The 144,179-nt window shown below is 40.6% G+C and overlaps 4 protein-coding genes across 17 annotated transcripts in view; 2 read left to right on the forward strand and 2 right to left on the reverse strand.

Annotated features, from left to right (window-relative positions):
* Window positions 1-19,876: 19,876 nt before the first annotated feature.
* SYBU (syntabulin) lies at window positions 19,877-61,753 on the forward strand (the record flags this gene model as incomplete). The annotated part of the gene is made up of 8 exons (XM_082321656.1): window positions 19,877-19,903; window positions 20,102-20,291; window positions 34,326-34,523; window positions 41,997-42,080; window positions 55,574-55,676; window positions 58,072-58,275; window positions 59,260-59,409; window positions 60,640-61,753. The coding sequence occupies 8 exons, from the start codon at window positions 19,877-19,879 to the stop codon at window positions 61,751-61,753; spliced, it is 2,070 nt and encodes a 689-aa protein (XP_082177782.1).
* A 3,989-nt stretch (window positions 61,754-65,742) lies between these two features.
* On the reverse strand, window positions 65,743-90,288 carry EBAG9 (estrogen receptor binding site associated antigen 9). Of its 6 annotated transcripts, none has more exons than XM_082327881.1 (7): window positions 90,219-90,288; window positions 82,743-82,840; window positions 79,224-79,302; window positions 78,859-79,017; window positions 72,625-72,732; window positions 71,499-71,590; window positions 65,743-66,235 (listed from the first exon to the last, which is right to left on the reverse strand). In XM_082327881.1, the coding sequence occupies exons 2-7, from the start codon at window positions 82,823-82,825 to the stop codon at window positions 66,115-66,117; spliced, it is 642 nt and encodes a 213-aa protein (XP_082184007.1). In that variant the 5' UTR covers window positions 82,826-82,840; window positions 90,219-90,288; the 3' UTR covers window positions 65,743-66,114. The 6 variants fall into 6 exon arrangements, with proteins under 6 accessions (XP_082184007.1, XP_082184008.1, XP_082184009.1 ...); XM_082327882.1 differs by lacking the exon at window positions 90,219-90,288 and adding an exon at window positions 89,864-89,931; XM_082327883.1 differs by lacking the exon at window positions 90,219-90,288 and adding an exon at window positions 84,668-84,727.
* A 9,762-nt stretch (window positions 90,289-100,050) lies between these two features.
* Window positions 100,051-105,911, reverse strand: ENY2 (ENY2 transcription and export complex 2 subunit). 7 transcript variants are annotated; one of them, XM_082327169.1, is made up of 6 exons: window positions 105,786-105,911; window positions 105,286-105,379; window positions 104,455-104,550; window positions 103,326-103,396; window positions 101,248-101,322; window positions 100,051-100,305 (listed from the first exon to the last, which is right to left on the reverse strand). In XM_082327169.1, the coding sequence occupies exons 2-6, from the start codon at window positions 105,351-105,353 to the stop codon at window positions 100,229-100,231; spliced, it is 387 nt and encodes a 128-aa protein (XP_082183295.1). In that variant the 5' UTR covers window positions 105,354-105,379; window positions 105,786-105,911; the 3' UTR covers window positions 100,051-100,228. The 7 variants fall into 7 exon arrangements, with proteins under 7 accessions (XP_082183295.1, XP_082183297.1, XP_082183296.1 ...); XM_082327171.1 differs by lacking the exon at window positions 105,786-105,911 and adding an exon at window positions 105,660-105,761; XM_082327170.1 differs by lacking the exon at window positions 105,786-105,911 and adding an exon at window positions 105,566-105,646.
* Window positions 105,912-105,972: 61 nt separating this feature from the next.
* Window positions 105,973-144,179, forward strand: part of NUDCD1 (NudC domain containing 1) — a 54,305-nt gene continuing 16,098 nt past the window's right edge. Inside the window, exons 1-8 of one of the 3 annotated variants that reach the window (XM_082323268.1) lie at window positions 110,018-110,198; window positions 112,362-112,469; window positions 114,956-115,110; window positions 125,300-125,485; window positions 128,547-128,730; window positions 132,207-132,392; window positions 134,573-134,780; window positions 142,740-142,884. In XM_082323268.1, coding sequence (XP_082179394.1) covers window positions 115,003-115,110; window positions 125,300-125,485; window positions 128,547-128,730; window positions 132,207-132,392; window positions 134,573-134,780; window positions 142,740-142,884 — 1,017 coding nt within the window. In that variant the 5' untranslated portion in view covers window positions 110,018-110,198; window positions 112,362-112,469; window positions 114,956-115,002. Of the gene's footprint in view, window positions 106,186-110,017; window positions 110,199-112,361; window positions 112,470-114,955; window positions 115,111-125,299; window positions 125,486-128,546; window positions 128,731-132,206; window positions 132,393-134,572; window positions 134,781-142,739; window positions 142,885-144,179 lie in introns of those variants that run through there. The other 2 variants (XM_082323267.1, XM_082323269.1) reach the window with 2 other exon arrangements.

Here is a 144,179-nt window from a genome sequence, read left to right on the forward strand (position 1 = left end):
GAGGGGCAGAATCACCTCCCTTGACCTGCTGGCCACGCTTCTTTTGATGCATCCCAGAATACAGTTGGCTTTCCGGGCTGCAAGAGCACATTGCTGGCTCACATCCAGCTTTTCATCCACCAATACCCTCAAGACCTTCTCTGCAGGGCTGCTCTCAATCCATTTATTCCCCGGTCTGTATTGATACAGGGGATTGCCACAACCCAGGTGCAGGACCTTGCACTTGGCCTTCTTGAACTTCATAGGCCCACTTCTCAAGCCTGTCAAGGTCTCTCTGGATGGCATCCCTTCCCTCAAGCGTACCAACTGCACCACTCAGCTTGGTGTCACCCACATACTGGCTGAGGGTGCACTCAATCCGACTATCTATGTCATTGATAAAGATATTGAACAGTACCAGTCCCAATGTGGACCCTTGAGAGACAGCCCTTGTCACTAATCTCCATTTGGACATTGAGCCATTGACTGCAACTCTTTGGATGCAGACATCCAGCGAATTCCTTATCCATCAAATAGTCCATCCATCAAATCCATATCTCTCCAATTTAGAGAGAAGGATGTTGTGTGGGACTGGGTCAAAGGTCTTACAAAAGTAAAGATCAATGTCATCAGACTGAGAACAGCTTTGAAGAACAGAACAACTACATTTAATTTTCGTACTCTTTTGCTTTTAAAACTTCTTGTGGGAGGTTGCAGAGCAGCGCTATACTATGCTTTTGGCTTGCAGGAGGGTCCCGATAGACCATAGCAAGCTCAGACTAGTGTCTCAGTACTAGGGGCATCTCAGCTCTGACAGATCCCTACCCTGAGTCACACTGAGAGCAGATTTAAAAGGGGGACAGAGGTGGCCCACAAGGTCTGTGCTCGGGGGCACAGCAGCAGGAAAGCTGCAGCTGCTTCTGGATTTGCTGTCATGGTTGTACTAAGCTCACAGCATGGACCAGGCAGCCCTGCTACTGCGCCAAAGCTTATTCTATAAAAGTGCTTTTCTTGGGTAATTTTCTTCATTTTCTCTGTTGCCTGTACCAAATTTGATAGTTTGGGCAATTGTGATCTGCTGACAACCAGATTGTGACATCCCCACTTATTTCAAGACAGAGATTGTCAAACAGATGTAAAAATATTTTTAATTATGAGTTAATTCAATTATTAAAATACTTAACATGAGCTCTGATTTGAATCTGCAACTTAGGGATGGAAGGCTCTGTCTCAATCAAATCTTTTAGCCATCCAAGTTCCAAAGAACAAATTTAATAACTTAGCCTGCAGCCTGGAATTACAAACAGAAGTCTTCTGCAATGGGATGTATTTAGATAAAGCAGTGCACCATCTCACCTTTTAAATTAGAATGTTTGTCATATTTTTAGATGCATGAAAAAAAAAAACGCTTGTACACTAGTATGGTGTTGCTACTTTTATAATTGCTACGATCCCCTGACTTCAGAAAGTGACAAACAGCAGTAAGAATAATTAAAGAATAAAAACAGGAAAGATGGCATTGCATTCAGGCAGACAGAAGATCCAGGCTAATAAGTATTTATGACAGCAAACCCAGAGTGTATAACTCAGTGTTTATGAGCTCCCTTCTCCCATGCTTTCATTATTTCCACAGCTTCCACGTGTACAGTCACCTGCGTTCTCCAGTCTTAAAAGCAGAAGGACCTTCATGTGACCCAGCAAAGCAAATAAGGGAGTTCTTTGCCATATTGTTAAAATGAACTGCATAATGTTTTTTTTTTTCTGGCACAGTTAATTTACTCTATCACATTTGGAAAACCTTTTTCCTAAGTTCACCTGATTTAATTTTTTTATTGCTTTCAAAATTAGCCTTAATTATTTTTAAATGCATGTGAGTTTTCAAACGGAGGAACTCAGCTCACCTGGTCTGCATCAAGGTGTCAGAGCAAACTTTTAACTGGAGGCAACATGTATAATCCATCAGTTCAATCATTTGAGGACAGAACAAGAGACAGCAAGGCCACCCTTTCGTTATTCAGCTCTGGGAATGGAATAGCAGCTACAAACTTCCTAGGGTGCCTTTTCCACCCATCATGCCTGAGTTTACAGGATAGTTAAATGCAGATGTCCCTCCCCCAGGCTGCCCTGGCTGGTGGTGCTGCAGCCCACTTCCACGGGGGAACGTGCCAGCAGCATCCAGAGGCTGCGTCAACGCATGTCCCATCTTTTCTGTGCTTGAGGTACGGGGGAAGTAGTAGGTAAGGGAAGGAAGGGGTTAAGAATGGGAGAGTAGCCTCTTCCATCCTAGACAGACTTGTGCAATTGAGGAATGAGCAGCAGCTCAAAGGAAAAAGCAGTGACCAGAGAGGGGACAAATGCTGCTGATGATACCAAGTTATTCAGGGCATGATTTGAGTTACCTGAGTGCTATTGCGTTATGATGCTGAGTGGTTAGGCCGTAATGTCATGGAAAAAATTCGGTGAAAATTAGTGATGTGACCCCACATCTAACTAAGCCCTGCAATGCCGTTCTGCAGAAGGTGGTAGATTTTGAGAGCATAGAAATGGCTGCAGAAAACAACTGGGCAAATTCATGAATCAAAATCGAGCTACACCTATAAAATATGACGACTTCACCTCTGCTGCAGAAAGCCCCTGACCTACAAATTGCCACAGGCTGAGAAAATATTTTGCAAATATATCACTGCATGTGTAACCCTGCCCTTCTATTCTTTCTCACGCACACAGTGCTGGCCAGTGGCAGCCGGGACACTGTCGTGCAGCCTTTTGCCTGAGCTCCTATGGCTTTTCTTAGGTTCTCATTAGCTTAAGTGTTTGTATTATAATAAATACAAATTTGAAAACCAAAGGGAAAAAAAATTGATTTACCTCCAAAATTTCCAAGTAAAGTTTGACAGCATCATTTTTATGCCTGTTTAATTTGGAAAGTCTTCTTTCAGTACAGTATTTTAGCTTCTACTTTTTTCCCTTTTATTAAAAAAATGTATTCAACTTTATCATTATTTACTGCATTTCTCAAGTACTGGCCAGAAGACACTCCTTCTAAAGACAGTATATATTCTGGTTTTGATAAGGAGGAGGGATTTCTATTAATTCCATAGAAAACTCTGTTTAGCAGGAGTAATGTTAGCAGACATAATTTATAATACTATGCAGGGAGACCATAGCTATGCATTCCTTTGTCCTTTCAAACAGTGCTATACATTTACCACCTAACGCCAAAACCTATTTTCGTTCTCTTAAGGGGTAAAATCAAGTGTATAATTAAATAGGTTCATTACATTGATTTTGATGAGTTTATTATTAAAAAAGCACACATACACACTTTATTCCTAGAAAAATACATTTATTATACATACATATATACATACATATATATATAGGTTTATGGCATTTGTTCTCATCTTTGAGATGCCCACTTCCTGAAAAAAACATATCAGACATGTTTTAAAATGGAGTAATATGAATATACACATTAAGCTGTTACATGTTTTAGTGAAAATAAACACCTCAGCCAACACTTCAATGGAAATTTGTTTTAAAAGGACTATCAGATAACAGATTCTAATTGCAAGACAAACATTACTTTCATACAAGTGAAAAAATAATTGATGCAACTAGCAAGGGACATTTGGAGTACTTCAATAACAGCAGAAAAATCCAAACTATTAGTCTACCACTCAGTGGGCATGAACAAATGATGCTGCCAAGTTTCATTTCCCTAAAAAGATCACTTGCCAATCACTGTGTTACCACTGGTGACAACTGTGAAAGATCTCAGCTTTGAAAAGGGATGCAAGAGGTTAAGACGACTGAAGCTGCATCCCAAGGAGTCGATCGAACATGCCAGGAACCAGTCCCTGGCACAAAGGCTGACTGGCACAGACGCAGCCCTGTTACTAAACTCCCGGGCAGCAATAATGCCTGCTGCAATCTGAAAGGCAACTGGTCTGAAGAGCCTAGAGAGGTAGATTTTATTCTGCACCAATGCTCAGCTGGGAGAGTCAGCCACAGCACTGGCCTCATCTCAATTCCCCCCCAATCCAAAGCAAAATGATCATTTTTGTACAAACTATCTGTAAGCATCCGGAGGAACAGGAGATGACTAACAGCCAATGTGGATTAGTTAAGAATAAATTATGTCAAGCCAATATAAATTCCTTTGTGACAGGGTGACAGGCCTTGTGGGTAAGACAGAAACAGCCGAAGTCATATATTTTGATTTTAGCACTTCTTCTGAGACTGTACTGACAGTGCATTCTCAAAGCAAACTAGGGACACATGATAGAGATGAAAATGTCATTGACTGGGTGTGAAACCAGTTACAAAATCATACCGGAGGACAGTTATCAATGGTTCACTGTAAAAATGGCAGCATACATTTCAGTGGGGTCCTCAGGGATCTGCCCTGGGTCTGGCAAGCAGTTCCATTAATAGCTTGAATGATGAAATAAGGAGTATATTATTAATGTGCAGACAACTCTAAGCTGAATGGGACTGTCAGTGCTTTGGAGAATGCTTAGAATTCAAAATGATCCTAAGAAATTATATCATCTTAGTATAATAGGATGATTTTCTAAAAAGGATAAATGAAAATTAATGAAGGAATAATGAGCTGTACAGGATGAGGAAAAACTTGTTAGGTAGCAGTTCTGCAGTAAAGGATCAGGACTGCTGTGAAACACAAGCTAACTCCATTGTCATATGAACAGAAAAATCCCACCGAATGGTTTCTATAGACACCAAGTGTGAAGTACTTCTTCAGCTTGCAGGGGCTCAACTGCAATAGCGTGTCTGGGTTTGGATGCCACTTAGAGCTGCTATAGGTGGGATGGGGACTACAAAGCAAGACCTTCAAACAAAAGTCTGCACAAAACACAAGTGTTAGGCATACATAAGAGATAAGCAGAGGGCAATATTTAAGTGCATAAAAAGCTGCTACAAAGACAAAAAGGGCACTCTGTTCTTCATGTCTATGGTGGACAGGGCAAGAAGTAATGAGTTTAACACTTTAGCACAGAAACTTCACACCAAAAACTTAGTGAAGATAATTAAGAGTAGAGGAATAATTTAGTTGGGGAGATTATGGAAACCATCACTGGAGACTTCTAAGAGCAAGTTAGACATGTGTCCACCAGAAACAACATAGGTATAGTTGAAACTCTTACTACTAAAATAATTTCAATTACCACTTATAGAGAACAGTATTTATTATTCGATATATTCAACAAAGGAGAAAACCAAAACACACACACTGACATTAGGAAGGAACCTGATTTGTTACGTGCAGTGAGAGAAAGTCTGAGCATCTCCAGATAAGCGCATGCCTGCACCTTTACACAGATCCGGGGAATGCACATGCACACCACTGCCTGCAGAATTATGGCTTCTCTCATGCTTCTCCAACATCCCTATTAGAAGCAACAGGATAAGATACCATCTGTACCACTTAGAACATTTCAAACTCATTTATAATTATTACAACGACAATGATATTTGCCAAGACCCAGAACCTGCAGGAGGATGATAAAAAAGTCGTATTATTAGAAACATTAAATCAACTCCCATGCAAACTTCCTGATTGCAGAATAAGGTACCATTTAATTTCTTCTTTCCATAGAACAAAGTGAATTCAGATTTACTTACTATCACCATTATTTTAAATATCAAATGAGGTCAGACTCTTTAATCTACAAGCATTTTCTGAGTGGGAAAAATTCCAAGTATGATTTCATATTTTTCATATTTTTTTCTAGTCCTATTGGGAACTGACTAGTGGCTTCTGAAAAGGAGCTGAAGAAAGCTTACAAGGGCTTTTATAAAAGCAGAAATAAGTGATCATTAAGAAAAGTTAGAAAAGGCATCACATCATCTAAGAACTGTGAAAAGAAAGAGTATGAACAGCATTTGTGACATAGTGCAATATGAATCCAGTGAGAGATGTAATTACTTTTTCGACGTTTACAGAACATGAGATTCTAATTGGAGAAGGAAGAAATAACACCACCTCTGCTGATGCTATTAGTTGCCTGTCATTGAAAGTGGACCTTGTCAGTGGATATTTCCACCCTACAAAGCACCAAAAAAATACTTGCTTCTAAAATCCCCATATGTTCTTATCTTTGATTAAAAAAAAAAACAGATTTCTGAATTAATGTTTCTTACACATTGAAGTAGACAGAAGATGTAATTTTACCAAACTGCATGATACTGTTCACATGATAGAAAAAATGCAAATACCTCACAAAACCAAACGAGAAGCCTGTCATGGCATGAATTTGGACAAGCACATATAACCAGAATAAGAAACAAAGACTAGTATCATCAGTCAAGCTATAGAACTAGTAACGGTCATGTTCATGCAACAGTTTCTGTATTTTCGGTTCTTACTGTTGGCTCATATTGTAACATTCCCAAATCGAAAAAATGTTGCCGCATGAAACATGCTTCTCAATGACTTCTTATAATTTGTTGTGCCCTTTAATTATAAACCTGTACAACTTACGGAAGATGGCACCAGCTTTAACCTAGAAGAATTTTAGGAAAAATTTCTTCACTAAAAGCGTAGTCAGGCACTGGAACAGGCTGCCCAGGGAAGTGGTTGAGTCCCCATCCCTGGAGTTATCTAAAAGACATGTAGATGTGGCGCTTAGGGACATGGTTTAGCGATGGACTTGGCATAGCTAGGTTAAGGGTTGGACTTGATGATCTTAAGGGTCTTTTCCAACCTAAACGATTCTATGGTTCTATAAAAGCAAGAAAGAAGTCTCTGCCCTCTTCAAGAACTGTATGTCATTAACAATTTCAAAACACTGCCTTGTAAGTCACAGGGAGCTGGCAGATAAAAGTACTGTTAAAAAGGTACACTTCAGTTAAGTCATTAAAATGCTTAGATCATTTTATGGTTCATGCCAAAGCACCCGTAAAAGCTAGTGTGATTTTAAAAGTTAGCTGAGGTCATGGAAGAAACTGTAGTTTAGACTAACTTTAGAAAGCAAATGAAGCAAAAAAAAAACTCAAAAAACCCAAACCATAGCAAGGAAAGCTCTTTTCAGTTCTCTCTTACAGCTTGAAAATAGGATCAGTGAGAAAATAATAAAATATTATTTATAAGGCAGGACTATAAGCTTGACGTCTGCACTGCAGTTTTTACTAACAATGATGTCAACACTTGATTCACTTTCAAAGCTGGAACTTCACCTTATGTTCTTCAGATATATACTCATGATTTACTCTGTGCCACAGCAGTGAGAATTCTACAGTACTTGGGAGAAGATGAATAAAGGAACCCTGAAAATGTACTGAATGATTTGCTAGATGATGCAAAAAATTACCCAAATTCAGGAACTTTTGGTGGAATTAGACTGTGTAGGGTTAGTGACGTGGATATTTTTGACTGATGATAGGCTGTGAAAAACAAGTTTAGTGAGGTACAATGCATTCCAATATATGATACTTGGGGCTACAAATAAACCAATACTCAGACTTTTGAAAAATATAAAATCCTTGAGATATCTGTATTCCTGTTGAAGCATTGCTGAAACTGAGTATTTGCAAAGATTCCCATTTGGCAAAAAAAGGGTTCCTTGAAGAAGAAACTGAACTCATCTCTGAAATCAAAACTCTTGGCAGTGTGTTCTGACAAACTATAAAGTCCCCTCTCATTATCAGGCTCTCCAGTCATGTCCAGTTTCATCTGCTGCAGTGGAGAAGGGAGTTTCTCTGTAGGTTGAGGTCAGGTTACAAGCACAGAGTGTTTGAAAAAGCACTGGAGTTTCTGGTGAGAAATTGCATCTAGGGTCCTGAGCCAGGAGTATGTGATCCCAGACCAGTTGACAGCCTATTTTTTCTTAGACAAGTCTACAAAACTTAGTATCTTTTGGCAAGAGTACATCAGAAGTCGTTGGTTTTGACACATGTACCCCTCACCTGATGTTTTAAGTATGTATAACCTCACCACTTCAGCAGTGTCCACAGAAATCCATTTATAGAGCTACAAATGTTATAATGTACTAGGCATGAACTAAACATTAATCCAATTTTTGCTGCTTTGTTGCAAATAGCAGATGCATTACGCCATAGCTTTTCTAAATGAAAAGTAGAAAGAGTCTGTATGCATACAGGATCAGAGGAGCCAACCAATGTTTAAACTGTAATGAAAATTAAATTCTGAAATAACAACAGGGTTTCCAAATATTCCTAAATAGTATTAGGAAGCAGATCTGATATTCAGATCCATTTTTCCTTATAAAAAAACAAGTGCCTAAAACTTCTATCTCTATTGGATATTTGTATAAAGAGATTATGGTTTAATGACTTTTTAGCCAGATGATTGCTAGCCTTCTTCATGGATGTACCATTTAAAAACAATGGTGACAGGAATATGCAAGTCCTTTCTTTCTATTCGGTGTTACTTTTACAGTGAAACTAATATAATTGTTTGGCACAGCTTGTGGTATTTGCTTACAGTAGGTTCAGCAGGCTATATTTCATTTTGTCACAAGTTCTCTCTTGAGTCTAGGCTAGAAGTATGTTTCTTTTAACTCTACTGATACCATAAAAAATAACACTGTGTGTATCTGTGAGTATTGTTTATGCAGATTTTATTTTTAAGTTATCTTCCAGCAGTGACATAATTTTAATACTGGATTGAGGCCAGATCCTGCAGACTTGCCAGTGCATAACTGCTGATGGACTGAATGGCAATCCTTGCATCAGGCTCATGCATTTGGGGGATCATGTCTTGATGTGGGTTGAATTTTAATTCCATGAAGATTCAAGACCAATGCTTCGAACAGGTTGAGTGGGTGCTCTTGACTGCTATAAACTCAATTCAAGCCCACAGTAAACTGTAATGATAGTCTCTCATACTTACTTATAAAATATCCATATTAAATATATCCAGGAAAGAGATAAAAAATTAAGATATATATGGAATAATAAAGGGAATCTACCATTTACTACACTTAAATGCATTCAATACACTTTTACAAAGGAAAAATGAACAATTTTGAAACTAAGAGGTTGAATTTGCACTGGTTACCCCCTAAATCTGTTAGAAGGCCCACTGATCATTTGAGGTCTAGATTAATATAGCTAAGTACAAGGAAATCAGGAAAACAAATGTGTAAAAAAATAGGTAATTTTTAATAACACATTTTTACTAATAAGGATTTTGAATCTTCTGAAATTCATATCACCAATGGGTGCACGATAATTGTATTCATATGTTACTCTTAGTATCTAGAAGAATTCCTCAGTAAGTGATTTCCAAAGCTTAGCCTTTACTTCAGGTAGGAACTGCAGGGCAGGACGTAACCCTTCATCTATGCTGGTAATTATGGATATACAAGGACTATGGAATTGAATCCTATTTCAGAAATATTTGGGCCTGATCCTATAGTCTTTCCTGAACTGAAGCTTGCCTAGCACCTGCTTTGTGCTGCAGCAGGGGATGCTGAAATCCAGCTGTGCCAGGCAGCACTGTACCCAGGGCACCTCCCGCAGGGAACGGGATATGGAATCAGTTCTGACAGGCTTCCTCCCTGTCCCCTATGCCTACAAAGATCCCTGCCCTGCCAGTGTGTTACAGCCTTACAAGGCAGCTTTCTTTTTTGTTAGTGAAAGTAAAAGGGGGTCAGTTCCCAGTTCCCACTGCCTATTTTAATATGAGGTGGGTAGGGGGGAAATGCAAGGGGACTCTGCCCTGCTGCGTCCCAGCTCCCCCAGCACTCAAATTCTAGGAGGCATTTGGTGCAATTAGCAGTTAAACTGAGTCAAGGGACAGGGTGTCAGAGTCGTGCAGCTGGGGATTGCTGGCTGGCGCCTCCAGCAAGTTTGGAACAACACGGTGTGAGCCAACACATATCTCAGCAGGAGTTTTGCCATCGTGCCGGGCTACAGCCGAAGGGTCTCGTCCAGAGAGAAGGGCAACGTCAACGAAAGGCAGCTGAGTCTGAACAAAAAGGTAAGGGCGACCGATGTAGTCTTTCACTGTTATCCATAATGTAAATTCATGGCTCAAACTGGGCCCATTTCTTTCAGCTAAATAACCAGAGTATAAATCAACAGCATATTTGACATGTTCAACGATTCAGGATCACTAGAAAATATTTTCTTGTTTATCTTGTCTGCTTTTAGAGAAAAATGAAATAAAATTACAAACTTGCAGTGTAAATAAAATTACCAAATCAGATGCAAAATGAAGATTAAAAATCTCCTTTTCTTTTCTTGACTTTTCTAAACAAAATTAAAGCTCATGAGCAGCCCTACAAACATACACCTTTTCCTGGAAGTAGAGCACTCTGTTTCTGCCCTTTGCATATTCAGTGTTCTCAGAAACTTCACAAGCCTCTGCATAAAAGCAGTGTCACTGTTATTTCCTGACAGTTGTGGAAAATATGATACTACCATTGTCTGAAAGTAGACACTTAGATAAAAAAGTGGCATTTGCCATTTAATTGCCCCAGATAGCACAACTATCTTATTGAAAGGGAATGAGAGGATGGTAACAACATAACTCCTTCTCATGGGGGATGTTACCAAGCAGAAATGTACCTGTCAGGAGCCATACACATGAACTGCAAACATACTTCTCCAAAATCTTTATGCCGGTGATTTAAAAGCCATCAAGGACTACACAATCTGTTTGATTACTTGAAGAATTCATAGCCCAACTGGCATCCCGACAATCTTCCTGATGTTGATGGACTTAAGCTTTATCATTTACTCCTATTAATATTATCATCTATTGTTTATATGGAGTAGCATTTCAAGGCCCTGTTCAAGACCGCATTGCAATAGACACTGAAAAAATAGACCAAAAGGCCTTGTCCCTGTTCGTAGTTCAGGCTCTAAAGCTTCCCGGAGAGTGCCCATGTGGAGGACACTGCTGGATAAGTGTCTAGCCAAGACAATCAATAAAAGCAGAAAGGAAAAAGGGCAGGAGGATGAGAGTAACTATGATATGATCCTTGGCTTATATATATTCATACTGTGAAGTTGATAGAAGCAAGATCAGGCTTGGAAGGATAAGACCAAAATATGAACACTATATCATCAGTTGAATAAATAAAGACCATGTTTCTGGTTCCTCTTTGGTGCTATTCACGTTTTCATGAACTAATTTATACATATGTATACCCATACACACACACACACACACACACACACGCATATACCATATATATGGTATATATACCATATATAAACACCCATATATAAATTTATATATATACCATATATAAATTTTAATATTAATTAATTGATTTAATATATATACTGTATATAAATACTCATATATAAATTTTAATATTAATTAATTAATTTTATATATATACCGTGTATAAATACACATATATAAATTTCTACTTATTCGACACAGGACTTCAGTACTGAACAAATCCATGCATATCCCAAATTTTATTATTAAAGCAAACCCAGAAGGACTAATACAGTACTTAATAAGATAATTAGGACAAGAGACTTTGTAAGATTCTTACTTTTTAAAGTCTACTTTTGGGGGGGAAGTATTGTTCATATTTTTGTCATTTAAAAAAACAAGGTAAAAAGCCTCTGTTTTGACCATTCTCCATCACTGTTACTTGTGAAATATGCTTAAAATCCAATTCAGTTATCCTGAGCTCAAATTATAATGCTCTGCTAATACAGTTTCTGCTCTTCCTTTAAGTTGAACAGCTACTAACGTTGGCAATTGTATACCATTTACGCTGTTTTTCTTATTTCAGTGGCAGTTCAGATGGATTCGTGCTTCATATAGCGAGCTTGGGAAATCATATTATTTTGGTCAGCAGTGCCTTGGATCGCATCTGCACCCTAGATATCCTTTCCCCGTTACCTTGTGTCTGCCCCCCGGGGACTTAGCAATGATCATCACCTCCTACATCATGTCTCGCTTGGCTACAGCACGTGCAGTGCTTTGAGGCTCATACAACAGAGCCTGTGGGGACACTCTAGACCTCATCTCCTTCTCCACCATGACGGTCTCTCATTTTGCTTTTTGCTCCTGTGCAAGTGTTCCCATAAATTGATGAAATTTGTCCTAGTTCCAGTCATTACGTTTTGCCAGAAGCATGTGGTAATTGGCAAGGCATTACTTTGATTGAAAGGGGAGAGCTCATAAGAACCGTGTTAGATTCCAGGTCAGTGAGAACTTATCCTCTTAACCCTATTAAATGTCATCAACCAATTTCAAGCTCACCTAAAGATCTCTGCAAGAGTGTGCCTTGATTCCTGGGGAACTTTCTGATATACTGGTATCACTGCATCCTTTGTCTTTCCCATACTGAAGAGCATTTGAAATCAAACTCCTCTCTACCTGCAGGGTAAGAACAGAATAAAAGTAGCTCAGAAATAAATCTCTTATTCCTCAGAACGGAGAGGCCCAACTAAATATACAAGATAAATGTGCAGACACTTCTCAGACACCCATTTTGGGGTCATAAAACTCCTTTCACAAGTGCTGTATTCATCAAAAGACACTTGTCTCCAGATAGATAGAACTAAAAATGTCAACTATGCCTCTTCAAGTGGCACTTCAGTCCAGATTCCCAATCAAATGCTTTTTCTGCCCACTCTGTGCTGCAAGTGCTACATACTATGTAAATGTACATAAGGTACTGAGGAAAATAAAGCAAGATATTTAAATTATTTTCTTGATAACCCCAGGAGATGCAGCATTCAGAAATAATTAACCACTGAATACCACTGCTACTTACTTTCTCATTCAATGACTTAATATGAAAAATGTCTCTATCAGATACACCATACCTGTATCGTCCAGTTTAAATGATGGTTGGCTGATATCCACTGAGCCAAGATAAAAGTGGAAAACATTTGCTCCAAAGCAAGAAAGCTTTCAAAACTAGGTAGGTGTCGTTATGTATGCGTCCATCTCAGTACAATCTGTCTTCCTTGAGTATTCGTGTTTCAGCAATACCAGACCAAACCCTAAAACAATTGGGGTTATTGATTACACCAGGCTTCATCTAGCAGAAATAGCTGCACACCATCATCTTTTTCAGGACCTCATCACAGCCACATCCCAAGCTCTACTGCAAATCTGTATAGAGTTTACATTATGTCAAAAAAGCCATATGGTACAGTAACCTACAGTTATTCAGCTCAGATGGTTGAATTTCAGGAGTCATAACAAGGTTGCTTCTAAACTTTGACACTGGATCAAGCAATAATCTTCTCAGAGATTATCAAAATATGTGTCCTGCTATATACAACCATTTTATGAATTAGATAAATCGGACCTATACAGCAATACCAGATTTCGTTCTACTAGAGCTCAGGCACAGCTGGAGTCTAAAACACACAGAATATTTCTGTGCCACTTAGACTGCACATTTACAATATAATAGCCTTTGATGGGAGTGCCTGTTATGGTAAGGCAGTTTAGTAATTGTTTCTAGATAGATTTTTTTAATGTGTTTACACTGTATTTTAAAGGCAGATCCAAACTGCACTTTAACCCAAATTTCCCATATATCCCAAACTGTTTGGATGCAGAGCTGAGTCATGAGTTTTGGCAGAGCTCTGGGACCCCAGGGAGGGAAGCTTAAATCCAGGCAGCCACTGGCCAGAGGTCCTTCCTCACACTTCCAGCTCCAGTGAGGGCGCAGGCATGGATGTGACTGCTTGCCAGGACTCTGCCTCTATATATCTCATGATTTCACGCCGCAACTTCAGATGCCTGAAGTCAGACAAGTCAACCCAAGTCCTTTCTACGTATATAGGCTGCTACACAAACATCTGAGGGCGTACAGTGCTTTAGGTTGCTTTCTGGCTTGCATTTCACTGAGTAGTACTGACAGAGATCTGTCTAGTACAGACAGATCACACAATTCTTATCAGAAGTCAGATTAAATGAATGTCTTGCAGAAAATAACATCTCCCTTGAACTCTTCCCCACTAGAACTGAACACGCTGTTCCAGCAGACATCCGACACTGTGTACACAGGCAAGATCACTCCCCTATTTCAGCTAAATATTCCACTTCTTCGACATTAATTCTCTTAACCACAGCCGTGGTCTAAGAACTCACATTGAGACATTCACTACTATGGGTCCAAAGAATTTTTCTCATAATTGCTTTCCAAAACAGTTTCCCATCCTGTTGGCAGAGCTTTATTATTTGTCCCAGATGTTTTTCTTTGAATTTGGCTGTATTTTATTTAAATGTTACTATTCGCTCTATCTAATGAGTCTTTTTTACAAGATATGCTTCCTATAAAGATATCCTGATAGCTGTTAGTTATATTTTTAACCTCTGATTTGTGTTGCCAGAGCCCCATATTAATTATTCTCTTATTTTGCCCAAGACCGACATGAAGTAATGCTTCCCTTTTGCTCTTTTCTATATATTATAATGATATTCATAGCCTTCTCATCTTTCTCTCATTTTCCAGTATGTCTTAAAGATGACGAGAGAATTTTTCAGGTAATTCTCTGAAGACCTCTAATGTAAACTATTGCTATGAAAATGGTTAGCGCCAGCTGGCATTCTTTTCAGCATTTGTGAAATGTTTGAGTGAGATCTGCTGATATGTTATACAACCCATCTGAATCAAAAAACAGGATCAACACATTTGCTAAGCAAACTAGAGAGTGTTATTCTGCTTGGAGAATTGGAACTCATTTGAACTAAGGCTGGTCAGAATGGAGATCACAGAATCATAGAATGATTTAAAGAATATCTATTCCAACCCTCCTGCCATGAGCAGGGACATCTTTTACTAGATCAGGTTGCTTAAAGACCCATCCAACCTGACCTTGAACACTTCCAATGATGGGGCACCCACAACTTCTCTGGGCAAACTGGTCCAGTGTCTCACCACCTTCATCATTAAAAAAATCTTCCTTACATCCAATCTCAATCTACCCTCTTTCAGCTTAAAACTGTTGCCCCTTGTAATGTCACTACAGACTTTGGTAAAAAGTCTCTCTCCGTCTTTCTTATAAGCACCCTTTAAGTATTGAAAGGCTGCAATAAGGTCTCCCCACAGCCTTCTCTTCTCCAGGCTGAACAACTCCAACTCTCTCAGCCGGTCCTCATAGCCGAGGAGTTCCATCCCTCTGATCATTTTTGTGGCCTCTTCTGGCCCTCCTGTTCTGAGGACTCCAGAGCTGGATGCAGCTCCAGGTGGGGTCTCAGCAGAGCAGAGTAGAGGGGCAGAATCACCTCCCTCGACCTGCTGGCCACGCTTCTTTTGATGCAGCCCAGGATACGGTTGGCTTTCTGGGCTGCGAGAGCACATTGCCGGGTCATGTCCAGGCTTCCATTCACCAGTATTCCTAAGTCTTTCTCTGCAGGGCTCCTCTCAATCCATTCATCCCCCAGTCTGTATGGATACTGGATATTGCCCCAACCCAGGCACAGGACTTCGCACTTGGATTTTAATTCTATTGCACACCTTGTTTGTAAAGCAGAAAAAAATGTCCATTTTCTACCACCCATCAAAAATAAGAAACGTACAAGTAGCATTCATAAGTATTAAATTCATATATATGATATTAAATGAAATGTATTTGTTTCATCTTTTTTTTCTCTATTTTTGCATTTATGTGATTGTGTTTTACATTGATTTTTCATCTATAATCTTTATGCAAAAGCATTTTGAGTCTGACATTTTAAATGTAGATTTATCTGTAAGTTTCTAGTTCTCCAAGTTCTAATTTCTCCACGGTTTCTATCTGTGCTATCCATCCCTACTAATATACTGAGACACATGATTGCAAATGAACAATCATCTTGTATACTTGGCAATGCTTTTCACTGTGCTTGCTCACCTACGTATTAATCACTTGGTTACAAAGTAGATGTGTAAAGAAGATCTCCAAGTCAATTATTTTTAATATTGACAATTTGCAGTGTTTTCTTTATTTTCCCCAGCTTCATGTGCTTTCACAATCTTCCCAGCATTTACCCATTTCCAAACTCTGCAAACGTAATTTCGACATCATTCTCCTGTTTTGGGTGGGAAAAAAATGTCAAAACATCACAGGCCTCAGCTGGCAAAGTACAGATGTTCTCTAGGTCATGGACAGAAGCATTATCAGCTATGTGCCTGCATAAATGAAATCATGTAGTATCAGGATTACAGGGCCCAGCTCTGCCCTCTGCCTCATTCAGCATTTCCTTTGACCTCAGAGGGAGATGTGACTCAAAAACAAAACCTGGCCTATGGCAGTATAAGGTATTGTCTGCATTTTGTTGACCTGTAAAAGCCCAGTGCTAAACCTAAAAGACAAATTCAGCCACCTGAAATTGAATTTACACAGATTTAGGCACCAAAACTCTCCAATTCAAAATAAATTTGCAAGAAAGCCACCTAGCCCTAATGAACATAAGGTCACAAAATGCCTCTTTGGTTTTCATCCCAAATGTCCACAAGTGCTTTCAGTGTTATAAAAACTTGAAACTGTCCTGGTCTGAGCAATGAGCCAGCCTGCTTTTGGGCCAGCCTCCCCCAGGCGATAAACTGAGTGCAGAAGCATGCCACTTCCCCACAAAGTCGAATTTTGCAAGTATACGCAACACTACCAAATGATGACAGCATAAAAATAACAAAGGTGCAGGAGATGAGTGTTTAGTGATAATTCGCATAAGGCAGGAATCATTGTTCAGCCTTTTAATTATTACCCAAAAAAAAAGAAAACAAAAAGTACAGGTTCTATTCCTTTTGCCACCTGGGGAGACTACAGCTTCTCACTTCCTAGAAGTCCTGCTTTCTTCCACTCTGTGAAGGACCGGTCAAAAGTAAAGTGAGCTAGGAGTGGAAGCCTTCTTGCTGAAGCTGAACTACTGCACAGAAAAGAAGGAAAATTCATGGGATCAGAAAGGCAGTATACAAGGCTGTACCACGGAGAAGGTCTCAATTGAGATTTGGTCTCTGCTGGCAGCATGAATAAACCTCTTGTGCTGAAGGGTGCAAAGGTACCCGTGTATGTACTGCTGAGCTCTAAGCGGTTCTCTCCTGGGTACGGTATTTGTTTCGCTTGTTCTTCTGAAGTGCCCAATTCTGAACAGAGATATTTGGGTACTTAATTAGGATGCTGAGACCTTTACTGGACTGCTCTACTGCTGTTATTCTGACAGCTCATGAGCAAAATATTACACTGCAAGAAAGCAAACGGGAAAACAACATTTGCAGCTGTCTAGAAACAATGTACCATCAGATGGAACAAATAACTTACAAAAGCAAATTTCACAGAAAGCTTTGCAAAAAGCATCAGGTGAAGCTTTTCTCTTAGTAGTTCAGGTGTGGAAGCAGCAATGCACTGAGCTCCTTCTGTCTGTGTTAAAGGACACAGCTAACTGCTGGCTAACAAAACTCTGCTGAATTACAACCCCATTCCCCCTCCCACTGAGAAGGTTCAGAGGCAGTAGCAGAACAGGAGCAGAAGCGACAGCAAAACATGCTCTACGATCTGCTATAATTCACCTCATCCCCTCTCCCTTGCAACTTTTTCTGGAAGAGCCCTCCATCTGAGTGAAGATCTCAGTAGCAAAGCCTGGAATAAAAACTGCTTCACGTACCTTGCTCCCCTTTCAGGAAAGCATAAGGTCTAACCCAAGGGCCTGGCTCAGCGCCCAGCTTTCCCTGGCAGCTCCTGGAGTCCAGGCGCTTCTGCTGAATCTGCAGCGCTCCGTGGCTTCCTGGAGAGCTGTTATTTTTCAGGGGGGAGGAGAGCAAGAAAAAGCCTAAGAAGATACTGTGTTCTGTAGGTTTTCTGAGGCCCTTATGAATGTAAAACATTTTTCCTTTCCACAGCAAATACAGGTTTGGTCAGAGTTACATACTTGTTGTGAAAATTAGTTTTACAGGTAATACAGCAATACTGCTGGTTTGTAAAAGACATCAAGAGGAGAATAAGAGTGATATCACATGATCATGTCAAGTATGCATTCCTCCTGGTACTGATGATTAACTAGAGCACAGTAAAAATATTTTAATATGCTGAAAAGTGACTTAATTCCTCAATATTTATTAGATATACATGGACCATAAGGGAAAAAAATGTTTGCTTGAAAGTTAATGATTGTTCTATGATTTATGATAAGGTTATAAATCTCTAGTGCAAAGAGGAGAGAAGATCAAAGGGAATCACATCCCATTATGAATCCTGAGGCAGCCTGAAGACTTCACTTTTCATATCTTGTTTCTTAGCAAGGCAAAAATTTGAGCTTGAAATGGAAAAAGATAAAGCAGGCTCCGACAATTGAATCATCATCATCAACTCTTGAGCTGAGTTACTATGGCAATGGCAATGCTGCTGCACAGCTTCTTCTTACTATTTCTACCGGTACAACAGCCTTGTAAATGTACATGGGAAATTTGCACCACACATGTGCCATGTGTGGCTCGCAGGAGAAGCCCACGGTCTCAGGTGCCCTAGTGCCTCCTGAAAGGAAGAGCAAATTTGTGTGATTAAAATATGTGATTTGCAATTTTCCATTTTCCATGGAAACAGTCTTGGAGCAGTAGGGAAAGGTCCAGGATTCTTCCTGCTCCTTTGTGCCTCAGGAAGGTATATTCCAGTGCTTAGAAGATATCTTATAAGCACACTGAATTTTTAACACATGAATTTTAAGCATTTTTTTCAGCTGTAACTCTCTCACTTCTCTGAATTATAGATGTCTTGACACTGCCAGGGGAGGATGGTATCATCTTTTTGGCAGAGCATAGCTTGGAGCTCTACATAAGTAATGGATCTAATCCTGATGCCGGGCTAATAAATTAGTAATTATAACTCTTTGTATATGCAACAATCAGTGTGTCAGTACTCACCAGTGTCCTCTTTCCTCTTCGAGGACTAGATGAATGCATTACCTTTCCCATTACTGATGGTGTTTTCTCTGCACTGCACATAAAAGAGACATTTGCTCTTAATTATTTTTGAGACAGTATTTAATATTTATCCTCTAATAGCAAACAGAAGTTCCCAACAGGAATTGGGGCCCTTTGTAGGAAGCATACATGCAAAGGAAACCTTTGCCTAAAAATACTATTGCTGAAAGTACAGTTTCTGCAAGCTCATTAAGTCCTATAAGCAGACATTTATGTGGAACCTCAGATGAGCTTCATATTGAGAATTTCATCATCCTTTTTGTGGGAAAGAAGTCCTTTTCACCCATTGTGTGGATAGGCGTACAGCCCAGATTGCAGTCCTAATAAATGCATGTCTTTTAAGTAGACCCGCTCTGGGGAGCAGCCAAACAAGGTTAACACATGTGCATTAATCAATAGGAGGGTCAACAACAATTATCGCAATGAAAGGTAAGAGAGACAATACAATAATTAAATATACTATGCAATGTGTTGTCTGAGAATCAAGTTAAGTTTTTACGTCTCTACATGTTCCATAAAAAGCTGTCATTGAATAATAAGGTGCAGAAAACATCTGACGCGCTTTGCTATTTATATAGCTACACATCCATCATATTTGTACTGGCAACATCTGCCCTCTGTTACGTATCTGGTTTGGTGCCTCAGCGTGAAATCCCCACAGCCGCACACACAGCCCGGATTTTAAGGGGACGACGCTCCTGTAAGGAGCCTTGTGCGACCGGGGGCGGGCAGGGAGCCGCCTGCCCGGGGCTGGCAGGGCAGAGGAGCCGAGGCGGGGACGCCTCCCCGGCCCCGCACCTGCCCGCTGCCCTCGGGGCGGGCGGCAGCGGCGGCCCCGGGCGCGGCGGCGGCGGCACCACGTGTCGGGGCGGGGAGCGGCGGCGGGGCCGGGCCGGGCTCCGCCACCCCCAGCGCCGCAGCGCCAGCAGCAGCAGCAGCGGCAGCAGCAACCGCGGCTTAGCGCATCCCTCTCGCCCATGCCAGGTGCCTGTCCCCGGCTGCGCGGTGACTGAGGAGAGATGGGGCCTCTGCGGGAGAGCAGCAAGGTGAGGAGACGGGGAGGGAAGGGGCGGCGAGTCGGGGCGGTGAGTCGGGGCGGCAGGGGCAGGCAAACCCCGGCCCCCCCCCCCCCCCGCCCCTGCAGGGGCGGGGGGGGGGGCCGGGGTTTGCCTGCCCCTGCCGGGATGGTGGAAGGAGGAGGGCGCACCCGAGGGGTCCCTAACGCCGGGGTGCCCCTTCCCGAGCAGGAGCAGAAGACTCAGCTGGAGAAGGAGGTGTCCCGCAGCCGCATCCCCCGCCTGATCCTCCGGCCGCAGCAGAAGGTATCCCCCGCATCCGAGTCGCCTTTTTCGGAAGAGGAGAGCCGGGAATTCAACCCACCCAGTTCCTCCGCGGGCTCCCGCAGGACCGTCAGCAGCAACAGCTTCTGCTCAGGTACCGCAAACGGACCCCCCCCCGCCTCAGCCCTCAGCCCGGGGGTCAGGGTGGGCCGCACCACGCCGACCCCCGAGGCTTCGCCGTCACCCCAAAACGCAGCATCCATGTGTGGGGCTCGTATCGCGCCCTGACGAGCATCCCGCTTTGCGGATGAAGAAGGGCAACCGTTGATTTTTCCAGGGAAATCCAGTATCTGTTCTTTTAATACGCGTCCGTAAGTGACACCAGATGTTTCCATTTCGAGTTCTGCTATCCACTGCTAAAAAGTTGGCGGTTTTACTGCAGCGGAATAGTTGCTTTAAAGAGGAAGATTTGCCTTGAAAACTGCAGCATGGCTTTGAGGCATTCTGAAAAGCCCGTAAGCCAAAGAGTTTGTAAAAGAGGAGATTTGCTATTAAGGGTATCAGACATAGGTCAAATACTGAAATTCTTTTTGGTTTTGTGACGGTGATCTCTGTGCATGAATCAGAACAAAATACGTACATGAAGTTTTGGCTGTCATATTAAATTGAGTTTTGTTTATTTGAGAAGTCAGGCTTTGCCAGACAAGCGTGTCGCCAGGTGTGAGTTGGGCATGATGTCTTCTCTATAGAGAGGGCAATGGCTGGGTGATACACCAGAAGTACATTACTACTATCCAACTGTAGACCACAAAAGTGTCATTTGCTCTTCAAAATGAGTATATCCCTTTACGTCAGGAACAACTTGAAACCAGATTTTTTATGTTAAATATTTGTCCTTGTAGAGTGTAGCACAATTTAAGTGCCTCAGCTAGCAGTGAGTGACTCAGATACCTACTAGTGGTGAGTAATCTTTTAATTCAGTGAAACTCTTCACCGTTTATGACATTGTGCACGTGGATAACAGCATTGAGGGTCACATCACGAACACCTTGGGCTCTATATGCATGTGGTAATTTTAAAGATGTTTTGGTGACTAAAAATTTGGTTTAATAGTCAGTATTTTGGAGCGCATAACATTCTCTGTCTAACTGAAAATCTGAATTATAACAAGTATTTTTGTAATAGTTAATACCAGAGAAAGTTCCTGAACTTCATTTTTGTTTATTCATAAAGTATTTCAATGACCAAAGGTTTTCCTGAGGACAGCCAGAAACACTCATATTTATCTTTGTCTTCACTACAGTGGGTCAGATTTTTTTTTTTAGTTCCTTTAATGAAAAGCAGTGTATTGAACACTGTGTACGAGAACAGTCAATTTTTCTAGATGAGAAACACAATATCCGTGTTTGAATCTACCATTTTCTTCTTAGCTTGGATAGATTTTGCAATTCAGACTCAGTGGAATGATCTATTTGGTTATTGTTTAATGAACAATGCAGAGCACTAAACAATCAACACAGTACTGTAAAAATGCTGAAGTCTTTCTCCCATGCCTTTTGAATCCCTTCACCTTACCTGCTTGAGTTTGCCTGTTACAAGGAAGTAAAATCTTTTGAAGCTTTCTAGAAATACATTATTTTTATGATCTCTCCCAAATGGCTGGTCTTTATCCTGTTTTTTTTTTTTCCCCTGTGTGTTGACAAGCCTTTCATCCTGGCTACTGACATTATTTTTTATGATATCTTTTGGTTTTGTATCGTGTTCTTCAGATCTACTCAACACAGAGCTGCCCAAGTAATACCCTTGCTGTCCCACTGCACTATATCGGCTGTCTCGAGTCCCAGCGGAGCTTTGTATTTACTCTGGGTGTGTCAGTCTCACGGCTTGACAGTTTTAAAGTGCCTTTCGCAGACGTATTCAAAAAAGCGATGCGTCTCTTAACCTGCCTCTTCTGCACAACTGGTCATTTTTATTTCCTTTATTCATCTTTTATTCTTCCATGAATGCTGCGTTGATTTAGTTTGATTTTTTTTCCCCATGCTGAGAGTTTTGTGCTTCTCGAGCTGCCTGCAGCACCCATACAGGTGTGCAGTACCCAGTCTGACTGCTGCGAGTCATCAAACCTTACGCAGCCAAGGATCAGCCAAGGCACTGTCCTCCATCCCAGTATGTGGTTTTGTTGTTGATAGGTTCGATGGATTTTTCACCATGACGCAGGTGTGACAACAGTGATTAACTTGATTTCCTCATTCTCTGGCATCTCTTCCCTGCCTTCCACTTACAATCCTTCTTCATCATAGTATGTCTAATATAGATTGAAATTCCCCAGCAGCAGCAGATGGCTGCTGGTTCCTGTTTCTGGGGAGGGGATGGAGAAGAGCTGTGCGGAGAGGTGAGTGGAGGGGCCGCAGCCTCTAACCTGCCTCTCCTGGTGCTTCACTAGGCACTTACCATCTTCATTGAGAAGTGTCATCCGCAGAAAGTGTGTTTAAAATTAGCAAGTAATAAATTTGGAATAAGTGAGCAGATGAATAATGTGATGAAGTATGAAATGTGATGGCAGTATGAAAAAGCTCATGAGCATTTGGATAGATGTCTTTTTTGTAACTTTTATGGAGCCTTAAATTCTAAAAGGTTCTTGACAAGCAGCAGACAGTGTGGCTTGCCCTCTGGAATAATTCCTTTATGCTTTACCATTCCCTTGACAAGCTGCTCTCTACCTTTCTTCCTTTATTGTTGACACCAAGTGGTTATGATCAGTAGCTTTCTTTTCCCCCCAGCAGAAATGATTTTTTTTTCCTTGTCCATTTAAATACGTATTTCCTGCTTGATGCCCTGGAGCTGCTGAGGTTGTCCATTTTCCCTGGGTGCTTACATTGGCCCCAAAGCATAAATGAAGGCTTGGAGTTCTTCTTTCTCTTTAAAGGAGAGCAGACGGGTCTTCTAGGTATCGTTAATGTTGGCTTTGGTAGGGGGAACCTTTGGGAATCATGGTGGTGCTGCAAGCATGGTGGCAACAGTAAAAAAAAAAATACCACTCGGCAACAGACAAAAGACACTTTGTTTTAATGCTTAGTTGTTTTTGAAGAAGTTGTTCCTTCTGTCTGAGATACATTTTAAATCCGCATGATCATCTCCCTCTTTGTCTTGTGTGACAGGATCAGAGACTCACCTGATCGTGTTGGTCAGTTATTTGCAATTGACATTATGTCAGTTTTGCTTTGTAAGTCTGTATGAAACACGGTGAGATTTCTAATCCGTTTTATCTGTGATATTCCTGATGAAATGTATTTTTAATATTCTTTGTTTCTGCCAAGTGAACGTGGATGTTGTGTAGCCAAGCTGAGCCTTTGTATCAGTATTCACTCTGGGCAATCCTTGCTTAAGATCTTAGCGCATCTGGGGTCCTGCTTGTCATTTGATACAGGAGCACTTCTCTTCCTTCAGCCGCTGCCCTCCTTCGGCTTGGATGTCAGCCAAAGAACTTGTATGATGTCAAACCATGAAAAAACGCTCTCCCAGCAGCTTCGTCTGGCTCAGCTGCTACCGAGCATTTGCCTGTGTCACGCGTGTTTTCCTCCTAAGTTGCACTGGGCTTTGAAGCGGCTGCGGCCGCTTACCTTGTCAGTTGGGCGGAGAGTGCGATTTTAAACACCGCAAAGAAATCATCTGCTCAGGGGTCCATGGCTGAGCGGCTGCCGCAAGAAGGAGCGAGGCTGCCTTTGGTAGTTCCAGTTGCAGCGTTTGCCTTGTAAGAAATGAGATCCTTGGGGCGGGGCGTTATGCTCGGTGGTTGTGTACACGTCCTTTTGATACCGAGCCAGTTGTGTATTGGATCAAAGACAGCCTGGAAGTGCTAAACTCAGTAACAGTCTGTTTAGATTTTCATTTTAAAAGGAAGTTAGTTTGGGATATACTTTTTTTTAATTTTCTGCTTCTGAATAGCTCAGCTGTTAAATTTCTCCTTACGAAGAAGACTTCTTGTGTGCTACCTTTGTAATGACACCCAAGCTTCCCATCAGCCTTGCTTCAGAAGCCAGCCACCTGAATTTCTGCAGGTAATGCAGCAGCACTTTGTTAACTGAGATGCAGCTTTGCAGGAAGCACTTGTGCATTTAATAATCAGTTCAGCAAAAGACTTTGTGAGCCAGAGGACCTGTTTTATTCCCATAGCAAATGGTTCCTCTTTTCTTGGGCTTACCTGCAAATCGCCTTTTTAACTAGACCGCATAGTACTACGGGCCATTGAAAAACAGTAGCGTCTCTGTATATAAATGATTGTGATTCACTCCGACAAAGTTTTCAAAAACAGGAGTTGAAGCTTCTTTTTTGCATTTTCTTTCAAATTTCAAGGTCTGGGTTCAGTACTTATTTCATAACTTGTTCTTTTCTGGTGTAAAGTTTTTTTTAAAAGTCTTGTTCTTTCCATGCGTGGCACAATAAATATGCTCCAGTACCGTGGCTGCACTGTAAACTCCGGAGTGTAGGCGCTGCAACAGGAATCTCAGTGTTACCATTCTCTGCTCTCTTGCTCCTGTGCACAGTCCCCCTGAACTCAGAGATTATTTGCCAATTGGCCCAGCTATTGATGGGTGCTGGGGCTGAGTTTGCAGTGCATATGTCAAAAAAAGGCATGTAGGTTTTAGAGAGGCTGATTTAAGTCAATGTGAATGTGCTACCTATATTGCTAGCCACAGACCAGAAGAGAATGAAATTTGTACAGATGTTACTGGCTGAAATGCTGTACGTTCTCACACTCCGGTAAATAATTTCTTTGCTAGAGCATTGAAGTAGGTTATATTGTAAACCAGCTAGCCTTGGAGGCTACACTATTAAAGTGTGTGTACTTAAATATATATTTCTGAATAGAAAAAGGTAGAGGAAGACAAATTTGTAGTATTTTAATAAGTCAACAGATTGAGGCTAGAGAGTTATTATGAATTACTGAAAATAATTACCTCTATTATTTTTGTGTGTGTGTATATATATGTGTATGTATATATGTCTGTATTATTATGGAAACAGTGAGCCCTCCCGTTCTTCTTGTTTCTTGTTACAAGAGGTATAGTTCCTTACTGGTTTATTTGTTGGCTTTTTAGTCTGAGTTACTGAATCAAAGAGAGATGCTTAAAAGTGCTCAAGTATGTGATACTGAAAGTTAGCTTCTCTTTCCTGCAGTCCTTTATGCTACACTTCTCCACAGTCTTTTTGCCATTTTTTCAAACTTCTGAAGTGGAGGTCTTCTCCAGTGGCTTTGTTTGCAGCGTTCTGTAAGGCAGTTCAGTAGTCACTGTGGTATTAATTTACAAAAACATTGAAACAAAATCTGCTTTCAAAAAAGCACGTATGGCCTTTGCATAAGGGCGACACTGGTGACATCCTTCCTTTTCTCACTGCTGCTTCCCTGGAGAATTTCCTGCTGGGCCGGCTTACGTGCAATAATTTATTATTGCTTCATATTGTTAACCACCAGTTCTGTTTCTGCAGCACAGAGATCTGTTCCAAACTTGGAAATGAGAGAAGTGCCGAGATACTAAAGAGCAAAGCCTGCCTGTTCCTCAGTTTTTGGCCTTTCCTTGCTTCCCTTTCAACTTCACTATTTATTCCCTCTTACTAAGTAACGAACGTTTTGTTCCTGTGCCACACAACAACATCTGGAAGCCAAAATATTTGACCTTTTGAATGTTTGTTGTCACCTTTTTATGTATCTGTCAGCACTGTGAACCTTTAAAGCCTGACCCAGAGCCTCCTGAGGTTGGTAGAAGAGTTCCCGTTGTCTCTGGCACATTTTGGATGGTGTCCTGGGAACAGCCAGTACCTCACCCTTTCTACTACCCTGTTTGTCGCAGCTTGCTGTGTACTATGGACTGAATTCTAAGCTATATCATGCATTTTCTTCACCACCAATGCATAATCTAATAATTTTGTTTTAAAGTGGTTTTCGTTCAATTTTCTATTGAGTTGAATGTTGCCATGCATATTGAAGAACATCACAACTTGTAGCAGAAATGAACCTTTAGTCAAAAGTCTTTGATTTCTTTTGTATTAAAAGAGAGTCTTGATATTTTAAAAGAAATTCTACATGGCATGTTTTTACCCTACATCTATAGGATTAATATAAATCCTTGAAATTTTGGAACGGTGTTTTGACATGTATGTATCACCAAATACAGTGAGTGGGTTCTATGGTGATGCTAAGTGCCAGTCTGGGTTTGGTGGCAATTAAAAAAAAACAAAGGAAAAATATGCATAAAGCAACAATGGATAGAATATATGTGGTTCCCATGCATCATTAGGCGGTAAACAGTGCAACCTTATGAGGTGATGCTGAAGCTGTGGGGGTCACTCACAGTCATACGCTGTCAGCCATAGAGCCAGAGCTATATGAGAATGAAGGAGTATAACATGTTGTACCATTTGAGGAACAGGTACAAATTTCTGTGTATGTATGTGGTCTATTTAAGGTTTTTATTTAAAACAATGGTACCTTCAAAACTGGATAGAATATTTATAATTTCTTCCTTTGCTGCATAATGGAATTAAACACATAAAAGCACACACACAAACCCCCATATATATACACATATTTTTCACATAATGTTGATACAAAATGGGTAATATTTCTTACGCTTGCTGTAGTCAAGGCTCTCCCACCAGAGGAAGCAGCAGTGGCTCCACTTCCAGTTGTTGGCCTGTTAGGAAAGGTTAGTGAGGTCTACTAAAGTGCTTAAAAAAACCCTACCAAACAGCCAAGATTCTTCTTCATCTCTTTTTCAGACTCTTTCCTCTCCTGACCTTTAGTTAAAACTTTTCTTTAAAGTTTTCAAATAGATTTTCAGTCCTTTATCATCTTAAACCCCTTGTCCAAATGTTATTTGTGATGTGATATCAAAACTCTAGAAGCTGTGCTGTTCCTGACCACAGCGCTCTCCTAGTAACAGTACTATTTTTATTGATATTTTTTCTAGTAAGCCTTGATGCTTTTGCTCTGTAATGCTAATACCATTAGTGATGCTATAAATGTAATGGCAAAGCCAGTAAACCACAATTATATAGTACTTTTTTCAGATGGTTTCCCGGAGCTCACATCAATCCTGCTTGTTAGTGAAATGTTCAAATAGAAGGAAGATTAGTAGATTTGCTGCCTAAGTCAGTAAAAATTTGCTGCTTCAGTGTAACTTAGTGTCCTGGTTTCGGCTGGGATAGAGTTAATTTTCTTCCTAGTAGCTGGTATAGTGCTGTGTTTTGGATTTAGTATGAGAATAATGTTGATAACACATTGATGTTTTAGTTGTTGCTAAGTAGTGCTTACACGAGTCAAGGACTTTTCAGCTTCTCATGCTCTACCGAGTGAGAAGGCTGGAGATGCACAGCAAGCTGGGAGGGGGCACAGCCAGGACAGCTGACCCAAACTGGCCAAAGGGCTACTCCATATCGTATGGCGTCATTCTCAGAATATAAACTAGGGGAAAGCTGGCCGGGGGACTGCTGCTCGGGAACTGGGTGGGCATCGGTCAGCAGGTGCTGAGCAATTGCACTGTACATCACTTATTTTGTATATTCCTTTATCATTATTATTATCATCGCCACTATTATTATTATTTTTCCTTCCTTTTCTGTCCTATTGAATTGCTTTTATCTCAAACCACGAATGTTCCTTTTTTTCCCCCTGATTCTCTCCCCCATCCCAACAGGGGGCAGAGGATGAGTAAATGGCTGTGTGGTGTTTAGCTGCCTGATGGGTTAAACCACAGCACTTGGCTGTTGTGCAGTCAGATGTCAAGAGCTGATACCTTTAAGGACATGTTTATGGGAAATATTGCATTGTAAAAGATTCCCAAGCTGTAGGAGTGGGTCAGTCCATCTTCCTTCACCTTCCTCTCCCCTCTTCTGAGCCTCTCACCATTCATGCCATGCTGTGAGTGAGCAGAGAGGACCTCTTGCCTCAGAGGCAAGCTGACCTGAAGCTCAGAGGCATTCAGTGAGCAGCTGCCCTACTAAATTTACAGTGGTGACCATTAGTGGTCAGCCTCTGGGTGTGATGGAAGGAAGGTCAAAGGGGCTGGTGAGGAACAGGTGTAAAAGTTGCCTGGATATTAATGATAGGAACCTCTGCAACAAGCAAAAAGAGTTGAAGATGTTTAGTCTTGATTTTACTTACTTCACTACTGGGTTAGATTTTATCACTAGAACATTAAAATCAATAGTTCCAGCTTGAAAGATGGACTGGGAAAAACAAGGTAGTTCACAGCTGTGGAATATCTGGAAAATGTAAAGGAAAAGTACGATCCTAAGCATGTAGGTTGTACGGGACCTCTGGAGATCGTTTTATCCAGCCTCCTTTTTGAAGCAGGACTGTTTCCAGCAGTACGTCACATCAGCCATAGCTTTGTCTATCTGAGTCTAGAAAACCTTCAAGGACAAGAGTTTGCACAGCCTCTCTAGGTGACCTCAGGGAGCAGTGGAGCTGCTAGCCTGCCTTCATTCACAGGCAAAATGGAGCATAGTTAATTCAAGTTCTGTCTGCAGAGACATAGAGATTAAATGTGGAATTAATTCACTTAGCAGGGTTTCGTATAAGTAGGCCTCCTCTCTTTTCCTGACAGGGCTATAGTTCTAGTTGCTCTTCTGCTTTGCTTTAGTGTGCTTGACTTTTGGTTAAGACACTTGACTCACAAGCACATGATATTCTGATTAATCTTATTAAATACCAACCCCAACAGATCTTAAAAATAGCTCCAAAATGAGTTTAGAATTTATGAGAAAGACCAAAACTGGTAGCATTTTTAGGACTCTACTTTTAGTGAAGTTACTAAATATTTTTTTCAACAGTCTGTGTGATTTTGCAGGTTTGCAGGTGACAAATTGTTTGTAGCAAATGACTAATCTTCTAGACTACATGAAATCACCTACTGGAATGACTGCAGTAAAAATTAAATGTTTTAGTACAAATAGGATCTGAGGAGCATATTCACACTTCTTACCTTAAGCTGTGCTCCCTAAATTGTTGCTGGGCAGGAGAGGGTGCCTCCAGAGGGCCATTCAGTGTCCTGATGAAGTAGGAGTTAGACTCCTACCTATTGAGAGCCTGATGGTGTGCACGTGAATATGCTCTACCTATGTATTTCTGTGTGTACGACTCATTTTATACTATTATGTTTCATCCTGCTGCTTTTACTGTGCTCCTTTGTGTTGCCCAGTTGTTCCAGAATGATATTGTGAATCTGCTGTTAGCAGTGTTTTCTGACTGGGTGGTGAGCCCTTACACCTCTCTGGTTCAGCTGCCCAAGTCAGAACGGTGGTTGTGCTAGTCAATGGAAAGAGATGAGATCCTCCAGACAGTGACTCAAAGTAGTGGGATGACTGGAGAAGCCTAAATTGGGCTTTTGTTCTGACTCATCCTCCAGAGGGGCCTCTTTCTCTCCATTTAAAACAGAAAGAGCCTCAGCAGGTGGAAGCTGGGTGATATATTCATTTTGGTGTCTGTCAGCAACTTTCATTGATGCATAAAACACACCTGTGCTACAAGACCAGTCATGAAAAGAAAACCAAAGCAACATGTAGGGGGTCAAAAAATGTGGAGCAGACAAGCAGATTGGGAGATTATCCTGAAAAATTCTGAAATACCCTTGGTGGTTCACTGTCAATAGCCAGCTCACAGAGGGCTAACAGATGCCGGGATGAACGGAAAGGGAGCCATCAGGTAAAAGTCAGGAAGCTGTTTTTGCCTTGGTACACTGAACTTTCAAAAGTTCATTAGAGGCCCATGTTTAATTCTGGAATCCACACTTCTTAGTGGAAATGCAGAGTATGTACAGCCTGAACATTGGTCAAGGGATCTTAAGATGAAAGTGGGACAGCAGGCAAGGGATCAGGTACAGGGTGGACCGTTCAGACTCATAGAAGTGCATACATAACTAGATCTGGCAGCTAGGGTAAAAATAAGTCAGTGGTTCCTCAGCGAGAGCATCATTAATTATTTGGATGCATTATATAAGGAGATTGTGAATTCAGTATTTCTTGAAGTCTTCAGGAAAAGGCAGTATTTTTCTAACGAAGGCTCTAAAGCATATTCCAGTGAAATTTCTAAAGCCTCCGTGCCCAGAAAATCAGAGGAAATCATCGCATCATAACGTATGGCCTTAAAGTCTATGAGAACAATATTTTTGTCAGTTGTTAGAGTATTATTATCTTTAACACTGTTGTTTATACTTTGATTTTACTATTTGAAACCTAGTCAGTACATGCAAATGTCAGAGTGCTCTGAGCAACTCCCCTGATTGATTGTTTGAGGAGACACTATCCCGTGCTTGGCTTTGAAACTTGGCAAGCATGTCTAATCTGGGAGAGGGGTTGGTCATAGAGTTTCAGTGATGAAATCCAGCTGATGTTCAAAGGGAAGGTCTACTCCCAGAGTGCTCTTAGGAGGCCACTGTGAAAAAAAGACACCATGAATATTGCTAAGAAAGCAATGAAAGTCGTGTGTTGTAAATTTATGTGGTTTTCCCTCTTGTGCAAGTAAATACTACAGGCAAGATCAGAAGTATGGACTTTCAGAGCAGTGTTTGCCAGCTTTCTCTCTTGTATCTTCCTGATGCTCATGTGCCTAAGAAGGTAAATCAGATCTATCTGTATTCCTGAGAAGTCTGGACCTCAAGTCCTTACTGGGACAAAACTCTTGCCAAGTTATAGGACTGAATCCTTAACTGACCTTGCTGAAAATTACATTCACATCATGTCTTCAGCAGAAAGTGAATCCCATCGTGGGCTCATCTGCTCCTGTTACCCCCTTCTCAACTATGGAGATAGATTCCTTATCTTGGCCTATTTCTGGGCAGGTGGAGGTCTTCGCCTCCTTCTGTCAGAGTTGTCAGTAGGGTTTTGGAGGAGCCTACAGGTCCACAGGACATACTGAACCTAGACTGCCATGGTTGCATCCTTCCTCCCACGGATGAGGAGCAGAGGTGTTCTCTGGGGCAGTGAGCAGGGTGGGTGGTCAGGCTGTCGGTTGGATGGAGGGGGCATCAGCTTGATGTGCGGTCAGGGTCCACGGGGAAGTCTGCTGCTCTTCTGTGGGGAGTTCACCTACAATATTAAATACAATTAAATAGCCTGTTAAGGCTTCGGTAGCAGGGAAGAACAAAGGTAAGTGCAGGCAATTTGGCTTGCAGCGAGCAGTTGGATAGCACCTCTGTGTTCACCAGGACTTTTCCTTGTGCCAGAACGGTGAGGTGCAGGTCGGGTGGGAGGCGGATCCCCCCAGTGTACAGCAGAGCTTTGCTTGCCGTTGGTGGTGAGCACTCCCGTTTCATATGCAGCTGTTCCTTTCTGTGGTGGTAAACATTTTGATTATTCAAAAGGCACCACAAAAAGCTGACACAGAAAAATGTTTCTCTGCAGCTTGCCCTAGATTTGGAAATTATGATTTTGTTCACATTACTGGCTAATACTAGGTAGAAGGAGTAGAAGTTATACATTGTATAAAAAATAACAAATGATCAGAGGAGAGGGAGTACAATAAGATCATTCATTTACTTCAGCTGGAGTGGGAATGCTCACCTGGTTATTGCTGTGTCTAAAGGTCACAAGGGGTATGAGTAGAGAAGAGCTATTATTCTTTGTGCCAGGCTCATTTGTTCCTTTAATAAATGCCCCATTGGAACAGAAACTGAGGGTAAAATGAGGATAGGTAGATATGACATAATCTGATCATACAGTGTCACCAGTGTGATATCAGAGGCAATGGTGGGGGGAGTGGTAATTAAAGTATTTATTTTTATATTCTATTTTTATATGCTTTCTTTAGCTACTCTATTTCCTTATCGCAGTTAGTTTTACATACTTGTTTTTTAATGCCCTAATTCTTAGCACTGTAGTTTAGTTCTTCCATTCTTTAAAGGTTTTATCAGCTTCTGAGGTTGTGTGCCAGGTAGCATCCTTACAGATTTCTTCACTGAGAGGGTGGCCGGTCCCTGGAACAGGCTCCCCAGGGAAGTGGTCAAGGCACCAAGCCTGTCAGAGTTCAAGTAGTATCTGGGCAACGCTCTTAGTTATATGATTTAGTTTTAGGTAGTCCTGTGAGGAGCAGGGAGTTGGACTTGATGATCCTTATAGGTCCCTTCCAACTTGAGATATTCTACGATTCTATGATAGCTTTGGGAGTTATTTATACATAAAGTCTCCCATACAAAACACTGTGAGGTCTGCAGAACTTGTCCAGCTATTGCAGTGATTTTATTGGTGGACAGATGAAGGAAATAGTTTCTTGTCTTTTTTTTTGTAAACAGAAAGTTTTGAAAATAATGGCACATAGATCTAAGTGGAAAGGTAGTAAGAAAAAATAAACTGCATGAACCTGCACTTTTTTCTGAATATATTTGATTATAAATGTTTGTGTGCTTCTAAAGAGAAGACACTTTGAACCTAGCTAAAGGAGCTGCTTAAATGCAGTTCAGAAGCTCGCTCAGCAGTGCTGATCCACTGCCCTGTGGGCAGCTGTAGGCAGCATTCATTCAGCCTGCAGAAGAGACTCTGAACCCTTGGGAGAAGGAAATGGGTGCTGATCTGGGAGGAAATTGCTGCCTTCTTTCTTCTCTGTGTTGAGTTGTGTAGTGATGTTGATGGGAATGGAAAGGATAAAAAGTAAACTAAAATCATGTGGGCAAAAATCCTGCTTTAGTCAGGGTGAATGTGGGGATGGGCTGAAAACTTTATTAGCAGTCTTCTCCTTCCCAGTATTTTTCTAGGAACTGATTCTGAGTTGCAGAAGGCAGCAGCGAGATGGCAAAAGGAGATGCTCGTAGGGTTAATTGAGCTGATTTGAAGGAATGAAATATGACTGGAACAAATAGGTGAGAGTAGGGTAACTGGCCAGGCATGAAAGAAAACTGATTCACATGAGAGGATTAGGTTGTTTTTCTGTTTTTCTGAGCGATAATTAACAACAGCAAAAGATACTCTTTCCTGTGGACAGGAGGCGGGCAGGGAGGGAGTTAGATAGTTATAGGGTGCCTCTTTTGCCTCATAATAGCACAGTCGCATACTGACTTTTTAAACAATCTGCCCACGCAAAGCTCATTGCAAGATCAGGCTTGACCTAAATTATGAACAGGGTGGAAGTGGGAAGTGAAATATGGTCATGCAAATCATTTGGCTTAGTTGCAGGTATTTCTTTGAGTTTCATGTTAGGTAAAGATAATGCACCAGGAGCAGACTGCAATTGCATAATTAAGATGGCAGCTTTCATTTTGTCCTGAGAATGAAAAAACAGTTACATTTCTCCAGGAAAGTAAATATTCAAGGCTTCCCAGTGTCAGAGTAGCCTGTTTGGTTTCGTTGTGTATCTCTAAAACCACTGTGACTTTTAGGGGAGCTGTGATTAATCAAGATTAGAGGACGTGATTAGATGAAGGGGCTGTTTGATATGTGGATTTCACCTGGACTCAGACTTCTTACTTTGCATTTAGTTGTTAAGAGCTGGAGTGTTTGTACTCCTGGAGGTCAGGAACGCGGGTCTGTTCCCGAGGTGGCTGCTGATGCCATGAAGCGCTGGTGTGCCCTCAGAGGAATTCAGCTTTAAACAAAAGCAGTCTGTGTATAGCGCACCCTCTTCGGAGCCGGGTTCCTCACAGCCACTTGTCAAGAATGGAAGTGCTCTGTGATTGTGGTTGCTTTAAAAGGAAAAACAATTTTGAGAAACCTTTTTTAGTTCCATTTCAGTGAAAATCCTGACTTTGTGCATATGGGCTGTAGGTTGTTCTCTTGTTCAGATAGGAGCATATCTTGAAGGACAGCATGTGGCCCATGCTTGCTTTTCATCCAGTGTGCACTACACAAGCCATTCTTCTGTCTTACATGCATTTCTTCATGCCGTAATATTCCCTAACATAGCTAAGTCAAAAGACTTTATCTTAGATGTGAGTTTTCATTATGTAGCTCCTGATTTTGTATTTTGTCAGACTTAGTGAAACAAGCACTTGCCATTTTAGTCTGCCACAAGGTATTCAATACTTCTTCACATAATGGGAGGAACTAATAGCTTCTCACTAGGTTTCAGAGCCAAGGTTGTGCATACCCGGTAACTGACTGTAAACAGTTGTAGCCCAAACACTTTTTTTTTTTTCTTTATTCTGCTAACATTCAGGTACTTATTAGTTAGAAATTTTGATGTTTTCCCTTTTCTCTTCAGATGACACTGGCTGCCCTAGTAGCCAGTCAGTATCTCCAGTTAAGACTCCTTCTGATGCTGGAAACAGTCCAATCAGTTTTTGCACTGGTAGCGATGGAGACTTCTCCAGGAAGAAATTCAGTCCGGGGACAATGAGTGAAGGGAACCCACAGCTGGCCCGATATAAGAAGGAGACAAAGACAAGCCTTGTAAAGCCCGGTGAGTATAGTATAGTTCCTTTAATTTATTTGATTACACTCTCTAATTGACTAGTGCATCTACAGGGGTCTGGATACATTGTGTTGTGCTGCCTGTGATACAACTAATGCCAACAGTAAAAAAAAAAAAAAAGTTGGGTTCTTTCTGTGGAGCCACCTGCAAGATTTGAAAACAGTATTGGTATTATCTTTTTCATGGAAATATAATTAATTGACATCTTCACTTGCTTTTATGAAGTTGGATGGTGATGTCAAATAACAACTAAAATGGATTTTATCCTGTTTCATGGTAATTGCACACATATTTCACTGGCCAAAGATAAATGACTCTTCCTATGGAAGCAAAGAATTATAGTCTTCTGATGTTGTTAGATTTATTGTTGGATTCTGCCTAAAGTTTATGCTGCCAGGCTGTGATAGCTCTGGGGATACAACGTGTCAAACCAAGGCAAGATAACAGGCAGCCTACGTGTGGGAGTTAGGCAGATGTAGATCCATACTGCATTGGCTGAATCAAGAGTATGTCTCCCGTTACCTCAGGCTAATGGGCCTCCTCAGACCACAGACTAAATCAGCACCTGCTTGTCGCACATCCAAGACTAAATATCCTGGTGTGTCCTTGGCTGCTGTAATTTTAATGAGTAGACATAAAATATTTTTGTGATTCATGTACAGGCAGCTCTTCATTACAAATGGTCAGGATATCTGTGCTGGTATTTAATTAATCATGGAGACAGAGAGGGTGTTTTGACCCTGTGCAGAGCAGCTGCAGAACTGACGTGGTTTATGAGCTCAGGTACCTCCTGGCTATACTGTTTCCAGAGTCATTTTACCTCTGGAAGCAATTTAGACAATTTCACGAGGAGCCAGCTCAGATTTAGCAGCACCACGTTTAATCCAGAAGCAGCAGAGAATTTGTTGCAAAAACTCTTTGCTGACTTGGTCATTGGAAGGGCTGATTAAATCTGACTTACCACTATCCCTGCAAAGTTCTTCAACTCCTTTTGTAGCATCTGTGTTACCTGAAGGTTCCCACTCTCACATTGCTCTGCATAATGGGAGATAATATTTTTTCAAGGTTTGTTTTCTGTTCCATTAAAATCAAGGAATCTAATGCAGGTAGAAGGCAGTGAATACAGTACATGGCAGTCAAATCTGCAGCAATGGCTATCAACCATTTTGTGTGTGAATATGGGTGTAGGTTAGTGTGCTGGTTTTGGCTGCGATAGTTAATTTTTTTCATAGTAGCTAGTATGGGGCTATGTTTTGGATTTGTGCTGAAAACAGTGTTGATAACACAGGAATGTTTTAGTTACTGCTGAGCAGTGCTTACACAGAGTCAAGGCCTTTTCTGCTTCTCACCCCACCCCACCAGCGAGTAGGCTGGGGGTGCACAAGAAGTTGGGAGGGGACACAGCCGGGACAGCTGACCCCAACTGACCAAAGGGATATTTCACACCATATGATGTCATGCTCAGCATATAAAGCTGTGGGAAGAAGAAGGAAGGGGACGACGTTTGGAGTGATGGCGTTTGTCTTCCCAAGTAGCCGCTATGCGTGATGGAGCCTTGCTTTCCTGGAGATGGCTGAACACCTGCCTGCCGATGGGAAGTAGTGAATGAATTCCTTGTTTTGCTTTGCTTGCATGTGTGGCTTTTGCTTTACCCATTAAACTGTCTTTATCTCAACCCATGAGTTTTCTCACTTTTACTCTTCCGATGGTCTCCCCCATCCCACTGGGGGGGAGTGAGTGGCTGTGTGGTGCTTAGTTGCTGGCTCGGGTTAAATCATGACACATAGCAAAATGTGGATAAAGAATTTTGAAAAGGTTTTTTTTTTTCTGCTGAAAAGTCCTATATACATGGGAAAAGAGTTATGCACCTTTTTTTCAATAAATTACTTCATTTATTTTTGACCTGTAATATCAAGCTATTAGCCTTTTGCAGTAATAGTCAGAAGTAATCTTCATTTTGGTTGATGGTATTATTTCAAATCTTTGAACAGACTTAGTTTAGGTACTTAAAAACTATAATTTTTAAACTATGTTTCTTTCAAATATTAGGCTTAAGTAATCATTTGACCTATGTTTGCCCGTGTCTCCTTTCTTATATCCATCACTGCTAAATTCTGTTGAATTTCCTGAGCCATTTAAGAAGAGTGCAAGAATCAGTAAGGTTGCAAGAATGTAAGTTGAAAGGCTGAGAGGGGGAAACAAAGGCAATCTGAGTAGAATTTTAATATGCTTCAGGTGGGAAAAAAGTCAACACAGAGGAGTCTATAGTTTGCTGCTTATGGAGCTGCCTTTAATGCCATTCTTTGGACAGACAGATGTACTGACATCCTCGTCCATTCATTTGAAGCTCTCATTTGTCATCTTTGCAGTTTCCTCTTAATGTGGCTTTATTCTTGTAGGTGGGCCATTTTTTGTAGCTGTTGGTACTTCTGCATTGATTGATCTCTAAGGTTGGAAAACTTGTCTCCAGAGTTCAAGCATATTGCTCCTGGGATCCATCAAAACTCTCAGAGCAGGAACTGGGTCTGATTTACAGACTACTTCTATGTTCCTCCTGCCAAATATCTCACACCTTTTTAGTGGAAAGTTGTCAAAAACCACATCGTAGTTAGTGTGAGAGCTGACACAGGTGAGGGACATTCCTGAAATGGAGAGCATGCCAGGGAACAGCTGGGGTTCATTTCCCTCACTGTTGGCCACAGGGGTTAATGTAATTCTTTCCCATTGCTATCTCTTCGCTTCAGGTGGATCCAGTCCCTTCCCCATGACCTACTTGCGTGTGAATTTCTGGTGACTCAGTGGGAAGATCAAGCCCTTGTGCAAAGAGGAGGCATCATCATGTAGCAAAACGCACAGGGGAGTAGTAAAAGGGAAGTGGGACCTGGGAGGAGAATAACAGCAACGTGTCCTTGTCATACGTAACCTAGTTCTGCATACAGCTGGATACCTCAAACTACAGCACAAAAAGAGCGGAGTATAATATCTTTCTCTCTACCAAAAGCACTTGCTGATTTATGGAGATAATATCTACTTTTTATTTACCTAAAAAGTCTTGTGATAATGACTACATAGCAGGAGCCAGACATGAGAGACAAAAATCCAGCCTACCACTATCTTTTACAGACTCTGTCCTGCGCTACATTTTTGTAGGCGAGTGCATCTATCAGTGTGCACCTTCAAAATGCCTTCATTTTGCCGAAAATTTATCTGTTTCCAGGATTGTTTTCTTGGAACATGCTGAATCTCAGAAGTAACACTCACACAAATATTTAGATAATTCAGGAAATGTCAGAGCGTGATCACACTGAGAATGAACCCTGGGACTTTTTTTAGGCTGTTCCCAAGCTCCAGTGCTTTTCTCTTACTCTAGCAACATCGCTTCATCTTTTTTTTCCTATACTTCAAAATATGAAATACGATGTAGCTTTTTTTTCTCTAATAGCCTAAGGCATTGTTATGTGGATCTAAGTCATCTTCAGCTCTTGAAGTATTAACAAACTGGATTCAGATATCATTCATAATTTATGTTGTTTGCATAGTGAGCCATACTTAATCCTAGAATGCATTACCACTGCATCTTGCTAAACCTCTGAAAGATTTATAACCATGAAGATATTATTCATTTGGAGTAGTTGGTAATGGTTTTTATTGTGCATTAAATCCAAATCACAGCAGTGTTACAGGTGTATTTGACTTAAAATCAGTGACTGCGTTCTCAGGAAAGGATGGAGAGGACAGGTACATTAAGAAGATATAAAACATCCACTCCAGGAGGAAGTTACGAGCCTTTTAATTTCAGGATTTTAGAAGTTGTTCCCTCTTTTGGATGTGATTAATTTATGCAGTATTAAAAGAATAGAAAATGTGTTGCAGAAAATGGCATCGCAAAAAGGCACAAAAAGCTTAATTAACACTAGTCCTAGTTTTGTATCAAGATGCTGTGCTGAATCCTACAGTTTCGGTAATTGAATAAACAGGAGCATAAACATTTCTACATATTCAGATTCTCGGTGTGCTCCTCCTGCAAAGATCCATCCTGAATTCCTGCAGCTCATGTCCACATCTTGTTAAGAATAGTGGGAACTGTTTTGCTTTCTTTGACAGTCTTTCTCATCTTGTCTTGTTTTTTGACTTCCATATGAATGCTTAGTGCAAGGATTCAAAATCTGGATCGGCAAGCTGCAAAGTATTGATAAACTTACACAGATGTGGATAAAGAAAGAAATCTTGGGCAAGAGTTGCGTCAAGAATTTTTGAAAGGCTTGCATGTTTAAAATAACAAAAAGCTGTACTTTCATTTAAATGTCTGTGAGCATCATAATTCGAGAAGGGCACTTGATCAGCTGACTGTGTTCAGCGTTTCTGGCAAAAGTTCTGGTCTTTACTTTCTTGCTTTAGGTGTCATGGGCACGTTTGGGGCAGTTTCATGAATGATCTGAGGTTACTGTTGGAGCTGTCTCTTAGGCCCCATGGAATTCCTGAAGTTTCACGTGAAATTATTAAGACTTAAGATAAAACATTGAGACATTAAGCACCACTGCAAGAAAGGAGACCTAGGTGAGCCGCAGTTAGGGTCAGCTCCCAAAACTTGTAAAGACTGGCTGTCCGTCATTCACGGCTTGGTGCAGCATTAATCATTCCCAGTAGCAGCAGACTATACAAAAAAGTTATTCCTTTTCACTGCTGATAAAACATTTGGCCATCTATTACTGCATCTGGGTAAAATAGTAACATTTTTGATTATATGGCAGTTGATCCGCAATGGATTGTATTTCAAGGAGGGCGGTCATTGAGAACTCAGGCATTAAAACTTCAGTCTGTTCAAATTAATAGGCAAATCTCAGAGGCTTTCACCACATAGAGCACCTACGTTTGTTGGACAATAGGCAATGAGCAGAAATTAAGGAATGTGACATTCCATACGAACGCAAGAAAACACTTTTTTTTACTGTGACAGTGGTCAGACACTGGCACAGGTTGCTTAGAGAAGTTGTTGGTGGAGTCTCCATCCATGGAGGTACTCAAAATTCAACTAGACACAGTCCTGATCAGCCTGATTCAGCTAGACTTGCTTGAGCAGGGAGCTGGACTAGGTGGTCTCCAGAGGTCTCTTCCACTTCCAGTGATTCTGCTGTCTGAACTTTTTTCCTTTAAATAGTGCATCACCCAGATCTGTAGTTAAGTAGTTGCAAGGCACAATTTGTGCTTTACCTGCCTGATCTTTCATGTCCATGTACTGCCATTTCACTTACAATGAGTTCATAGAAATGAAGGAATAAAAAAGTAACTTTTAACAATCACTATTCAATTAAAAATGTCATTTAACTTTGAGCCATAGTAAGTAATGTTGTTGCAGCATGTGTTGCCAGTATGATCTCCTCTACTACTTGATGGTGGATTTTTCAAGTCATGAGTGAATGAGCCTTGGTGTAGGATGTCCCGGTCTGAACACATTAATCTTGGCAGGCTTTAGGACTTTCAGGAGCTTTAGGAGAGACTGGTGGAGCTGACTGTATTGGACTTAAATTGGTTGTGAGTTCAGTGTAGGAGTTGGTGCTTTTTTAATCAACTTTGGAGCTGATGATAGTTAACAAAAAGGAAGCAAGGGAAATGACCCTGGACATTTGGGAATGTTACAGTTAGAGCTAAATAAGCCAAACAGATTAAATAGAAAATGCAGGTGTTAGCTGCAAATTATGTCTAGGTGTTAAAAATGTCTAACTGTTAAAATGTAATGCTCTTCGTGCTCATTTTTTTGTATCCGGTGTGTGAGGGTTAGATTCCCAGGATAGTAAATGTCTATGAACTTATTCTTGGGGGCACCCTGTGCAAGCAAAGAGTAGTGGCTAGTTAATCAATTAGTGTGCAATTAGTAGATAAGTTTATCCATATTGCTACACTACTTCCATATGTATTCTAAAGGCAGCCAGTTTGGTTATTTTAAAAGCAAAACATAAAAGTTCTGATTTGGGTTATATTACTGACATCTGGCTGTATGATTTTACAGATCTTTTGTCAGCTCGCTCCCTCTCTTCAGAATGACAGTGTGGGAATAATAGTGTCTGACTGATATATACGTATGTATGTGCTTCACTTGAAAAACAGATGAGTTGGTGTGTAAGTTCTGCAAGAGGATTGTCTTAGAGGTAATTCTGGAAATATATTTCACTCTCAAGAACTTCACCTTTCTGATTGCAGAAGGATGCAATGATAGGACTTTGTTTTATCTTGAGAAGGCTAATAAAATATTAGAAAGACATGTTTTACTGGTGCATTTATCCAAGAACATTGTATCTTCTATTTGCATGGCTTTTGTTCATTCTCTGTACCAAATTTCTGCAAGCAGTGGGAAAAATAATAGAACTGTTGTCCCCGTTGTTCAGGAACAACGGTACAGAATACAAAAACCAAGTTACAGAATGTGCTAACTTGAATAGATCCTGTGGCATGCAAAGGGATTCATTGTTCTTTATAACTACTAGTTGGTACTTCTACCTCTTACATTGAAATACTTTTTAAAATGCTGCTGGTGTACTATGAATTCTAATGCAAAGTCACACTGTTTGGTTGTTTAAAAAAAACAGACAACAGAAACCCTGTATTTGGAGATAGCAATCCGCCTTGACTGATCCCTAAAATAAATTGGTGTGCCTCAGTTTAAAAGCAGAATCACACAATAGTGAGAGTGATGAGAAGACTGGTAAACTCAGTGTAATGTGTCTCTCTTTCTGCTGTGACTTATTTAGCATTACTTTATAACCCACATTCCAAGCCTGCACCTTTTCTGAGGGAGCGATAATTAAGAACAAGGGTATGTCAAAGGACATTTAACCCGGTTACAAATGCAGGATTTAATCAGAGTACACCATGTTCTCATCCTGCAATCAGTCATTACTTGTGCAGTGAAGATGGGAAGATTCACGCTTCCATTCCTGGGAATATCCATATGAGTTAAATATGTGGTTAGTGTCAGTGCATAAGAATGCTGAAATTAGGAAATGAGCTACACCTGGTTCAGTGTAGTTTAAATAATCAATAAAAAAATCAAAAAGTAGAACAAGAAATGTTCTGAAGATGGATTGAGTGAAGTAAGTGGATAACAAATGATGGAGCATCTTGCCTGTCAGCATAAGTTGTCCATATATTTGTTTCTTTTGTACCTCCTTAAAGTATCTGAATTAATAATAAGCAATCTCTTGATGTGGCCATGTTTATTGATAAATGTAAAGCATACATTCTCTGAGGGGTGCAGAGGAGCTTGCAGGGGAATAGCCCAGGTTCCCCGAGTAACTTAAACCAGATGAAGATGGTTTGAGCATTTAAGCAGCTCGATATTTGGCGAAGAGCAGATACACAGTGGTTAATTACATGTGCTTCTGGAAGGCTTTCCATCTGCTTTTTAAAACATCACCTTGGCAATAAAAAGGGAGGAAGCACTTGAGCATGTGTCATCTTTCTCAGATGCAAGCACATGGTTGGAATGCTTCACTTCTGTCCCACACCTGATAGCAGCCAACGTAACCATCCTGACATTCAAATCCAACAGTATGCAACATTTATTTCCTGTACAGTTTTAATCTCACCCTTCTCCCTTTCTTATATGTGCACTTCATAATTTTATTTGGGACAATAAAGTTTCTGAGATCTTTCCTAACACAGAGTCTAACAAATACAGTTGTGGCAGTTTTCAACCCTATTCTTTTTTCTAATTTACTTTTGCTCTTCTTCGTTCTCTTTGCCTTTCATTTTGGGCCCATACAAAATAGCTACTGCTGATTTTTTTAAGTACAAGTGTTTCTGCATAGTAATTCTGCATGCACTGAGCCCTCCTGTATATTTTACTGATGGGATCCGCTTTAATTTCACGTCTGTTGCTATGGAGCTGTGTAGATTTGCTTACTTGACCTGCCAGCACAGGGAGTTATTAAAGACTCGGTCGCCATGGGTACCGGAGGAGCAGGGTGTGCTTCCTAGGGAGATGAACATGCACATCTCGCCCTCCAGGTGTGAGGATGCCGTGTGCGGGTACAAGCCAGTGCTATCCTCAAAGCTTGCACCCTAGGGTTGAGCATGGAGGGGCATCACCCTGCAAAGGTTGGGTGTGCTGTAGCAGTCGGTGCTGTGACGTCTGGAAGGCAACCGGCACTGTGAACTCTGGCGGATGGAGGCAGGGTGGAAGCGGCTGTTGAGGGGTCCGTCATTTGCACAGCCCAGCCCCCCCCCCCCGCACGCTTCAGAACACCTGGGTCCCTGTGGCAGTTTTGGAACAGTCCCTCCCAGTTGGGTCAATGGACCCCACGCAGCCAGTAGATCCTGTTGGATCTCCTCTGTCTGGCATAAATCCCTTGGTATTTGTGATCCAGAAGAGGTGAAGTTTGAATCTACAGGTCTCCTTAGACGACCTTCAGGAGCTGTGGGCTGCGGATAGGAGCTGGCTTTCTCTGATCAGCGACTGGTCCCATTGCTCACAAGAGGTGGAAGAGCTCAAACAGGTGAATCTGCCATTTCCCTTCTTCTTGCAGGTGAGGGAGATGTGAATTCATGGTCTTGAGCAAAATTGTGTAGAGCAGAGATGGCCTGTAATTTATCTGATCTCAGTTCCCTATCTGTAATGTAGTTGTAATCGTCTCCACCTGCACAAGTGGACTAAGGTCCTATTTTGTTTTAAAGGAGCTGTAACAAATAAAATCAGTGAATCTAGTGTGCAGTCTTTCTGACCAAATATATAAACATTTACTTTAGGATAAGATAAATAGTACCTTGAACTCACTGGTTGTACTAACACTCCACTGACTAAAAATGGGACCAAGGTTGGCTTGGACATGGGTGTCTACATTAGAGACATCCACGTTTAGTCAGATGAATCCCATCACTATCTCCTGTGTTCTTCATCAGGTCTCTGACTACTCTGCTGTTAGCCCTTACTGAAGCCAAGTACAGTCTCTACCATCTCTTTTATTTCTCTTTTTTTTTTTTTAACAGAAAGGAAAGTCAGCCTTAGACATTCCATTGCAGAAGAAAGTTTGTGTTTGAAGATCATACATGGATCTTCAAGTAGGTCTAATTAGATGCCTTTTCCTCTTCTCTTCATCCCTGATAAGCTTAGGCACTCTCTGTTTGTCCTATTTCTGAGGACCGCTGCCCAAGGTGCCTGGCTTTGCACAGGGAGATTCTGTATCTCATTTCACACCGTGGATTCGCAGGAATGAAGTATTTTTAGGACATAAGCTAACTAAATTGCACTGAAGTGAAAAAAGTGTTCTGTAGCTTCCAAGAGATAATACTTAAATATAATCAGAATATAACTATTTTGAGCAAAAGATGCTTAGAAAGTTAGGTAAAAATTATTAGCATAGCGCTGGTTTTTTAGTTTAGATTTTTATATATTTTAGATTTAAACTTTGAATTTAAACAAATTTGCTTGAATTGATGTGAAAAACATGTTCAAATAGCCAAGTATTTCTTTCAAATGAGAATAGGCAAAGTAGCAGCTACAATGAGTGTTTTGGCTTTAAAGCGTTTCGTGTTTTTGAACCCAAATCTACAAGTTCCTGTTAAAGTGGCCTAGAAAAACAATCTTTTAATTCTGTGTCACAAATTTTATGATCCACTCTTTTCTGAAAAATTATTTTAGATCTTGTTTAGTAGAGATGTAGCCAGTTAGTGGTTGGGCTGTGGCCTCTCAAGACATGTATCTGGTTTTGTTCAGAAGACTCTCGGGCTGCAGCAAGCGCCCAGATATTACAGCAAAAATGGAGGATCCAAAAAAGAAGCCAGCAAGTTGCAAAGGAAGAATTGGCAAGTAAAAGGTGAAAGCCTGAGTCCCACCTGTCCTAGATAATGACCTGCCCAGCTGTGGGCTGGTGGCACAGGCCACCTGCAGTTCAGGGTCTTGGGCACAAATCTTCTGCAGTTAGGTACTTATGTTCCTCCTCACAAAGAAAAGTTAAATAAATAAAAGGAGATCCCTTTAACTTAGTTCACTAAAGGGAAAAGAAACTTATATTTAGATCTGTTTTCGCCTCTTTTGGAGGATGGACTTGAGCACAAAGGAGAAGAGTGCCCTAATACAGGCTGCTGGGCAGGCTGAGGGGATGCAGGGAGTCTGCTCCCAGGGAAGCTGTTCCACTTCGTATAATTTAGTAACTAACTGTTTTATTGGGGGTTTGAAGCCGAGTTCCCAGCAGGCACACCGTAACTCCTTTCTTTCTCTCTCTCTCTGGCCTGTTAATTGTCCCAATACCGCTTCAGATGTACAGAAAGTGGGACACCCACTGTTAAAGGGAGATTCTCGCCTGAGGATGCCTGTAGCCTCGAGCTTAGCGTTGTGCTTGGTCCGTGAGAGAGCCACGGCTCAAACTGCAAACCGGAGTGAGTAGGGGATGCGGATATGGGACTTTTTCAGGGAGCACCCGAGCTGCTGGACAGGGTGAGACCTGTGCCAGCCAATTAATCTTTTAGCTCCAGATGCCTTCTGATAGAGATGCAGGTCTCCTGGGGATTGTGGGGATGTGCTCCTGCATCTGGAAAAGATGGCTGAGTGCCTGACCTAAGAAGGGCACTGGGGTTTAGAGGTCAGAATTGAGGCAGATATGAAAGATGGCAATAGCTGTGATCCTTAGTCAAAAAATTTCTTTTTGTATATTCAAGCAGGTTTTTTTTCTCTTCTCTGCTAATCCAGAGTGGAATATGAGCCAAAAAAGAGAAACCAATGCTCTACACACAGCACACTCTTAAGTGTTTGTTTTAAAATGCGTGTGAGGTCAAGCTAGAACATGCTTTGCAATTTGTGCATTTACTGCAGCGAATTTTCTGCTCCTTCTGGCTGTTTTCTGTGGTTTTCAGCCCCCTTCACCTCCACAGAAAGAAATACTGTGCATACAAAAGAGGCCATTATGAATCTTCCCTTAGGAGATTTTTTTTTTTGTGGTCTGCTTTTAAATTACAATCTGTATTATTTATGCCAATGTTTAAAATAGCTTTCTGATTCCCTGGTTAAAGTATTCTGAACCTACTCCAGCTACATTTTACTATGCACAACTCCCACCAACATCCGTTTTTATTTCAAGTCATTTTTCATGAAATAACAGGCATCGCAGCCGGAATCCTGTGTTGCTGTTATATGGTTTTCTTTACAGTTTTCCAGCTGTATTCCTTCTCCCCGTGATTAGCAGTGTTGCCAGTATTTCTTTTTATCTTAGAATACACAAATTGCATTCTCTTAATCTCCCTTCATAAACAGTGCCCTGTAATCCTGTTATCATTATTGTTGACCTTTTTGGAATTCCTCCAGGTTATTAATGCTTTTTTAATGAGAATCCTGGGATTTAAACTGTTTTCTGAGCAATGTTTACTCAAGAATTGATAGATTATTTCCTTTTCTATTTTCCTTTACATCCCCTATTTCTTTTTTGTCTGACATCTTGCTATGTTCAAAGTGGAGCTATGCAAATAACTGATTTTGGGGGTTGCTGCCGAATCAAAACATCAAAGAAAACCTTTGTTTCAGACTGAACAAAGACAATATTCAATCTAAAATGTTTATAATGTTTGGGGAGATTTTTTAATGTTTTTTCCCCCTTTTTAAAAGAAAAAAGAAATTTGACAGTTTTCAAAATTAAAGCATCATTTCAAACAGAAAGTAGAAAATTCTGGTTTTCCATTTTCTGGCCATGTTTGACTTCAAATCATAAACAGTTTCAGTGTTTTCTGAACTTCGTTTTTTGGTAACCAAATTACTACCTAGAAGTTTTTGCTTCCCTCAGAGTGCTTACTTTAAATACTTTTTGATCAGTGTTGAGTGGATATGTCTATATATTCCTTGTGTTTATATATCTGTATTTATACGTGGGCATGGAAAGCTAAGGGAATGTCTTTATTTTAGTCATGCAAATCTCACTTACGTGATTTTACTGTGCTATAAAAACATGGGGTAAGTTGGTGGTTACTGGGCTCAGAAGTGGAAGCTCAAGCATAAACAACTAAGCAGGTCTTTGCAGATAGCGGTGGCATTTTGATCACTTGGCCTGTTTAAGCAGTGGTATGTTACTTGCTTTTATGTACCCACATACCTAAGTCCTCGGGAAGCTGTGTTTTAGATGCTTTCATTCTGTTTTGGTTCTCATTTGAAGTTAAAATTCTGAGCTCAGGAAGAGCCTAGGAGAAAGGAGAAATGCACATCCAGTCCCTGTTCCAATAAATAAACCAGAATTAAAATACATAAAATAAAACCCAGCAGCTGGAAGAGCAACTAGATAGAGGTTGCCCAACTTTGCCGCAACCTTTAGGTTGTAGAGCTTAGTTCTCTCAGATGTGTTGAGTGCAGGTGTTGGGTAGGGTCTCCTGATGGAGGTGGGAGTTGTGGGAAATTCAGGCCTGTTTGGATTCCCCCATGTAGCAGGGAGGCATCCCAAATTCAGTGGATTCATGGGGCATGATAAGCTGCGAGGACGGGAACCCCATCTCCTCATCCAGTTCTTACTGCTGGATGCAGTGCGTGTTGCTGGTGGTGTGATGGGGAGATGCTGTGCAGCCTCCCCAGTTTGAAGCTAAATCTGGCCCTGCAAATCCCAGATGGATCATTTCCCCAGTAAAGCAACAGCAGAAGAGAGCTTTCCTTGGGCCGGTTTTGTGTAGACCCTGATGTAGTTGGTGTAGTGTTAAACACCCACCGTGGTCTTTAGACAGGAGCCAGGTACCAGCTGTTCGGTGCTTTTAACGCCGACGCCCTTCTAGCCTACCGAGAAACAAGAGTTTCACACAGCTGAGAAGCTTTTCTTACTGAGACCGACGGGATGTATTTCCCAAGTGAGGTGGCAGATAGGGAGAGGGTCATTTCCAAAATTCCCCTGGGGAACTGTGGACCTGGCATCCTTTCATAAATCCAGCCTACTGCCACTGCAAGGTGGGCATCGTTTCCCCAAGGAGCTTGAAATAATTGCCTTTAGTGTGACATAACAAAATAGTAAACCTACTTTATAATAGCTATCTTATATATACCGTTACATAAAATGTATTTAAAGGAAATGAATATTTTGCAGGGTTTGTTCCATATTTTATTAGTTTTACGAGCCGTGTCCTGCTTCCACGCTGAGGCACTTCATCACAGGTCTCTATTTCTCCCTTCTGAAATTCTGTAAGTAATAGGAAGCTGTTGGCTTTCGAAATCCAGGCAGGCTGTGAATGTTTGCTAGAGTTGGCAGAATACAATGTGACCACAAACCTGCAAGAATTAATAAGCTGAAAAAGCACAGGCTTCATGTCGGTCGTTTGTGCTTCTTAACGATAAGAGTGCTATTGTGGAAAAAAAAATCAGCAAATGACAGCAGTCATAACTTGAAATGCATTACCCTCAGACCTGCTTTGGCTTTATTACTGTAAAAAATATAGTTTAGGCAACCAATCAATATACTGGGTAGGGTTTTACTGTTCTTTTCCATAGAGGACACTTGAACTCTATTAGTTTTTTGTAATCGTTTCAACGTGTGTATTGTAAATATTAGATTAGTTTATGACAAATTTTGCTTTTCATCCTGGGACTGCAGGGTTGTTTAGTTAGTTACCTCCCAGATATGTTTCTCCTTCCATTGTTTTTCTTTTGCCGGTTGAAAAGACGTCAAACTGATTTAAAATGTTTTATGCACATTATAATGAAAACCGTATGTCTTATATTAAGGGTGACTGTGCAAAAGCTTTCCGCTGAATCAGGTTTAGCATGTGATTTCATGCATTTGTGTATATGCTGTGAACGCGTGCCTGTGCAGTTAATTGCTGTGCACCAGCCAGCCTCTCTCCTCCTTGCGCATGGGAACCAGATTTCGGAGATGTGTTGAAGGGGCCTCCCAAAGCCCTTTGTTAAACTTCTGCCACCAATGTGACGGGAGGGCAGGGATGTTTTCCCAGTCTGTAATGGAGTTCGCTCCCTTTCTGTGTACTGCTACGTCATCCCTGCCAAAGATTACATTTTCCAGGTCCTAAAAATACTTCTGACCAGCCTATCCATTTCCCTTCAAACAGACCAAATAGCACTGCCAGGTACACAAAAAAATCTCCTGAGGTGACACTACATGCTTGCTTATAAAAGGTACTTGTACGTAGGTGGATTTACACATACATTTTATAAAACTGTCAAATGCAAGTTGAGTATCATGTTATACAACTCTCAGTGTATTTTTTGAATGTAAAGTCTCAATGTTTCTATTGAGGTTGGTGTAGCAAAGCAGCATCCTTCCGTCTCTGATCCAAAGAGCCTTTTTGTTTGAACAGGGAGATAAGTTCCCCAGACTGTTCCCTTCTGCGCTGTGAACATATGTTCCCCCTGACAAAGGTCATTTCAGGCTGAGAAGAGAAAATTTATGGAAGCCATTTTTAAGGTGTTGTTAGAACAGCTCAAACTGTGAATAAAAGCACAAAAAATAATTAGGTCAGGCTGCTTTCTATATGAAGAATCACCTTAAAATATATAAAGCAGAAAAAGAACCCAACTTGTAATGCTCTTTGTCTGTTCCAACATCCGCTTGTGGCTGCTCTACAAATCCATGAATTAAAAACAATTAAGAAAAACACAAGCCCAGATCATAGTGATATGCAGAATATATGTGATGGCTCTCAGCCAATATCAGTAATTAGTTTGTAGTGACTGTGTTTTTAGAGAAGAGCTTGATTGATTGTGGTTTCACAGCATACACAAGTCACATTCTGTATTCATTTTGAGTGCTGCAGTGCTTATAATTTGCATTAATGTAGTTCAGGTTGCTACCAAAACTATAGTATTTAGATGAGATCAGAAAACTGCTTAATGAGATAAATTTTAATTATTTGATAACAACGCTTCTTCCAAAGTAAGAAGAGTAAGCAACCAAGATGAGCAAAAATCAAGATAAATAATTAGTTTAGATCACACAACCAGCAGTCTGAACTGAGGGGATCATTTGTAAAATCAAGTTTAGATCTGAACGTGGGGAAGCAGGATCTGTGTTGCAGTTCTTCCCCAAAGTCTTCTGTCTGGTTTTGAGCTGGAAGTTTCCTCACCCAGCAGGTTTGAACAATTTATGGAGAGTCACACTGAAAGTTTTGCTCCACATCCCCTCTGACTGCATCTTTGCCAGCTATCCAAGTTACCAGCTGTTACTGGACTGTGCAATCAGCTGAAACGTGATTAACAGATCTGTCTGATGAGGGAGCATTGGCAAGCAGTCGGGTGGACGTCCACCAAAGAGTGGGGAGTGATGGCTTCATTGGCCAGCACAGCGGGGTAGGGGAGGGGATGCCTGTTGGTACCCTTAGGATTGACCATGCCAGGCATTGCTGTGCCCAGCTTCTCGCCATCATTCTGGGAGCACAACTCACAAATCTGAGCTTGATCACCAAACTGCATATAAAATCAGAGGGTACTAAAATCCAAGATTCACAGCACAGAGCATGCCTGGCAGGAGCACACCTCCACCAGTCCACAGGAGATGCCAGAGAGGAACACCTGTCTCCCAGACTTGGCCACCTACCTGTTTTGTGTCACAGCTGAGCAGTTAGAGCTTGAGGAAAAGATCAGAGCTCAGTGCTCTCCTTAGACCAAAGGAGTTCAAATCCACACCTCTCATAAGAGTTCCTGAACCTCTGCGACCTACTGGTCATCCTCAGCTTCCTCCACTGGCTTTAGACCTCATGGTGGTAGAGAGTATGAGACATGGGCAGAGAGGGAGCATGTGGGAGCAGCTTCTGTCACCCAAAGAATAGAGCAGTCCACATGGAGGAGAGTCCGGTGTCCTGTTGCTTGCTGCCAGGGTTATATCTGCTTTTACCCAGTTACTGTTTGATGTGAAATATAAAAGTAAGTCCCAGATAAGAGTCTCGCGTATAGTAATAGCAAGTCAAACAAGTAATAAGTCAAATGCCAGGGACTGGAACCAAAACCCACTGTCAGCTATGGGCTTGACACTGTGAATCGAGTACACTTCCCACTAGGAGACTTTGCCCTTGAAATGGGTCAATTTTAAGTGTGTTATCTGAAGAAAAGCCTGAAATGCTAAAGCAAGACTTCATCACTTCTTTGCAGCTTCTTTTTCTTAACGTTTGTTAGTGCATGTGAGCAGTGTGGTTTTCTTTCCTTAATTGCTTGTGGTGTATAAAAACAATCTTGCAGGAACAACCCTGTATTAAATGGAAAAGAAGCAGCATTAGTGTTTCCTGGAAATATACTGCTTATGCTGTTAAGGATTGGAACAAGACACGTAGCTGTGAGTTAAAGGTTTCAAGATAAATGAAACCAAATATCTTAAAAATACAGGTCCTTTCAGTAGTGGGCAGTATAACTGAATTCTCTCTACTTTTCCAGCTCCTTCTAATGGCTTTGCTGAAGTTTTTTATGCAGCCAGGCCCTATCTCTTCCCCTGGGGTCTCTAAATAAAGCTATCTATAGAAATAGCGTGCCACTTAACTCCTCTAGTTGCTCCATGGGGCTGGTGAACATGTATGCATATTTTGGTCTCGTTGCCATATAACAGGATGCTTTTGAAGGCAAGGAAGCTCAGCAAATTTAAGTGCTTTACTTTTTAAGGACAAGCTGTCTCTGTCAGCACTGTTTTATTTACAGCTCTGTTTCACTGGGTGACTATATGCAAAACTTAGCATCAAGGGTGATATATATATAAAAAGAGGGCATGTTTATGGAGTCAGAAGACAGGTAATCTCTGTGGTTTATATACTTTGGCAGCTATGAAACAGTGGTGAAGTTGCAAATAGGAAAGACTTACACAAAAAGACTAAATTTTAATAAGCTCATATGCATCCTGAGTTTTGGGAATCCAGTTCTGCTGCTCAGCTGTCAGTGTTCCTGTCACGGATATTACTTGAACTTTTTTCTTTTTTCCATATTTTAATCTTACTATTTAGATAGCAAATAGACAATAAAATGCACACAAGAAAGTCTGAGCTTTATTCTTACAGAAGAAAAAAGATTAAATGCTGAAGTGCAAGCAAAATTTTAATATCGAGGACAGAAGACCATACAACAAGGTATCCAACCATCTGTAGTGCCTAGAAATAGCAGACTGGGATGCCATACTCCAGGTGTGCATGTGGGGTTACTGTGTGACTCTGTGTAAGAAATGTATATACTGTCTCTATACATATATACATACATGACATCGTGTTTCTGTGCTTGCATACTGTCCCGGGAGGCCCAATGTACCTGTAAAAGCTGTGAATGCAATGTGTGACACGGTCACTGTACTGTGTCATTGTCCTTGCACTGCGGCTGAAGCGGTGAAGAGAGCAGAGTTCAAGGTGGGGCTTTTCTATACCTAAAATGTGGGCGTGACAGCTGCACTGCAGGAGCGGGATAAACATGCACCAGTGCCGGCTGGAGGCGTACCTGCCCATGCACAGCCAGCTCTTTCTCCCTCTCCTCAATCCCGCCCCAAAGTTTGTACTTGCATCACATACAGGATGGAAAATTTGCCCATGAGTAATTAGTAGGAGGTTTCCCAGTCGATCGCAGTGCTGCAGGAGGATGGCGTTAGCCCCCTGAGCTGTGGTCCCCGACCCACGGCGCAGATGAGCACACACGTCTGCGGGACCATCACTGCCCTCTCTGCCCCTGCCTGGGTTGTGCCTGCCCGCGCTGCCTGCACTCCTCATCACAGGCAGGGCAGCACGCAGTCACGGGGTTGCAGGCTCCCTTTTCCTCCCCCCCATGTCAGCTGGAGCTAGGTGACTGTCACGGTGCCGTCAGGGCAGCAAGAAAGCTAAAAGGCGGCACAAAGCGTGATGCTGTCTGCAGCGTGCTCTTAGCTCGGTGCTGTTGCCCATCGAGCAGTAAAGCGCAGGGATGGCGCTAGACGCTGCACGATTTCACTCCTGCTTTTCAGATACCCGTTCCAGGCAAGGAGCAATCCTGGAAAATGTTACAGTACTTTGTTGGCCATCGTTGTGTTGTTCTTCCCATTGCACAGAGCAGTGCGCAGCTCCGCTCCCATGGCATGGGTGTGCTGCTGCTCAGAGCCTGCTGCGAGGCAGGGGGAGGCCGGAGCGATGGGCTTCCCAGCGTCGGATGCCGTATGTGCAGCATGAGCATTTTCATCAGAGCATGTTCCCGAGTCAGCTCGCCTGCCGGCAGGCTGTTGCTGCTGAGACGCTGCATGGCTGGAGCACGGAAGAATACGTATGAATGAATTTCAGATGAGATACCGCTGAAGCCAGCGGCTCAACATGTAGCATCTTTTGCAGGAAAGGGTGGGTAAGACAGTCCTCTTAACAGGAAAGTCTCAGATCAGAGCTAAACAAGTGTTATGGCCAGTTAGGACAAAAGAATATGTTTTTGAGAAATGTCAGCCTCTCTCGTGGTTAACACTGAATCAGTGGGCTGTTCTGGGGCTTACATGTGTGAGCTTTTGCAGTCACATTGTCACAGCAGCAAAAATAGTCAACAGGCGTCCTTAGGGAGCTGTCAGTCTGAAGAGTGGCGTTAGGAGAGATGAGAGGTCGTATTCGGCTCCTGCCTGCGTTGCTGCTAGACAAGGAGTTGCCCCTGCTTGTTAAGACATTTGTAAGACAGAAGTCACACTTACCCAGGAGAATATGTTGCAATTGATATTTTATGGATCGATGCCATGTTATTTTGCTTAGAGATCTCTACCAAATGGGGGAAAATATTTTTTAAAGTCTCCTAGTAACATTGCTGTGCTACATGCAAAGCTGGCATGAACATCACTAACACACTTGGAACCATTACTAGGAGTGACCCCTTTAATTTATAAAATGTTCTCAAAGATCCTATAAATAGCCACATGCCTAATTTTAAACATAAGTAGTCTCCTGTGCTCAGTGTTAAGCTTGTGTGTAGCTGTTGCCAGAATTGGGGCAGACAGGTTAATTCGTGCTTCGCAGACATAGTTCGTGGACTCAGGTGCAGTTCAGTCTTTCAGAAGGCTCAGCCTTGGAGGTGGTTGTGTTTTCAGGCTCTGCTAACTCTTACCGGCAGCACCTAGCTTGGCAGCCCTTCCCAGCATTGCGCTGCGAGCCAGGCGGGTCAGGGAGAGGTGATTATTAAGCCTTGCTTCCTTCAGATGCTTTTGATAGCGCGACCTGATTACGATGTGGTCTACTTAAGCAGAGATGAGCCTCGGCTAGGGCTTCTGCTCTTGGTGCTGCAGCCAGGACTTGGCTTTGGAAAGCTGCTGGTGTCTTGCAAGGGCAGGAATGTTTTGGGGGCCCGAACACCAGAGGTATGACATCCACGTGACGTGTTTGCCTGTTTGGGTCTTGTTTGGAAAAGTAGATTTGGAAGTAGTGTGGTACCGAGACAGTATTCGGAGTGTACTTTAGTCTCGTAGATGGGCATGTTTTGTTTATCAGGAAAATTGTTGCAGCTTCAGCCATCATGTCCCACGGTCATTTTGCTTCCCCAAGGAGAGGGTCACTGACATCTGCATCTGTAGATGTGATATAAATACTCTGTGAAACAAAGCGGCTTTGCTGCTCTCCCTCCTTCCCCTTGCAAACTTGCACGTGGTTCTGATCTGGTTACAGCGGTGCTGACTTGGGTCTGATTACCAGGGATGTTGTACTGGGTACGGAGTTGCTTAGAGGTGATAAACCTGGGTCCCTGGGATACCCCTTTGAAGAGCTAAGCTTTGCATTTGAGCACTTTGAAATTGGGCTGAGGAATATTCTGGGCTGGGCTGAACCAGAGGCAGAGAGAAATGGGGGCTGATCTCAGACCTGGTGAGCCTGGGAAAGTATTGGGTTAAATCCAAACATGTCTGATCCTAAGACCGGTTGCTAAGAGTTGCCAAGGATGGTTGCTGGATGTCTCATCCTCCTTAAGGCAATGAAGGCAGGCTCTGACAAGGCCTTTTCCCAGTCCCAGGTATTCAGGGGTGCAAGATGTGCCCATCATCATCAGCTCTGCAAAGGATTTAAGAGAGATTGTGCACTTGAAGGTTTATCTGCCGCAGCGGGGATGATGGTAGCTGCAGCTCCATCTCCCCCTCGTGGAAAACATAGCAAAAATGGGATTTGTGGTAAGTCTGCAGCCTCTGGCTGGGGGTGTCTGTGCATGGGACGGCACCCAGAAATTCTCAGGTGAGAGATGCTCCCCCTGACTGGCTGCTTAAAGGATGTTGGAAAATTATTTCCATCCCTTCAGATAAAGTCACCATCCATTATTGTGGCTCTGCAGCATGAGACCTGGATATGGCTTGGCACATTTGCCATTTGAGTGACAGACTGAAAAAAATCCTAACTTTAGCGTGTTTTTTTTTCCAGATAATAAGACTTTCTTAGTACTTCTGCCTACTGCTGACCTTAGAAAAATGAGAGCAGTTTTCCTTGTGTATGCCAGAGCTTGGGAAATAAAAGCTGTGATCCATAGGAAGTCAGTAATCAGATAGGTGGTTTAGCACCCAAGAAGCACTTGAGAGCCACACGTGATTATTGGATTATTTTAAGGCAATTAGAGCTGCCTTACTATGCTTCTATGCCACATGAAAACCTGCATACCTGTGTACATATATATATGCATATACCCTGATAGCCTATACACATTTATACATATATACATGCATGTGTACATCATCTTAGAAACCAAAGTAGAAGTAGCTTTCCTCCCAGCAAGCAGTATTTTCATATGGTTTAAAGCAAGAGAAATCTCCAGTTACAATTGTGTGCTCCTAACCACTGTGCTCCTGAAGGAGCCACGTGAGCAGCCTCATTCATGTCTTGTTGGCTGTTAGAAAGCAAACAGGTTGTCACAACAAATGTTCCTGGTTGAGTCCTAAAATGGCTTCTGTAGCGTGAGGGTTTTGTGTCCAAATGTTTTTTTTTTTTTTTTTCTGCTCTTGTTGAAGTGCCAGTTCTGAAGAAATGTTGAAAATCTGGAACAAATCCAGCGCTTGTCCTCAGGGATGTTTGAAAATTCATGCAACTTCTAAAATTCACACGGGATGGACAAAGGAAGGATGCTTGTGATTCATTGTTATTTTGAAAACAGTCTTTGAGTTATAATTTCCATCATGTTTTCACTCTTCCCTTTTCCTTTCCAGGGAGTGAAGCCGATTTTAGCTCTTCAAGCAGCACGGGCAGTATTTCAGCGCCTGAAGTCCATATGTCTGCTGCTGGAAGCAAAAGATCTTCTTTTTCTCGCAAGTAAGCAAAGAAATTTTTCCTGAATATTGCAAATGTTGCTCATGCAAAGATAGACTACTATGTAAGGTCTTGCAGCTAATATTGTATTGTGAGTTTTAAAACATTTTGGGTAACACTGTGCTCTTGGGCAGCACTTACACTGATGAGAACTGTGATATGAGACAGAAAAAAAATTGCTATATTTGGAACACAAAAATTGTTAATATGCCAGATCAGTTGACTTGTATTTTTTGTTGTTTATTCATAACAAGTGTGGGAGATACAATCAGGTAAGGCAGAAAAGGCATCGGCTGGAGGAAACAACTGAGTGTATGTTAGTTAACAGCAGTACTTCTAACCAGTTAACCTTAACCTTTTGGTATTACCATTTTGTTTTCTCTCTCTAATAAACTGTCAGCTCGGCATGCACCTTTCCAGATCATGACGTTATTTTTTGTAGGAAGAAGCAGACAATAGTGCCTGTAACACTTTTTTCTTTAACACCCTTGCCCAACCTTTATATAACTAAAACTATATGCAAATAAAAAAAATTATCATAGTCATCTATCTAAATGAACCTTTCATGAAGGATTTCTGTAAGTTTTTTCCCTATCATGTGTGAAATGCAAATCCAGACAGCTTGCGAATACGGGGGCGTTTGGATGGAGCAGCGCACGTTGTGCTCTGCCCACGCAATCCCTGCTGGTTACATTTTTTGGAGTAGGAGGAAAGAGGTCAGACTGACAGGACTGGTTTCCTGCCCTTTGTGGAAGAGCTGGCAGGCAGGCTGGGACCGGCAGCGGGATACCCGTATGCTTAAGTCACACCAACGTCTCCAAGGTCGCAGCATACAGAGTTCGGCAGAATGATACTTAATGGGCAATTTCCTATCTGTATCGTGAGGCTGTTAGAAAAATAAACATTACTTAAGCATTCTCTAGATTAAATCTAACAAGTAAAGGTACTGGCTGGGGGCAAAAACAGTACTAAGTGTAATAAGAAGCCCTAAAATCACCTTAATTTCAGTAAGATTATGTATCATTTCATATATTATTGTGTATTTAAATACAAGTTGAAATTAGAGCATGCTGACCTACTCAATTGGACAGAAGTCCTCTATAATCATGCTCCTTCAAATGCTTTGCTGTATTATGCACAGTCTGTGCAAGTTCTGCCTCATACCAGCATTGGTGCTGTACTGCACAAAGTGGAAGGAAATGTCTCCTTTGCAATATGTTCTTTTTTAACTGTTTGACTTAACTCACTATGAAACATTTCAATGTTGTCACAAACCACAGTCCTGCGCTTCATTGTAAAATAATTATAAAATCACCCAAACCACAGCAGTGTGATGAAGGTTTGCAGCAGCCACTCAACCATCTGTTCCTTATAAACTGTTCCATTTTCAGAGAAGGGAGGAAACCAAGTCAGACAATTTTAAGAAGAGATTTTGCTTCATAATTCTGTGGTATTTAAATTTTTATGTTCAAGCCTTCTCTTTTGCTGGCTGGGTTTGCCTTTTTCTGTAATTTTTGAAACCTGCCCTTTCATTACAGTTTAGAAGAACAACTTCCATGGGAGGATGAAGGTAGCAGCACAGCAGTGCAGGAGGGCAAACCAAGTGAGCAAGCGAGGAAGGCACCTCGAGAAGCTGACCTCAGAGCTCCCCAGCCCTTCGGCAGCTGTTGGGCAGTGCAGATACCAAATGCTTTCAGGCACACACAGTTGACAGTCAGATTATTTAATGAAGAGTGGGAAAAGAAAGGTAGATATGTACGAGGGAAACTGGAAGGAAGAAAGAAAAGGCCATGCTTTCCTTTGTCTATTTTAATACCATTTCAGCCTGCTCTCAGTGGGGTTCAAACTATATCTAAGCAAATGAATAGCTGACAGTGACAGCTGAAGCACCCAGTATGCCAAAGGCAGAAAAGAACAGTGGCTGAAACAAAATCTGTTTTCACTGCACGCTGTGATCCCTCGGGCTGCTGGCTGAGGAGCATGAAAGCAGTCTTACAGCAAATCTCCAGGGTTGGGCATCTCTCCGCAGGCCTGGCCGGGGAAAGCCGAAACGTGGTTCTTTTGGCACTAGTCCAGGCTGCAATCCTCTCATTACTTAATGGAGTCAGAGGTTCAGGGAACGTGGATGGTCTGATGGAGTCACTGGGAACTGTGCTATCCACAGAGGCATGTGAAAATGGCCAAGGTTTCCCTAGATCACGTAATTCAGACTGAGCACCCCACAGTCAGTGAAAGAACGTGCAGTGGCTGATGACTTCAGCACTTTCTTTCTTCCCGGCTACTCAGAGTTATCTGTCTGGTTTAGTGTTTAGACAACTTTGTGTGTAAAATAAGACACATAATGGGTTGCATGATGAGGATAATCCAATATGCTTTAACCGTTTTGGTTCCCCTCCAGTCGTGGCCCTTATGGTCGGAATAATGGATCCTTATCCTACAAGTCTGGAGCCAGCCCACCTGCTTCCCGTGAAAAGGACCCTTTGACAACACTGTGCAAAAACCAGCTGAGTCCTGCTAACATCCATCAGAGTTACAGGGCTTCTTCAGCCAGCAGCAGCAACTCAGGCTCATACAAAGGAAGCGACAGCAGCCCAGTGATGAGGCAAGTCTTTATGTCAGCATCCCGGTGTTCAGCGCACTGGCTTACCTTCTCTGCACTGTAACGTGAGATCAGCTGTCTGGGTTGCCAAGAAGGTCATCTCGCTCCTCAGCATAGGTGTGACTCCTCATGCTGGTGGCTCAACAGTCAGCAGGGTGCTCCATCCCATGTAAAGCTTTATTGTTTCAGCACTGTAAAATTCAAGGTTACTTTTAGTCAAAGCCCTTAGTAGTTGGTTTTCACTCCAAGGCAGGCTCCTTCATGTGGTTTCATGCCATCAGTTCTCATGGGATTTACTGGTTCTTTCATATAAGGGTCCTTTCGCTTTGGAGAGAGTTGGGTGGGGTAGTATAGGAAACATTATACACTCAGGCAAAAATTCACCCTGCCCAGCCTCAGGCACCTCCCTAAGGAGCGCAGTTTCCTCTACAGGAAAGAAAACAGGTACCTGCCAGAGCATGTGACACATTGCAGAGAAGAAGTTGCCACCACGCTGCTGCTGTTTTCCTCTCTCTCTCTCAGGCAACTCAATGGCCAAGCATGTCAGATACACAACTAAAGCTAGACAGGATGAATCTAGGTTTCAGCGTGCTTAGCTTCATAACTCACGCGTGGAGCTGAACTCAGTCCGTAGGCAACCTCACCTGGCTGTATCTACAGCAGGGTGCCCTTACTAGTGGCCTAGCTGCCTGCTCCTGGGCACAGCACCCATTTCAGGTGAGGGGATGGCTAGGTATTTTAAAGTCAAATGTCTCATTTGATGTAATGGCACTGCAACTAAGTACAATAAATAGTAAATTTTGCACTATAGCCACAATTCAGCCATTTCCTCAAGTACTTCACTTTGCCAGAGGGAATCACTTGTGTGGATGCTGAGGAGCCCCAAATGAGTCAAGGTTTCTATCAGTCAAGGATGTTTTTCTTTTTGCCAGGACTGAAGAACTATAGGATTGATGTTATGTGATGGTTTCTTTTTTTTCTTTTCAGGCGATCAGGGAGATACAATTCTTGTGGTGACAATCACAGCATTAAGCCACAAAATCCAGAGCAGTATTTGACTCCTCTGCAGCAGAAAGAAGTTACAGTACGGCATTTGAAAACAAAGCTGAAGGAGTCTGAGAGCAAACTTAAAGAAAGGTATATTTCACTTCAGAAATCTGAGTTAGAAAGATTTATTCAGGAACATTTAGGGGTGGGAAACCTGAACATTTTTACTCATTTCTTGACCACATCATAAATTGTTCATTAAGAAATTTGAAATATGATCAGTCTGATTAGATTGTTTTCAGATATTTCAGGTTTCATAGCATGCTCAGTGAATACGTACCATGCAGTTTAGTTATGAATATGGCTGTCTCTTTTCCCTTTTTTGAACTTTCCCAATAGAATGTTTTTAAAGGATAGTTTTTTACCCATCTGATTTAGCATTGAGACCTTTTATACACAGAACAGTTTCTACCTGCCAGCATGTATTACCTTAGTCTCCTGTTCTACCTCACTCAGTGAAATATGACTACAAACGTCCCCCTTCTCCCCTAATGAAAGAAAAGCTCTTACACAAACCAGTGTGCCTGCTTGTGTTTTTGTTGCTTAGATATTGAATTTTTCACAATAGCCCTTTGTATGGACTCTGAGCAAAGAAGTGACGATGTGCATTGCACAGCAACAGATGTCGTTTCTTTTACTAAAACCGCCCTGAGAGCTGGCTCTCCAGCACACAACCCAAGTGGGCACAAAGGGCTGTTTGAATGGAGCCCCAAGGCAGAGTCCCAGGGACCCCTTGATCCAGCTCGGGATAGCCCGACCTCTGCATCTGCGAGGGGTGGATTTCATGTAGGGGCCCCCTCTCCCCACTTGCTCGCAAGTCAAGGCAGCAGCCTCTGGCTCCATGCTGGGCAAAGCAAGGCAGGTGCCTGCAGCCCCGAGCCGTCCTGCTGTCCGAAGCCAGCGTTGGCTCTGGCTGTACGTGATGAGCTGCTGGCAGGCATGGGGGATGCATCCAGGCAGCTGTTTCTCATTGCTCCAGGTCGAGGCAGTAGGTGAGATGTTAAAAGCGCTGTGCTGCTTGGACCTAACCTGGAGGTCACCGCTTGCGCCTCAAAATGTCCGGGATCATGGCACAGCCCATAAGGCCACTGTCTGTGTGGTGAGGTCAGTGACTCCAGTTAGCAATCCGCTGGTGTGTCTTGGCAGCTGGCTTAAATCTCTGCCAGCTCTCTCAGAGGCAGCAGCAAATGGTGCATGGAGGAATTAGCTTTCTTCTTGGAGCATCTCTGCAGCATAGCCATCCCAGTGCGGTGGAGCCCCACGTTGACTCCTTAACTGACCAGTCAGCAGAAGTGTTACAACATTTTTATTTTGCTACAGGGAAACAGAAATAGAAGAGCTCAAAGCTCAGCTGGGACGGATGAGGGAAGACTGGATTGAAGAAGAGTGTAACCGTGTGGAGGCAGAGCTGGCCTTAAAGGAAGCAAGAAGCAAAATTAAACAACTCAAGCAGGTTATTGAAACGATGAAAAACAGCTTGGCTGAGAAAGACAAAAAAATTCAGAAATACTTCATGGACATAAACATTCAAAACAAGAAACTGGAATCTTTGCTGCAGAGCATGGAGATGGCTCAGAACAGCTCTGTGAGGGAAGAACAGTGCCTGGAGTTCACATGTGACTCAGAGGGGAAGCCGTTAGCGTTCTGTGCCATGATGCCAGACAGCCTCATGACAGAGGACCAAGCTCTGGAGGAGGTGGCAGATAGTGGGCTGCTTCTTAATGAGGACACAGCTAACGGGACTGATTCATCTGAAGAGAGTTTGACCACCAAAACCTCTGAGTTGAGTGATCTAGCTCTCTCCAGTTCTGCTGTGAATAAAGAGATGCTTGAAAATGTTCTGGATGAAAAACTAACTTCTTCCCAGGAGGAGGAGAAAAGCAGCAATGTGATGGTGGAACAGGCCATCCAGACTGATGTGGTGCCATATAGCCTTGATGTGGAGCAGCTCATTCAGAACATCTTCAGAGCTCAAGATGCCTGTCCTCTAAGCCCACCTTCTTCACTGAAGGAACTGGGTGAATTTTCTCTTGGAAGCTTCAGTGATTCTGGTATCATAGTGGACTTAACTCCAAGTGATCCAAACTCTGCCATCCTTTTGTCTCCTATGGAGTCTCCATGCAGGAAGGTGGAGCACAGAGTTAATGAAAACCATTTCATGAAAGAACTTGATTTCACAGAACCTTATGATGATGAAACCTTTGGGTATGTCAATACTTTCTCTCAGACAGGAATAAAGAGGAGATACTGGAGCAGCAGTCTCCTCAGAGATGTTCTGGCTGTAGCAGCCCCAGTTGTACCAACTATCATGTGGGCTTTCAGTACTCAGAGAGGAGGAACAGATCCCATTTACAATATCGGAGCATTGCTTCGTGGTTGCTGCCTGGTGGCCCTCCACTCTTTACGCCGTACACCCTTCAATATCAAAACCTAAAGTCCACTCTGTTCCCTGGGCAAAGACAAAGAGGGATGAGATAAAGTTATTGTATATTCTGGCAGAGTCCATCATTTTGCTTTTGATTCTTTGATTTGCACTATAAATTGGTTCGAAAACATGTTCCTTCTTTCAAAATGAAAAAGCTGAACCCTGTAGTTCCACAAGACGTTTTTAACTGGCGTTTTTACAGTACTGCTGCCTACAGAAATAGTCCTGCTCCCAGGCACTGTCCCCATCCCCTGTGCTGGTGTCTTTCTGGTGCCAGTGCATCTGCACAGTGAACATGACCAGGGAAGAAAAGGAGAATTACAGCTAGTGCTCTTTCATGTTTGTTTGCTGTGTTAGCGTTAAGCTCAGTTTCCCTGGCTGGTTCACTGAGCAAAGGTACAAGTGCTTTGCACTGGCTCAAGGGTGGTGTGAGGTGCACATGGGAGCAAATGGCCAGAGAAAGGTGGAGTATTTCTTTAGGCAGCCCTAACATTTGTGAAACTACAGTGTTAAGTAAGTGACATGCAGCCTTGTTCCCACATGTACTCCAGAAAGCATGCTAGCGCTTTCCATTTGTTGTCTGAAGTGTCAATTCAATTTAGACGTAAAACCCATCTTCCCCAGGCAGCTTCCAGCACATCATTCGTGCCTGTCTCGTGTAGTGCTCTTCTCAATCGTACAATTGCTCGAGCATTTCACTGGTCTTGTGCATATACGGGGACTGTAACCAAAAATGTACGTTGTTGGGAGTCTTGAAACATGTTACAATGATAAGTATAGGCGTGGATACACTTTGAATATTAATGTTGTTTTAAAGTCTTAATGTATTGGAACCTGATAGTCATTTGAGCCCTTTGAAATACTATGTATAAATGTATTGTGTTTTAACTTATTGTTTATTTAATTGCTTTATTGTAAATTACCTTTATAATCACAAGTTCAGTAAAGCATGTTAGAAATATTAAACATGTGCGAGTGTTTTATTGAAGCAAAGCTATAAAAAATACCCTGTCTCAGCTGAGCTGTCAGGCACAGGCTGAGCGGGAGGAGGCACTGTATCAGGCCATAAGGAACCATCGGGACCCGGAGAACAGAGACTGAAGAAACCTAAGTGCAGCTCCAAGCATAAGCACTCAGCCAGAGTGCATGCCATCTGCTCTGCCGCACCCACGCTGCATTAACAGATGCAAGTGACCTAATCTTTAACCCAATGCGATCTTCTAGAAGCTTGTAACTTCTCATTTCTGCACTGCCAGGAGAGCATCAGTCTTCCTGGCATTTAACAGAAGTCCAGAAGGCCTTGTTTAACCCAGCCGAGAGTGACGCAGGCCCGGTGTGCACACTGAGATGCCACTGTGACCATCAAACCATGAATTCTCCATGTCTAAAACTTGAGATCTGTACATAGATCAGAGGAGGGCAACACTACCCTAGAGACGAAACAGTGGGGTTTGTCTGGCTCCACCCAACCTTTCAGCAACACCTCTGGCCATATAAACCTCACTGGCCTCCTGTTTTCCCCTCCTGCAAAGCAAATGTAGTATTTCGCTGTGCAACCCAGAGCAGAAGAGGTCTAGTCAAGCCAAAAAATGCCATGCATTGCTCTGCAGCTTTTGGGAAGAAGGGAGTTGTCAGTAAGCCACAAAGGAGGAGGAATAATTGGCCAGCATGCAGGGAGCATTTGCAACACTCAAGAGGGTGATACACACTGATGCTTAGAGAGGTGACCCAGAGACCTTTCACATCCCTGTGATGCCTGGGTTCTGAATTACTTGTGTTTGCAACAAAGATTCAGGAGGGTTCATTAAGTGTTATATTAAGGGAAAAAAATCTAACAGACAAGTTGATGTAACATAGTCCCCAAGAGTTTACAAAGGTGGCCATGAGAGCATCTTACTTTCTCTGCCAGTAACTTCCTCTTCCATGCTCTCCTGCCTTCTTGGGTTCCTGCAGGCCAGCTGGCTTGCCTTGCGACACTACTGCAATACATATTTCCCAAAGGTCACTTTCAAAAGCTTTTTCTTTTAATTACATAGACACAAGGGCCAAAATTAATAGTTTGGGAGGGGTGCTAATCTAAATTTTGCACAACCATGGCATTTCATCATTCCTAGATAACTCATCTTGGGACTGGAACACATTACAGAAAATGCCTTATTCCTACTTCAAAGTGTGTCTGTTCAAGGCCAAGAGAGCCATATTTTATACCCGATGTTACCAACTTTATTACAATTTTGTATTTCTCTTTTACACCCACTATTGTTTAAGTGATCTTCACTTTGAACAGTGGTGAAATGGAGCATAATTTAGAGGAAAAAGTGATCTTCCGTTCTAGGAGAGACATTCACCTGTGACTGCCCAGGTTTCTTTTGCAGCAAGCAGGCAACAAAGCAGCACAAACCTACACTTCTGTTTAAAATTTCAATAGACTGAACTTATTTCAAACCATATTTCAGGCAAGCTCCATTTAACAGTGTTTTTAAATGTGCTGTTTAAGATGTAAGGTGCTAACACCAGAATAATGTCAAAGTTGTTTCCTGCCCTTAAAAATCTGTCTGCTCAGCTCTCATAAGGCATTTAACTATGTTCAGTGAGAGGTGCCAAAATTCCCATCACATTCCCGATAAAAGTCCTTGTTCTGATCTCTACCCAAAATTCAGCTCACTTCACAGACTTTCTCCTTGTCTCCCATCCACCGTCAGATACATTAGAGGTATGTATAGGAGCAGAGCTGATTGCCATACCACTGTTTAGTCCGCCCAGACTGTAGCCATCTGTTCTACTCCGGCCAGAACACTTAGGCATGTATTTCAAAATGTAACATTTCTCAAGGACTTCTTTTATATCTGAAAATTGCTGTCAAATCAGTTGACTTGTGCAAGATTTTACGCAATATGACAAACATACTAAACATTTTTAAAAACTTTTCTCCGTGACTAAGGCCATTAAAGATAATTCTTACTGTCTCGCTTTCTCGATTACTTATCTTTTAAGCAAAACTTGTGTCAGAATCTACTTACAACTTAGTTAAAAATTCTGTATTTCTGGGCAGAGATGATCTAGTCAGATAGCCCCCCACCTCTGCCCATTCTTTTACAACTTCACTGTGTCCTGTCTACACCGGGAACAAGTCTGGCACAGAATCTGCCATCTTCACTCATCTGTCGCAAGAGAAGAAATCCATACAACCTATGAAGTCAGGGATAACAGCATCCACACAACAGAAGATGGAGAAGGTATTCAGTGAAGCTCTGAGCTGGACAGAAGAACCTCATAGACTCCCCTCCTCCCACCCACCTTGCCTTCCAGTAGACAGTAACTCTTCTTCTTCATTAAAGCACTGTTGTCTTCTACTGCATATTTACCTTGCACACTTTTCCTAGAGGAATTCCACTGTAAGTACATACAGTTAAGTGTACAAAAATGCAATTTGAGAAGTGCTGTTAACTGAATTGGGAATTTTCACACTAGGTTTATTAACAGGAAGACACATTTTTTTTCTCCAATTATACTGCCTATGCAACGAGTATAAGGTGTGAAGATTTTTTTTTTTCTTAACTGTAGGAAGTAAAAGAATTTGTGCTAGAAATACAAGTTTACTAATACACGTAAGTGATTAAATCACTCCCCTATGTTCACAACATCAGCCTTCATAAGAAAGGAGCTGTTGTGTAGTGATGCTGCTGCTGGTAGCCATTGCAGAGTTGCAAATGGCCATGGTAGCACAGGAACCTGCAAGTGACAAAGTGACAAGAAAGCCACTTTAGTGTTCGGCTGTAACTTGTGCTCTACCACAGCATACCAGGAGTATATTTAGAGTTGCAGGTCATCCATAACAAGTAATTTTCTTCTGCACAGGTCAATACGATCTCCCATGGAAAACCATGAATTATTTATAAATACTTTTATACAAAGGCAAAAGCAGACATTCTTTATCAGGAAGGAAGCAAAGGGTTCTTTAAAATTGTTTAATTACATGTTTCAGGTAAGCACAGACAATACAGTAGATTTCCCACCACTGAATATTTACATTCTTTTCTCTAGGCTTGAGCTGTTCATTGCGAGTGTCTTTTAATCAACATCCTTGCTCAATCACTTTTGCTGCAAAGAAGGGTGCTGGAATAGAACTATTGCAGGAAACATCATTCCATCAAGGCATGATTTTCTGTGGGTTTTTTTCTCCTTTAAGAACCATCTACTAGTAGTTCACGGTATTTTGGGAGAATCCTGGCTTCCAAGATGACCTGAAGAATGCATTGAAACCAAGCAGTGTGTTGAAGTCCTAGAAATACTTAAATCAATACCAATATGTATGTTGTAGAGCTGAAATTCTCTTTTTCACTGGCACTGCCATTGATGCCTGGTTTCTGTTAGGACAGTTTTACACCAATTTTGTTCTGTTCCTTTTTCATTAGCCTTTGGGCCTCTTTCTCCATTTTCTTTCGTTGTTGTTCTGCTGCTCTTTTTTCCCTTTCTGCTATCTTCTGTTGCCTGTAATTAAAGAAAACATGAATTGCTAAATAACAGGAATCCAATTTTCAGCATAGTTGTACCTTAAGTTCCTGTCAATACACAGGTTATTATAACTAATAAAAACAGAGCTTCAGTCTACTGCAGTTAGGCTCAGAACGGTTATTCTTTTATTGTGCTGAAGTTCTTTTTTCAGATTAATCTAGTCTTAGGCAATAACATCTGTTCAAATATTTTACAGTCTAAAAGCCACTCAATTCTCAAAGCTTCAGAGTCAGTGAATCAGTGAGAGTGTACAACAGTTATAAGGCCTAGAGCTATTTGGGGAGTGGGAATCTATGTAATGCTTTGAGTAGCCAGATTACCTGTCTTTTCAAATTCAGACCAAAACAGTTTGACTTGTCTAGAACACTGACTTGTGTGCCCTCCTTTCCCTCGGCAGAGGCATCAGTAGCTATCTTCTTTGTAATGCAAGCACAACAAACATTTTCCTCATGAACAGATGAGATGATAACTTCTAATATTCCCTTTCATATGTTCAGGATCTGTGTTGTACTCTATTGTTCATTACAAATATAAACAATAGCCTTTAAGGAAATTAAAAAAAATTAATTAAAAAGTCTTTAGTTGTATATCCTTTCAGCATTAGTTCTTATCGCTGCTATAAAACCCTAGACATCACTATCTGCTAGCTCAAAGAATCTGTCTACAGAAATAGGCTTCTAATTTCAACAAATACATAGCTGACTAGAGCGAAGGACAAAACCAAAACAAAAATCCACTTATTTTATTCCCTCACTTCAGCTAGAACACATCACTGAGCGGTGCCAGGGCAACAAGGATCCATACTCCAAGCGGCACATTGCAGCTCTCTCCTCTATTGCATAAGTAGTTAGAGAATGGTGTAAGGAGGTCACTCCTGCTTTGGTTCAGTTTATTAGATATGAAAAATTTGCTAAGTTGCTTGCAAGAGGACTTTAAAAATAAAAATGAAGCTTCATTAACTTGAAAACATGAAATTTAACACAGATTCAGTAAGAATAAAGAATTGCTTATTAAAAGAGAATAAAGAATTCTAATTGACAAGGCAGTAAGGATTTAACTTTCACAATATCTAAATTACCTGTGCACATCCACTTAAGTGTGTAAACATACAGAATTAAAAACTATCATCACCTGAAGCAACCTTCTCTGGTAGATTCAACTATGGACAAACTGGGCACACAAAACTTAAAAATATTTGAGGTACAAAGACTACGTATTATCTTTGTATTGGACAGGAGAGGGACTGCACTTATTTAACACCTTCATGGTTTCCCTTGATTGATTTTTAATGGCTAGACGTTTTCCTACACTCTTATTGAGCTGCTCTGCTGTCTGTCATGGAAGAATGAAATTAGTCTCATCAAGATCAACCTCCCAAGTTAATGGAAGCCCAAACGTTTTTTTTGAGATCATGACCCACTATTCTACATTCCACCAGAAAGCCGGATAGTTGACAGTGCTGTCAGCCTAGCATATGCAGAGTAATAATATTTGCCACTTTACAGTAGCAGGTTTTCTTATATTCCCCACACCTCTGAACTAATGCAGAAGGGAAGAAGCTATATGTACACCAGCCAGCATGAAGAGACAGTAGAGTTCCAAAAAGCCACATGAGGTGTTAAGCAATGCTGCTATTCATTTGCAATTCTGAAGTGAGGAAAGTCAAAGCAGATCATATTTCTTTTCCCCCTTATAAACCGCACAACGCAGAAATCTTATGCACAGAGAAGTGCTTTCCATGCCCTCTACTGGCTGAGTAATTTTATTGGACTTCAGTTATGCCCAAGTGAGAAGAAACCTTCCCATCACCTCAGATAGAGGAACTGAAGTCACCAAAAAAATATGAACAAGTAGCTTACCACAAAGCGATTACCCTTCCGCTGCTCTTTTACCTGGTCATTATTCAAAACATTGATCTCTATGTTGAAAACATGCAGGAAGTTTGGAATAAAGTTACTACCTTTCAGGCTCAGAAAGGTTTCATTTCTCAATAAAGGAAGAGCCTATGACGAACTACAGCCATATCTGACTCACTTCTTCTGGGTTCCAAAGCAAGGAGTTCAGCAGAGTTTGGATGGAATGATGTAAGCTGTTTAAACCAGGAAAGTATTCATTCCTCCTGACATCAATCTTGCTTTGCATTCCTAACATGAGTTATGTCCAAAAAAACTAAACCTCTCTCATTGGTTAGCAGAACACTAATTATAATCAGAACACTGTTAGCAGACATTCTTATTCCAGCATGTTTTTATTTACTGTACACATACTGAATAACTGTAATAAAAATGATTTCATACCATTTGGTCTTTTACTTCGACACAATTAAAAATGCACCAGCATTTAGCTTAATTGTTCCCACTGGGAAAAAAAAAAATATTGGTATTAGAAAGTCTAAAGGTGCAAATAGGTATCTACAATTTGCAGAAGAAACCAAGTTCTACCTAACTTCAGTTAACTGAAAATCCAGTGTATCGTCCACTATGCTGATTCATCACTGACTGGAAAATTTCAGTGCATCCCAGCCCAAAACCTTCTGGGGAGTCAGAAAAAAACCAGACTACAGGAACTTGTCAGGCACTAGCAGCCTACTCCTCAGCATTGTGTTTCAGCAGGCTTTGATTCCAGGAAGCATTTGCTTGCTATACATGCTTATTTCAACTGTTACGCATACGCATTAAGTCACCAGAGAGAAGGCCACAGGATACAGTCTTCTCTGCTATTTAGCAGGCAACAGCCTATTTCTGCATGATAGATCAGCACCCCATTACTACATGAAAATTATTCCAGTCCAAGACACTTCTGAATACTAACTGAGCACCAACAGGTACCCAGACACAGCTAGGTAAGGAAGATCCTTACTTTTTCTGCACACTTATTCCATTCTCAATAAGCACTGCTGGAGTACAGTCAGCATTAACACTGTGGAGGGTTATGGTGACTTTACCCCCCATTTAGCAGTCTGAAATCTTCAGATCATTTCGTAGACCAAGATGAAGTCTTCTAGCATTAAGAAGAGACTCCAGATCACTTCCTTAGTACAGTCTGTTGAAAACAGAGCCAGGCCTGTCAAGTACTATACTTAAGTTTTATGTTAAATGTCAGATGTTAATTACGCCGCAGATGTCTACTGCAAGAGAAACGGTAAACCCAGAAGGTATTTCCTATCAATCTTGCTAAAAATCAGCCAGCACTTTCCTCAATTACAGAAAAACATTGTAATTGGATGTGTCATGAACAAAACAAAGGTTTTACTTCACACAGCTGGGATACAGCTTACACAACCATCAGTTGTACCGAGGTGGCCATGCATAGCTGGCCAAGCAGCATGTAATACAGACAGTTACAGTTCTGATCATGTTCTTTTTATTTACTTGAAATATTCAGACACATATGCATCTCTTCTAAAACAAGTAAAGATAATTTTTAGTGGGGCCAGGAAGGAATTCTATGAAAAGTAACCACTTGAGCCTTTCAATAGCAAAGATGACAGGCTGAAATCTCGAACAGCTTCAATTAAGATGACACTTTGAAAAACTGAGTTTATGGGAAAACCCCACTGCTATTGCCACGTAAGAGATCTCTCTTACTAAGTATTCTAGAGTATGAACCTGACAATTGGCAGACACTATACCTTTAACCATCCTGGGAATATCCACTACACAAATTTTACACTCCAGAAATAAAATGGCATATGCACACACCAGATTATTTGTAGTAGCTGATTTGTGTAAGACAAGCCCCTGCTTCAGAAAGTTTGAGCACTTCTTTTCATAGTCCTAAAAACATCTGTAATGGAATGTGGCAAGGGTTAAATAAAGTACAATGCGGCCTCTGCAGTTAGCAAAAGTGGTTGTTTCATTTCTCAGTTTAAAAAAAAAAAGCAGTATTTTTCATTGTCTTTCATTTTCTTTGTCTGGTGCATCATAGATTAAGTCTCAGTAGACTGCACTTTAGAGATTAAATCTTACTGAGCCTATTGATATTCTTTACGGGAAAAGGTACTATCCTTGGAACAAAAACAGCCCAAAGGCACATCATTCATATCACAAAGCTTGTACTTCTGTGATATATTAGTGAAAGACAAGACCTGAAACAGTTTCAGTGTTCAAGTTAAAAAAACACAAGATAATGACCAGACTGTACACATAGAGGTATCTGATTAAGTTTACAAAAATATTTGCATTACAGCCCTATTCTCACATGTTAAGCTGCTGCAGAGCAAGACTGACAAAATTAGAATTGGTTAAATTTATTATCTATCATTAATGCATCAAAAGTGTGCTGGTGACTTCCCTCTTGTCTTACTCTACTGGTTGAAAAAAGTAAATTTTCCTAAATATTACAATAGTTGGTCAGAATCCTTTTTTTGCAAAAATACCTTTTTTCCCTTTAAAGATTCACAGTTCTAGAATGATTTTTGAATATATCACGTCCTTATTTCATATTATCACTATTGTCCCACTGAAGCCATGTATTTGTGATTTTGTGAGTAGAATGAGAGCAGTTTAGGAAGCTGGAGCCACCTGAGACGGGTTATCTGATGATGTAGCAAAAGTTTGATAAAACCTTGAAATGAAACAGATTAACATAAGTCACTGCCAATTCAAATCATTGCATGTGATTAGCTTAAACTCAATCTCCATCTCTTTACCCTTCGTACTCCTTCCACGTGTTCTTAAGAGGAAAAAAAGAACACAAATGGAACAGATTAAATATTCACGCTCATTTTGTGCAAGACACTGATTTTACATTCAAGCCTTACCAGCTAGTTTAGCTAAGTTAGCTAGAAAAACATGGCTCCTACAGGGATTCCACAAACATACTTATCACTTCACCTTCTATCGTGAACTATTTTTACTTTACAGTACATGGTTATGATTCTTTTTATAACAACATCCAGTGGTATTTTACTTAATCAAGTTGAAACATGTTATTTATTATGTACAAATTGTTGGGTTTGGGGGGGCAGTGCTGGGTTTTTTTGGGGGGCAGGGAGGGTTAATGTGTTGCTCTAACGTTCCAGTGATTCTCAGATTTCCCCCACTCTCTCATCTACTAAATTGATTAGATCCAAAATGTATTCTGCCAAGTACCAGTTACAGAGAGATTAGATGCATAATTTGTCTAAAGAATTGTTTAACAATTCTTACCACTTATCAGAAAGGCGTTACAACAAACGAACCTGTATTTGATTTTTGTACATGTAAAAGTTACACGGTGTTACATTATTTTCAGTTACCTAAGAACTTCTTCTGCCTGCCACGCAGCATCTTCCTCTTCTTCCCAGGCATTAGTATTTTCCTGCCAAGTATCCAAGTCTCCCAGTTCAGGCTGAAACAAAAAAAGAGAAGCTCTAAGCACATGGAAAAATTAGATAAAACTCTTATTTTTAACCTTGATGACTCAGACTTCCAGAAATATTTGAGATACGACAGTACTTCTCAGCTTATTGTCTAAGCATTTTCCCCTGCTCTAATACTGACTTTTTCCCGTTAATTATTGGAGGTTTTTTTGATTCTATCGGTGGGTAACAAAGGAAGGAAGGAAGTACTGGGGTGCATTTTTAGGAAGAAGATAAATTGAGCAGATGAATTGAGTAGATAGTGTAAAAGATTTCTGGAAGTTGCATAGACAAACCAACACATACGTCCACATGTTTGTGTGTCCAATATCACCTGAGTGCTGCTTTTACTCACTAGAAGTCCTTTCCTGAATTATTTTCATTATGGACAGTCTAAGGAAGTGGCATGACCATTCTGTACTGCTTTCTGCCTAGACCCTTTTGTGCACTATGTTAATTGAAGCAGAAGCACCGTTAAAGAAGGCAAAGGGGAAGAGAGAGAATGAGCACCTCCCTCTAAACAGCCAGGCTGTTAGGTAACCAGACTATTTTTTCAAAGGCTGAAGAGCAAAATTTAGGAGACTGTTAGAATACAATTCCTACAGAAAGGAAGGGAGAAGCAGAAAGGTAAAAATGGGTCCAAGATAATAAAGCAAAGGTGCTTTCAAGAAAAAAAAAAAAAAACACAAAACAAACAACTTCTACTCTTTTGCTAGGAACTTACTGTGTAGAACCCAAAAAAATGTATAGTGCATTGCTTTAGAAGATTTGCAAGTATACAAGCATTTGAAGCTTCTTACCTTTTTATCACTGATCTGTTAAGTTTCTCAGGAGAATAAATCAGTTAAAATTAGATTAACTACTTCATTGCTTTGAACCAAATACTCAATTTTAAAACAATTTACGTTATTCCACAACTATTCCTCTTGCTCTCCACAATGCACACCTTAGGTAGACTATTCCTTCTCCTACAGAACAGTCATTTAACTGTCAAATACAAAATCAATACTTAGAACATACTTACAGACTGGTGAATAAAAGGAATATCTTGCGTAGCTGCTAATCTGCTAGAAAATCCTGTGTTTCCCTCTGGAATCCCAAAATTTAAAGGCTCTCGTTTTTTAATAACTATCTGAAAATAATCAAAAAAAAGAATGAAAAGTGGTGAGTCAAAGCACTGCACAGATTCCTTGGTGATCATACAACTCTGTGCCTGTGAAGGTACAGCTACACAACACCACACCATACCTCACACCTGCTCAGGTTCTGGAAGCTGTACAGCTAAATGAACTGATAAGTGAGAGAAACTAAATGCAAAAGGCACAAGAACTCCCTCCTCCCCCGACTAGCTTTTTCTTAAGTCACTTGGAGACCTATGACTGTATCAAGACAGAGAAGGGGCACAAAGAATCACAGATCAAATACATCTCCCAGTACTCATATAAGCTACCAATTACATGATATATTCCTTGGAGAAATCCTGCTTCCACAATAGGTCACTGTAAGGTAATACTCTTGAGAATAGCGCTGTCTGCACAGCTATACTGCTTTGGAACATAAGCTCTCTTAGCTACTTCAATAGCGTATCTGTGCAGACAATTTAAGTTTCAATAGAATCATAGAATCGTTAAGGTTGGAAAAGACCCTTAAGATCATCGAGTCCAACCGTTAACCTAGCACTGCCAAGTCCACCACTAAACCATGTCCTCAAGCACCACGACTACCCTTCTTTTAAATACCTCCAGGGATGGAGACTCAACCACTTCCCTGGGCAGTCTGTTCCAATGCCTGACAACCCTCTCAGTGAAGAAGTTTTTTCTAATATCCAACCTAAACTTCCCCTGGCGCAGCTTGAGGCCATTTCTTCTCGTCCTATCACTTGTTACTTGGCAGAAGAGACTGACTCCCACCTCGCTACAACCTCGTTTCAGGTAGTTGTAGAGAGCAATAAGGTCTCTCCTCAGCCTCCTTTTCTCCAGGCTAAACAACCCCAGCTCCCTCACCCAGCTCCTCATAAGACTTGTGCTCTAGACCCTTCACCAGCTTCGTTGCCCTCCTCTGGACACGCTCCAGCACCTCGATGTCCTTCTGGTAGTGAGGGACCCAAAACTGAACACAGTACTCGAGGTGCGGCCTCACCAGTGCTGAGGACAGGGGCACGATCACCTCCCTGGTCCTGCTGGCCACACTATTCCTGATACAAGCCAGGATGCCATTGGCCCTCTGGGCCACCTGAGCACACTGCTGGTCATGTTCAGGTGGCTGTCAACCAACACCCCCAGGTCCTTTTCCGCCAGGCAGCTCTCCAGCCACTCCTCCCCAAGCCTGTAGCCTTGCATGGGGTTGTTGTGACCCAAGTGCAGGACCTGGCACTTGGCCTTGTTGAATCTCATACAGTTGGCCTTGGCCCAACGGTCCAACCTGTCCAGGTCCCTCTGCAGGGCCTTCCTACCCTCCAGCAGATCAACACTTCCACCCAACTTGGGGTCATCCGCAAACTTACTGAGGGTGCACTCAATCCCCTCATCCAGACTATCAATGAAGATATTGAACAGGACCAGCCCCAACACTGAGCCCTGGGGAACACCACTCGTGACCGGCCGCCAACTGGATTTGACTCCATTTACCACCACTCTCTGGGCTCGGCCATCCAGCCAGTTTTTAACTCAGCACAGAGTGCACTTATCCAAGCCGTGTGCAGCCAGCTTCTCCAGGAGAATGCTGTGGGAGACAGTGTCAAAGGCCTTACTTACTAAAGTCCAAGTAGGCAACATCCACAGCCTTTCCCTCATCCACTAAGTGGGTCACCTTGTCATAGAAGGAGACCAGGTTAGTGAAGCGGGACCTCCCTTTCATAAACCCATGCTGGCTGAGCCTGATCCCCCGGTTGTCCCACATGTGCCCCATAATGGCACTTAAGATGATCTGCTCCATGACCTTTCCCAGCACCAAGGTCAGGCTGACAGGCCTGTAGTTCCCTGGCTCCTCCTTCCGACCCTTCTTGTAGATGGGTATCACATTTGCTAACTTCCAGTCATCTGGGACCTCCCCGGTTGACCAGGACTGCTGATAAATGATGGAGAGTGGCTTGGAAAGCTCCTCTGCCAGCTCCCTCAGGATTCTTGGGTGGATCCCATCTGGCCCCAAAGGCTTGTGAACATCTAGGTGGAGTAGCAGGTCGCTAACTGTTACCTCTTGGATTATTGGAACTTCATTGTGATTCCCATCTCCGTCTCCCAGCTCAGGGGTCTGAATACCTGAGGATAACTATTCTGACTATTAAAGGCTGAGGCAAAGAAGACATTAAGTACCTCAGCCTTCTCCTCATCCTTCGTGGCAATGTTTCCCTCCGCATCCAACAAAGGAGGGAGATTCTCCCTGGCCCTCCTTTTGTCGCTGATATACTTGTAGAAACATTTTTTGTTATCTTTAACAGTGGTGGCCAGTTTAAGTTCTAGCTGGGCCTTCGCCTTTCTAATCTTCTCCCTGCATAACCTCACAACATCCTTGTAGTCCTCCTGAGTCACCTGCCCCTTCTTCCAAAGATGGAAGGCTCTCCTTTTTTTTCTGAATTCTAGCCAAAGCTCTCTATTCAGTCAGGCCGGTCTTCGCCCCCACCTGCTCAACTTACGGCACATGGGGATGGCCTGCTCCTGCGCCTTTAAGACTTCCTCCTTGCATAACATCCAGCCTTCCTGGACTCCCTTGCCCTTCAGGACTGCCTCCCAAGGGACTCTGCTAACCAGACTCCTAGACAATCCAAAGTCTGCCCTTCTAAAGTTCAGGGTAGCAGTTTTGATGACCCCCTTCCTTACTCCTCCAAGAATCGAAAACTCTATCATTTCATGTTTGCTGAGCCCAAGACAGCCTCCAACCACCACATCACCCACCAAGCCTTCTCTGTTCATAAACAGCAGGTCCAGCGGGGCACCTCCCCTGGTTGGCTGGCTTACCAGCTGTGTCAGGAAGTTATCTTCCACACACTCCAGGAACCTCTGAGACTGCTTTCTCTCTGCTGTGTTGTATTTCCAGCAGATATCTGGTAAGTTGAAGTCTCCCATGAGAACAAGGGCTAGGGATTGTGAGACTTCAGCCAACCGCTTGTAGAATACTTCATCTGTTACCTCATCGTGGTTGGGTGGTCTATATCTACCTTATTAGCCTTCCCTCTGATCTTTACCCATAAGCACTCAACCTTATCATTACCTTCGTTGAGCTCTAGACAATCAAAACACTCTCTAACGTACAAGGCTACCCCACCACCTCTCCTTCCTTGCCTATCCCTTCTAAAGAGCTTGTAGCCATCCATTGCAGCACTCCAGTTGTGTGAGTCATCCCACCACGTTTCCGTGATGGCGACCACATCATAGTTTCCCTGCTGCACAATGGCTTCCAGCTCTTCCTGCTTATTGCCCATGCTGTGTGCATTAGTGTAAATGCACTTCAGTTGGGCTATTGATCTCTTCTCCAACACAGGCATGCCACCCCTAGGCTCATCCCTAGCAAGCCTGGTTTTATCCCCTTCCCCCTTCGCATCTAGTTTAAAGCTCTCTCAATGAGGCCTGCTAGCTCCTGAGCTAGAATCCTTTTCCCCCTTTGAGACAGGTGAACCCCATCTGTCTCCAGCAAGCCTGGTGCCATGTAAACTGCCCCATGACTGAAAAACCCAAAATTCCACGGCTGGCACCAGCCTCTGAGCCATGCATTAATGAGATGGATCTTCCTGTTCCTTTCCATATGCCTCCTGGCTACTGAGGGATGGAGGAAAACACTACCTGCGCTCCTGATCCTTCAAGTAAATTGCCCCAGTTCTTTAAAGTCCCTTTTGATCGTCTTTGTGCCTCTATCAGCTACCTCATCACCGCCAACCTGAACAACCAATAGTGGATAATAATTGGATGATTTTACCAGCCTAGGGAGCTTCCTAGTAATGTCTCTCATCCTTGCCGCAGGGAGGCAGCAGACTTCCCTATGGGATGGGTCCGGTTGGCATATCAGGCCCTCTGTTCCCCTCAGAAGGGAGTCGCCTATGTCAATTACCCTTCTTTTTTTTTTTTTTTTAACCAGTGGCCATTGTAATGCATGGGGCTGACTGGTTCCCCTTAGTCAACTTCCTGGAGGGATCACTGTCTGCATCTTCATCCTCCTGGCCCTCGAGTTCCAGAGCCTCGTACCTATTGTGTAAGGGCACCTGGGAGGGCGAGATAGGCCGGGAGAGGATTTGCCTGCTGCACCAAGCAGGGATCTGTTTCCATCCCCCTCCATCTCTTAGGTCCCCTCTTTCTGCCTGGTGGCAAGAGGGTAAGGGATTCTCTCCTTCTCTTGACGCTTCCACCTGCCATGCTCGTCTCAGGTATGGTAGGCAGTGGCTCCACCAGTCTATCTCCCTCTCGCACTCTCTGATACTCCTCAGTCTTGCTACTTCTTCTTTCAGCTCTGCCACCATGCTGAGCAGATCCTCCACCTGCGTGCACCTCATGCAGTCATTGTGTCAGCAGCCCTCCACCACCAGAGCAAGGCTCTGGCACTCCCTGCAGCCAGAGACCTGGGTGGCTGCATGTTTTAGTGCGAGCTCTGTCTGCGTCGCCACATCCCTTCTGGCGATGGCTCTTGTCCAAGTGGAGACCATGGCTAAGTCTCTTCCAGGAGGGTGTAGACCACAAGGAGAGTTAAAATGTAATTCACTATCACATCAGCTGGTAAAGCTCTGTACTGATTTGGCTGAGAAACATGCACTAATGCTTCTTCTAAAAGGCTTATTAGCAAATTTAACATGGTTGCTAAGATCACATATCCCTTACTTGTCTTGACCTCAAGATATGAACTTACTCATTTATTTCGTTTAGCCTACTTGAAGTCTCTACTAATTTCAAGAGAGGTAGATTCACAGTTCCACTGACTGTACAAATGCTAGTACCAATGAAAAAAAGGAAACCGGACTAGACCATCTTACTTCGCAACGACAAACTCTGTTATTTAACTGAAGTTCCATTTCCAGACATTGTAGATATGAGCGGTAACACAAATAGATTCCACCTCAGATCTTGGGGTTCATATTGAGCCCAGATTCAGTGGAAATACAAATGCAAATTCATATTTAAGGGTGGTAACAAAGCCAAGTTAGCAGGAATGTTCTTTATGGTGCCTGCAGTCATCCCTAGAGATACGTTTAAACTAAACCCAGTATACAGTATTCACACAGCATGGACTCTTCTCAGGTTTTGTTCTGTACCTGAAGCTCAATCTATTAGGCGAAAAATGTCATTAGATACAAAGAAGAAATCTACCTCTCTCCTAGTCCTCCTCTGCCACCTAGATTTTGGGAGATCAAAATCCTTAGAAGAATTTAGTCTACACAATACTGCAGATCCTGAATGTACAGAAAACTGACCCAGTATCATCTCCAGTTCATAGGAGCACAGGAAGATTCAAGTTGGAAGGGCCTCGGGAGGTCTGTAACCCAACCTCCTCCTCAAAGCACTGCCAGCTCCGAGGCTGATGGAGGTACTCAGGGCTTATCCACTTTGGTCAACTTCCAGAGACGGAGCCTGCACAACCTCTCTGGTAACCCATTCCAGTGCTTCACTGCCTTCGTTGTGAAAAGGGTTTTCCAATTGACTCAAAGCCCTGTAAGTACCCAGCTGGACGATTTCCACATAGAAACAAAACTTGCAATTACCAGAAGTTTAATCAGCATTTATTTACAGTGTTGATGCTTTCATGGATATGCCCTTCTGTCTTGTCCCTATAATGAAAATAGATACTTGAAGAGCAAGCTATTTTGAAATATCAGCTCCCTAATTCCAGCCTTCACAATACAACTTGGTGAAATGAGTAACCATTGTTTTCTGAAACAGCAGTGCTGCTACCTCAAACTTCAGTAGAGCAGGAGATATTTGATCTCTGTTCAAATAATGGGCACAAGTATCTTAGTGCAGTGGTTCCATTTTCAGAATTAAAGTGACTCGAGGGTTCTCACATTATACTTCCCAGAGCCTTCAGACTATGAAATTCTTCATTAGTTTCCAATAACATTAAGACTAAAGATGTAAACATGAACTAGCATCATGTTTGGTAAGATCTCAAAGAGTCAGTATTTTTTATTGGCCGTGTTAGACTAGACATCGGCACCTATTCTCATTTCAATAGGACAGCTTAATTTTACCAGAAGTACCTTCTATAAGCTGCCAATTTACTTATACCCTATTTCAAAGCAAGGAAAACCCTCCATAAGTATAGTTGAAAGTGCAATACCTACTTTTTGAGTTTTTCTTATAGTTGGTGTCATATCTTTGAAATAATCAGGTTCCGTTTGTTCCAAAGGATTTTGCTGAGCAGCCACATTACCATTGCCACCTTCAATCTTCACACTAGTAGGTGCATCTTCATCCCATGAAGACCAGTCTTCTACTTCTGCCTGAATAGAAGTATATGGTACAAGTTAATATTACCTGCAAGTAAAAACTTGTCTTCCTGTATCTTGATAAGATATATACTTAATATTATATAGCATGTATAATAACATTACATCTTTCTAAGATATATACCAATCCTGTTGTAGGACTGGTATAATAGATAATAACTTAACAAAGTGATTAAGTCACCTACCACTTAAGCAATTACCTGTTTAGGAACAGAGGAATAATCCACTGTGGTTGGCAAAGTTATTTCGTCTCCACTTAACTTTCGCCCTCTTCCAGACCTGAAAGAAAAATGTAGGATTCCTCCAAGCTCTGAAAACATGAGCACTAAGTTTAAAAAAAACAAAAAGGAAGTCTGAGAACAGCACTACTGAAAATAGTCATGGCTAAAACATTAAGTGCTTAAACTACCTTAATATTAACCACTGCCAGCAAAAGTCTGCTAAACAAAGGAATTTCATAATGAATTTAAAGCGGTATTCACAAGAATTTTAAAGTGCAATTTGCTTGTCAAACTGCAGTGGAAGTAGCGGAGCAGCAACTCTAAGAAATATGAAAATGGACAAATTAACTCAGTTATTTGCATAGTCAGTTACAATTCTTAGATTGTCAGTGCTTACGAAGCAAACACTATCAATCTACATTTGTTCAAAGATAACCATTTCTACTGTAAGCCAAGAAATCTTTCTACTTGTCTTAGATGCTAAGCTGTGTCTAACAAATAGCTTTCTGAGCTGGTTGATTTGAAAGCCCCCCTAAAGCACTTCTTCCTTCGAAGTCTAAACAGAGGTAGTACAAGATTATGCAAGTCAACAGCTTCTGTTCAATACATGCTTCTACTTAAAGAATACTGTTTCAATAAAAGCATTTCAGCAACTATATCAATTTTAATTGAAGACAAACACTGGTGCACTCCAAATAAACCACCTAGATATTTACTTAACGACAGCGTTCAAAGATCACAATAATAATTGAAATATTCTTAGCTCACATTCGCTATATTTTAAAACCTTACAACACAAGAGAATGAAATTCAGGCTCACACTCATGTTTTCCCCAAGGAGTGTAAGCTCCTATAGCAAGACAGTCATGTAATTGACCTTATGCAGCTTGGAAAAGTTAAGTTTCATTTATTACTACTGATGGAAATACAACTGGGAAACTACAATTTGGAGTTCGTATCCATTAGTTGTACTATTATAGAACGTTCTACCATCAACTCAGAATAGCTGAATTGCTTGCGATACCACCTCTGCTGCATGCTGGTGAGTGACTAGATATATTTTTCCTACTTTAAGCCCAATAGATTCTTCCTTAGGAAAGATCAGGTACTATCATCCAATTTTCAAGCTTTATATAATTAACTCTACTCCCTTAGAAACTGGTCCTTTAAGCTGAAAAGCAACATAGTTTAGGCGTAAAGGAGGTGAAAACATTGTTCCCTCTAACATATTAGAGACTTCTGGTTCTGGCTGACTAGATTTAACTGATGTCTCTAAAGGAAACCCAAGCTTGGAAACACCCTCCTTCAGACCTGTACAACATACGTATCTTCAATACCGTTCTAAGCCATCACTTCTGCAATTACATAAACAGGGAAATATACATGGTCTAGAAGACTCCAGCAAGTGGCTTATAACAAACATCCATCTAGCCAAAATGATTACACTGACAAGGGTGAAGGTGGGAGGAAACAGTTTCTGTCATACAACATGGGAAAGAATATGCTACACAGGGCATCACTCAGGAAGGCTACATATCTCCACTTCTTTTTCTACATAGGGAACAAGATGCTTATAGGAACAGTTGTTTCACAACTATCATTAGACAGATACTGATCACTGCTCTGAATGCCAAACGCCTCAAGAAGTCTTGGGTTTGTTTCTCCTTACTAATTAGCAGCATCCAGACTTCTCAAATGGAGAAGATAACTAGAGATTTTAAACAGAATGAGGTTTCACCTCTTTTTATACTTATACCTTTTATTTCCTGGAAACAGTGAATTCTGGCAGGCTGTTGTTTACCAAAAAAAGTCTTAACTAAAGAGATAACTAGTACTGTAGGTAGGCTTTATGCTGGCTAGAGGGATGCGTGATCTCTACAGACACCTATTTAAATTAAAAACTAATATAAATTAAATAATCTAAATAAGTACTAGCTCATATACATTGAATTAAAATGCACATTTAATTAAATCACATTTGCTGATTATCAGGCATACTCATATGCAGGGATGCATTACAGGAAGACAAAATTTATCAAGCTATGCTTTGCAGCTAACATTAAACAGGAGAAACATCTGTAGTTAAGGGACTGAGCTAATTTGATCCACTGACTTGCTTATGTGAAAGATTTTAAATTTTTGTTCTTTCAACTAACTGTTATTCACAGAAAAGTTCTCCTACTTTTTACTCCCAAGCAGTTCCTCAGCTGTTCATTTCAAGGATTTAGTTCATTCAAAAGTTGAATAACGGAGGAAAACACTGTCATTACACCTACTAAATAATTATCTGCTTATAAAAGCTACCTTAACACTTAGAGAGATGAAGTTGTCCACATAATATAGAAGCTATGATCAACTTAGTGTTTTGACTTCTTTTAGAACTTGACAGCAAATATTCTTAATTTAATTTGGAATTCGAATCACAGAACTAAGGTTCACATCTATATAGTTGTGCACAGCATTATAATCTATCTTTTTAAAGCTTCACGAGATCTGTAGTGAATTTACCAACCAGTTGAGAGCTTCCTCTTATTCTTGGAATAAGTAAAGGCAAACAGGAAATAAACAGTTATTTTTTGTCCACCACATATTCTGCATATGCTTTAACCTCACTGGCAAAGGAGCAGTCATCATACACAAAAGGAGAATACATTTCTCTAGATTGCTATTTGTTTATGTAAAACAACATTCTGCAAGAGTGGCAAGAAGCAACAGTAGTTCAGATGACAGCACAGTGCTGAGATGATCTACCTCAGGTACTCTGCTACTGTACTATTGAACTCTACTATTATATAACCATAACTCTTGAGGGTTTTTTGAATGCTGCTAGGTACTACACTGCTGTGTTCATTGGCCTACAACTCAAAAGAACACCAAGTATGACTTACAAGAGTAAGCAAAGATAAGTCTTGTTCATGAAAAAAAAAAAAAAAAAACACAAAAAACCAACCCAAAAGCAGTTCCCTTGAACTTTAATTGCTGTCCCCCAATCTTCTGAAAGAATCTTCAATAGGCAGAACAATCTGAAGTTTCAGGCAACTGCTTCTTGACAAAGCAGGATGAGAATCACTTACATTTATAATGAAATCCTACTGACTGATGACTGGGAGGATGCTGCCATTAACTGAACTGCTTAAAAACCAAAATATCACTTGCCAAGTACTTCTAGAAAATGCAGAGAACAATTTTTCTTCAAGTTTGACACAGGGTATTTTTAAAAGGCACTTTTAAAACCCTGTCATAGCTGATTAGAAAACACTCCTCATTAGAGCTATCATGCCACAAAATACACTCACAACTGCACTACATAGACTTTTGAACTCTGAAAGAATACACATATTAAAGAATGAATTTGACTTAGTTTTTATTTGTCTTGATTGTTTTGCAATTAGTAAAATCAGAACTGGGAAAAGTGGTGGGTGGGTGTTGGGAGAAGGAAAGAAGTATAAGAGCCTGTAATAAAAAAAAAGGTAACCAAATTAAATAAGACATGTTTACCTGCATATTAACTTTTTAATGAAAGAAAGCACTGCTGCCAGGCAAGTACAGATTTTAAACAGTCGAAACTGTGTTATGGCCATGGTGAGAAACCCTTCCTGCAAAAGAAAACAAAATTAGATGTAGAGGATTACACATCTTTACACACTTCTTAAAGCCAATTTCCTTAGTTGCTCATAAGCAAGGAGCATTCTGTGAAACTATATTAATGCAAGAAAAGAGAGGAGGTACCTGGAGCAAAGATGCTACCTGCCTACTATCAGGACATTTCACTGATGTAAATAATACAAGTACCTAATGTATATGGCCTTTAAAGAAACAGCACATGACCATAGGTCAAGTCACAGTCAAAGATACTTTTAAAGGGGAAGTGCGGGCAATCAATTGCAGTGACTGTACAGCTGATCTGTTTCAGAAACTAACAAGGGCACTGAACACCAGCAATGCAAGGAGAACAGAATAATCATCAGTAAGAAGCTCACGTTTGCTTGAGCAAGCCTTGCATATACAAATTATAAATTTAGTCATTAAGTCAAAACCCAAAATTGGCCGTTTAAATATAGTTTCCATTTTGCTGGAAATGTATGATAAGAACAAACACTGTTTATTTTAGAACCAGTGTCACTGAAAAATCATCAGCAAAGAAAGACTCCGTTCATCCTGTGTGAACTATAGCACCAGTTAACCCCTAGATCTATCAATATTCCTAAGCCAGACTGGATCATGCTAGCAAACCCAGCCACGAAAAAATTGATCTTTGGCTGAAGCCACTTATGTTGGCAGCTATTTTTCAGTGTCAATTTGATAACCTGGAGAATTTATACTCAGTATACCACATTATTGCAACAGATCCCCTCAAATAGGTACAGACTGAGTCAAAATAACCTACTGTAATTCAAGGATCCCTTTTCTCTCTTCTACAGGTGAACATTACAGAGCAAAGAAGAAGAGGTTAGGCTTCACAAATAGCTTTTCATTATATACATCTACACTTGTAACAACATTTTCTGTTTTAAGTTTAACATACCTCCTGGTGAGAAGAGAAGGCAGCCCTGTGACATTTTCCTCAGGCCATGAGTATTCCATGGAAGGACAGCTTGATTTCAAATATGCTATGGCATTTAAATCACTTTTTATATTCCAGGCTTTAAGTTAGGAAGAGTCAGGAAGGTGGATCATTAGGTAGGCTGCTCCAATACTGCCCTGAGGATTTTATTAAAAAGTACATAATGGGATTTGTGAGCTTCATGGAGCTTAGATTTATTTTTTATTGGTGCTCATTTGCTAGATAATGTAACTACTATTAAACACTGTAGTAATATAGTACTGGAAATATTGCTTCGCATACAGTCCAGATAAGGAATTTCTGCTACTGAAAAATCATACAGGGTGGCTATTAAACACAGGCCCTTTTACTGTAAAATGGAAGGCTTAAGTCAATAAGTAACTGCCAAATTACAGACCGCACTACCAAGCTGTAGCTCAGGAGACAGGCCTCATAGGACACACTTCACCTCTACTTCAACACCAGTGTTGTCTTAATTTCATTTCATGGGAGACTTAAAAATGTAGAGAACCTTATACAAGAGTGGGTATTAAATGACCTTTTCACCAAACAGGAATAGGGAACAGTCAAACTTCCCACAAAGAAGCAAGAACAGCAGACACCATCCAACACATTTAGCTTTTAGTTTTGAAGACAGGACTCTCATTTCACGTTGTGCTCACGCACTTCCTTACCTTCTGGAATAAGCAATTTTGACAATACCTAGGTGACAGGAGAACGCATCAGTCAAGAATTTGAAGGATTCAGAAACAGTAGAAGTTAGTGAAAAAACAGTGGATAGCAACTAGATGTACAGTTCTCTATTCTAAAGATAGAGATTATTGCAAACTAACACTGAATTGGTGAAAGAAATTCTTACTTTTAAAAGAGGCAGCTAGAAGCCATCTGCCTGGGATTTGAGGTATGAAGAGCAGGTGAACTGCTGAAATGAGAATAAAGGTATATCTTTTCTGAAAGGAAGCTTATTTAGAAGCTTACTCCACTCTTCTCTATGAGAATTCACTCTTCTATCAGCTTGGGGGGCAGGAGGGAAGGAGTAGAAAAGTATTCAACGTTAGGAAGAGTAAAGCCATTTTCCCCACTGTTTAGCCTACCTAACTGCCACACTGGACAGCCAAGACTGTTTTTAAAAAAAAAAAAAAAAAACCACACAAACAAAAAACCAACAAACTATTGATTGAAAAGGTTCGTTTAGGAAGCAACCGTTACTCACAAACTTCTGCAGACTCAATATTATTTGTGCGTAAGTTCAAAGGACTGGGAAGTTTATTAGTGCAAAACTAAAACTAAAACAATGTTCAAGTGTGTCATATATATATATACACATATGTGTACATATATATGTGTGTGTGTATATACATAATCCCAGTTTTTCAACTAATTCCATTTTTTTTATATCTCTCAAATCGTATACTATATTGACTTCCCAATATAAAGTTAAACAACTAAAAGAAACAGAATGCACAAGAAGTCTGGCTCGCAAGCTTGTGAAGTCCACTGCTGACAAGAGTTAGCCACCAGAAGTTAATCCATTTTTCCCAGGTCATTCCTATACATGACTGACTACAGTTCCAGTATCACCAGGACGCCTGTTTGGCAGGCTTCAATAGCTATCGTCATTCCCCATAGCAATCAGATAACTTGTCCCTCTCCACTTGCTATGTGTCATTCAAAAAATCTCAGAGTTATGATGAAAGACACGCACACAATCACATAATGTATTTGTTAGAGCTGCATCTCACTTCAACTGTGGCAGCGCTAGGCCCTTCAAGACAGTAAGTACTGGTTTGCCTGCCTCTTCTCTGAACTTTGATTGTAGTCTTCCCAATTAAGTTAAGCTCTGTACACTCCAAATTGCCAGATGCACAACCAGAGCTTTGGCAACAATATGCTATCAGCTAGCCATAGCAATATTAGCAATCCTCCACCTTTAAAAAGTACATTCATCCATGTATCTAGTTTTTATACTGCTAATTAAGACATGAAGCAGTATATAGGCATTAATTTTAGCGGTATGCTAAAAGCTGTTTAAAATAGAATCTTGAACCAATTATTGGCTCAAGATTAGGACAAGTCAAGCATTCTCCCCAGTGTCTGAAACAGTACTTGAAGTATTTGCATTGTTGCTCTAAGGACAGCATTACCCAAAAAGAAAAGTTTAAGGTAAACTAAAGGTTTTGAGTTTTGTTTGGTGCCTTTTGTGTGGGTGGGGTTTTTTTTTGTGTTTAGGTTTTTTTGTTGGGTTTTTTGTGTTTTTTTAATTAACTGATTTTATCAAAGGAAAGTAATTTTATATTCTGAAACAGTTGTATGAATAAAAACGTACATGGAACCTTAACAATTCCTGAGTTCACTGCAAAGTTAATTCACCTGATACCATTACACTAAGCTTGTTAAGTGAAATAAAGTGTTCATTCTTTTCTTGTTGTCCACCTTTCTCAAGTACCAGAAAGAAGCACAGCCATGTATCTTCTTTATCTCATGAATGGGAACAAATACTGAATGGTGTCATGCTAAATGGCAGGGCCACAACTTCTTTCTTCCTTTTCTTCCCTTAAGCTTTTTCCTGATAATCAGTCCCAAAAGGAACTACAATTATACCAGCAGCCGAGCATGATGCAGGACAGCACAGAGACATAATACAGAGTGGTAGTGCTCCAGCAAGAATCCTAGAACGTTTCTTAACAGATGGAGGCAAAGGTGAAACATTGGACTAAAATTCAGAAAATCTGATAGAGTTGTCTGTCAGCCTGATACACCCTTGTGCATATCACGCCTCATGCCGCAGGTTCTCATTTGTAAAATGGGGTAGTTTTTCTTCTCCCATTATTGAGACTGCTTCTAATGTATTACATTTGTCAGACTTACCGTCAACTGAACTTTTAAGTTCCATTACAACAGATATAAATAAGTAAATAAATCAGGACACAAATCCTAATTAATTTAATTCTAGTAGTCAATGGAACAATTTTGTAACAGACACCAAATTTAGCTGGGATTTGACTTGTGTAGCTCATACTGCCTTCTATTGGTACAAAGTCACAGCAGTTGCTCACGCAGAAGATAAGCACAGAAAGAATTAAAGCACGGCAGCAGCAAGATGTTAAACACATTAGAGCCAAGTCAGAAGAATGAGGCAACTTATTGCCAAAAACATATTATGGATCCATAAAGGAAAGGGGGCGGGGGGGGGGGGGGAGAGAAGTTCAGACATTTACTGAACTGAAACATTTTTGCATTGCTTTCAGCTTGCAGCAGCAGCCTCGTTAGAACTCCTGGCACTTCTGACTTCACTGACACTAGCCAGCAAATCGCCTCCAGCACACCTAGTCCAGCTGAGTTAAGTCAACTATGGTGCAATAAGCAAGACTCTCACTGGCCATCACCGTACAATGAGCACGTTGTCATCGGGAGAAGCACTTCCTCTTTCATACCTAATTGCGCACACGAACACCACTTAAACAATATTTCAAGAGACAGAGCTGATTCTAAAATAAAGTGACTTTGTGGCACTAAAATTGCTTCAGAGACTTGTTTTCTCCTAGTGAACTCATCTCCTACTGACATTGAAAAAGATGTCAGAACACTCATATTACAGGGCACCTATCCTGCTCTCCTCTGTTCCTCTACAATGCTGACTGATTTGTACCATATGGTTTTCTTTAGATATCACCATCTTAGGAATGGAATTTCTGCCTTGAATTACCAGTGGTTTGTGACTTGATTACATTTTCTTTCACATCAGTTCATCTGTGACTCTGGAATGAATACATGAAGACACCTTGGGAACTGTGACTTTAACTTATATTAAACACAGCTAGCTAAATAACAAAAGGATAGCATCTAAATCGAGACTAAAAATAAATTGTCTGAAACTGAAAGGTTCACCGCCAACTACATATTTACATGACTAGCCACAAAAAAAGCCTCACCCTCCTAAAGCAAAATGAGAAGTCTACTTCCTAGTACAAAAGACTAACATGGCTTTGAGTGCTTTTATGTGTCAGCACCAAAACTCCACAAAAGCACCACTGAACTGAGCAAGTACCATATGATTAGCCCAAAGTTTCAGTGGTAAGGATAGGATTTCTTAGAAGTTCATTTTGTATGAAATTTTACAGAAGTAGAGTGGCCACATCAATCTGAAGATGCCCAAGCAGGTTTACAGAGAGATGGAATCTTATGACGATTAGTAGATGGAGTTAGAAAAAAAATGTTTATTTTCAAGCATGCACACCCTCCTCCAATGTACATTACAAGATGTACAGACATTCTGTATTTTAAAAAAGGCAACATAATGATTCACAAACAACATTCAGTCAGGTACTGAAAGACAGAGCCAGCATCCCTTGCATTTCAAACAGAGCAACCATGATTCTGTAGCCTAATCCCCTCTTCCTGGTTGATTTATGTGTTTGGGGTTTTTTTGGTTGTTTTTTTTTTTAATCACTTTATATAAAAGCTTAATACTGGGAACACTGGAGGAGGAGGAAAATACTTATCACGTCATTGTCTTTACCACCGAGTCTGATAAATGGATACATTAAATGGCAGCATGACTGAACCTTAAAGCCATGCTACTATGGCATTAGAGAGAGGAGTGGAATCCAAAGGGAAGATTCGGAGGCATCCTCTATCCAACTATAGGTAGGTGGTCAGGGGATGTCTGTAATAGGCACTACAGCTTCAACACTAATGCTCCAACTTTCAGTGCAAGCACCCTAATTAGGCAGCTGTGAGGTAGCTGGGAGAGAAGACTACTCTGCCTATCATTTATGGGAGTGTCAGCTAAGTCATCCAAGGTGCTCAAATCCAGGAAGAGATTTCACAACTATCAGGAGCTGCAGAAGATAAAATTCAAGAAGGAATGTTTGTCTAACTAAAGGCAGTAAAAATTGGTGCATGCTGACGATTCCTAAGTTATTCCTAGACACCCAACACTCTCTTATACGACATACGGAGTTTCAACTTTTTTTAAACATGCTACTCCTAGAGCCATAAAACTTCTATAGCAATACCACCTCATCTCACCCCTTCCTCTCCAAGAAACTGATACAGTTCCAATCTTGTTAATGTGAACTCTTGAAGCTTTCTGTTCTGAATTAGAGTAAGTTCTATTTTTCAAGGCAAGGTTTGCTAAAATAGAAAGTTTACGTTCACTGACTAATCACAGACATTCTTTGACAATTCCTTATCTATATGTGCTACTGCCTTCTGAAAAGCAGCATGCAGAACAAAGACTGACGTCACGCAATCCCATGATACTACACTACAACTTAGTTCACAGTCGCAAGAAGTCTTTGACATAATGCACTAATTCACGTAACTGACTTCGCAGCACTGGAGAAGTTCTCCGACACAGAACTGGGGTTTAAGAGACTCTTAAGGGGTCTCTTAAACCCCAGTTCTGTTCCAGCCCTTATCAGTCACCCTGGACTTAAGTTACCTGTACCTATATAGAAAGCCAAAGATGACACATTAACACACTCTCACTGTTACTACCACAAAATCATCTTGCAACATCTGCTGTCTCAACAAGCACCAGCTATTTGCAGTCAAGATACACTACAAGACATGCTGCGCAAGATGGCTTAAAGAAATCTCTACAGGGCACATCTGTATTTCTAGAGTATTCAGGACTATAAAGCAGCAAGCTATACTATTTTTCATTAGATGTGCAACTGAGGCACTTACATTGTGAATTCATGACCACGAAACAGTGCCCCGCCACTCTACAGAACAGCCCAGGCTCAAGTGTTATTAGAGGCAGCACTGAAACCAGATGGTAGCACTGAAGTTATCTATGACCTGTCAGAGATTCTTACGTCTTTAAGGGTGTACTAAGCAACTTTCACGTTAACTTTTATGCAATGTGTCAGTCAGCACGAACAAAGAAAAATTTCAGGCTAGGTAACCCCAGGCAGTGCGGTCCCACAGAGCCCCCAGAGACACCAAAAAAAGCTTAAAACCCCCCAGCTCCGACAGGACGCACTCCCCACCCCGCCGCTCCTTTTCCAGAGGGGGCCAAACCTCCCAGTCCCCAAGCGCTGCCTACCTACTCGTCAATCACTTCATGTGCTTCCTAGCCCGTGAGATTTCAACCCCCCTCCACCCCATACGGGGCTCGGACCAGCCGGGCAGGGACACGGGGCGGCCGCAGGCCTCTCTCTCCCCGGGGACGGCCGGGCAGGCCCGCCGCTGGGCGAGGGCCGGCGGGGCGCAGGTGCGGCGGCGGCCACACGGCGCCGGGGCGTCCCGAGCACAGCGGGGAACGGGGCGGGGGCGTTACTGAGGGAGAACCGCGAGGGCCGGCCCCGCGGCGGGAAGGCGCCGAGGCCGGGCCCCCTGCCCGGCCGCGCCGAGGCGGAAGCGGACACCCGGCGGCGAAGGAAGCGGCCCCCCCCGCTCACCTGCCCCGCGGGGGAGGGCTCTCCGGGGGGCGCGGGGCTCCAGGGGCCGAGGCGGCCGCTCCCGCAGCCTCCGCCCTCGCCGGCCGCCCCTCATTCAAAGCCGGGCGCGCACCGCTGCGCCGCCGCCTCCCGCGCCGCCGCCTCGGCCTCCTGTCACCCGGGAGACGGGCCCGCCCCTTCCGGCCGCGCCTCTTCCCCCCGCGCCGCCAACCGGCGCTCGCCCCCGTGCCCGCCGCTCCCGCCCTGGGCCGTTGCGCCAACGGCTGCGGGGCCAACGGCTGCGGAGGCGGCGGCGGCCGGGGCGACGTGGCCTGTCTGTGGGGGCCGCGCTCGGCTGCCTGCGGCCCGCCCCCGCCAGCCTCCTTCGCTCTCGCCCGCCCTCCGCCCCTCCCGCGGCCCGCACCGCGCCTGGCCAAGGCCGCCCTGCGCGGCGGGCTGCTTCCCGCTCGCTGCGGCCGCGCCTCGCCACAGCGGCCGGCTGGCCCCGGCGGGGTGTGAGCCAGGTCTTTGTCACTTCGGGGAACTGTAATAAAAAAGCCCTGGTCTTTAATGTGCTGCATATGTGGTTGTTTAGGTGTTCTTATGTGGTTGGCTAGGTGCTGAGCTCTAAATTTGGAAGCTACTAAAAAATTTGCTGAAGTAGCTTCTGACAGGGTGTAGCCTCCTCTGGCAGCAGGTCTTGCTCGTGTCTCACTTCACCCAGATGCTTCAAGAAATGCTTGTGCATGTTAACTGGTTGGCTTCCAGGTACAGTGTATTCATTCACTGCTGATGTGCAGAAAAGAGAAGGAGGAAGATGTTAAGTAAGGTAAGATTTTCCCGAGGTCGGTGTATGCCTCCAGTTGCATTACATTCAACAGACTCAGTAGATGAGATAGAGGGAGGCTTTGTCCCCATCTCACTGGGAGGCCTAGTCGACTTCTAAGGCGGCACCGACACAAAGTCCCTTCAACTTGAAACCATACCACCCAGTTCTTTCTGCTCTCTTTAAATATCTTCCCTTAAAGAGTTCCTGTTCTGCCCGGAGAGCTAACCTGCCCACTGCTGTGTTCCGCACTGTTGGTTCAGGCAGTGAGGAGGTGGATGCCAGGAACATGGCTCTTGTGGGGAGGCACGGCTATCACATAGGGTTCCTTTATTTCCCTCTTCCCATGTCCTGACAGACGCCGTAACTGCATTTCCCCAACTCTTCATCAGGAAGCAGGCCCCAAAGGGACAAGGAGCCAACCATGATATGGCTGGCAGCAGGGCAGAGGCCTTGCCAGCCAGGACCAGAGCAGCTCAGAGTCCAGACTGTCAGGCAGGTTTCTGGTGACAAGGCAGATCCGAGGACAAGCCAGAGAGTCAGTCTACTGGTCCAGGACCAGCAGAGTCCACAGCGAGTCAGGGCACAGCGGTGGCCAAGCTGAAGGGCAGCACTTGTACGGTGTTGCTCAGGTGGGGACTGACACCCTTACGCCTGCAGAACCTGCATTCAGTAAGAGAAACTCAACATATGCAATGCTGGTTTTAATTTTAAGCACCATTTCAAAACCATTTGTGTAGCGAAGGGTTACACCTTTCAGTATAGGTTTCCGTCTAAAGCAGAAACTGGAAAATAATCTTCATCTGCATTCACACATAAAAGCAAAATTGCTAGCATGGCATGCTGGGAGAGGTCAGGTTGTGAAGACAGCCAGTGACATTTCCTTTGAGAACACGTTCAGTTTTTGTTATTACAGTCTATGTACTCAATAGGGAATATGCCACAGTGAGAATGAAACATTTTAAAATATGCATTTAAACACCCACACTTAATAGAAAAACTGCCAGAGTGGCTCACCCACACTATCCCCCTAAATGCACAACAGACCTGTGTGTGGCTGTTGCATTAATGGGAAAAAATCCCGGAAACTGGCAGACCGCTATTGAAGAATAACTGTCTTCATAAAAACATAATTATGCAACTTCAAATTTAGGAATAATATAAACATAACTTTATTTCTAAAAGAAATGTTGGCTGGGATAAACAGATCTTCTTAAATCTTAGGTATTTCATTGCCACAGCAAACGTAGTACTGCTACAGTAAACTAATATTAGGGAACTACATTTTTTTAAATTAATGCTTTTATTTTCTTCTACAGATACTAAGGATTGAACATATCAATCACATCACCTGACAATTTTGAAGTTTGCTAGTGTCACTTCTTTACATCTAAAGCAATTTCCATCACTTCATGGTTGATTGTTCCACAGCCACTGGGTAGATGCCATCCTGATAAATTCATGTTTCTATTTAATAACTTCGTTCTGTCTATAAAAGGGATACAGTTTCTCTTTCAATATGAATTCTTCCTACGGTGTATGTGCTTCATTTACTTGTGTGCTCTCTCAGTCATTTGTTAAAGCTACAAATAGCTTTTTTATCTAAGGGTACATTTCCTCAGTTACAATCCTGTTGAATTGTGCGCTAACTTGTGTTTTACATTTGCAGAAGAAATTTTGCCCTTGACAGGTGTTTGATTCTGGTCAAAGTAGAGTTTTTATAGTTTCAACCACAGAAAAATTGCAGGTTTTTACTATAAAATTCAGAAGTAAATTTCTATACTGCTGCTACAAATTCATATTTTGCTCTTTGAAATTTCATCATTAACTGTCTTGAAACTCTAGATGAGAGGAGGCAGTTCCATCGTTAGATACATTTTCCATTCCTTTGTAGTATTCTTGAGCACCTATTGTTGGTAAAATCTAACTATTGTCCAAAGAGTTTGCCTAAGTTTAGGCAAATGTGTATCCTAGCATGTATGAAAACCTGTCCCCTTTCCCAAGTAAGTAGGCAAGCAGTCATGAAAGCCTCTTTTCTCTCTAAAGGTCTTCCAGGCTGAAGCTCTACTCTCCGCTGCCTCTGCCAGCATACTTTAAATTCCTTCCCTCATGCCCATTAAGGCCCGATATGCCTTGCAGAGGAAATTTCCAGACTGGTGATCTTGGTGAGAGGCCTTTGTAGGAAAATTCAACAAACTGACTTTTAACAAGCATACAATATATAAAAAATCATATTCGAAACTGTGAAAAGGCGCACACCCGAAGTAATTTTTTTGGAAGCAGTAGCCAAGAGAGGCCAAAGAGCAGCAGTGACTGCTCACTTGGATCCTAGGCATAGTGTTAGCATTTCAAATCATCTAAATACTTGGGTATCTAGCATGTTGCTTTATAAAAATAGTTATCTACATGGATACGTTTGTGTGTGCATGTCTGTATGTGTATGATTTACATTTAGGGAAATGGGAGAGAGAGTGCATAGCATGGAAAGATAAGGTCATGAAGTTTTGTTGGGGAAAGCATTTAGGAAAGCAAAGGATTCTCTTTCTAGGGTTGGTTGGTTTTTTTTTTGGAGGGCAAGAATCATGAAACTGTTCATTGTTTCTTCATACTTCAGCATTTGTTAGAAGAATTTCTACCTATTGGTAGAATGTGAGTTTCTTTTCTTTTTTTCATGCCCTTTGCCAGATCTAATCGTCTCATTTCAAGCAGAATTATTCTAAAGTTGGGAAAAGAACTTAATAGAAAAAAAAAACCTTAAATTAATCATGAATCCTCTCTTTTCCCATTTTAAATCAATTAAGCAAAAAAGATCTATATTATAGCTCAAAAACTTCAAAACTCAAGTTCTTATCTGAGCACCTACTGCCAAGCCCAAGTGGCTGTTGGAAGTGCCAAAGGCTGTTGGAAGGCTCCCAAAATCTGACTAAAATCATTGTCAGCTTCAGACAAACTTTACTGTCTCAGTAAAATTTGGATTGGGACCTCTAGATCCCAGTTTTGATGGGGAGAAAAAAACAACAGCTGGTTTTGAATATAACTGGTTAACCTCATATATGTAGTCTAGAGGAGACAGCGATCAAAGAAGGGAAATGAGGAAGTGAAATAAATACATTTTTTCATTCTTTATCGAGTTTTCCTGTTTATGTCATGATAGTGAGGAAGCATTTTAAGTCATCTTTATCATTGCAGCAGTCAGTAGGCAGAAAACAGGCATAGACAATACTCTTTCTGATCTTTATTCAACAGAGGAAGAACAGTCCTCTTCCATCCATGGACTATTTCATGAAACACTTCCTTGCAAAAAATATGCCAACAGGTGTTTTGAAATGTAATCTGAACTACTCAAATATTAGCAAACTGATCCAGGATTTGGGCAGAAACTTACCTCAGAATGAAATGCGCATGAAAAAGCTAACAAACAAATTAGCTAGATAGGAGCATTCTTCAATCCAAGTTACAAAAAAAGATGTTGTAATGCTTAACTGCTACTGCCACTTCCATCGTAGATTCTGAGGACATTCCACCCAGTTACACCTGTACTGGGGATAACAACTTCTGCTTGTGTTCAGCTAAAGCAGCATTTCTCTTTATGGAAACTTCATTAAAAGGTTCACCTCAGAAAGTATTAGAAAATAGCATTTAAGATGCTGCTCAGCTTTTACAGAACAGAGTTAAAAAGCAGTTTATACAGATCAGTGAACTGCTCTGGACCTTACCTTTTGGGGGATGCCTCTGTTTCTTTTGCACGGGAACAGAAGTATAAACATGGAGTATTTATTCTGGTTTTCCTTTCTCAGTTGGAAGAAACTGAGCTGCTGCTGCCAGCTCTGAGGAACACTCATAGGCGAGTACTGCATTTCCAGAAAGTCTGAGTAATTCTGAACTAAAGCAGCTCTTCCAGAAAGGCATCTTGTACTCAGGAAAGCATTGAAAAATGAAGGATCCACGACATTGCTTCATAGTTTGTTCCAGTGATTAAGCAGCTGTACTTTTACAAATGCCATCTTGTTTTAAATTTGAACTTGTCTGACTTTTATTTCCATCTACTCTTTATGCCTTTCTCTGTTAGACTGAAGTGCCCTTTGTTTCCTATTTCTCCCTGAGGAGGTTCTGACACATCACAACCATATTTTCTATTAATCAGCTTTCTTTTCAATAAACTAACACTGGAAGATTTTTAAAGCTTAAATAGCAGTGCTAGCCCTCAATAATTCCTTTTTCTCTTTCAGTACTCCATTTTTTCCTTCTTCCTTTCAAAATTGCGAGTCATACATCATGAGTGTCAGTCTCAGCAATGCTGTATACAAAGCTCAGTGTTACGCTCATCTCTGTTCATGTGTATTCAAAGATCCCATGGAAGCAGATGATGAGTTTTTCACTGTGATTTCCAGTGTCATTGCTTTCCAGGGAATTAAGCGTTGCTTTTGCCCTCTGCACTAGATGTAAAAACTCAACACTGCACGGACTTTGTATACAGACAGTTAAAGGGAGCTGGCCAACAGAAGAGGCCGGGTTGCTCTGCCCTTGTCAGTATTCACCCGCAGGCTGCCAGCTGCAGATTTTATCAGCAGCAACTAGATACTTTAGCTCAGGGTCAATGACTGAAAGAATGGATAACCTCTTTCCTAGCAACTCCAACAAACAGAAATCAGCAGGGATTTCTTAGAATCACTTCACTAGTTATAAGGTAAGCGTAAAGAACATTTTTTAGAATAATGTTCAGATGGAAAGCACCACGGTGAATGTGAAATACACTAAAACGAGATTAGGCCTTTTCTCATTCCAAGCAGAATGCTGATTAACCTATTCATTACACTAAAGTGGTGAAGTATAAATTATTTATGAGAAAAGGAATTTATTTTTCCTCATTTTGGGCTCCAGTCATTACAAATTTGGCTCTGCAGACACAGCTGTTTCTTTTAGAAACTGAATAGCTGAGAAAAACAGGCCAAGTAGAACACAATTCTGATTTCAATTGCAAATACTTAGAAATTTAAAGAAAGCCAGCAGGTAAAAGCATTGGATATTTTTTATTGCTCCAGTGAAAACTCAATCACTAAGTAAGATAAAGCCAAACTATCAAGGTGCCACAATCACTACAATTAAACATATTCCATTATGTGAAAGAAAAGATGAGGACATGGGCTAGGTAGTGCAGAGCTGTCACCCCAAAGGACCCTCCGGAGAGAAGAACTGAGAAGCAGCAATAATTTTTTAACAGCACTGATGGACTCTTACTGGATTTAAACAGACTTCAGACATACTTGTTCTCCAAGTGATAAACGTCCATGCTGAAACATCACGGCAGTAAACAAGAATGAAGAAGAATGGGAAAAAAAGAATAGGAAAAAAAAAAATTGACAAACCTGTGGTGCCAAAATGATAAGGTTTATCTAAGGTGTGAGTGTAAGTTTGACATCTCAGCAGAATTTCTTGGTGATGTTACTGTTATATAACATTTTTTGACTGGACTATGTCAATGTGGAAAAGTATTCATGGGGAAGTAATTATCAAACAAACTAGAATCTCACCAGTTTCAGTTCATTGTGCATTTCAGACCCCCCAGGGCCTGACTAAGGGAGAGGCTAGGTTAACTTTTTTCTATTGGTCTTTCATTGACAGCAGGACTATTCAGTGCACCGTCACATAGAATTTGGATTAGTGCGCATCCAGGGCTATACCAATTTACTCTAGCTGTTATCTGACCCATTATTTCAATGTCAATTTACAAACTGATTTTATTTTTTACAGGCTTGTCTACAAAAAGACCAAGCTGAATCAGCTACTAGAGTGTATATATAGGGCTGCCATCTAAAAGAAGTGTATGCCCGCAGCTGAGGTAATTCACATCGATCCTAAATTGTCACTTCTTGGCCATGCAGTTCTGGGTGCTGTCTGCCTTTGTAAGGAATGAATGCAGTTCATGACATCAAAAATGCTGAAATTTTGAAGAAAAAGTACTTACTGCATCTATCTGTCTGTATATGCTATAGGTATGGAACCTTTAACAGCACAGATCATCTTATTTTTCAGTGTGCAAAGAAAACCTCAACAGGACAATAATGTTTTGGCTGAATCCTGAATGTTACTGATTGGTTTCAGCACTCAACCAGATAAATAGAAACTGAGATTGTGCAGAGAACAGTTTGCAAAACAGAGCCACCCTGTGCATCCGAGAGTAAAACCTGCAGTTGAAACAAAAATATGAGGCCACTAAGGGGACCTGTTTATTCCTCAAGAAACCATCTCCCATTGCTGATATCACCCCAAATCTAACTTCATTCTTAGAACCACAGACTCATAGAATCATAGAGTGGTTTGGGTTGGAAGGGACCTTTAAAGGTCATCTACTCCAACCCCCCTGCAATGAGCAGGGACATCTTCAGCTGGATGGATCAAGAAAATCCATCAAGATACATCTGACCAGTCCTCTCCAGTGTAATTTGGATCTGCACATGTTGTCAAACACGTGCTTTTTGCCTAGCTACTGAATGGAGGCTGCACTGGTGTGACCAACAGAACTCACGGCGGGAGCGTGCAGCGTTGGGCTGTTTGCATCAGAGAGCGGCCTGTGTTACCCCGAGATGGGAGCCGCTGGTGCGTGTCTGGAAGGCAGTCACTCCCCTTCCTGCTGGGTCTCTGAATGCTCTTGCATTTTAAGCCAGTCTGGGCAGAACTTTACAACTTATTTTTGGAAGCATGTGAAAGAGCCGTTTGTCAAGCCTTTAACTTCAGATTGGTTAGCAGCACTTTCTGAAAATTCATACGGCATTCAGTCTTTATTCTGTGCCAAGCATGAACTGCCTACAGAGGAAAACTACACCGCACTTACAGCAGCTGCACTTCAACTGTCACATTCTAGATGGAATCTCAAATGTTTACTTATCAGACAACCAGCCTTCCACAGTTCAGTGTGTGAATACCTTAAGTCTGGCTCTCTTCCACCACAGCGAAGGAAATCAAGTGGAAGCTCTGGAGCAAGTTATTGTGTGCCCATGACACACTGCAGCCATTCATCAAGCAAAGACTTGTAAAGTCACATGCAAAATATCGAAGAACATCAGCAAAGACCTCTAAGAACAAAAGCGTAAGAATACGGAGGATATTTTACAGCCTTGCCATACATTAAACATACATTCAGCTAGGGTATGTTCTGCTAGATTGCGTGAAGAAACATTCTGTACTCCATCCGTTACTAGCATTGGGTAAATCAAGTCTAGAATGAAGAGCTGAGAATAGATGTTAAGTATATGCAATTCAAACAGAAAATAGTCATTGCAAATGAAGTTGCAATCAAACATTGAATTAACATACTCAATGCAAATAAAGTTTTTAAAAAACAAGATGGACTTTTAAGTGGAAGAAGGAGTTTTCTTCTTTCTTGCATCCTCCGTTATTTAACAGTGTAGAGGCAACGACATACGGTGAGTATGCTCAAACTGGCATGAAGGTGTATTTAAGACAGTACAGCACAGGCCCTCAGAAGGAGTATCTGCGCGCTGCAGCAGATCCCTGATCCTGGCTCCTGCGATGTTCCAGTCTCGGCAGGAATTCGCTCTTGCGTAGGTAAGAGGTGTTCGTGACCGGTTACCTCTCATCCCATTGAGCGTCGGTATTGCCCAGTTTACATTGAGTTTTGTTGCGTGCCAGACTTCGCCTTGGCCTGATGCTGGACTCCTCTCTCCCTTCTGTTCCCCAGCTCACAGTCTGAGCGGGGAAGTTAATGAAACACTGGCAGCCTGGCACCGACAGCCCCGCTGCTGCAGTTTCAGCCCAGCCCTGTGCAGGGGACCGGCTCGGGTGGCCGCAGCCCCAGCTGCCTGACTTCCCGGGCAGCCGGCAGCCTGGGCCCGCAGCCGGCAGCCTGGGCCCGCAGCCTGGGCCCGCAGCCGGCAGCCTGCGCCCGCAGCCGGCAGCCTGGGCCCGCAGCCTGGGCCCGCAGCCGGCAGCCTGGGCCCGCAGCCGGCAGCCTGGGCCCGCAGCCTGGGCCCGGCAGCGGAGCCCATCACTTCCCTCTGGGGCGGGCGAGGGAGCGGGACGCAGCCGCGGGGCTGCGGACCGGAGCCTGGGGCGCGGGTGCCCCCGGGCGGCCCCGCGGGAAAGGGCGCAGAGGCACAGGCACCGCTCTCGGAGCAGCTGGAGGACAGCCCCGCGCTAAGCGACAGCGTTGAGAGTAGTCTTCTAATTAGGAGGATTAAGATTTATGTTGAGGCAATTAATTTTTCACAGTAGCCGAGTCACAACAGTATCTAATTGCTCATTCAGTTCCCGCTTATGCTTCTCCTCCACTTCATAGTCTATTAGACACTTACCTCAAATTGAAGCTGGCAAAAATTAAACGTTCTCACTTCAAAGCCTCTCTATTCATCACCATTATTTTCGCAGCTATTTATAGACCTGGCTGATGTTGCAGTTGCAGATACGAGAACTTAAAATGTGTCATCTTAAGAGACTTATGTTGGCAAATTATTGTATCACACTTAAATTTCAAAAGGCCCCAAAGATCCACATAATTAAAAATTACCAGTAATATGAGCAAAGCTAGAAAACAGTAGTTGTCGTGGATCAGAATAGTGACTCTTTTTAATTAAAGTAAATGAGAAAAGAAGAGAGAATAATTGATGAAAGACACGACTGCCTTTTTTTGTTTGAAGAATTCATCCTCCTATGAATTACTGAGTGAATATTTGCAATACAAGTCAGAGACTTCGAACCACTCACACTCTAGTAAAGAAGTACCAAGAGGAATGCCACCAACAGTGTCATGTAGTCTTAACTTCATGCTGTTCAGCTACTTCAGAAAAATTAGAAAGGATACGCTCAGTAGCGTGTCATATCCCATTTTCCACAGACTTTTTTCCCCCTTCTGCATTTCTAGTTAACATACTTGTTAATCACACTTCTTTTTTGAAAATCTGAGCAAGTTTGTACAACTGTATAAAATTATAGATTATTAAAAACTGGAATAGGTGACACCATATTACAGTGCATTGAGAGAGAAAAGAGCCTTAGAACCACAAGTCCACAAAATTTTTTATTAAAATAACACCAAGTTTAAGAAATCAATGCAGTGCAAAGAAACTTCAACTCATCATACAAAAAAAATAATGATTTTCCATCCTTAAGTGTGGAAACTGCATTCCAATCCTGACATGATTGACATAATACAGAAACAGAAACACCGTATCCCAGATGAAGGTCAAAGTTAAAGACTGGCATGCTGGGCAAGGAAGGTTCTTATTCTTTGCAAGAGTTCTTTCTTTACGCTGTCTGGTACCAAGGCTGAAACACAAGTAAGAAAGCAGGAAGTAAAAAAGACAAAATGGAAAACATGCTAATACCAAGCTTTTACAACAGCTACTTCTATTCTTTGTTCTTGCAATTCTGTTAATACCTAAAGTAACTGAAGCTACTTGATTTTCATATAGCACATCTATATTTCTCCCATTTAAAATTGGCTAAAATTTAAGTCTATTGAGGACCCTGTTGTTACTGGAGGGTTTTTTGCCTAGCCATAGTCAAGAAAATTGGAAAGTTCGAGGGAGAGGATTATTCACCAGTAAACAGGATCTAATAATCAGAAACTAGTTTGATTATCCTACTTTTTTCCTTCACGAATTTAAGACCAAAAAAAAAAAAATCTTAGCTATGACCTCAGAGTAAAAGTCTTCAGCAAGTTATTTTGAAGGCCGATTTTTATTTAAGACTTAATGAAGTTTCGCCCACTAACACCAAAGCCTATTAGAGAGTCCAAGAAGAACTACATAAAGACTGCAGTATTTCCTTAAGAGATTCCATTTTTCTGTATCTGGACGCTATGTCCTTTCCTTTTGCCGCTTGGCATTACATGAGTACTGTTAGCCCAGATTTTCCATCTTAAAAAGAACTGGAATTTTAAAACATCTCTGCCTCATACCCCAAGTTTTCTTGGGACCATTAAGTCAATTATAAAGATAAATACAGACTCATGACTAAATAATGTAACCTGCAAAAGTAGTCTACACACACAGCTCATTACAGATTTTGAATGGCTGTTACACAGTATGAATTCAGATGTTTTACTTGTAGTTCATATCAAGCTATTAATATCTTTCCTTGAAGCTATTATCATCTTTCCTTGAATCCAACACAGGTAAATTCATAGTACTGCTTTGAAAATATTAATGAAATACAGGTAGGTATGTTTATTGAGGTACTACCACATCCACGTTTGCATTTTCTTACCTCTGCCTTTGGGAGTGATTTCTGCCACCAAATCATCAACAGTAACATGCTCCAATCCTTTTTCTTTAATGACATCTGGGGAAGACCAAGATAAGTATTTTAAGTCTTTTAATCCATTCATTAGAAGACAAAACCTGTGCCAATGATTAAGAGACAAAACCTGCATGCACAGGTCATCAGAGAAGATGAAGTAGCTTGCAACCTAAATGTAGGTTATTAATTCAGTACCTACACTGCATTGTACAGTGGATTTAGTCTCTCATTCATACTATAGGTTTAAGGATGGGAACTTGTCACTACTGATGCATCTTGATCAGCTCACATTTAAAAATCAAACTTTACCAAGTTTAAGCTTATCTGAGCATTACCAGATCTGCATATTACTGGAGCGTTGTAGCAGTTCACAAGTTGGTCTGCTTATCTCTTCAAACACATTATTGACATAATAGTGAGAAAGAGGTGCAACTGGAAAAAGACTTTGGAACATACAAGAGAGAGCACAGAGACAATAAATACTTACTACTCTTCCTAACTGGTTTAAACAGCATCTCTCTATATATTTCAGCAAAGTAAAAAAGCATCTCTGAAAGAAAGGTATACATCTACAGCAAAATAAAAGCTATGATTAAGATATACTGTGTGATTAATACATACCAGTATTTAAACAAATTGTCTACTTACAGTGCCTCAAAGACTACTGAAAAATGCAGAATTCAATGCTGAGAAGAAACCTCAATTCAGTAGCATAAACCTAAAATATTTTGTCTAAACATGAATATTTTTAACTATATGTCAGTACATAGGATTGACTGTCCCCAAGACACTAAATATGTTTTCTGAACTGACATCACATGGACTATTTGTAAACTGTTTTTCTTGGCTGAATTCCCTGTAGAAATTGATCCTGGATTGCTCAATTATTGAGCAATTGATCCTGGATTGCTCAATTATTATAGAGCCAAGAGGCTCTAGAACAAGCTACCAAAAAAAACCCCCATACCCTAACAAAACAACAACAAGAAAAACCCCCAAATCCTTCTCTATCCTTTCTGTTGCAGGTTATTAGGCCCTTAACAGGGATAACAGAACTTATTTTTGCATTCTCGGCAGCTGCAGTTACAGTTCAAAATACTAATGTAAACCAAACAATTTTACATAACTTTACTATAGCAGTTTATAAAGTGTATAGTTGAGAAGGCAGATAAACATCCCTTTCGTTATCTGTACTACTGAAATGTGTAAACTCTGGCAGTGGCATCAGGCAGACAACTGCAAACATGAGTCATTTCAGCCTTCTCTGCAAATCCACCTATGAAAACAACTTAACACACTCAGCCCTACAAAAACAAACAAACAAACAAAAAAAAAACCAACCAAAGAAAAAACTTTGTAATGGAATGTTGAATTGCTGGGCACAACAGACCAAATCAGAATTAAAAGCAAAAGCTCAAGGGATTTTGCTTTAAGGAAATGTCATCATGCAGTAATATTCCTGGATGCTTACATACTATTTATAACAGTTTCATACAATTCAAAAGTCAGTAAATTGTAGAATACTGAATACTTCACTCAAAACTAAAGATTTGGGTATTTGGAGACTCATCTGCTTGTTTTGTCTCATCTGAGTTGATGATCTTATTTTCAAGAATTGTATTCAGAAAGAGTACAAATGCACTTCTTTCTCTCCCATATGCAGACAACAAAGTTCTCTAAAGTTTCCAAGTTGTGAACCACTGCATTTGCTCCATTTTCCTTTATCTTGGTTTTTATTCTCCTGTGGTAAGAAAGTGATCCCTCTCAAAACAAAAAGCTGTATCATGATGAATATTTAGGGAATCAATTCCAATACTTTTCTCAGAAGCTTAATAAGTTCCAGATCAGAGAAAAAGTTTCAAGATTTTTTTTTGCCAAGATGGCAAGATGCTTTCTTGCATGCAAAACCAACTGCCAGAGATAATTTCCTCTTGCCCAAGTCTCACTTAAATGGAGTGTTAGGCAATAAAGCTTTCATCTGTGACTTTTATTTGGCCAGACCCTCAGCTGATTACAAAGAATACTAGTTATTTGACCACCGTTACCTTTGCAGTGTGCCTTCAACTGATCCTTCCAGCCGCATTCAATTAATTTGGCTCTCAGCAACTCTTTAAGGCTGTTAAGACAATATACAAACTTGTTAGCAACAGCAAACATTCCTGACAGCTTGAATATGCTTCAGTGTGAAAGTTAAGCTTGCAATTACTACTCGTAGCAGAACTCCCAGACCAGCAGCAGAAATGGCTGAACACCATGTGAATCCTAACCCGAATGAGTACCAATTTCAGTTTACCATGTTGGCCTATGAGGAGTGGGCAGCTCAGGAGCTAATTCACACTATTTCTTCAGGCAGCATTGATGCTGCAGCCACAGAAAAGAGGTAGATGCCCTTGAATCACTTGAACTGCCCAAGTCTACTCTGTTAGTAAACGTATGCTAACTTTCAAAGTTAAAAATATTTCACCTGAAACCAGGCCTTCAAAATAAATAAAACCTTCCCTGCTCCTTTCTGAAAGGACAATTCTGGACTACTGTCTTCAACTGCAGGTTTCTCTCCCCAGTTACGCTACCTCGTGATGGGTGAAGACAAAGGGATTGTGTATCTTAGCTTCCTAAATGTGGTTAGCGACTGTAAGCATAAGCAACAAGGATTCGGGCACTAAACAGAGAAGACGCACAACAACCTGCCGCAAGGATACATCTATTCCATATATCAAAAGAGAATATTGAAAGCTAGCTAAAAAAGTGAAAATTAGTACTGAAAAACAGAAGAGAAAATGAAAGTAAGAGATGATAAAATAAGCTTTAATATCTTCATCCTTTATTCTATCAGCTAGCAAGACTACTTATTTTGTACCATCCTAAATATCTCGAGCAAAATTCTGTTTTTATGAATGAAAGGACTGCAGTAAGAGGCTGAATTGTGTAGGTCTAATCCTTTTAGAATTGTGAATCCCTCAGTGAATTGTGTAGAGGGCAGATGAACTGATGACAAAAAGCAGAGTAACAATATAGGTGAATTTCACTGCTTCTGGGTATTTCTTAATTCCAGAAATCTGAGTGCTCTGTCTCTGATCATAGTACAGCTCTCATAAATCTTGTTTATAATACAGCTTTTGACATCCAGTCAAAACTCTTCTTACTCTTAAATTAGAGTAAAATAGGTCCCAATACCATTTCAAGAAATTGCTTGCTCTGCCGAAGCTCCGTGCAATCTCCAAGGGGATCGTCACAAGCAGGAAAGAAGTAGAGCACAGGCACCATGTCAGTCTACAAAAGGTTACACTAGGTACAGAGATATGCGATGACCTAGGAAGAAGACTCCTCCTCATACAGGCCTTGAAAAATGAAGGAAATAGAGCTTTCGGTGCATGGTGTTACAAATGTAGTGAAATGATGAGGAGGGACACGTCATAAGCACGCTAGTGGTAAGTAAATACAACACAAATAGAACAGGTTGAAGAGACAACAAAAGGCCAAAAACTAGCTGCCACACTACGTTGCATAATTTACTTGTTTGCCTTTATTGGGACCTCTACAATGACTTGTACAAGTGCTGTTTTATGTGTTCCACTGTATATTTCTTTCCTGAACAAGAGAAGAGAGAGGAACACAAGAAAAACTTAAAAGCGAAAAGAAAAATTTTGTCTCATTCTCTTCATCAGGAAACAACATGATTTAACTGCAACAAATTGCATTGAATGGTGATTTTTATATGAACAAAGAACCTTCCAGCACAATATACCAGAATAAGAAAAAGCTTTAGAGTTCATAAGCCAAGCACCCCATCCTTTATTTTCCCAGCTTCTCAAGTGTAAAGCTAAAATAAAACTGTTCAAAAGGCAAAAATAATATTTTATATAGCTTTATAGAATACACAAGACTTTCACATACAGGCATTTCAAGAACTTAGAGTTAAGTTTACTTAATCTTTACTTGTAGGTATACTTCATGTTTGCTAATATTTAAAGCCTCTTACTGGCACGGAGGAGGAAGCCCACTTACCGTTCTCGCTCTCCTGTTTCTATTAGCTTTTGGTTAATGGTTGCTCTCATCTGGGCATCTTTATTCATTTTGGAAATCTAGGTTTTTCACAAACCTACACAGAGCAGAAGAGAGTTTTGACAAATACTGGCGTCACCAACAGCACAAAACGAAGTCACCTGCACAGAACTGCCTGCGGTGCCGTGCCCACTGAGGCACCCCCGCAGTCAGTGTCGGAACACCACTACGCGACCAGCTCTGGCGACAAGCGGGCCCGCAGCCGCACCGGGACGCCGCTCACCCGGCTGCCCTAGCGCCAGGGGACCGGCAGCTCACCGGGCCGCTTCCGCGGGCGCGGCCTCCCCGCAGCCCGACCCTCCCGCCCGGCGCCTCACCCGCCCGGCCCGGCCCGGCCCGGCCCGCGGCTCCCCCGCCGCGGCCGGAGCGAGGAGCGGGCGCGGGGAAGGCGCCGGCAGGCCGAGGCCCAGGCCCAGGCCCAGCCCGGCGCGCTGCCGGCTCACCCCGCCGCGGCGCCGCCAGTCCCCGGCGGCAGGAGGCGGAGCCGCCCCGGACGCACAACGCGCCTGCTGCCCGCCCTCCCCTCGCGCGCGGGCGCCGCCGGGAAGCGTAGTCTGGGACGGGGCCGGCGGCGGCGCTCGGGCCCGGACTACCGCTCCCAGCGAGCCCGGGGCCGGCGGGCGGCAGCGCGGCCCTTCCCGTGGTGCTGCGCGGCGGCTCCCGCGCGTCGCCCGAGCCGCCGGGGAGTTGCCGCCCGGTGCCGAAGTTTTCCCCGGAGCGGCGGCATGGCGGGCGCCGCCCACTGCTCGCTGCAGGCCAAGCGCCTGCTCTTGGACCCCAAGTTCGAGGGCTACAAGCTGTCCCTGGAGCCGCTGGCCTGCTACCAGCTGGGGCTCGACGCGGGTGAGCAGCGGGGATGGGTCCGGCGAAGGGGGAGCGCCCGCCGGGCCTCGCCTTCGCCCCGCGGGCAGCGGGGGAGGGCACCGGGTCCGTCCGCGTTTCCCTCCGTCCGCTTGCGCTGCTCCGCGGCCCGGGCCAGCGGCCCTCGCCGCCAGCGTGCCCTGAGGCGGGGGAGCCCCGGCCCGCCTTACCGGCAGGCCTGCCCGCCTGTCCCCTGGGGGAGCGGCGGGCGTGTAAGAGGCTCGGCGTTTCCTCTCGATTTTTCTCGTTACAACTGCATGCAGTGTTGTCATTGCCTCCCCCCCCGCCTCATGTGGCTTTATGGTGGACCAAGGTCTCTGACTGCTGTCAAATCATCGCCTTACAACTGTCTGCCGCTGTGAGCCTGACCTTAGTTTCTGAATGGGTAGGAAAATCTGTGTGCTAAATCTGTCCTTGGCTTGTGCAGACGTGGTGAGGCCGGATGACCAGCTGAGGTAGTTCACAGTGACGGTGTCTGAAATGAATGCACGTGATTTAGACGACTATGTATGAAATGAGTATCTTCTACAGACTTTAGTGAATTAACCACTTTTCCTTCTTACTCTGCCCATAGTTCAGAGGTGGATCTTCAGGCTGTTCGTTCCATGCGCTCCTTTTTCTGTTAAGCATTATTAGCATCTGAGGTACTGGCCCATTAGTGGATGATTTCACTGAGTTCTCAACGTGGATGAATTAGTTTTGGTTTTTTGTAAAGCTAGGATAGTAATATACAGTTTGAGTGTGCTGATCTCTGCCTCAGTATATTTACTGAGCAATGAGTTATCTGTTGTATGTTACTTTAGTTTTGTGTTGAAAACATTATATTAATAGTGGAACAGAAAGGTATGTTTGCCATGGTGAATTGTCAGCAGTAAGATGGAAGTTGTATGCTAATTGCGTATTGAAGGATGAGTGAATGAGTTAGGTGATCCTGTATATGTATCTATGATAGAACTGGAGAATTTAACGAGAGTAACATTTCTGTTTATGTAGTTTTACATTTTTACTGTAAGACTGATATAGGTGTCACCTTTTAAAAGACAGTCCAAATGTGAGTGTATGTGTGTTAGGAGCGTACTACAGCTGTGTCAAAGATGGCAACAGTTACGTAGCAAAGGTACAGTCTCTTAGTTTGTTCTTTATTTGATATTCTGCTTATGGTCAAACAAGCAACGTGGTTCTTGGATAGTCAATTGTGTACCTGTTCTAAATAGATGAGGATTGCAGATTTTCATTAAAATATTTTAATGATGGAGTTGCTAATGGAGAGATGGACCTAGTCAGTTCTTGTCCATTCAGATATTTTACATAATAGTTATGGTAACTTGTGTGATAGAAGATGGGTATGTGTGCCTCCGTTCTTTCTCTGCTTCCCACAGCACCAAGACCCTGACTCATTTCAGTCCAATTTATTTTGCTCTCCTACTAAATCATTAATACGAAGTCACTCTACTCTGTTCTGCATGTGTGTGTGTATCTGTATATATGCAGATATAGATATTGGTCCACTCTCCAGTGGACCAAAAAAGGAAAGCCTTTTTTGTTGTTGTTTTTTTTAAAATTAGTAACCTGAAATATAAACCAAACCAGGTCCTATATCTGTCTTCTAGATGTTTTGTTTGTCCGTATTTCAGCCTGCTCTGAGGCTATACAGCTGACTCACTGTCCTGCTTTAACCCCAGCCGGCAACTTAAGAACCACACAGCCGCTTGCTCACTCCCTGCTGGTGGGGTGGGGGAGAAAATCAGAAGAGTAAAAGTGAGAAAACTCATGGGTTGAGGTAAAGAGAGTTTAACAGGTAAAGCAAAAGCCATGCAAGCAAAACAAGGAATTCATTCCCTACTTCCCATGGGCAGGCAGGTGTTCAGCCATCTCCAGGAAAGCAGGGCTCCATCACGCGTAACGGTTACTTGGGAAGACAAATGCCATCACTCCAAACGTCGTCCCCTTCCTTCTTCTTCCCCCAGCTTTATATGCTGAGCGTGACGTCATATGGCATGGAGATATCCCTTTGATCAGTTGGGGTCAGCTGTCCCAGCTGTGTCCCCTCCCAACTTCTTGTGCAGCCCCAGCCTACTCACTGGTAGGGTGGGGTGAGAAGCAGAAAAGGCCTTGACTCTGTGTAAGCACTGCTCAGCAATAACTGAAACATCCTTGTGATACCAACACTTTTCAGCACAAATCCAAAACATAGCTCCGTACTAGCTACTATGAAGAAAATTAACTATCACAGCCAAAACCAGCACACTCTCTCTCCTTGCTGGTTTTCTTCTGCTTACTTCAAGGCAGTTTCCTCACTGTACAGAGATGTTCTGTACCTGAACTTTGTATTTCCTCATGTCAGTGGCCTACATATGCGTTATATTGAGGGCATCCTCCCATAACTTGACTTTTATGTTGTGTAGGAATAATGGGTTGAGTTGTAGAGACCGTGGATGGTGTGCAGGCTGTGGCTTTTTCAAAATACTGCACAGGAGAAGAAATTAATATTGTGTGAGAAGGCCAAGGACTTCTGGTTTCTAGCACATTTGTGAGCAGATTAAAGGTCCCAGGAATGTGATGGAGGTAGTTGGTAGTTTGTGGATTATTAAATTAATATTTGTCACTGAGCAAAGAGTTTGATTTAATTTCCTCAAAGTGAGAGTGAGTAAAGTACAATAGCTTCAAAAAAATGTCAAATGTTTAGGAACACTGTCAGCATGACTAATTTGTGATTTTATTCACAACTGTGCGCAAAAGTGTGGTAGTAGAATCTGGAAGATTAATGTACAAAGGCTGTTGAATTTTTTGTTTGTTTTCCAGGAAACTCTTTAGGAGTGCTTGTCAAATGACCTGGGATTTGGAGTTCTGCCTGTGTGGCATCCCAAATTTCATGGCAGTAAAATGAACATGGAGGATTTACAGTACTTAGAATATGTGACAATGAATAGAAATAGTACTCATTCTTAAGTAGAACTGAGTTACCTCAGCTGTAGTTGAGTATTTACACAGTGTTATTACAAACTTGTGTATTAAGCACTGGAGTATTAATCTTCTTTGGCAATATTTTCATCTATGTTTTTATAGTTATCAATTTTTATGAATTTCACTGCTAGCTATAAAATAAAATGACCAAAAAAAATTGACGCATGTAATTGATGCAGGCAACTACTGCTGGAGCAGGTGGATAGCAGCACATGGTATTGCGAGGCAACTTGTGGTGGTTGTCATGCTCATGTGGACTACAATGAGTTTCCTTTTCTGACCATCATGTAAAACGGAACACTATTCAGTTCTAATTTGCCTTTAACTGTCCAGCTGTGGTTGCCAGGAATTTGCTGTCGTCAGATGTGCAGCTGAAGCAGAAAGAAATTTAACATTTATTTATTTATTTATTTATTTATTAGATCTGGGGTAGAGGGGAATTTTCTAGTGAGTTTCTGAAATATATGGTCACAGTGAAGAAGAATGGTGAAATTCTGATATCTTATGTTCCCTTTTAAATACTGATTTGCACGTTCTTCTTTTATTTCTTCCTTACTCCTAACCATTCTGTCCTAGTTAATCTAAACTTTCACAGTCATTTATCTTTTCTCATCTCTCATACTGCTAACAAGTTTCAACTAGTAATGAGTCCCACACTATAATGCCTTTAATACCCAACTCTCCATCCTAAGTTTTGTCTATTTTTTCCCTTATTTTCCTTAGTTTATTTCCATAACTTATTTTCAAATGCTTCCTTTGCATTGAGCTTTGTAATGCCTTTCTTTTAGATCACTGAACGTTTGGGAGGGAGGAAAGAGCGTCTCGTTTACTGTCATCTCTTCTGCCTTGCCCTGATCTGATCTCAGCAGAGCTCAAAGCAGTGACTATGGGGCAAATCCTTGTCTTCAACACGGAGCATGTCTAAGATGCACGACATTTTTAAGGGAATGAGAACCTTGCTCTTGACTTCCACTGGTCAGATGTCACTCGATTCCTTTTTTTTTTCCCAGAGGCCTGGAATTTGTTCAAATGTGGGTATCCCTCATGCCTTTCCTCTCTTGTCTATTTGACAGAACCCCTGCACATTAGATCTAGTATATGCTTTTAGGTATAATGACATCTGAAAGGCATAGTAAACATTCACTCCAACATGGAGCTCCTGTTGCAAGCCAGGAGAATATGCAGAGAATGCATTCTTTTGATCACGTGCATTCATAGTTTTTTATCGCTTTTCCTGAAAAATGGTGTTAATAAATGACTGCCCTATTTGTAGCCTGTTTAGATGAGAAGGTCTGTACTTCAGAGAAAAGTAGTTGCCCGTTCACTGTACTTTAGTGAAAGGTAGTTGCCCATTAGTAATGCTACATGGAAAACATGCATTTGTGTCTTTTTGTGGAGCCAAAGGCACTAATATGTTTCAAACATTTACAGAGAATTCCATTTGCATTTTCCATTTCCATTTGAAAAAAATAAATATAGAAAAAAAGTCTTTAAAGTAATTTGTGGGAAATACTAAGAAACTGAGCTGAGGCTTTTTCAGACATTTACAGCTGTAGTTCATAAATCTAGGTTTAGGTCTCGGGCACATGTATATCTGTTATTGGGTTGTACTTTAATTTCTTGAGAAAAAAAAGATAACATAGAGGTGAGTTCTGCCTTGTAACTATTGTTAAAGAAAATGTTTCTTGCAGCTGGCACAAGTCAGCTTATAAATCAAGGCATTGCTATAGTGACACTTTCACAAATGCCTTGCTAGTTTTTGGATCTTGTTCAATTTATTTGTTCGATTTAGTGCGTGATAGATCCCATTTAATTTTCACACCTGTGTAAGTAATTTGATCCGGCAAAAATACTGCATTACATGGTATCTGTCAGCCCGTGCTTGTTTTCAGCAAGCTATGCATTTATTAAACAGTAAATTTTTGTGTTTAGTCTATTAACATACTTACTGCAGTAGAATAAACAAGCCTTGTACTTTTACTCAACAACAGCAATTAGATGATGCTGCCATTAACAATAAAAACATATTTGTTAATATTAAAAGAAAAAGAATTAATACAGAGTTAGAAGGATCTTTGATTGCTGATACTAGAAAATAAATTAATGTAATCTCTTCCACTAGTAGATAAGTGTATGTGAAATACTAAATTGCTTCCACTGGGTGGCATTGCAAAACAAAGTATGACATGCAAGCATATAACATTTGATGCCCTAAAATAATACGTTGACATAATTATTTTACATATTTTTCGGTATTGTAAAGTTGTTTTGATGTACAGTAAAATATCTAAAACTGGAGGGGGAGTGAGGGGTTTCTCACCCTTTTTTCTCCACTTTTTTTTTTTTTTTCCCCCCAGTTCTGCTTTATAGTGTTTGATGGCAGATGTAAGACTTCACTATTCATTTAAAGTCTAAGTCCCTTAATTGTGTTCTTTATTCAGAGGAGATTTTTTTTTTGCAGTGCAGATTAATAATTACAATAAGATCCAGTTAGGTTAGGGATATCTTACTCCTCCTGTTGATTCTTATGAGTTGCTTTGTATTTAGTGCTTTTGCTTTTAAGTAAAGGTGGTGTGGGTACAAATCTTTGCTTAATTATCTTTGAAATATTTTGACTCAAATTACTTTTTTTTAAGCATGGAGCTGGAGATAAATACAGTTCTAGAAAAACGGCATGATTTTCTTCGTACTGGTCTGAAATATCACACCTAACTAGGGTCGTTGGGAAATAATATTGAAAGCTGAGATTTAATTTATATGGTCTGTATATTTGCTCTCTTTTCTGGTGTGGCAGAGTATGAATCAATGTTCCTGGGTTTTAGTAGTGCAGATTTATTTATCAGAAACTCGAAGGAAACCATGTATCATTCTGTTGAATATAGCTGTCATTAACTGCTGTTTGTTAATTGAACTCAGTTGAAGCTAGTGAATTAGTCTGTGACTCTTAAAAAACAAACAAACAAACAAAACAACAAAAAAGCCCCACCAAACCGAAACCACCCCCCAACAAGAAAAAAATCAGCCAAAAATCCTGACCAAACAAAAAACCCCAGAACTATGTGACTGAATAAGGTGATGATGTGATTGAAGTATCTCTTTGTTTCCCTTTATATTAACTTCTCTTTTTCTGAATTTACTTTTTAAAAATTCTTCATTTTTTCTCTCTTTTGTCCTTAATTTTTTTTTCCACTCAGCTCTGTTGGTTTTCTCCTCATTTTCCAAGGACCATCAAGAAAACTTGAACCTAGAAGCAATGAACTTCTTCCTAGTGTAAAATCTCCTATAAACTATCTGAGCACGTGGTATGTGATAGCAGATGGCATTTGTGCACAGATTTCACTTGATCACAGAATGAATCTCAATTAATCAAGGATGGAATAGTTTCTCCAATTACTACTTCTTGGCAGAGAGCTATATATACAGGACACATTCTGCAAGCAGTTGATAACCTTATGTGAAGTGTTTCATGACAGTAGAGTACACATTTGTTTGATTTACTGGTTTAAAATCACCTACAAATTATATAGTTTCTGACTTCTGTTTATGAAGAATTAATTGCATATTGCAATTATGCAAGGGATTTGAATCTCCTATTCCTGACCCCTTATTATTCAGGAGGGAGAAGTGGAGAAAGGAAGCTTTACAAAATAAGACAATTTTAGGCTTTCTGTGCTGAAAAAGCTTTACGTGCTTCCGCATGTGTATTGTAATTTCAGCAGATCAGTTAATGTAGCTATACAGGAAGTAGATGACATGTACTTGGTTTCACTGAAAATAATTATGGTAGATTATGTTTGGTTTGTCTTTAATTGTTTACAGGATATTCACATCATCTCTTGTCGTGTTGAGAAAAATATCTCTGTGATAAAGCTTGATTGTACAAACAGCTTTAAAACACGTTTTCACAACACATCCTTCTAATATCTTTTACAGTGAAATTTACTGTAAAATATCCTAATTAGTTAAAGTAGAAATTGGAATGGGTAGCAGTCTTTCCAATTATGACAGGTGTATTTTCTTCTCACTCCTTTGTTGATATTCTAGCCTTTTTTGAAGGGCCATGGCTTGGAGAACAGTAATTTATTAATTGCAGAGGTACGGAAATACCTCCTGTGTGGTGAATATGAATAATGATTTGAGCTGAGTGGAATTAATGCTGTTGGTTTCCAAATATCAACAGTGATTAGGAGACTAATTGCTAATTATACTGTCATTTTGCAAGCATTTTGTATAGTATGACTGGGTTTTTTAATTAATCAGACAGTATAATCTTGCATAGTTTCCTATAGCCACTTTTATGTTAATAGCCAATATCTCTAATGGGGTCAGTTCTGAGCCATCTAGTGACTATCTGATGATGGTATTGTGATAGCTATGCAGTAGCAATGATTGCACTGTCAAATGAACTGCTGTTTGCAGTAACTGGTGTTCTGATGGACTAGAATAAACTACTACTTCCTCAGTAGGTTTTGCTGCATAGAGTTGTGAATGGTCCCTGTTACGGGGGTGGATAGAAGTGAAATACTGGAAATAGTTTTGCTCTGTTTCTGAGAAGAAAAGAGAAGAAAGTGGAAGCTGAAAAAGTAGGAACTAAAAATAACTGTTGCAATGAGAAGGATTAGCCTTGAGGTGCTTTACCCATACCCTGGGTTTGAAGGCTAATCATCATGGGCTGACAGAGTTTACTTATAACTTTCTAAAGGGTTTTGCTTGTTGTGTGAACTTGGAGATAAACTTCCTGCAGGGAAGCTAAGGATCCTGGGATGACTGTACTGGAGAGTGAACTGGAATTCCATTCTGTCTGAGACAGTAACTGCAAGTAACTATTTGCAGAAGGATGGGCTAGACCTCTGCTAATGTCTTTGTTAAAACTTGAGATTTTTTTGTATTTTGAGATGTTGGGCCTACAGCTGCTTGATCTCTGTATAGATATGGAATAGGAAGAAAGAGCTGAAGCTAGTTTAAATAAAAACTTGGTTAGTCTTAGAAAGATAACCCCCATTGTGATTACTGGTAGCTGAGGAGAGGGTTCCTATTTGGAAAAATCTTGCTCAAGTGGATGACTGTAAGTAGCATGCTTCTTGCCTTGAAGAAGGTACCGTTATAGTGAGTAGCCATTCTTTACAGCCTCTTTGATTTAGAAAAAGCTTAGTCTGAAATTTTGGTGGTATCTCAGACATTTATCAAGATTTCAACCTCAGTGGGAATGCTAGGAGCAGAGTTTTTTTAGTAATGACCATGTACTAATTCTGCTTTGTACTGTTTTAATCTTTTGCTTTGCAAGTGTTGATAGCTTGGTTCAGTATTTAAGACTATGAAATCCATGTAGTTAGATGGAATATTTCTTTTGGCTGTTATTTTCTTGGAGTTACCGTAGAGCAGAAGTTTTTTCCCTTACTGTAGTACCATGTACATATCAGAAGTGATTCATGCCCTTTGCAAGCAGACTTAAAAGTAGGTTTTACTTAGTTGTTGCATGTGTGTTTCATCTTGTGTGGGTTATTGACAAACTGGATCTCAACACATGTTGGTAAGAGACAGTATGGGCTGCTATAAATGGTAATAGTCACAGTGAATGACAACAGTGACCTTCAGTGTGTATGACCTGCTTTCCAAGTTCATGGTGAAATTTTAAAACTATGTACACATAATGTATTTTTCTTCAAATAAACCAGACCTATGGACTAAGGATGGAATAACTATTTTTAAATTATTAGTTTGAACTTTAAATAATTAAATTATAAACAAATAATTGTTAAAATGGTCTTTTTTTTTTTTTTCCCCCCAGCTGTAGCAGAAGTGAAACTCCGTGATGATCAGTATACCCTTGACCACATGCGTGCTTTTGGCATGTATAATTACCTTCACCTTGATTCCTGGTACCAGGATAATGTCTACTATGTTGATCAGTTTGGAAGGGTTATGAATCTGTCAGTGACTCTGGTAAGAATAAACTTTTTCTAAAAATTACTGAATTTGAAAAGGTAGAGGGTAGATAAGATAGAAAATACAGCAAGGAGGATTCAAATGCAAAAACTGGGGGAAGCTATTGCCAGGAAGACAGGTAGATTAACAAAAATGCAGTTCAATGGGAAGGATAAAAGGTTTAAGTGAGGTTTCTGACATCTTTTCATTAGTAGTATTGCATTAGTATTGAAATAGTATTGCATCCGCTTCCATTCTGGGGAAGACAGAGATGTGGTGACAAGCTGAAGAAAAGAGTGGACACTTCTTTTCTAGTTGCCAGCTGTTTCTCCCCTATGTTACTTGATGTTTGTCTGTTTGATAATTTGAAAATCCAGTCATTGTAGGTATAAGGAGAGAAAGAAGCTGTACACATTAGAATCAGAAATGAAAGCCTTTACATACTAATAGGTTAATCTGGACATCACTCATTGGAGGCAAAAAGATGCTGGTGGTCCTGCGCAGACTTGAAATAGCATGTAAGCAAGCTAGACCAAGTCTGAAAAACATGACAATTCTCTGCTTTTATACTGATGTTCTTAAGTAGTCAAACTTTCTGTTTCTTTTGAGCCATTTTAATGCATGGATGCACTAGTTTCCATTACAAAGTCATTCATTATTCTGGAGGGGAAAGGGCACGGCTCTATGGACACGGTGTTTCTGGTACATGCAATTGTAGTGCTTGGTCTTTAAGGAATAGAAGACTGCATACTGGCACTGATTTTGCAGCTATCACAATGTCTTCTTAGCTTTGAATGTATAATTTAGAGTAAGATTGTATCTCTGACAATTTTGACTTGTATCCTGATGAGCAGAAAATATATGCTTCCAGTTTTTCACCACAAAGTAGGTTTTTTTGTTTTCATTACTTTGATTAACTCAATCCTTTTGATTCATCAAGTATAGCTTCTTAAATGTTCATCTATGCAGAAGGAAAAAGAAGTCCATAACTGTATCCAGTTGTTAGCTAATTTAAATAGCAATGCTTCATTCATAACCAGTTATTTAGTTAACACTTTATGTTGAGAAAGGTAATAACACGTCGATACTCCATTCTCATAATAAGATTTGCTCTGGCAGTAAATGATTCAGGGCTGATGTTTGATTTTTACATAAAAATATATAGCAAGTCACTTGAATTCTGCTATGAGATTAATATAATTCTAGAAAATACAAAATGTGTCACATATTAATACTTTCCTCCTTCTATAGCTGTTCCTGTTTCATTCATATATTTTGGTGTGACAACTTCTTCCAGTTACTGTAATCTGACTTTTGGAATCATGTTGGTTGACATAAGATTAATTAGACTGTGAGAGTGTTAAATAGAAGGAATCTTTAAAGGAGCTGGGTGGAGGAGAAAGTCATTAACCTTCTGTTAATCAAATATTCAGAGTGATTGTATACTGCTGAGATGTTTAAAGTTTATGGAATCTCTTCATACTCTTCTCTCTAGACTCCACAGAACATTTTGCTCTTCAGTCCACAGAGTACTGGCCTAAACTTATTTCATTGCTATAACTGACTACATGTAATTTTCAGGTTTGGAAAGGAAAATATCCATTGTCATGCTGACAAGGAATTTGACCTCTAGCCCTGTGGGACAAAAGAAAACACAGGATGATGTATGATTTTTTGAGAGAGTGCGACTTATTCTGTGCAAGGTTCTGGGAGTGGAAATTACTAGGCTGGGGCTAAGGTGAGAAAAATCCTGAAATGGTAGTTCTAGATTTTCCAGGAAATACAGGTTTCTAGAGGATGGTAGGCTGAGAACTGGAGCTGCAAAATAGTTCTTTCACTTTTCATAGAACATATAGGCAGTTGGAGCCTTTGGCAGACTCTTGCTGAGACAGAATAATCTTCTGGGACTTCTTCCAAATCTTTTGAGATTATCTGGATTCCCAGTAGGAAGGTCTAAAAGAAAGAAGCTTGTCAGGGAAAGCCTTCTGTGAACGCTGGCTTGTCACAATCTCATTTTTTGTGGTTTTTTTTCCTTGTGGTTGGTTAACCTTGGCTGGCTGCCAGACACCCACTGAGATGCTCTCTCACTCCCTCTCCTCAACAGGACAGGGAGAAAATAAGACAGAAAAGCTTGTGGGTTGAGATAAAAACAGGAAGATCACTTACCAATTAAGTCACAGGCAAAACAGACTTGACTTGGGGGAAATTAAATTAATTTATTGCCAATTAAAAATAGAGTAGGATGAGAGCAAGTAGCAAGCTTGAGAAGTGGGCCGAAGCTTGAGAAGTGGGCCAGTGTGAACCTCATGAGGTTCAACAAGGCCAAGTGCAAGGTCCTGCACTTGGGTCAGAGCAATGCCTGGTATCAATACCGGCTGGGGCATGAAGGGATTGAGAGCAGCCCTGAGGAGAAAGGACTTGGGGGTACTGGTAGATGAAAAGCTGGACATGAGCCAGCAATGTGCTCTCACAGCGCAGAAAGCCAACCGTATCCTGGGCTGCATCAAAAGAAGCGTGGCCAGCAGGTCAAGGAAGGGGATTCTGCCCCTCTACTCTGCTCTGCTGAGACCCCCCCTGGAGTGCTGCATCCATCTCTGGGGTCCTCAGCACAGGAAGGACATGGACCTGTTGGAGTGAGTCCAGAAGAGGGCCACAAAAATGATCAGAGGGATGGAACACCTCTGCTATGAGGAAAGGCTGAGAGAGCTGGGGTTGTTCAGCCTGGAGAAGAGAAGACTGCGGGGAGACCTTATTGTGGCCTTTCAGTACTTAAAGGGGGCCTACAAGAAAGATGGGGATAGTCTTTTTAGCAAGGCCTGTTGTGATAGGACAAGGGGTAATGGTTTTAAACTAAAAGAGGGTAGATTTAGACTAAACACAAGGAAGAAATTTTTTATGATGAGGGTGGTGAAACACTGGAAGAAGTTGCCCAGAGAGGTGTTAGATGCCCCATCCTTGGAAACATTCAAGGTCAGGTTGGTTGGGCCTCTAAGCAACCTGATCTAGTTGAAGATGTCCCTGTTCATTGCAGGGGGGGTGGACTAGATGACCTTTAAAGGTCCCTATCATCCCAAAGCATTCTACGATTCTATGATGGGCAACAAAGCCACACAAAGCTCCTGCCAGGAGCTTGCTCCAGCATGGGCTTTCCGTCGGCTGCAGTGTGGATATCTGTCCCACTGTGGTCTTCCTGCAGGGGGACAACCTCCTTCCCCATGATCTTCTCCAAGGGCTACAGGCGAACCTGTGCTCTGCACCACCGTCTTGGCTGACGGGCTCAGCTGTGCCCTGTGGCGAGTCCACTGGAGCCAGCTGGAAGTGGCTGTGTGGCACGGGGCAGCCCTGCAGCTCCCCAGTGCCAGCACAGCACAGACATCCAATACATTCCTTTATTAGGAGGGCACTAAAGTGTGTAAATTTCTTTCTTAGCAGATAAACTAGATAAAGGATTTTATGACAGGCAGTAATTTGCGTTTTTATATGCAGTAAATGAAATAATAAATATTCTTCCCTAGGACTGGTGGGTCCATTGGAATCTTCAAGAAAATGGCATTTGGTGAATATCTTGTCAGGGGTTCTAGTGAAATAAATAGCCTCCATCTTGTGTCCTAATACGCAATACAATGCTGTTTTGCAAAGGAAACATGTTTGCATATGTATAAAAGGAATGTGTATTCAGAAACATCAACAAGGTGTCTTATTACAAATGTGCCTGGCCCTATATTAGTCATATGTATAGTACAAATAATAGTTTTCAGCCAAGTATAGCTTACAAATTAGCAATGGCCACAATTAAAATTAATGTCAGTCTTCTCTAAAACAGAAGGTGAAACAGGTTAACATGCTTATCCTAAATCCAAAGTGAAAGAACACATAGGCTTTTTAACACGCAAGTATTTCTAGTTCTGCTTCCTATTTCTGTTGCGACTTTGATTCTAATATGGGAGTGTGTTAGTTATCCATAAATCAGGAATTACCCCTGCAACTTAGATGTTTAAAAAGATGTCATCTGTGAAGTCTGATAATACCTCGCCACTTGCTCAACATCAAACATAACTGAAAAAGAAAAATGATCAACATGAGCATTTTTTTTTTTAAGTTGATGGATGGGTATTCCAGTGTTTTTTTTATACTGGCTTGAGAAAGTTGTTACCCTAACTTGACTGGAAATACTACATAAAAGCTTTAACATTCTTCTATTACAGCTATTGGATTTCTTTCGTTCAATAAGCCCTCATCAGTACTTTGTTTTAAAGACCCAATGGGTAGTGTAGTGTCAGGATCACTGAGTTGGGTTTTTTTGGGTTGTGGGGTTTTTTGCTCAGTTAGAGAGACGTGTCCAATGCCTAGATATTTTGATTTTTCATAAAAACGAAGTTTTATATTTGTTATGGCTACTTTGTGGAAATTGCCATATAACTTAGAGTTTTTATTTTTTCCTTTCTCTTTTGGTATGTTTTTTCTTTTCTCATTCCCTGTCTTTTCCTTGGAAAATTAATTCTTATTTTAAATCTCTTACGAAATATCGCTTGTTTTTACAGTATGACAAACAGTTTGTGGCTTTGGAACAATACAATTTCTTAGTACAACTTAAAAAATTTACATTTTACAGGCATACCACTTTAAATCTTACGGGCATGCCAAAGAACCTAAGTAAAATTTCACTACTTAACTATGTAAGCTAAGACACGCTTACTTAAATGGAGCCTGGTGCAGGGGAGTCAGGAACAGAGGGAGTTTTTAAGCTTGCATTTTACATTTTACCTCTTGTACCTGCACACTGGCTCCTTATCCTGAGCAACTGGAGTACACCCCGGCTTGGTCTGCCTGACTTTGCCTGCAGAGGAACTGTTTGCTCAGAATTTCTGTACAAATTTGAAACCTGGGCTGCTTAAAAGGCTCAAAATCAGGGTTAGTGCCATAGGCAGGTGAGGCAAACGAGTGGCTGAAAGGAAAGGGGTGGTTGTAATAGTGAAGGCACCCAGATGAAATCTGGAATAGATGAACAGAATGACAGAGGCCAAAAGGAAGTAGAGTGCACTGTCAAGAAGTATGGAAGTGGGCAGAGCTAGAATTAAAGGCCAGTGGAAGAGGTAAGAGAGAGACTTGGGGAGTGAAAAATAGTTAAATGAAGAATCTTTGTAGGGAAGTGAAGGGAGATGAAGAACTGGGTCTGATGGGAAGCTGCATCTATTTTTTTCTTAAAGAAACTGTGTTGCTGTCATTTAAACCTAATTACAGTGAGTAAATCTGACTTCTGTTAAAAGACTATAGTTGTTTTAGCCAGTTCTTACTAGTATAAAACATGACTATAGTATTTCAGCATCCCCTCATACTTCTGAAGTAGGGAGTTACTATTAACTCCTGTTAACCAGCTGGTGAACAGAGAAACAGTAAGTCAAAAAACAAATCTGACAGAGAAGGGTTTTGAGGACAGGTTTTGTTTCAGCTTCAAGTAAGTCCATCCTTTTCATTGTCGGACTGAGATTAGAGACTGTTCTAATAAATGCCTAAAGTTAAATTAGTGAACAGAAGGGTTGTGAATAAGATCATTTCCTTTCATGCCTATTGAGAGGGAAGCTTTGTAATGTGTAATGAAAATTATTTTTCACTTTTTTCAGGAGATGTATTGAGTCCTGACATTCCTGCTTGGTGCTGATAAATCTGATGTGGGCTTTAGAAGATTAAATGGTTGATAGTTGATTTATTTTTTTTTTTTTTTAAATTACATCTAAAACTATTCAAAGCTTACTGTTAAGATTCACTTGAAGGCTGACAAAAGTGTGGTCTTCTGTAATGTTACATAGTATAGCCCTGTAAATCACTGTTAGTGGGGCTGATGTTTTGTCTTTCTATGATAAGATGCATGGGATTTTGATTTTTTTTTTTGGTCTTTCTATGATAAGATGCATGGGACTTTGATTCCCCCCCCCCCCCCCCAGGCACAGAAGTCATGCACCTTGCTAGTTACAATGGAACACTTTTACTGTAGAAAATACTGCCTTTCAGTGAAACCTTAAAATTAAGTAAAAGATGAGGAAGCCAAAATTCTTTGTATCTAGTGTTTGTGGGATTTTTGTTTGTTTTTGTTTCGGTTGTGGGTTTGTTTGGTTTGGTTTTTTCGTTGGTGGGTTTTTTTGTTTTTTTGTTTTAATTCTTTCGTTCTCCCTTCCTGAATGTGTTATAAATTAGTGAAATAGTTCAAGGGGCATAGTAATGCAACTGAATCTACAAAGTGATCCTGAATGCTTCCAATAATTAAAAATCAAATTTGCATCTTTTCCATTGCAAGTTTCATAATAGCCCTTGTACCTTTTTGTAGTACACAGTAATCTCTAATACAAATTCAAGTAGGCCCAAAAGGCAAGCAGGCTATCTGTCATCTGGTCTTTTTTGCTGTTGCTTATTAAAATGGTACTTAGCCAAATCCAATTTATCTTGCTTACCTTCGAACATGTTTTAAGTGCACATCTGATTTTAATAACATCTGGAAAATATGAAGGATTTGAAATCCCCTCAAATACAGGTTTCTCAACAAATGAGCCCACGGCATGCTTTGCATGCATAAATGTGCTCTTTCTGTATTGCATGCACGTGCACAAGTGCAAAGAACTCTTTTAAAGATGGTGCTTTGTATGTTTTTGACTGTCTTATTTTATAGATCAGAATGAGTTTCTTTTACTAGAAGTAGATACGTATATAGATGATTTCACCCCCCAAGCTATCCATTGCTTGAGGGAAGACAGAGGGACAGGAGATGCTTAGAAAATATTATAATTTGTGGCTGAAATTCTGGGGCCTGTAATGAGACACTGTTTTAATCCAATACTTTTTCACTGCTGTTTCTTAGTCTCAAGCCCACCCTTACTGTACTAAGAGAGTGCATTTTGTGTGGCACAGAATAGATAAATACTTGTTCCCCCCCCCCTTTTCAATACAAAAATATGCTTCTGTTTGTGCTTCCTTTAACATACTTGTAAATATCTTCAAAACTGTTCCTGTAATGTTTTTCTTTCAAATTCTGTTTTTCTATTTTTAAAAATGTATTTCTACTTAAATATCTTTTCATTTTTGTGACACTAATGTTGATTTTTAGTAACAAGGGAAGATTTTCCTTATTGCTAAGCAGAGTTTTCTGATTTGTGGAGCTTCTAAAACGATTGTAGATCAACTGACTGGAAATGAGCCTAGTAAAATAAAACTGAAAATAGTTTAATTGGCTCTATGACCATTAGTTATGTTCTCAACATAATCTATTTGTTGTTGAATTAAGAAGATAGATTGGGTTTAAAAAGGGAAATATTGATCTGTAAAGGCCAGTCAGGCACCTTTTTTTTCCAGAGATGATTGTTTATTTGTTCAAATATGTGTAGGTACACTAGCCTGCAAAATATCTATGAAACGTGTTGTATTTAGTTTTGTTTTATTTATGATTTATATAAAACTGTCTGAGAGATGAGGGGAAAAGACCGTAACTTCATGAGAAACGTTTCTTTAAGATACAGTACAGAAACAACAGGAATTGCTTTTGTTTGTTATTACTAGAAGACCTTTTTGGAGACCACATCAGATCCTGAAGTCTATCAGTCAGTATAAGGGGCAAGGTGGTGAATATTTATTATTTTTTTAAAAAATTATAGTTAGTGTCCACCATTTGTTTTAGTATCATAGAACAGCCCAGGTTGGAAGGGACCTCAAAAGATCATATGGTCCAACCTTCCATGGGAAAATGAGTCTAGATGAGATTATCTAGCACCTTGGCCTGTTGCGTCTTGAAAACCTCCCATGGTGGGAATTCTACCGTGTCCCTGGGGATGATGTTCCAGTCATTGACTGTTCTCACTGCAAAAAAAATTCTCTTTATGTCAAGATGAAACCTCTGCTGGTGTAACTTTTACCCAATGCCCCTTGTCTTCTCGATGTGACTTCTTATGAAGAGGGGAGCCTCTTTGTAGCTGTCTTCTAAGTATTGGAATACTGTGATGAGGTCCCCCCTGAATCTTCTCCAGGGAGACAAGACCTAACTCCTTCAGTCTTCCCCCACAGGGCAGGTTTTCCAGCCCTTTGATCATCTTCATGGCCTTCCTTTGGACCCTCTCCAGTCTGACCATGTCTTTTTTCAGTTGTGGGGACCAGAACTGGGCACAGTACTCCAGGTGTGGCCTTACAAACGCTGAATAGAGTGGGATGATCACGTCTCTACCACTGCTAGTAATTCTCCTGTGGATGCAGCCCAGGATCCGATTTGCCTTTGTTGCTGCAGCGGCACACTGCTGACTCACGTTCAGCTTGTTGTCCACCAGGACCCCCAGGTCCCTTTCAGCAAAGATGCTCCCCAGACACACAGGTCCTAGCTGGTACTGGGCTCTTCGGTTATTCTGTCCCAGGTGTAGGACCTTGCACTTGTCTTTGTTTAACTTTACGATGTTCTTGCTACCCCACTCTTCCAGGCTATCTGGGTCTCTGTGCAAGATGGCTCTCCTTTGTGACATGTCTACCTCATCACCTAGTTTAGTGTCATCCAGGTAATTTATGAAGATGTTGAACAGCGTGGGGCCTTGTGTCAGTCTCTGGGGGACGCCACTTGTGACTGACTGACAGCCTGTTTTATTTAGCAACTACTTAGTTCAGTTGAAAAACTTGAAGCAATTAAGTTCTATTTCAGTTATTTGAAAGATTGTAAAGTAGAGATGTGACTGTGATGTTGCTGAATCTCCAGTCTGCATCTTATGTTTTTCTGTAAGAATATTTTGTTTGTGCTCTTAATGCTGCAGCCTGATCTGCTTAGTAAGTAGCAGATCAAGCTCTATTGCTGATAAGCATGTCCTGACCGTTTTTTAAACTGTGATGCCAAATTCAGTTCAAATCATAAAGATTTGGCCAGGTTTTTTTTTTTTTTCTAACAAGCCTCTTGGATATTCAGAGATTACTTTAACTCAAAAAAGGGAGGTAAATCGTAGTGCTAAGCAGGCAGCAGTGTTGCTGGCATTCTGCAAGCCAAATAATGAGCTGAGATTTACAAAGTCTTATTCAGCAAAGAAAGGGCTGTATGTAAGAGTGAAGGCACAAGATAAAGAATAATCCCTAAAAGATACCCTGGAAGACATGCCTTTGTACTTAATGACAACAGTTGGAAATCCAATTCACAGCAGGAAAGCCGTTTCTTCTGTTAGAATTAGCAGGAAATGAAGAAGGCAACGCTGAACTAAAGCAGGAGTTCTGAGAACAATTACTAGAAATATAGATGAAACTGGTAATCTAACAGTCATTTTGCAATATTATTCAGTCAGGCTGATTTGTGGAAACTTTATGCAGCAAGAAATACTGGATTTTTCCATTTTGTGGTTTGTTTTATTTTTGTAACATTTAGTGATATGTATCATTTTTTAAAAACCCATGTATTTGTTATTCACTGGAGAATTGTATCATCTGTGCACTTTGTTCATTATAGTGTCTCTGTTTATTCATGCTCAAAAACTATCTATGCTATCTATGTTTGGCTTAAAAAATAAGATTGCAGTGTGCCACTGACACAGGATGCTAAATAAATTTACGCCTGATGTGTAGTATAATCATAATGTGATGGAAAAGTTATTTGCAAATACGGTATGAATTAGTACAGCTTTTCCTTGCTAGCTAATCACAATTGTTACTTCTCTGACTTACTGAACAAAATAACCACTCTAGGAAAGCTGAGAAATTACATAGCAGCTTGAACATACCAGTTGTGTAAGAGAATAGGCTAAAATTCTTTTTAATTTAGAAGTGACTTTTTATGAACTAGTTTGAGTACAGTTCTGTGGCTTTCATTTCTTTTAAAGTCTCCACATTTTTACTGGGACTAGAATTATTTGAGGTAGGTGATTAATTATATGGGCATGCCAGGGGAAAAGAAGTGAAAAGCCTTTTTTTTCAATGCAAAATGTAATTAGTGCTGTAAAATGGAAGGAAAAAAATGGAGTGCTGAAATATCAATTATAGAACACTCATGTTTTCAGTAAATAGAAACCAACTGAATTATGAAATTCCACCACTTTTTCCACAAATGTGGGAATGGCGCTTGCTACCTGCCTTGTGCAGTTAAGCATATTTGCAAAAAAGAAACTGGTGAATTGCTGCTGAGATTTGTTACTCTTAATTTGTCTGTAATACTTACTGAAATTGATAAATACTTCATAAAGTCTTAGTGTGTGACTGTTTGCTTTAGGACACTGCTCTACAAAAACCAAGAGAAGTTTTCAGGCTACCTACAGACTTGACAGCTTATGATAATCGCCTTTGTGCCTCAATACACTTCTCATCTTCCACATGGGTTACCCTTTCTGATGGTACAGGAAGACTGTATTTAATTAAATCAGGCAAGCGTGGAAACAGTGCATCTGAAAAGTGGGAGGTAAGTTGTGCAATAACATGTTTAAGAATTGTACATCTACCAAATAATTCTTATTCTTGTATTTCTTATGAGAATTGCACATATGTAATGTGAAGAATTAAGCTTTAAATCATAACTGTATCACTGATACAGGATTGTGTTCAAACTAATGACTAAATTAATTATTTCTTTATGCACAAAATATTTAAAATTCAAGTGTTTGAAAGGAAACAGCCTTTTGACTGAAGAAGAATCTAAGTAAAAGTGAGTGCTTCTAAATAGGTGGCTAAGTGCTTGTCTAGCAGAACTTTTTCTAAAAAACGTTTCTGTTTTCCGTTCCCTGTTCACATGTGTCTGTCTAAGATTTTTTTCCCCTATCTTTTATTGTTTGCTATTTTAACTGGTCTGTGGAATAACATATATATTTTTTTACAAAGTTTGAAATTAATGTCAACCAAGCTAAAAGCTACTTTTATTTTTTAAGTTAGGAGATTTCTGGCTTGTGTGATGTTTGTCTGTGCAGATGTAATTGTGCTTGAAATATTCACCAGTTATTTTGCCCCATCTTAAAAAAAACATCCACAGAGACTAGAATAAAACTTAAACAAAACTGCTGATTAAAAAGTTTTGATAAGTAACCCTGAGGGTTACCTGCAGAGCAGGTATAACGTAAGCAGTAATATTTCCACCTCTCTGGTAGGGAAAATATTCATACTGTGCACTTAGCTCTGGAAAAGGATTGGTGCTTAATATTTTTATATTTTTATATTACAGTTGGTTGTAACTGAAGTATGTTTTTATGTTTCTCGTGATTAAATTGTTTACATAATTCTTTTAAAGAGTGTTGATAAGGAGCATTTTTTGTATCCACATCAAAACGATCTTACTACACTAATAATGGTATTGATTATCCTGCTTGGACACAACAAATATATCCAAGTTACGTTTCTACCTGAGCTACCGAGTCTCATGGTCTGTGGTTAGTTCCTCTTTATTAATGAAATACAAATCTGGTATAAAGCTCCCACATTTTGCATCTATTTGCTTTTTTAGAGGGCAGTTTCCTAGGCATCAAGGTTTTAATATTGGCAGGAAATCAGGTTTATGTCCTGAAGGGGAAGATTTCAGCATGATTGATGAGCTCCTTCCCCTACATTTTTTGAGAGTTCAGTAACTAGGTCATCTTGTTCTTTAGGTGGTTGGTAATAAATACCAACTGTTTTTTATTCTGTTCTGTGCGAGAGTGTTCATACATAAATTGGAGTTGTCAGTGTAACAAAAACATGACATTTATATCTTGAGGTTCTGCCACCATTTAAATTCACTTTTTGAGTATTTAGGGCACCCAGTGGTTTACAGTGATGTTAACTTCCCAACCCCATAAATCCTCAAACCTTATCAGATTTCAGTAACAACAGATGGATTGAGCCTAGACTCATTCAGCGCCGCAGCTTGAATTCCTTGTCATTTATTCTTTCATTTTCATGTGTTAATGTTCTAGCAAATAAAGAATGTTTTATTTCTTCTTCTTCTCTGCCGTTTGGATTCATTTTGTTATGTCGTCTTGGGGTTTTTGCTGAATGAGTACTTTTTTGGGAAAAGCTGAAATACATCGTTTGTACAATTAAAACTTCCAGCTGTAGGTACCAACTGCTAAATGTCTCATGCTACAAGAAGTGCAGTCCTTCTGTATGAAATTATTTCATGTTTACAGTGGTGCTTATTAGCTTTTGTGCTGGTTTTGGCTGGGGTGGAGTTAATTTTCTTCATAGTAGCTAGTATGGGGCTATGTTTTGGATTTGTGCTGAAAAGTGTTGATATCACAAGGATGTTTCAGTTATTGCTGAGCAGTGCTTACACAGAGTCAAGGCCTTTTCTGCTTCTCGCACCACCCCACCAGTGAGTAGGCTGGGGCTGCACAAGAAGTTGGGGGGGGACATAGCTGGGACAGCTGACCCCAACTGACGAAAGGGATATCCCATGCCATATGACGTCATGCTCAGCATATAAAGCTGTGGGAAGAAGAAGGAAGGGGACGACGTTTGGAGTGATGGCGTTTGTCTTCCCAAGTAGCCGCTATGCGTGATGGAGCCTTGCTTTCCTGGAGGTGGCTGAACACCTGCCTGCCCATGGGAAGTAGTGAATTAATTCCTTGCTTTGCTTTGCTTGCATGTGTGGCTTTTGAGTTACCTATTAAACTGTCTTTATGTCAACCCATGAGTTTTCTCACTTTTACTCTTCTGATTCTCTCCTCCATCTCACCAGGGCGAAGTGAGTGAGTGGCTGTGTGGTGCTTAGTTGCTGGCTGGGCTTAAACCACAACAGCCTTTCAATATGACAGTATTATTTATGTACTCTTGCCTACCTAGTCCCATCCAAATATGGATGCAATTTTCCAAATGGTATACATAAAAATTCAAAAACTTCTATCCGTAGCTCCTCCTACACATGAATATTATACTCCTTCATTTAGTTGTAGGTTTTTGTTTCTTACTCCACTTCATAAAACTTTATAGAGAAGGAAAATTGAATCTCTTTGTAAAGATAGTAGGCAAATAAAGAGCCCCCCTCCTTTCAGTACTGTTTGATGATTAAACACTGACAGTAATGCAGCAGACCTTCTTATCTTCTTGTTTGCACATGTCAAGGTCTACAAAGATTTTCAGCATGTTGGGGTGTCTAGAGAAGTAGTGAGGGCCTTGATGAAGTGCCTACATTTTCGTCTTGAGTGTGAGACTATTTTCCTGGTTGATACGCTATGTTTATGGATCCTGTTGTTGTAGTAGTAAACAGCCGTAATGCAAGTGGTTTTGTGGGTCTTTGTGCTTTGTGTAATGGGCCGTTATAATGATTTTATAATGCAAACAATAATAATTAAAAGCATTGCAGAACAGTGGCTTGATAGCCAAGGAGGGAGGAACCAGAAATGTATGACATTTGTGGATTCATATTGGCAGAGAGGTTTGTGGGAAGCAAACTTTAACTGATTTGACATTCACTGAAGCCTTTCACTGCTTTCTGAGAAAGAGCAAGACTTCCAGTTTTAACTGACTTTTTTTTTAAATACAATTTTGTCTTCTAGATTGCATTTAATGAAGAACTAGGAAGTCCGTTTATTATAGCACACAGTGTTTCATTTGTAAAATCTGATATGCATTCAGTAGCTGTGCTGCTGCTTAGGGTAGAAAAAGATGAATTGGACACAAAAGGAAGTGGATTTCATATTACCTTGGAATGGGTTACAATTGCAGAGATAAGCAAAGAGGGTAAGTGTGTTACATTTATATTACTGGTGAGTAATGTTAAAAAAAAAAATCCTGCTTTTATTCTTTTGTCTTAGAAGTTGATTTTTCCTCACGTTCTGATATTTCCTTTCCCCAAAACTTCAGCTTGGATTTTACATAGGTAATTTTTTCTTATATTTTGAGATTAAGTTATCGGTTTTAGGCTTCAATTCTTACAAACATTTGGAAGACAGGAAGAAGTCAAGTTTTATATGTGTGTCGTTAATGTAATTAGAAAACAAGATAGAACTTTATTTTGTGACATTATGAAATGCAATTCCTGTTTAGCTTGATCTTGTAAAATCGAGGTTATACAGAACTATTTCTAACTAATGTCTGTTATACTTTTTAAAATCTTGTACAGCTGGGTATGGGGTTTTGTTTGGTTATCTTTTGGGTTTTTTGTTGGTTTTTTAGCCTCCAATTAACAGTGTCATGGGATTGGAATTAGTATGAGATAAATAAAAAACTGTAGCATAAAAAGTAAATACTGCATATTCTAGGTTTCCCTACAATAAGAGAGTACGAAGTTATTCAGTTAATTTTAGACTAACACATTAAAAACATATTAGTTGGTGTATTAATACCTACTGATTAATGTATTATCCTAATAAAGTTTGGCAAAGGGTAATTTACCTGTTCAATATGACCATATATACGTTAAATATCATGATTCCTCTAAAGGATACAAGACCCCATGCTTCAGCATCTGATTTAAAGATGTGTGGATTAAATTAATTTACCTTTTTGGGAAGACTGTGATCCGGTCTCGTTCAATTTGATCTTCCAAAAAGTATAATTTTGATACCGATAGAAACTAGAACTTTAAGTACTTGAACTAAAGCATTTGATTGCATACTGCGATGTTACTATCCAAATGTTCCTTGGTCTCCTACGTATATAGTATGGATAGGAGAATGAGTGGCTTTATTCATGTTGTCTGCTGTTGAAACCTTGGATGATGGAAATATTTCTAAGAGAGCCAGAAAGCCACGTGAGATTGCCTTATGCTTTTGTGGCGAGCTCAACAAGAGAAAGAAACCTCTGAACATTACTGGTTATATCTTGTAAGAAAAATTAAATCAGTAATACTGCCAGTCTACAACTGAAGACCATTGCTTAAAGAGAGCACTAACACAAACTTTTGTTATATTTCATAATACTGTATATTTTCATAAACAAATCCTTTTTTAAAGTGTGTTTTTTATAACTTAAGACAAATGTTCATGGAATGAAACTCTTCCATAAAAGTAGATTTTAAAATCTTTCAAAAAATCTTGCCAGTTCTCCAGCATTTCCAAGGAGCAGACAAAATTTTTGTAGTTACAGTCAGCAGAGATGTAAATAACAAGATTCAAAGCAAACTTCAATTATGAAGAGATAAATAAGTTTTGATTTCTTTTAAATAAGCATCTTGCAAATCAGAGTGATGTATGAACCAGTCTCGAAGATAAAAGCTGTTTTGAGGAATTAAAATACTTTGCATCCTCTTTCATCAGTAGGCAATTGCTATGCTTAACTTTTCTTGAAACTCTGCCTGTGGGTGCAGTTTATCAAATCAGATTGTAGCAAAAATAAGTAGTTAATCAACAAGCCATTTCTCAAATTACCAAAATCTATGCTTCATCAAAGCAAAGCCTTAAAACATAGTTATGTCTCTTGATACCAACAACTGTGAGAGTCTCTGCTATGTCTGGTTGGCTAGACAAAGTGATCACACCTACCACTATTGTATTACCAAAGAGCAAAAAATGGAAGCATGAAAATAAATCTGAATGGAAGCAGGGATTAGGTCTGTTCACATCTTGTATGCTACTTCAGAGGGTTGTGACACAGGTATACCCTTTCAAAGTTTGTTGTTTTCTTTAGTTAACTAATATTTTAGGAATCCTCACTGTAAAAGCTTGAAATGAAGAACCACCATGCTGCTTTATTAGACTTAGAAAATGTTACATGCTTAGCTTTCTTCTGACCTTCTTTACAAGAAAAATCATGTGATATAAACTTACTGAAAAGACCATAAAGGCTTACTTAAAAAACGTAAAAGTGTTGATGATTGATTGAAAATACCCTACAAAAGGTTTGGTCACTCAATGGCAAGTTGTGAGGTTGTAGAGCCTTTTAATAAGTGAGCAAATGCTGTAAGAGAGACGTGCAAACAAATTTGATATGTTTCAGTGCACGGTTAAATTTGGTCAGTTAAATAACAGCTCGTTCAATGAGTGACTAACTTCCCACTACACAAAGACATGCTCTTTTTGGTCATGTATCTAAGCTGAGTTAATTTGTTAATTTTTAAAGCAGGTTACCCTGTTGCCTGGGTCTTCTGATTGTATAGATCTCTCTACTCTGTCTTTAATTAGAATGGTTGAATCTCTTCAATTAATACCCCCCTGCCCTGACCAAACTTTTTAGGAAAAAGGAGCGGGCTTTAATTAACACCACTAAGTACCAGAATTACATGATAGTGTGGTTATTACTCTTTACTCCACTTCTTGCTTAGCAAAACAAGATAACCAGTTGAGAGGACCTAAATTATACCTGGCTTATCCATTATAATCTGTATTCTCTTATGACTTCGATGTTCCTCTAAGCTTAACATTGAGGTCAAATAGGAATGCATTTTGGAGTTCTACAGTGGTATAGATTATTTTTACCATCATAATCTGGTTTTGTCTAATGTCTCTGCTAATGAGTTCCCAATTTCTTTCAAGTAAAGTTGTAGTTACAAGTACAGTGATTTAATGAAGAGATGAAGCATAAATGTGAAAACCTAAACAATTCCTGTGGATAATTTTATCACCTGTGAGAATTGTATCAAGTTTTTCTTTTTTGCTAAAAATCTATTGGTACAATCTGTTATTATTCAGAAGTTGATCAATTACTGAGGACTCTGTGGGCACTAAGATTGTAATGGAAAAAGAACAAACATTGTGCTAGAACCTGTCACCTTACTGGTGATTTGAGTTATCAGTTCTCACGTGTTTGGGAGCACAGTAGAGAATGGCATGGTCATTGATGCCAGTAGCCAGCCTCTGTGACCTCCCTTTTAAAGGGCAGTGTTTTGCAAGAGTTGAGGAAGATGGGCATTTTCCATTATGAATAAAGTGTTACCACTAGCTATTTCATTGCTTTTCAAGTTTTTACAGTAGCTCAGAAAGTATTTGGAAAACTTGCTTGTACAGAGGCTGTGAGTGGTTTTGTGAATTGCTGGGCTAGCTGTGATTGACAAAGCCATTATGAGAAAAAAGGGCAATGTTAGATTAATTTTAGGGTCTACATATTTAACAAACTCATTGGAAAACAGAATTGTGAGAAATTTCTTTTTAAACTATGGTACTGTGATTTTACTGGTAGGATTGCTTAGTATTTTTAAGTGTAATGACATTCTCTTAAAATAATTTGTCTTCTAGAAAAACGTTACCACTTAGATTTTTTTTTTTTATTTTATTTTATAGGTGATCATAGATATGAAATCTTTAAAAGGAGAGTTTTACAAGGAAAGTCAGTCCCTCATTATGCAGCAATAGAGCCAAGTGGGGATGGTCTAATGATTGTTTCCTACAAACCATTCAAATTTATGCAAGATGAAGATGACAAATTAGAAGAAAATGACGATGCAAAAGCAGCAAATGAAAAGAAAGGTAAGACTTATCTGGCAGATTATGATAGGCTATTCTCTTTTGGCTTAGAAAATAGCTTGTCAGTTTAGCATCTGTTTGGAAATTCTAGCAGTAAATGGTTGTCTTAATATCTTCCAGCTTTTTTTTTTTTTTTTTTTTTTTTAAGCACAGATTGGCACCCTGGCAAGTTATATTGTGCATAAACCTATATGAGAAGCTTTTTTGGATAGGAGACACTTAAAGAATTTTGTTGTCCTAAGGAAAAGGATATTTTGCATACAGAACTACACTAAGTATTTGCTAGCAGTTGAATTGCTAAGGTAGCACCTAAACTTAGGCATTTGGCTGAAGTACTCAAATTAAGAAGCCAGTCTTCCTAGATGAGAGAGGGCAGTGTAGCATCCATTGACTCCCCAAATAGTTGTTCATCAGAAAGCTCTCTGATATGTAATTTACTCCTGCCTTTCCAAATTAAAAAAAAAAAAAAAAAAAAAAAAAAAAAAAACAAAACCCAAAACTTTTTCATTGCAAAGAATGAGAGTCCTGTAAAATTATTTTTTTCTCCAGTGGGAAAGCAGTTCAGAAAAAATAATAAACTTCAACAAAAGGCATCCATACTTTTTTTTCTTTGAGATCAAAACAGAATTAGGTATGTAAAAACCTATTAATAAAGTTGTTTCATCTTAAATATCACTGAGCTCTGTAATTTTGTGTTTATACAGTTATATTTTATTGTTTCAGATTTAATTTTTGCTTCTGAACATGAGACTGGTTAATGAACGAATCCTAACTGAATGATACTAGCACAGTCTTTGTCAATGGTGCAAAAATCTCTTTGGGAAACAATATAAAAAGGTCAATTTTCTGGAATGTGTTGATGTTATACGCTGTGATAACTGTGACGTTATACATGTAATTGTATTACGAATAGTCTGTACGTATAAATCTTGAGGCAAAGGAGTTCTTCAGTGCACTGATCACCATAATGCAACATCTATGCAGTTGTCACCTGAATTAGCTCCTTCAGTGGTTTAAGAATTTTAAGTGTTTCTTGAGTTGATTAGGTAGTTGAGTAGGTGTGATTAAAGAAACACAGTAAAGAGCACTATATGGCTCTTAGGATAGCTCATTTCATCCATGTATGTGCACATACGGTGTTGCCAAGGCCCAGAAATCTGTAATGTGTGGACTACTGTTTGCAGCAGTACCTTTAGAAAACTTCTCAAGACACAAGAATCTAATGGTAGAGAAAGTACTGACACCTGAACTAGTTTCGAGGGAAGTCTAATACCTTTTTAATAGAGAATTTGTCTTTTGCTAAACCTAATGTAGGCTGTAATTTTAGTTGCATGGTTATATAAAATTGCAGGCATAATAGATATCAGATAATGAAACAAGATGTGCCAGCAATAGAGCTCTTAATTTTTGTAGGATTTTACAAAATAGATAAAGAATGTACAAGATTGTTCTTTAGAAGATGAATGCATTTGTATGTGTTTTCTGTGAACAACTGTGCACTACCAAGTCATGCTGTCATAGCTTTCCTTTTGTATAAACATTTCTCTTAAAAGGCCACTTCTTATAGCAGTTTAATAATCAAGATAGACATTAGACAGATTCTAGACCAAGGAGCAAAAGTCAAGCATTACCTCTGGGCAGACAGTTTTGTTTAATCTCCATCAGCTGAGGCAGATGAAGACTACTCGGTCTTTAAAATAATTTCTGTTGAATAGTCAGCATAGCTTCTTGCAAAATAGGTAAGAAAAAAATATTCACATCTCTCAGTGGCATATACTTCTGAGCATGCAGTAGCTTGTCAGTACCACTGCACCTGATGTCTCTTCAACCAAATTATTAATCATTAACATCTCAGTGTATTTAAGTACATTTTAGTTATTGATTTTGAATGCTACAATAAACTTAGAGTAATAGTTAATGCCCATTGTATAACTCTATCAGCATATTTGAGTGTAGACATGAATATAAATTCCTCTCTAGACAAGGGGCACAAATGAACTTAATTGCTAAAAAAAAAGTTTCTCCATTTTATAATCAGAATATATTTTACATAAATTGTTCAGTGAACGCTAATTTCCACTCTTCTACAAACTTCTATTCCATATCTCCCAGCATTGCATTCTGGGGAATCCAGGACAGCATTTGTAATCTAGTTTGTATTTTTCTGCACGTTTCAATTGTAGACCCTCTCTATTACTGGCAGCAGACTGAAGATGATGTGACAATAACAGTTCACATTCCTCAAGACATCACCAAGGATGACATAAAAGTACGCTTTTCCCCTGATAACATATGTGTTACACTGAAAGACCAGCCTCCTTTGATGGAAGGAAAACTCTATTCGTCTGTGGACCATGAAAGCTGCACATGGATAATTAGAGAGAACAAAAGGTGTTGTATATGGTTTTTAGTTTTCCTATTGATAGGAAAGGATTTCAAAGTGTATACCATATCTCTGACTTCTGGCCCCTCTGGGAACAGACTCATTTAATGCTGCACCCTGCGTCCCTCCTTACGACAATTTATCTCCTCTGCTGAAAATAGTTCACTGGCTTTTGCAATGCTGTCTCATAATACTGTTTCTTTAGCTAATTGTGAAAGTAATCCCCTCCTCTTACAGTTACTTGCTTATAAGCTACATGACTAGCTATTTTCTACAGCAACAGAACGGCCTTTCCAAAATAATAAATTCTTTTGTTTCAGGAAAAAAGGCATTATGTGTAACTGTCTGTACTGACAGCTATACCTGTATCAGGCCAGGAAATTGAGAGTTTCTACTACAGAGCTGTGAAGCAGAGTTCTTTGCAACATTAGGCTATGTTGATGCTCATAACATTAACCTCCTCACACTATTTTCACACACTTTGCCTGTGTTTATTGGCAGCCAGAGTTAATGTCCTGTTCTAATGTTGTCAGTTGCCTTTCTAAAATGGTATTTGGTGATACGAGCTACTGGAGATTAACCCATGCATGTCTGTATGACTACCTGTCTGTATCACTACCTTTTTTTTTTTATCCTCTTTGAGAATAATCGTGTCCATTCACTTCTAGTTGATCACAGTGGAAAAGTGAGTAGGTGAACTGTTAAATGATTTTCATAAAGACAGTGTATCATACAGTTATGAAACCTCAGTGATAAATTCAGTAAGTGAATTTAGTAACATTTTGAAGTACTAATGAAAAACTTTATTTTTTTCCAAATAGCCAGAAATTTTAGAACTTTAGTTCTCTGATAGACAATTTGCAGCCTAATTCTGGACATCTAATTTTGCCTTCTACTTAGACTTTATATCGTTATTAGAGCCTCTGGAGGGTTCTTCAGACCCTGGACTCATCTCAGTGACAAGATGTGTTCAACCATTGTTTTAGGGTTCTTTGGTGCAAATTGTCTACAACATTCGCATTTGCATCAATAAAAATGCTTCATATCTGGAAAGTGGCATAAGTACTCAGATTTTTTTCCACCTATGTTTCTGCACATGTAAAAGGAAGTGTGAAATCCCTGTATATTTGGAAATGTACCCTTCTGAGATTCCTATTTGAGACTTGAAGCTAAAAGCTTGTGTTATAAGCCTCTTTCTTTGTTGCAGTTAACAGGTGCAGTGAACACTTACATGCATCATTTTGTCCTACCTTGTAGAACATGAACTGAGAAAGCTGTTGAATGCTTAAATACTGCTAAACATACTCCTCTTGATTCTTCCACTTACAAGAGGGATCGAAAGTCTTTGCTTGTCTTTGGCAGTTGTACTTCCCCTTGTGCTACCTGGTCACAGAACCACAGAATGGTTGAGGTTGGAAGGCACCTCTGGAGATCATCTGGTCCAACCCACCCTGCTCAAGCAGGGCCAACAGAACAGCTAGAACTGAAGCACCATCTAAATGGTGCAAAGTAAGACTTAAGTGGTGATGAATGAAATGCAGTATGTGCATTATGAAAAACAAGTAGTTGATCCGTACTTTAATGATCTTGTTCTTCTTTGTACTCTAAGCCCATATTACCTGTAAAAGTACCTTGGAATTTCTACAGCTTCTCTTGTCAAGTGGACTGGTGGGTTTTTGTTCGTCTGCCTGAGGGAGGTGGGTTTGAAAATCTGGAACGGGCTAAACATTTTCTGCTCTAAGAGCTTTGTGATCATACTTCTGAACTTTGAAAAGTTCATGCATTTTACAGTCTGTAACTCAGCACATTATTTATTTAACCTAGGGGTGTGTTTCCTTATTTAGAAGTCTCATATTAGTCTCTTACATGTTCAAGTAGGGATTTGTGCGTAAGTCCACAGCTATCAGATATTAGTATATATAGTCTTATTGCAAGATAGAGTTGTCCAGGTTCTTCAGGTATTCTCTTTGTAATATCTGTGAATCTAGGCACCCAAATATTTCTTCACTCCAGGTATTCTAACCAGTGCTAGCCATCTATACGTTTGGTAGTTATTGTAGCCTTAGTTAATATCACAGCTATTATAATTCATGCGCAATCACAAAAGGAGTTCAGAGTAGTAGGAATGTCCATACTTAAATAAGAATGAACTTAAATCAGTTGTTTTCCAGTGTCTTTTACAGTATTAAATTTGTGAGGTTTCATTTTTTTTTTTTTTTTAAACTTGTTAGAGGCCATATTTGCAGTAATGTGCTACAGGATGAAAAGTTAATCTTTAACTGGCTAACTTTGCTATTCCTTTTAAGGTATAGAAGGTATTTGGATATAGAAGGTATTTGTGCTGGTTTGTTCACTTCAACCAAAATAAGACTGAGCTGCAGCTGTTATGTGCTTCTCTGTCAGAGTCCAATACTCTGACTAGGTTCTTTTAGATATTCCATGCATGGAGGGTGTAATGATCACATTTACTTGTTTGAAGACAGTTGATGTTACACGGCATTTCTGATTTAGCAGAGTGATACAAACTACACTGAAAACTCAATACAAATGCAAGTTACGCTTAGCAAAATATAGGAATTGCGATACACGGTTTAGTCACAATACCAATGTGATTCCCATTACCGGTCTCTGTAATATGCTCACCGCCACAACGCTGAGCATTGCCATTTGCCAGGAAGGAATACGTGGGCTGAAGCCAGCTCCAGCCCTTTGCTCTGTTCCAAGTTCTTTTGTTAGTTGTCTAGTTTTTATACTGTGCCTGGGCTGAGACACATATTCACTCCCCCCATGCTCATCTGGGAGATACTCACACTCTTTTAATGAACTCAAGGAGAAACATTTATACCACCAGTAGATCCACTCAGTTGTTGACAGCTGTTTATCTAAAACAAAGGCCACCCTTTGTGTTGAGATAAGGTCAGCTTCTTTGCATTATTCCCTGAGCTTTGTGGGCACATCCCCTTGCCCACCTCCACCAGCAATCTTCCATTGTAGGGGTTTGTTCAGTGAGTCACATTCCACCCCTTGGGGTTTAGTCTGTCACAAGCTCTGTGACATGTAACACCGGTTGCAGACTGGAAGCACCTTGTGTTGATCATTCAAATGCAGAACCATAGACTAAGTCCTGAACCAAAAATATTATTTAAACATAAGATAAAGGGTGGGGAAGAAGGATACAGATGATGGGGAAGAGGGAATGCAAGGAAAGGAGCCAATAAGCAAAACTGTGTTTCAAGTTTAATTGTTCGAATGTGGTTCATGATGGAATTTGTCTTGGACTTCCCAAAAAGTATAAGAAAAGCAACAAGGTCTGTCAGTATATTATACATATTTGGACATTTACTGCTTTTGCTTTCTCCTAGGATAAAGTAATGAGCCACTGTTTCTTGAAACAAGCAGGTTTGGTTAAATGGTTGCTTAAAGAGTAATTTCCGTATATGGTGTCATCATGTGAAAAAATGTAAGAAGAAAGGAGTTGTTTCTATGGAAATAGAGGTATTTCCTTTAAATAAGATAAAAATTAATTTTTCTCACTGGGGAAGTTTTGCAAATACTCTGTGATAAAGGACATAAATTTAGCAAAATATAAACTTGCCTATATCACTAAGTATATATGTCTTTTATCCAAATCAAAACCAAATAATAGCATCACACCAGCTACTATGAAGAAAATTAACTCTATCCCAGCCAAAGCCAGTGCATGAGTGCAACAAAAATGCTTAAATCTGCTTACTAGATTTAAGGATCAAGAATTTCTTTGGTTAAGAAAAACTCTGCCTTAAAGTTCCTAACGTATTAATAGCCACAGTATACCTCCTGGACATGAGACAAGGGGGGGGGGGGGGGGAATGTATTAGTTGTGTCCATTTCCAAGGCATTTTGTAATGTCTTCTGTTGTTCTCTGCTTGACCTTTTGTTTTCTAATACCATTCATTAATATCCAATATAGTTTTACTTTGAAGCGCTATGGGTTCTGAAAAATGTAAATGCCAGATAACAGTATTTGCTACTTGCATTACAGTCCCTTTTGCAGTTCCATAAACTAAACTTACTAATTAAAAACTTTGAGTTCTTAGTTATTGACTTCTTTACTTTTTGAGTTTTCTTTGATTAACAGTCACCAAATACTTGCTCTGAGCAAAGATGTACAGGTGTTGAAAGAAATTTCCAATTATCTAGTAGTGTAGAACTGGTTCTTGCTGTGCATCTGGCAATAAAATATGATTGTGCTGTAGTGATTTCTTCTGAAGAAAAATTATTCCTTTGACCATGCATATTTCTCGAAAATCTTGTTTTTGACTCCAGCAATTCAGGATTCGAATTGCAGTGTTATACCTTTGTAGAAGAATCTTTCAGTGTGTCTTACCTTTATTTTATAATCAGTGCTCCTTTGGGGCTTTTTCTCCCCGTTTTGCTGTAGATTTATTACTTTTTTTACAGTTTAGTTACTCTGAATGCAATATATAGTAATAATCATACAATAGGAAAATTGCACTTTATTTTTTATCAGGTAGAGCCTTAGAGCAGGGCTAGTGGTTTAATTAATCCCTTTCACTTTTCAGTATCTAATACCTGTTTTATGAGAGTGTATGCATTTCAGTTTTCTGTCTCAGCGTCCCAGTTCAAGAAGTTATTTCTGCATATGTGAAGCTTATTGATATGAAAAAAAAACTGTAACTTTGTGTGGTTTGGATCTGTCCTTGGGTTTCCATTAGGCATTTTTGGTCCACAGAGTTTCCTGCAGAGTTTCTCGTGCAGAGTTTCCAATTTAGTTTTCTCTGAGAGGTTTTGAGATGCACAAACTTTAATCCTATAAACCTGAACAAGCATGCAGTAAGTAGGGAGAATACAGATTTATTTCAATGGCACAGTAATGTTCCCAACCATAATGTTATGGAAAATATGGCCATCTAAGAAGGGCTTTTGAGAAGACTCAGAGAAAAATAGATTTTATATTAACCATAGCTTTCTGACACCATGAAGTCTGAGTTTCAAGTAGAAAAAAGGATAAAAAAATCATTACAATTTCAAATGACAACTTTTAAATACATATATTTTCACTACCATTCCCCAAGTGTGGAAATTGGGGAGCAGAGTGTTAGACATTTCAGATACTGTGTCTTATGATAGTTTTGCGTATTGGTTTGTATGTAATATATATGGCAGTAGTTACTCTTGCCATTATAACAGTTTAAAATACGAACTGAAAAAAGATAAAGATAATACTGACTTCTGGGTGCTTGGACAAGCTTGATGTCGATACTTTACAGTAATGCATTGTTTGAACTTCTGTGTGAAGTATATAGGTATATATACCTTATGAGGTTTGGTTATAATAAAAAACCTAGCGTGACATTTCCTCAAAGACATAGAATCATAGAATCATTAAGGTTGGAAGAGACCCTTAAGACCATCGAGTCCAATCATTAACCTATCACTGCCAAGTCCACCACTAAACCATATCCCCAAGCACCACATCTACCCATCTTTTAAATACCTCCAGGGATGGAGACTCAACCACTTCCCTGGGCAGCCTGTTCCAATGCCTGACTACCCCTTCGTTGAAGAGGTTTTTTCTAATATCCAACCTAAACCTCCCCTGGCGCAGCTTGAGGCCGTTTCTTCTCGTCCTGTTGCTTGTTACTTGGGAGAAGAGACCGACCCCCACCTGGCTACAACCTCCTTTCAGGTAGTTGTAGAGAGCAATAAGGTCTCCCCTCAGCCTCCTTTTCTCCAGGCTAAACAACCCCAGCTCCCTCAGCCACTCCTCATAAGACTTGTGCTCTAGACCCTTCGCCAGCTTCATTGCCCTTCTTTGGACACGCTCCAGCACCTCGATGTCCTTCTTGTAGTGAAGGGCTCAAAACTGAACACAGTACTCGAGGTACGGCCTCACCAGTGCTGAGGACAGGGGGACAATCACCTCCTTAATCCTGCTGGCCACACTATTCCTGATACAAGCCAGGATGCCATTGGCCCTCTTGGCCACCTGAGCACACTGCTGGCTCATGTTCAGGGGGCTGTCGACCAACACCCCCAGGTCCTTTTCCGCCAGGCAGCTCTCCAGCCACTCCTCCCCAAGCCTGTAGCGTCGCATGGGGTTGTTGTGACCCAAGTGCAGGACCCAGCACTTAGCCTTGTTGAACCTCATACAGTTGGCCCCTGCCCAACGATCCAGCCTGTCCAGGTCCCTCTGCAGGGCCTTCCTGCCCTCCAGCAGATCAACACTTCCCCCCAACTTGGTGTCATCTGGAAACGTACTGAGGGTGCACTCGATCCCCTCATCCAGATCATCAGTGGAGCTATTGAACAGGACCGACCCCAACACTGAGCCCTGGGGAACACCACTTGTGACCGGCCGCCAACTGGATTTGACTCCATTTACCACCACTCTCTGGGCTCGGCCATCCAGCCAGTTTTTAACTCAGCGCAGAGTGCGCTTATCCAAGCTGTGAGCAGCCAACTTCTCCAGGAGAATGCTGTGGGAGACAGTGTCAAAGGCCTTAGTAAAGTCCAAGTAGACAACATCCGCAGCCTTCCCCTTGCAGTTACACTTGCAGTTAAAATTTTTTTCAATTTCATTTGATAGTCATATGGTTTAGTTTTAGGTAGTCCTGCGAGGAGCAAGGAGTTGGACTTGATGATCCTTATGTGTCTCTTCCAACTTGAGATATTCTATGACTTTCCTTTGGTTTCCCTCATCAAAAATCTTTGCTTTTTCCCAAAAGGTTAACTGTAAAAGATAGTTATTTTCCAAAAGAATTCAATAAGAGACTAATACTTGTATGTAGTTTATATTAATACTATATACTAAAATGTGATTTTCAGTTGTTGATTATTAGATACCATAGTGAAAAATAACTCAACTGAGTAACCCGATTTTTTTATTACTCAATCAAGTGAACAATATTGTGTGAATCTTGGTTTTCTATTTTAAATGGGACATAGTAATTAGATATTTCAATGTAGTAAGTCACACTCGTTTCTTAATGTTGGTACCACTTTAATGCAGTACCACTTTAAATCTCTTGATTAAAAGTCTAGAACTTGCTCCAAATATCTTCTGTAAAAGTATGCCATTTCTAATATCAGTGTAATTGCTTCAGAAACTGATTCAGAGTTAACTCAATAGTTACTGCTATGATGCAGTAGGTAGTAACTTAGAAGGTTTTCCTGTTCTGTCAGGTAAAAGGCTGTCATTGTAGACCCTATAAGTGTATCGAAAAGTGAATATAATAAAACTAACTCTTGTTTTGTCATTATATCCATATGTTGGTCTAACGCAGTTATTAAATGAAATTGCTGTATTGGTGCATTGGGCTAAGTCTCTTGTTTTCTGTTCATTTAGTTAGTTATTCCTAATGGTTATACCAGGTTCTCTTAAGTTTGGTGTTTTTTGTTTGTTTTTTTTTACAGGTTGCAGAAATCATATCTCTTATGAGATATGATTTTAGATATTACAATGTAGATAATTAACTGTTTTAGTACTTCTGAGGTCTATAAAATACAAATATTTTTGTCCTAGATGCTGTATAAGGGTAGTGCATACTTAAGTAACTGTATTAAGTACTTAGGTTTCAAATAAACCTCTGTAGTAAAATTCTGTCACTCTTTGAATAGATTTCTTTACAGGTGATCTCATGTGGTATTTAAAATATTTTAATAAGACTGCTTCAGTGGAAACTGCATTTACATTGAAAACTCTGAGGACACTTGTATGAATGCATTCTCTTTGTTCTAAGGCTTTTAGAAATCACATGTCCTTTGTCTGGTTTTCTTTAGAATATTTTCCGTTAGAATAGTTTATTTTATAAATTGAATGCTAATTGTTTCTGTTATGTGATTTTCATTATTAATTCAGTTTGGAGAGGAGAAGTGCTCAAATCTACATTTAGAGCTTTTTTTACTACTCTGAGAAACCAATGCAGTATTTTTATGTATTACTCTTTCTTCTATTTGCATTTTAGTTTGGAAATTTCTCTAATTAAGAAAAATGAAGGACCCCGGTGGCCAGAGCTAATAGTTGGTGATACAAGAGGGGAATTCATTATGGACTCTTCTCAATGCTCTGAAATAGCTGAAAGCCTGATGCATCTTACCTCTGAAGTAATGGTAAGGAGTTGAAAGTAAAACATTTAAAATTCTTGTAGATTTCCTTGTTGTCTTTTCTTGATATCCTAATTTGCACTTCATTGACATAGCTTATCAGTTCATTTACTATTCAGAATCCTAACTCTACGTTCATTTTTAACTGAAACTGTTAACAAACTAATGGCACTAGAGCTGTGAATATACTTTGAACAGTAGTATCATCTTCATGGGGGACTGAATTTAGCTTACATGGTAGTGTCTGTGCACAAAAACAGAAGTCTGATTTAACATTGAATATAAATTTTATTCTCACCACTTCCAATGTGGCAGTTTGTTTTAAAGCAGTTGATTTAAGTAATTTTGAAGGATGTCTGTTCCTTGTTTATCAATAGGTTAGCAACACTTTCATACTGTCTTCCTAGGGATACTGTACTTGAGACTTACAGACTGTGAGCGTAAATGACATTTTTAAAAGGAAAATTTAGGAAAGCATAAGCATGACTCATGAACTTTCTGGCATTGTTGTTTTACAGGGAGTCTACTTAAAACAAAATTAAATGTCATTTTTAACTGCTGCTTGCTTGATACTTCCCCTTTTGGTTTAATTAGAAAATGGCATCTCATCTAAAACTTGTGAAGTGTGACTCCCTATGGGACTTGATATATTAGTTTTGGATTATTGCTTTTTTTAATAAGGCTGAAAAGTGTTATTAAAATAAATTCTATATAGTGCTTAAATTGATTTCCCTCCTCTCTCTCCCACTATTTGTGGGCAAGATATTGTAGTACATCTTTTGACCGTAGATTTATTGGGAACTTCAAATTTCTTTTCTTTTGTAACTCATACTGAGATAAAGTGATGATTTTTTTTTTGTCACAACTTTTCACCTTGTGTGCAATAATGATAATGTAAAAAACAAAATCTTTCCTTAGGTAACTGTTCATTTAAATAAATGATGCGTAATTTGTTATACTGCAGCATTAGCTACATATGTATAGTAAAGGCATTGATTCTTTTTGGTCATCTCAGTTGCTTATGGTAATGATGTTTACCTGAAAGGTTATTTTAAAAGCCACCCAATGAAACAGTAAACCAGAAGCCATCAAGAATGCTTGGTAGAGGAGAGGTGAACCCCAAAGTCTATCATCTAAAGAGACAGATACCTTGTTTTAAGTCTTGTGCATTAGTCTGCAGTATATGACACTTAATTGTCCTGGTCCCTGTCATTTAAGGAGGTTTCTTTGTTATCTCTTAGTGTTTGTTTTCTTTGAACTTAAATTGTCTTACAAATTAAAAAAAAATTGTGATCTCCTTC

This window comes from Platalea leucorodia (assembly GCF_965183815.1).
Source record: "Platalea leucorodia genome assembly, chromosome: 1".
Taxonomy (NCBI): Eukaryota; Metazoa; Chordata; class Aves; order Pelecaniformes; family Threskiornithidae; genus Platalea; species Platalea leucorodia.

Excerpts from the sequence above, each read along its gene's own strand:
- EBAG9 (XM_082327881.1), bottom strand. The coding sequence starts at position 82,825 with ATGGCCATAACACAGTTTCGACTGTTTAAAATCTGTACTTGCCTGGCA. Across the intron at positions 79,303-82,742 it reads ATTAAAAAGTTAATATGCAG|GTCTGGAAGAGGGCGAAAGT; the intron begins GTAAACATGTCT and ends TTTTTCTTTCAG. Across the intron at positions 66,236-71,498 it reads CAGGCAGAAGAAGTTCTTAG|GCAACAGAAGATAGCAGAAA; the intron begins GTAACTGAAAAT and ends CTTTAATTACAG.
- ENY2 (XM_082327169.1), bottom strand. The coding sequence starts at position 105,353 with ATGAATAAAGATGCCCAGATGAGAGCAACCATTAACCAAAAGCTAATA. Across the intron at positions 104,551-105,285 it reads GAAACAGGAGAGCGAGAACG|ACTGACATGGTGCCTGTGCT; the intron begins GTAAGTGGGCTT and ends AACCTTTTGTAG. Across the intron at positions 101,323-103,325 it reads GTTGAAGGCACACTGCAAAG|ATGTCATTAAAGAAAAAGGA; the intron begins GTAACGGTGGTC and ends GGTCTTCCCCAG.